The following is a 144,179-nucleotide window of genomic DNA, read 5'->3' as shown; positions in this document are numbered from 1 at the left end:
CCCCCCCTGGGTGACAGGCATGGCTCCTGTACCTTCCTCTGAGTTAGTGGCACAGTCCTACCATTCTATGAATGACTTTCTGAGAGGCAGCTCTGCCACCATCTCCCAAGCATACTAACAAGCAGGGTCCAACCAAGTTTGGCTTCTGCTAAATCTTTACTTTGGGTGCCCATGTAGCAGCAAATTAAAGGGACAGCTTTTTCAAAACAAAACAATGTTCATCACTCCTCTACCAAGAAGTCCATGGTATTTCGCACAAAGAATTGAAGCAGTGCAATGTCCGTACTCATGCATGTTAGCTATAGCTGAATCTTGTTCTGCGAGGTATTGCACCTTCCCCAACCTCCTTCTCTGCGAAGTCTGGCTTTAACGGTGAATTGTGTAGAGCCCTAATAGCAATGAAACCATGGCAGCAAAGGCTTCAATAAGCCCACCTGCAAGCCTGCCTATTTACTCAAGCAGCTAAGTCTAGGTGTAGTTTGTGCAAGTGCAGTGGCAGGCACAGTGGCAATCACCTAAGCTGGCTTGATCTTGGCTGTATGTGCTGCTGCCTCTCTTCTTGTCTACGGAGAGGTGGAAGGCCTGGATGGATCCCTTTTGGGATCCCTGCCGTGTTAGGAGCCTACTTGTCTCTGAGTCGCCCTCTGGAAGTGGCTTCACTCTTAGCCAGACAGATCGCATTTCTGTTTCAAGTGCATGTAGATAAGTGGGGTTAATCCAGGTGAGTGTCTGCATTCTTGACAGCACGCTGATTGCTACCTGACATTTCTCCTTTTGGCCAGTCTCATCATTTCTTTGGGATTTCGGACTCCCTTTAGATTTAGATGTAGGCATGAGAGGCATAAACATTGCCAGGCTGGCTGGAAAGAAACAGGGGACTCCTCCATTTAAGGACCCCTCATCACATCTAAAGGAGTTTTGTATTTTTGATGCTTTCATTCTCCTCATCTAGACAGCCTCTTTTGATTTACCTCTGTGCAGTCAAGCAGGAAAATACCACACAAGTAAACTGAGGCACTTAACAATACTTACGTAAAATAATACATACAGCTTTCTCTTTTTCCTCATTTGTACAGATACTTGTCATTTGTTTTGTTCATTTGAATGGGCTTATGATATCACCCCCTGGGAGCTCTTCCATATGGGGAATGAAGTTTCAAAATCTGCACATTCCCAAATGGCAGCAAAATCCCATCACTTAGTGCAGAATTGCTATTAAATGGTGAGCAAACAAACATTAATTACAAGTTCATTGCACAATACAAACAATATTTCTTTAGGTATTCATTATTTGCCAAAACAAGCCTCTTTGGCAGACCTTTTTTCTTTTCTTTTTTAAATTTTTTTTTTACAGAATATGAAGTTATTTTTGCTTTCATCAAATAAATAAAATTTCTGCTATGAGCTGTGATGTTTAGGAAGTTAATTCCAAATAGTCTTTCTCTTCTTACTTTCGCCTTTGAGGTTTCCAGCTGGGTGAGATGTTTTGAAACTGCAGACTTTCCGCTGCACTCTGAGAAGCAAATCCTGGAGGTCCTCTACTCAAACACATGGGCGATGCACTCTCTGACTTTTGAGCTATTCCTCTGCTTTATGGCACCCATCCGCTGTAGGGAGGGGGGTGACCTTATGTCAGGTTGGGGCTCCAATTTCCAGCTGCAGTGCAGACAGTCTGTCTATTTTGAACTGGTTTACATAAAAATTTAAGATCCACTGTAGCCACCTGAAGGCATGTGGGGAATCTTATTTTCTGTTCTTCAAATGGAAGATTTTAAATGAAACAGTTGAAGATATTAAAATAAACTTCCCATTTTGTTGTCAGTAATTTGGGCCCAATCCAATTCTCATTCAAATTAATGGAGAGACTGTGATGATTTGAATAGCAGTTAAATCAGATTATAATGCTATTTCCCTGACCTATTTTTCCAGTCCTGGTTGAAGGCAGGGCTTGGGACGGCTTTGCTCGTGACACTGCTGATTAGAGTAGAGCAGACTATCACGCAGGTTAGCGGTGAAAAGAAACAGGTACGCACAACCGCTTCAGATGAAACGTCCGTGTTTTTCAATCGACTCCAGCCAGTTCCGCTGGCAAGTGCTGCTTATTTTTTATCTTCTGTAGTGATTTTAATACGCATAATTCAGTAGGGTCTGAATTCGGTCACTGGGCTGCAGGCTGCTTTGGAACAGGGGCTGTTTTGTCACCGTGGGTTTGTTCATCGCTGGGTGCCGTGTGAGCCCAGCCAGAGACTGAGATCTCTAGATGTTCCCAAAACTTAAACGCATATTCTCATTTTTAAAATTTCTTGTCATAGTTCTCATGAGCGCAGTTCCACTGATAGCTGCTGCTTCTCTTACGTGTGTACCAAAACCAGCGACTACTCCTGGCTGATAGGGTGATAGGGCCTCTGGAAGATTTCTTGAAAGGAAAAAACTCCTATGGGCAGAACCCAAGTTATGGGATGCTGCTGTGTATTGTAGAAGAAGTGTGTTAACAGATTGGTCTGTGGCGAAGTCTCTCTCTGTTTGCATTATAAGTCAAAAAAAAAAATCATTATTTTTAAGTGTAATGTGTTAAGACTGTGCATAGCCATTAGAAAGTGGAAAAATATTGCTAAATGCAAGTCAGCCGTTTGTGAAACTAGAAAAGAAGCTGGCAGATATACATGCTTGTATAAAAAGTTACACAGAATTGTGCAATGGAGAGACAAAAGCACTTTATTGTTTGTTTGAGTAAGGAATAATTGAATTGGGTAAAGTCATTATTACAATATCAGAGGAGAAAAGGACTATAACCCCCTAAGGGATGTCGTGCACCTTTCTGGTATATAGCCCTCAGCGCTTCCGGGGGGATGTGTTGGAATGCTAGCAGAGGAGAAGAGAGATAATCTAATTCAAGGTAACTTAATCAGCGTGGTATATAACCAAGCTAAGGGTTTTGCAACAGTATTTAATATTCATCGACTGTATGCGTGCAGAAAACAGAAACAAAATTGCTTTTTCAAAAGAAAGGTTTGCAGAGGCCTGGCTGAAAATGTAGCCCTTAATAAATATAGTTGTTAATCTGTTTTATTCTATATAAGTTTTTATACCGTGCCTGTCACTGTATTTGAAGCACCTTCCGGTAATGTGTTAAGCACAAAGATTAACATCTGTTGTAAGCTATTTCTTCTCTCAGCCTTTCCCTTTGGGAAGAAGTGTGTGCAGCTGAGAGTTCTGGTTCGGGTTCCTTTTTACCAGTTTGCTTATTTTTAATAGGCATGCTACTATTAATTGCATGCCACTATATATTTCTGTCAGAGGAGTATAACATAGAAAATGTTTATTGTAGAAAGCGATGAGGTTCGTGCCCTTAATTCATAGAGAAGAAGGTTGAGACGCTTGCCTGTATGAGCATCAGCCTTGCTGCAGAGACTCCCTGCACCGGAGACACGTGGCCACCTTGGCCTTTCATACTAAGTCTTTACAGGGAGAGCTTTGAAGATTGGGATAAAAACACGGTACGTTGTTGAAAAATCTGTGGGAATCTCAGTTACGCATTAGTGGATAGGTTTGATAGGTAGCCTGTGCTGCTGAGAGAGGTGTGTTGGAGCACCTGGAGTGCTCCATGGTACGTACTTTACACTGCTGTAGTGCAGCCAAGACAGACGAAGCTATGGCTAAGGTGGTGCGATAAGAACTGTTCCTTGTGGATGGTTCCCAGAGGTTGGCAGTGATGAGAAATCCGGTCTTCTGCAGTATGGACAAAGATGAACACGTATGGTGTATCAAAGGGGACTACACCCAGATACAAATTTTCCAAAGTACCTCCCTCTGTTACCTCTGCCTTTCTGAGTGTCATTGTCAGTTGTCTGTTCTTAATGAGAGAACTGATCCAGGGTGGTGGAGATGGAGAAGCAGAACTGGCTGTTACTGATGCTTAAGACCTTCAGATCCAATCAGTGCTGTGAACATTTTGAAAAGGACCTCCACGGAACTCAGATCTCCATGATAGTCTGAATGTAGGAGCCTAAAGTACCCATATAACCCCCAGGAAAGATACAAACCATTTTAACACCTGACATGGTACCTTTTTCCCAGGTGAAAACCCTCATGTTTCTCCACTCAAATGCTGCTTTGCAGAGTATCAGGAAGATGGGAAGAAATGTCCCCTCTCTCCACTGATGCCATTTGCATCCATGCAAATGATGTGGCTTCAGAGCCATGTCTGGCTTGGACCTGGACCGTGCCAATTGTACAAGCTTGCGGTCAGCCTCTGGCCGAATGACAGGCGGATAGGAAGGTTTTCTCTGTCTGCAGCACCTCAGCAGAGGCTTGGAGGAATTCACTGCACTGCTTCCAGTCCCTAAAACATTCATTTTCATCTCCTGATGTCTGAGCTTTTTGTGTGCTTCCGTCTTGCTCAGGCTGTCAGCAGACAGAAACGATTTTTGTCATTATTTTTATTATTATTTTGTCTTTCAAGTGATTTGATCTCGGCTAGTAAATGAGTTGAGGCTGGTCAAATCATTATAATGTGCCGTTATTGTTGTCTAGAAGCAGGAAGAGCTCTTAAAGTGATGGACAGTACAAAGCAATGACATCCATGGTCTCTGAAGTGACACCAGAGTTTGAGTCCAGTGAATGCCCAGCTGCGTGGAGTAGTCCAGAGCTCACCTGTGAAAGTACACGGATAGGAGGAGAGCAGACAGATGTTCGTTCATTTGTGCCTAAAGGCTTCATGGACACTTTATATTTAAATTGAAGTAAGTTAATCATAGATGAGTATCTGTGAGAGAAGCAAGCTGGCTTGTAATGCTGAAAAGAGTAGAAATGGAAGTAAGTTACTGACTGGTGTGTATAATCACAGTCTAGCTTTTATATTTCTATTGTAATCCTAAACAATAAGGATTAAATTCTTTCCTCAGAGGCACATAGATAACTGCATATTCAAGGACAGAATCATTGTGCAGAAGGAAAAAAAGCAGAAATCCTTGTCAACTTCTACCCCTACTTGTTATTTTTTGGAATAATATTGATTTTAATTTGCTGGTTTAATGATAGTTTTCCCCTTTGCAAATGGAAAAGAGCCACTTAATGAATCATCAACTCAACAGCAGCAATGCCAAACCAGAAAATACAGGCAGTATAGCTGAGGAGAAAATGTACATTTAATTAGCAAAAGTCAGTCAAGTTCCCGTGAAAATACAGTTTTGTGTTCAAAACACCGATAACGTTTTTAATAAAGAACTCCCACCTGACTGCCTTATGCCAACATCCACAAAAAGCAGAGCTGGCGGATTCCCACACAAACATCCCTCTCAGCAAAACTTCCATTTCTGTAGTATCAAGCAAAGCTGAAGGAGGAGAAAAACTAAATGAAATAGCTTTGTCTTCTTAAAAATTGCACAGGGGTTATGTTATCTGTGTGTCACCTTTACACTAAAGTTGGCTATCCAGGACTAACAAATTGAAATACCAAAGCACAGTAGGTATACGGTCCCGTGGAAAATGTCTGATGTAGTGCACGTAATTTGAATACGTGTGAAAATAGCACAGAGTGATTCTTGGCTTGCATGGCACGTGAAATGACAGACTAGGGTTTGTTTCGAGGTGCTAGTTGCAGTTCTGGCCTTACTGACATCTACTCAAATTTGCTGTTGGTTTCAGTCAGGTTGAGATCTCTTCCCTGGTCCTCACTGTCCAGAGCAGCAGGGTTGGAAACGTGGGCTGGAGGTTTTGCCCTGCATGGCATATCATTCTTCTGTGGCTTCCCAGGCTAATATTCCAGGTAGATGTTAAGGAGAGGCTGTTGTTTGTGAACACAGGACTCGCTGAACTGGGTCATCTTGCCTGGGGTTTCCTGGTGAGGCACACTGACGAGTACCTTCCTTTTTGTGTAGCCCCGTCAAGGGGAAGGAAGAAGAGTGTAGGTGGATCCATAGGCACGTGTGGTTTTCAATCTTCCCCCTGTGGCAAGAAAGTAAACTGTGTTTGTTTTGACTGTGGTCTCAGACCAGGCTGAAGGTAATAGGAGAGCTTGTCAGGACAGGAACCAAAAATCAGCCAAGCTGGAAACACTTGTATTCAGGTCAGTTGGGCAACCTGGATTTTAGGGTGTGTCATTGCTGTAAAGTTACGCAGAACCTTTTCTTTTGCCTAATTTTTAGTGATTAAAAAAAGAAGAGGGAGAGAGTCGGTCCTCAGCTGGCATAAATAGACGCAGCTTTACTGAAGTCAGCGTGCATCTGTTCATTCTGGTGAAGGATATAATTACCCCATATTGCACTCATTTTATCAGCCATTGCTAATGTTTTCTGTGTGATCCTCTAAAGCTTTTCAAGAATGAAAGCTCTGTCTGCTGCTCCCAGCACTTTGCCTCTGTGACATATGAATTGTGCCAAATCCATTTTGAGTTTTTGTTTTTAAGCTCCGAGTACAAGGGTGAAGTGAAAATAAAGTGTGAATAATGGTCTTTCTCTCAAAGGCAATGTGATATTGCGTTGAGCTGAAAAATTTACTCTCATACAGATCGGCCCTGCCAGTATGAGGGGCTGATTGATGCTGAGCACGATCCAGCTGATATCTGATATTGGGGAGGGGGAGGGCTCTTCGGTCTTGCTGACAAAGCTATAACAGGATCCGGGGACTGGAAGCTGAAGTTAGGCAAATTCAACCTTGCAATAAAATGCCAGTCATGAGCATGATAAAATATTATTACAGTTTATTGGGGCTTGTGATGAATTCATCGTTAAGAAGTCTTTATTTTCTTTTAAAATCAGTCTTCAGTTTCCGGGAGAAATTCTGTGGCCAGTCTGTGAGCTGGAGGATGATGGCGATCCCTTTCGGTTTTGTAATTGAAGCGCACTCGTTAACTTCCCTTCTTCGCTAGGCCGTAAGGAGAACACATTTACCAGAATTGCCCTTAACAATTCTCATAGCACCTGCAGATCTGCACAGAGATAACTGTTCTAATTAAATCCTGTCCTTTAGGACTACATAGGATTGCCCACAGAGATGGGAGGAATTGTGTGCTTTCCTTCCCTCTCCTCCTTTTCCCCCATGCTTGTTTGGGTTGGATCTTGAGGGCTTATTTTGTAAGAGTTTTTCTTTTTTACCTTCTGTTTCTTTACTACAGCACGGGAGCGGCTCACCTGACGGGATGTAGCTCAGGAAATAGATTGCCCACGATCACAGTTGCCTTTGTCAATGGTGACATACATCAGGCTCTCCCATCTCCGCCACCCAGCAGTTTGTTCACCTCTGCAGTATTCAACAATTTGTGCTCTTGAGAGCTGGAACGATGTTTCGGTGTAATGGAAGCCTTTGGGCTTCATATAGGGACATCTGGATGGAGCTTAATGATACGGGATATACAAGAAGTCATGTTAGTCACAGGAGTTCTCTCCTGATCTGAAGCTCTCTAAAATACATGAAATTAGAGGTTGCTGAACAAAAGAGCACTCTGCACATCTCACAGGATTGGGCCCTCTGTTATTTCCCTGTCTGAAAAGCAGACAGCCCCCACCTAGTGAATTCTCGAGTCTGGGAATATCTTCTTGAACAGTGTGCTCACCTGCAGGCTACTTGAGAAGTACCAGGGGTGTCTGAATATTGCCGCCTAAAATCAAATGTTGCTGTTATTGTGGGTATTGAGGAAACTCAAGAACAACACGGGTTTGTGAAATCATTATATTCAAGAAGCAGCTCTCTCTTCTCCTGCATTTAGAGCCCTGGTAGTATCACATTCTGTTTTGACAGCTGTCAGAAGTTAAATGAAAGATATTTGCGGAGAGGAGGGTTGAGCTACAGGAGAATTGTTATTTGCAGCGCTCGCCAACAGTTGCAGTTTTCACTTGGTAACATACATGCTGTCTGTTATTCTTTCTCTTTTCTTCTCCTTTGCTAAACTTTTGCGCCTTTTATTTCTGTGGCTGTTGTAATGGGGAACGGTGCCATCCAACCTGTGCTACTTTCAGTAGAAAATGTCTTTTTGATACCTTGCATGTGAAATGCAGTCCGTGCCCTGCCCTAGTTTTCCTCCAGTTCTTCTTCGGTGATTGTCAACTTCCAGACTTCTGCTAGTGCCACTGTCCCCCTCTCACCTCCCAGATTTAAGCTACAGTTTTGCCACGAGGAAAAGGAATCGACGCTAGCTCTTTCCTTCATTTTTTTTTCTTCCCAGCTGACACCATTTATTCTCACAGGTTAGTCTAGCAGTTTGGTTTTTAACGTAAAACTCTGCTAAAGGTCTTTCACTTAGCTGTTTATTAAGTGCTTAGGCTTAGTGCTTATATTCAAGGGGGGAAGGCTCGTAGGTGTTGGAGCACAAGGGGCTTCTATGCTCGCTTTCTGATTTGGATTCATGCCTGCGGGCTGTAGAAATAAACATTATTTTAACTTTAACTTATTTTAGCTTTAACTCAGGAGCACCTGAAACTTTTTCTGTAGTCAACCCTTTTTATTATTCTATAATTGCAAATAAATATGCTCTCACAACGCTAGCTGAACTTGCCAGGGAATTTGCAGAGGCTGACTATGAAGACCGCTATACCTCCTTTGTATCACACGGTGGCAGAAAACGCCCGGCGTATCTTCTTGTGCTGTATCGGTTTGGTAAATCGTGTCAGCTATTTCAGTATGCAGCGCTTTATAGAGAATATGTTACTTTGGAAAATTAAGCCTGTTTAATTGTCTGTGCAGGAAGAGCTTATTTTATAGCGAAGTAATATGCATTCATCCACAACTTGCAGAATGTGTGTTAAGGGTGTGTATAGGATTCATTGAGGTACTACATCTGACAGTCAATATATATATGTAATAGTGTAGAAAAGATAATTATATAGCTGGAATATATATAGGCATTTAGTTTTAATTAGGCTTTTGATTAAATATAAAAGTGCAATTAAGAGTGACAGATACAGTAGATCCTGGTAGACTGTCATGACTACATGACAGTTTTTGGCTAGAAAACTCCTGAGCTGATTTTTTTGTCAGACTTGATTTTTTCTAAGTGACTGTTCTATTGAATCTTTGATCTGAACTACTCCTCATTCTCTCTCTCTCTCTCTTTCTCTGTATATATGTGCTTATCTGTGTGTTTACAGTATTTCTGTTGGTAACAGATATTATATTAATGTACAAGAAAATAATTTTCTTTTGAGGAGAGATGGTAAAATTTAGATGTTAGCCAAACAGCTAAGAATTAAATTTGGATTTTTTAGCCATGTTAATACATTTTAACTGTATTTTGCCAAGCTTCTCAGACTTTCTTTTCTGAATAATGATACTATTTCTGTGAACCTGTCTCCGAGCACATGAGCATGAGCAATTTGTTAAAGGCTTACATATGAGAGACTTATGTAAGAAATAACATAGGAGGGTGTCATGGTTTAACCTGGCAGGCAGCCAAATACCATGCAGCCGCTCACTCACTCCCCCCCACCCACCCACAGCAGGACAGGGAGAGAATCGGAAGGGAAAGAGTGAGAAAAACTCATGGGTTGAGATAAAGACAGTTTAATAGAACAGAAAAGGGAAAATAATAATGATAATGATAGAATATACAAAATGAGTGATGCACAGTGCAATTGCTCACCACCCACGCTGACCGATAACCAAGTAGCCATCGGTACTTCCTGGATCACGCCTACCCTTCATATACTGAGCATGACGTCACATGGTATGGAATACCCCGTTGGCCAGCTGGGCTGGCTGTCCTGGCTGTGTTCCCTCCTCCCAGTCTAGCTTGGTAGCAGAGGGTAGTTGTCCTTGACAAGATACTTAGCAACAACTGAAAACATCGGTGTGTTACCAACATTCTTCTCATACTGAATCCAAAACAGAGCACTAGGAAGAAATTTAACTCTATCCCAGCCGAAACCAGGACAGAAGGAAAGGATATTATTATGAAAATATAAACGTAGATATTACAAGATCTGCTTGTATAACTGGCTCCAATACAGACATAAACAAGTTGCTTTAAGTATCATGTCTCCCATTGCACTGAGCTGTTATTTATGTTAGAAGCCTTAGCTTTGCTGAATGCCTGGGCCATTGGTTTAAACCAATCCTCTGTGCACTGCTTTTGAAAATAGGACCATTAACTAATTATGGATATGAAGCTAATTATAGACTCCTCTCTTAAACAACTTGGCCAGGGTATTTGTCTGGTATTTTAACTAAATAAATCAAATAATCATTACATAAAGTGATTGGATGGAGGAAAAAGAGCAAAAAACCCTTCAGTTACTGTCAGTGTATCTTAAATCTGGTTAGTCATAGTTTAGCGTAGTTTTGTGTCATTTCCCAGTGGGTCTGTGGGGCCTTCCAGTGTTACCCTGACGTTGTGAGCCGAACACAGCAGCTTCCTGGCTTTGTCACGAGCCTGCTGCAAGACCTCGGGCAAACCCTCCTCTCTGCTCTTTTTTGGCTCTTTTTCCTCTTTCGCTTTCCATCTACCGTGGTTACTGACAATTTAGACACTCCCGAGCAGGGCTGTGCCTCTAATAGACGTTTGCCCTGCTCGTAGGTGTCAGGATCCTATCGGCAACTGAGGGCCGAGTTACCAAAACACGAAGAGCTCGCAATGGGTGTGTTGCTGCCCTTAATATTTGCTGCAGGGACAAATGGCTACGGCTCCTCCTTGACGCGATCGAGGATGATGGCCAGCCTTGAGAGATGATTTTCTGCACATCAGTAAATCCCCGCGTTTTCATTAAATTGCTTACTTAGGCTCAAGATTGAAGTCGGCATCATTGGAAGGGCTCCTGTAGACTGCAGCGCAGTGACACAGGCAGCTGTTTCCCATGTCTGTCTGCTACAACTTGTCATTTTGTTTCACAGTATGGAAGGTGCGAGAAGTGACAGGACTAAATAAGCACAGAGGGAACCGACTGTTTTATCTGGCCGTGTTAACGAATAAGCTGGGAGTGAAGTTAACTTCATGTGAAGCAGTTTAAATTATTTATTTTCAATCCTGGAACTGTACTTAACATGTTGTTAAGGCAGAGCCATGTTGACAGGGTGACGTTAATTACCCCACTGGAAACACGTCACATTAGCTGAAAACAATTGTTCGCCGCTATCATTCATGGCTCTGGGTGAAGCCGCAGCCTTCGCAAATCTTGGCAAACAGTTTCCCCCTCCATCCGTGGAAGTTCCTTCTGCATCCACCCACAGCTGCAAACTAGCTCTTTACTTACAGCAACAAAATATGAAGTTCGATGGTTGTGGGTTTCTTTTCTTCCCCTCTGTTGTTTTTTTTTGGTGAGCTGAGTGATTGTGTGATTGATCTCCTCTCCGTTAGACATGGCACATCTTCAAAATGCGAGGATCTTCATTCACTGATCCACCAGTGTAAATGCATACACTTACTGTTCCTGTAAGTGCTTTCCCACAACTCCCTTAATGATTCAGTTCCCACTCTTCAATTCATAGCAAGAGTGTTGTGTCCTTCAGAACAGGAAATTATTGCGTCTGGGATTTCCATTCTTTGCAAAGGCTTTGGCAAAACATCCCTGCTGAGAACTGGATGTGACTACTTGGAGTAGCATTTGTATGGATGTGTGCTAATAAAAGTGGGGAACTGACTTTTTCCTCCCTTCTTGTTCAGCATTGCAATGAGTTAAGGACTCCAAAATGACCCAGCTGAGGAGCGCTGGGAATATATCTACAAGTAAATGAATGGCTGGCTACTTTGAGTTGCTATGTTATGTTTTTCTAGATGCTCCTGTTCCATGGTTAATGCAATTAGAGATTCTCCTGGGAGAGTGCATGTGTGCAGTGTTTGTTCATTGCAGTGCGAGACTGTGCCTAATAACGTCTAACTCTCTGTTCGTAGGTTAGGCCAAAGACCCTGATTCCAGACAGCCTCCCTATCTCCCCGTGCAGAGACCAACCTTCCAAGCAGCCTCCTACCTTCCAGAAGGCAACCGTCGTCAGCATCAAAAACCCCAGCCCTGCCCTCCCGACTGCCAATAACACCGTCAGCCATGTACAGACGCCTAACAGCCAGTCACAAAGTGTCACCGAGTCTACAGCTATTTCGTCACCTCTGAGCAGTGCAGGTGTGGCGTACGCCATCATTTCCACCTCCCCCAACAATGCAACTCCTATCAGCACCAGCGCGACTGTCTCCGTGGTCAACGATAGCATTAAAGTGCAACCACTCCTCATCAGTGCCGACAGCAAGGTAGGTTCTGCTTTTCACGGCATTTTTTTTTGGTTATCAAACACAGGAATTACGTTGCAGATGTAAGCAGAATATTCCCCTGGGAGTGCACAGCCCTGTGCAGAGTGGTGTCAGTGGTTCCTTGTGAAGAAAATAATCAGAAAGCAATGGGAAAATTCTTGAGGGGACACATGGACGCTAGTAGACATTTATCTGTGTACAAGCATATTTTTTAGTGGGAACAAAATGCATCATTATGTAGCCTGACATTAATGGGACCATATGATCTTCCATTTCCTTAAACCAATCCTCACTAATAATATCCCTGAATTCTGTGCAGGCTCAAATTTCCTATGGACTCCCTCTTCAATTATACAGTGATATTAGTTATATCGACTGACCCCGGGGGAGTATATCAAGTAATCAGGCATTCCCTTCTACACTTTCAGGGGAAGACCAAATGAAATGAGAGCTCAGGGTTTCAAAACTGATCAGCAGATGAATCGGTAGGAAAAAATCAAGTTACGAATTACTTGTTCCCTCTTTGTACTGCTTTTCAGCTTTGAAATGCAAGAACTTCACCACTCTTGTACCAGAAACAGATTCAATAAAGGCTGCCAATGTACATTCGCTGTAATTTGCTGCTGGGATCCTGCTACTTTGGGTCTTGTTGGCAGCACAGGTTCTCATACTAAAAAAGAATACAGGATGTAGGATGGCTTTTGAGGTAAATAAAAGCAGGCATCTCTTCCCCACTTCTCTAACATAATTTATTTTTCTCTTACTTAAACTGGCTGCTGGTTAAGAAAACCATCCCTTTTTATGCTCTTAAATCTTCTAGAGTGACTGAGTTGAGCTAAAATATCTAACAATTAAATAACATTGATTGAAATTTAGCAACGAAATAGAGGGAAAAGGCCCAGAGTTCAAATCCAATTCAATCGTTCATCAAGAAGGTGAGCTTGGGAAGGTCTTCCTTAGTCCTTCCTTAAGCTTTGATTATGGGTATAAAGTCACATATGTAGTTCTGTGGTCAGAAATTGTCCTTCATTCCTTTTAATTTAATAGCTTCTGAGATAATGGTATCTGCACCGTGTAAATCTTCATGTGGTAATTCAAATATGAGCAGCTGGATATACTGACGTACATGCATGTATGAGAGATCTGTGTCGTAATTCCTATAGGTTCTAAACCAGAATTAATTTTAATTTAAAACACATATAGTTTATTTTGTTTAACACATAAATGCTGAGGACTGAACTCTGATCTCAGTTACATGAGTAGCACTGAGGAGTATCCTTCCCATCCACATGGTGCTTACTCTGAAATAACACTGGTATGACTGAGATCAGGCTGTGGTTTTGAATGTGTGGTAATACCATTTCTTCCACCCGTATACAAAATAAAATCAAAAGCAAGAGCTTAAAATCACTGACCACACGAGTGCTAAAGCTAGGCTGCCGAGTCAGCTTCAGAAGTCGTCTAAATAGAAAGTGTCCTAATTTTCAGAGGTACTGATCAAGTGGCTCCCTTAGGCTGCACGAGGTTTATAATGCACCAATAAAAATTAATTTTTAGAAACTTAAGTATGGATTTAGAAGCCTAACTTAGGTATCCAGTTTTTTATATTTTTGGCTTGCGACTTGCATTTGTTGTCTGTAGGGGTATCAAGTAACCCTTCAAAGAAGAATCAAAGGTTTCAGGCAGAAAAATCCGGTTTCATATAGTGAATTCTCTTCTTTTATTTGTACCTTGTCTTTTAGGTTATCATTATTCAGCCTCAAGTCCAAACCCAGACAGAAAGTAAAGTGGAGACAAAGAAACCTCCTGAAGAGTCAGCTCAGGGACCCCCTGCTACCAAAAAGAAAAAGGAGGAAAATCCAGAGGTGATCTTTTTTTTCTTTTTTTTTTAATAAGTGAGCTACAGTATGGTTAACTTACGGGGTCAATTCTAAACATTTTTCTGTGTGCATATGTAATTCCTGCATTTGTGCTCATGGTTCTGCCAGCTGTTCATCTCTCTACCCAATCGCTGCAATCGGGGTGATTGCCCTGCCAGTGAGGTGCTCTGACAAATTTGGTTTGCATCATTCAAACCTTCCAGTGTCACAAAATGTAAGAATTGCAGGTCTCATAATAATCTAGGCACCTTGTGTGGGTGTAGCTGTATTTCTTGTGAAAGGTGTATACAAGCTCAAGATACTTTCCTTTATGTTATCAAATATGTAAGATCGGGTTTACAGGCTGCGTATGAGGTTGAATTAACATTTCTTTTGTAAGCTGAGCTTTTACATCTTCTTTGTAATGAATCTTGCAATTTTTAGATTGTATTTAACAGTACAGTTTCTTGCATTTGCTGTGTACATGTCTTCCCACATGTACACAGATTCTTTCTGGTCTGAAAAACATTAAAATCCTTCACATTGAGTAAGAGAGTAGAAAGCAGGTTATAAGATTAAATCTCTTTCATTAACTATATTTGCGATGTAAACTAAAGATATAAATCAGAAGTCTTTGTAGAAATGGCGTCTCTCTTTAACAGGCATTTTGGTTTTTGACTAGATGTATTCACATTAGATTATGTGTACTTTTGAGGCAATTTGAGAAGTTATACAAACTACTGCTATTGTGGAAATGCTCAGCTCATGTGAAATCTTAACCTTACTAGTCTAATAAATGTGTAGCATGAAAGCATCCTTGGATCTGTAGGTTTAGGAGGATTATTACAATATAAATTTATAATGTTACTTGAGGCATATGGGTGGTCCACATTTGTTTTACCATTTTAAGAGGTTCATATAGTTAAAACAGTGTTAAGGATAAATAGTGGCTTTTAGCCTAGAATATCACAGCTTTATGCAGAAGCTCTGCAGAACCACACTTAGGAAACCTCTCAAGTTTAAAATCTGACCCTCATATGAATCTTCATGGCCACTGAATGATGGGACTGTAGGGTCCTGTTTTGTTTAGGGAGGTATTTCCGAAAGATTATTTACTGTGTAGCACCTTATGGGCAAAAAGGCTAGTAGATCCTGCTTGAAAACAGAATGCTAGAAAAAACATCCATTTTTCTTTGCCTGTAACGTACGCCTTTGGAAAGAATATTGAGCAAAAATCTTCCAGAGATGCAGGAAGAGACCATGGGACTGGGCACACTTTTTGGTATAGCATTCATAAATTTAACGAGCTTTTCATTAAATTGCTAACTAGAATATCCTGACTGCTTTTTCGTAACCAAGAACATTGTTCCTGCCCAGGTCTCTGCCAGCACAATTTTGTGGGTAGGATGCTGAAGCTATGCCTTTACGTATGACGGTCCTTTTCTTTTCATAGATTTGTTTCACGGCCGTAAATACGTAGGTCTAGAGTTAATTTCTTTTGTTCTTTGAAAGTAAACTTTAGTTGATTATCATGTATTTATGCAATTAGTGTAATTAGAACTAACAGCATAATTAGTGTAAATACATGTAATGACATAAATAGAACATGTAATTACAAAATGAAATGGTTTTGTAAAAATCTTTGTTTTGCTTCATGAAAAGACATACTGCGCATTTCTAAAAGCACTCATGGCTTTTAAACAGATGATTAAATTTAAGACAAAGAGTAACAAAGATACCATGATATCTTTTAAAAGAAAATAAGCACTCTCTTATAGGCACTTCTCCCCACACCTTTATTTATCTTCAAAGCACAAAACTGAGGCAGGAACTCCAAAATGGCCCTACCTAAATGTTAGTCGTGACAGATTGGGATTTAACAAATTAAACTGAAAATTCAAAACAAATAAACCAGAAATCACCAGACGTACCAGTAGCCAGGAACCCCGTATGCAGTTACTGAGCGTACCTGAACGAACAGAAAAGCCCGAGGATAATTGCCGTCTCTTGTTCCTGGCTCGGTCATTCTGCTGGCAAGCCGTGAAGCCGACCCAGGACACGGCCCCCTGCAATTCCTACGCCTTTTGCATAAGCCGAAGATTTCTCCTTTCCCAAGTCCGTCATCATTAGACTAAAGCAAACCTCTCGGCATCCGCTGCCTTGCAGCCGGGGTGCCTGGACGCCTGGCTGCGGAGTGGCTTTCCCAGAAGCAGGATGGAGGGTCTGGGCCACCCGGGGTGTCCCAGGTCCGGTGGTCAGAGCCCTCTCCTGGGATATGAGCCGTGAGGGTTCAGTCCCCCCGGGGCTGAGGAGGGTCTGGAGGAGTGGGCCACCCGCTCCCTGCCGCCGGCGGGCTCTGCTGGGAATGGAGGCCAGTAACTGCCCGTCTGGTGACGGGCCTTCTCCCACCAGAATGACTTCTGCAAAGAAGTGAAGGAATTGCGCAAGGGAGGTGCTCCTCTGGGGAGCAAGTGCCTGGGTGTTTAGTGTGGGGTGGTTTTGGTTTTGTTTTTTTCTTCAAAGGACCTGAAAAGGGGACAGAAAGAATCAGAATTCCTCCCAAAACTTTTTGCTTTTTTAAAATTTTATATAAGTAAAATTTTATATTTCTGGCAACATCTTCCAGAACGTTCTAGCAGCTTTTTATTTAAAAGAAAAGTTACTGCCATAAATGCTGGTTATTTAGCTAACAGTGTTTTTCAGCCCACCTAAGAAGGACAGGGGGGGTCACATTGCAATTGTGAACCAAATGCTAGTGTTGGGCCTGGATTGAAAATCTGGAGAAACCGAAGCCTTAGTTTTGTGGATTCTTGCACAGAGGAGAAACAATATACTCAGTGGTGTTTGAAAGAAAAGCATTGCAGTGGAAGTAGTATTTTGAGTTGAATCCAACGAGCTACATGAGTGTGAAATACCAAAACCCATAAAAACAGATATGCTGTAAATATAATATGCTTGTTAAAAAGAATACAGCTTCTACTGGGATTTTTCAAAAAGAAACCATCTTTCAAACATCTATAAAAGCTATCCCTTCCTGTGTTTAATAGTGAGGTAATTATCAAGTCCATTTATGAAGGTTCTTCATATGTTAAGCAAGTATGCTGTCATTACATTTAATTATGTATGTATTCAAATAATTTTAGTATGAAGAGAGGAAATTGTTTAGCGGACGTTCCAGTGCTCATATAATTTTAGTTTAGATGTCAGAAAATGTATGCTCCCCCTAGAGATTGATCTTTGGGTAATATAGGCATTCTGTGCTCCATTGGGAAAATACAATCACACATTAACTGTTCCAACTTTCTGATTCTATACCTAAATGTTGTTATTAGTTCTGCTGAGAGCACCGAGACGTATCCTGCCACAAAGTTACTTTTTGGTGGGGGTGAGGTGAAGCTTGTAATTCTACTCAATTGACTAATTTTCTTCTCAGATCTGCACAGTGGATCTCAGATCAAATATTCATCTTTCCCTTCATGTGTGGAGCCCCCACTGTGTCTAGCTGGTGTTTTAGACATGTAAGGAGTGAATGTTATTGAAATCAAGGTCTGACATGCAAATGAACACACGTGCTTGTCATTGCCACAGTTATGGAAGGCAGAAATACGGCATGAATGTATCTAAATTGCCAGTGATGAGATTCGATGTACAGGGAGAATTACGTACTAGGAGAACATGGAAAGAAAATATTCTTGTCTCATGATGTTGTTAGTTCACCTGATTGACAGAGATATTTTCACCTATGTAAGAGGGATATAGGTGTCCAGTCCTGATCCTCAGATTTTGAAGAACCCACCCCATAGCTAGATCTTTTCATCTACGAAATGAGGATGTGCTTGCTTTCACAATTTCACTGTGTGAAAGTCAGAATTGCAAAGGAAGTTGTAGTTCTGGTGACTTACTAGTTGATTTTATCCTGAAGAGAAATGAAAAGTTTTTTACAAAACTTCACAGTGAAAAGGCTTTCCACAAAACAAGAAGGTCAAACTAATTTTGACTTGGAAGTGTTGAAATGTGTTCTCCTGACACTTCTTTGATTGAAACAATGTTTTGACCTTCTACCGCTTAAACACTGTATTTTAGTTTGAGCTAAATCTACACATTTTATTTTGGGTGAGTATGATAATTGCATCTTCCTATGGTCTGTGGATGCTTTATCAGAGTTGGATTGTGGGCTTTGCTTCCCTGGATTTCCTAATAGCTTGGGGTTCATAGTCAGATTGTCTCTCCTGTGGAATTGCACCTCATGAAAATGCCACTTGGGTAACATGATCCAACAAGATTGTTCAGCACAGCAGAAAGAGAAGAGATCCCCGAGGCCCCACAGTACCACAGATGTGACTCAAACCCAAGGAGTTCAGTTCAGTTTGGGCTTGGAACAACACAGCAGAATTTCAGTTTTCCATCAAAAAGATGGAATAAAAGCTTCAGCAAAACTGCTTCCGCAAGGGAAAATTTCCCAATGAAAAATCACTGACAGAAGATTTAGAATCTGCTCTAGTACTTGCCCTATTACTGCATCAGCACGTTTTGAAGATTTGTTAGTATGAAGATGTGTTTTGTGCATATATAGTGTACAAGAGTTCTGAGTAATATTTTAGATCAGATTCCTCACTGCAAAACGAGCTCAGTGTCAGTGGGTGGTTTGTTCACTCCCCATTGAGGGAAAATATTGGTTCAGTGTACCTCTTCATAATTCATGCGCATGATATTCTTTCTGTAACTTGGGAAGAGAAATTTCTGAAAGTTTTTTTGGGGAGATATGCTTCAGATGTCTTGTTTAGTTTTGTAAAATTCAGTGGAACTGTATCATATCTTGCTTTACTTCATACAGCTTGCTTATATTGAATAGAAGCAGTGTCACGTCCAGATAGTAGTAATAATAAACAATTACTTCTCTAGAGTGGAGTAACAAAGCAGCTGGCAATATGCAACTGAATTGATTGAATTGACTGAATTTTGATCATGTGCTTGTAAGTCTCTGAACTGCTAAAGTTCATATAGTCATAGAAGTAGAACGTGACTGACCAGGCATATCTGAAGCAAATCTTCAATTAAAGTTCTTCATATTACTGTGCGTTCAAATAAGACACATTTCTAAAAGACCTTTACTGGGTTTATTCTGTCAATGCTAGATCTATTTATTTACTTACTTCTACCATGGTTTGGTGTAGTAGAAAATCTAACCCCTGTTTATTTTTTCCTTAGAAAATTGCCTTCATGGTAGCATTAGGACTGGTTACAACAGAACATTTGGAAGGTAAGATGGCATATGTTGTTTCACAGTTCAGTTTTTGAGTGAAATCTTTTCTCTTGGCTGCTCCAAGAGGAATTGGTGATTCTGTCCTCTGGAGGGGAATGAAAAGTCTGGTGAAATGTTATCTACACACAATTGTGCTTTTCAGCCTCAAAATAATGGGTGACCTTACTTTGCTCTGCCTCCCATCCCATTGCACAGCTCAAGGGGCATGAGAACTGGCTCTGCAGCCAGCACCAGCAGGCTTGGCATAAGCTGGTGTTTGGGCTCACACCTTTAAAGGGTGTTAACAACTGGAGGACGATAGTGAAGCAAAAAGCCTGCAAAGGCTCGGACCAGCGCTGGTCAGGTTGAAGAATCAGCGAGATTCAAAGATGTTCTGTAGCAAGAATACCCTCTCCTCTTTCCCCGTGTGAGATGGACTTTCATTTTTTGAGCTAATCATCTGTCATCTCTAGAGTTCCACAGAATGATGTGTAAAATAGCAGTGAGAATCTGGCATTTGTTTTATAAGATTTCAAGCAAATTAGAAAACTACCTCTCACAAAGACTTCCCTCCCTCCGCTTCCCCCCATTTAGCCAAAAAATAAACAAACTTCCAGTCTGATCCTGCTTTTGTGTGAGGGCTGCTAGCATGCCTTCCTGGGCTTCTGAGTTCAAATACTGACATACACTAAATGCAGTATCACATAGTGTTCAGTTTACTTTTCCAACCTTCCAAAAATACCTTGCAAGAGTTAGCAGATTTGTACCTTTCTTTGCCTCAGCTTTGTCTTTCTGAAAACGTAGATGAGAGGGGAAAAAAGAGTTTATTCAGCAAATTTACCAGTGGCGTGAGATGAGCTGGGGGTTTCTTGGCAGAATGAGTTAGTTCTCATGGACAGAGAAGATACAGCTATTTTTAAGAAAAAGTCTACAGCTTGATGTGTTTTAGTTACATGCTCAGCTAATACAAGTTGGTGTGGTTCGCGCTGGTATAAGGAGAAAAATCTGGTATCTGTGTCAGCTGACAGTGATTCTTGATCACAAAAAATGTTAATGATAATTGACATTTACCACCCATCCCATGGACCATTGTCAGCAAAATACCTAGGAATTTCCAGTGCACTGAGTTTAAGTTTTATGTGCTCTAGAATTAGGCACATGCTTAGATACCGTGCTGACTCAAGAGGTATCTACCATTTTACAGCTTGATTTCTTTTTAGTAAGATTCCCTGTGCTTCTGTTCCTTGGTTTTAAGAGAGGTTGTGAATTAGGGAGAAAATATGATCTTAATTGCTATGTGTCCTCAATATATGCGGCAGGTTTTCTGTTGCCTTTTTTCAGTGTCTTTCCTCTTTAAATCTGCATTTTAGAAAATCATTTAATGTCCCAGTGACTGAGAATTTGAAAGCAGTTTAAAGAAACTTTAAGCCATCGGCCTTTTTAATCCCTTAATGGTAATGGATTGAAATGGAAATTAAAAAGCTACAGCAATTCTGGGAGAAGATTTATAATCCAAAAAGTGCAAATGATGACTGGTTCTTGTTTTCTTTGTCTAAGGAAAATAGGACAACATTTGAAATTATGCTGAAGCGCAAATTATGCTTACAACAGGGAGAACTTCATTTTGAATAATTCTTTACCCTTTGATTTTATTGGAACTAATAAATTGTTTGTGTGGATTTAATGCTTATGTTCGAAACGCTAAGTACGGCTCTGCTCTGTTTGTTCTACACTAAGTGCGGAGACGCACATTTTGAATCTAACTGCTACAATACTAATCCTGCAGAATCAATTCTTTCAGACAAATTCACTTTTTATATTCCTACTAGCTTTAAATAAATGGCTCCCACCAAGAGCTATTTACTATGGAAAGGGTATTTCTTCATGAGTATTGGTGATTACAGCTGTCAAAAATACCCTTATAGCTTTCACATGCTAAAGGTTATTATTTTAGTGCTATGTCATATTTACGGTTATCAGCCATTGCTATTTATCGGAAAGCAGTGGTCATTACACAGTTCAGTTTATTTTAGTACTTCTAATGTATTTCTCAATTTCACATTTTTGGAATTGAACTGTATCAAGATTGGGTCATTAAAAGCTTATTCACTCAGTATCATTAATTCACAGTGTTACTGCTTTTCTTCATTTTCTTTGTTAATTTTGTGGTGAAGGGCTATGATCCACTTCTCTATGGATTTCTCTGTCAGCCTAGCAGCCTTTCCACCTAACGTCCAGAGGAGCATCATTCCCCTTACTGGGAAAAGAGCTCTGTTCTGCAGAGCCCGAGTGTGAGGCATCTTTTGAGGCCTTTACCAGTAAATGAACACAGCCGCTTCCACTGGCTGACATTCTGCAAGGTACGGCTTTCCCTGAAGACAAATTGTCATTACAGGCCTCATAGAATGACCGTACAGAGTGTTTACTGATGAAGGCAGCAGCTCATTGAAGCTTTGCCTCCAACATAAAGCTATCTTCAAATGTATTCATCTCTGTCAAATGTACTACAGTTTAGAGGGTTTTTTTCTGTTTGGGTTCTATTTTTTTAATTAATCAACTAAGGAATAAGATAGCCGAATTCTGTGATGCAGTGCATGGTTGTAACATATTAAATCTCTTTCTCTAGGCTATTAGAACACCTTTTAGCAATACCATTGTGTAAAAAAAAAAAAAGTAGATAGAAAGCAAAACTTTAAAAGAATTCTTTAGTTCAGGTCATTCTAAAAATGCACATCTTGTTTTACCGTAGCAAAATAAAACCCCTGAAATATTTCCATCTACGTTACTGGAATGTTTTAATCAGTTAAAATATTATTTATTTTTACTTTATTGAGCCCTGTTTTGAAATATGCACACAATACTTTTTAGCAGAAGTAACAAGTAACAAAAGATAGTATACCAGCGTATGCTTTTATTCTATCTTGGTGTGATTATTGACAGACACACTCTGAGATTCACATACCCCTTATCTCACAAGCATGGATATTTTTTGTTCACAGTTTCCATAAATAAAGTGCTGACATTGTGCTCTTCCTCCCTGATGGCTGCATAGGGTGGAGTACGTCTAGAGCTGCTTCAGTTCATTAGCGTCTCTCTCTCTTTATTTCCATCTATTCCCACTGCTATTACTTTTCCCCCCAGCCAGCTTTTATCTCTGTACCATAGCGATGCCTCTTCCAAAGCTGCATTCCAGGTATCTACCACATGTGTGATTCAGACTCCATCAAATATTTCTGTTGCCTTGGTGAAAGCATGTACTGAAGAAATTCTCTCTTAAACCTGGGACCCAAAAGGGCAGAGAGCTACAGATCCATCACAGTCCTCCTGTGAAGACACTCGGCCCAGTTATGGACACAGAAAGCTCTGCTGTGTCGAATTCTTTGTTTCTTTTTCTGGGCCGGTGAAAAGTCACAATCTCGTATCCCTGTGACCGCTTCTGAAAGACTAAGCCCGGGCTACCCTAACTCCAGCTTTTTCCCTTCGCTGCCAGAAGGGTGCCGAGATGCTGCAAGCCCTGGACTCACTGACCACGTAGCGTGGGTTACGGAGCCTGGCTGCAAGAAGCACGGCTCCAGCTCACACTGTTGAGACCAAAGTAAAGATCCGTGTCTAGCACTTACCCTGCTGCTGAGGCCCGATTCCCTTTAGAGGATGCCAAAGGGTCTGGAAGCTTCAGGATGGAGATTTCAGCATAGCCAGACGAGCGTTTCATAGGAAACACTTTCACAGTAGGACAGAACTGTTACCCATACAAGATCCTCCGGTCTGGAGTCTGTGTAGCACCAAGGACGTTAACAAGATGCTGGCAGTGGTTGCAGCCGTGGTGTTTATCGCACGTCTCGGTGCAGCCTCGGATCACACGTTTCTTGGTAGTGAGATTCTGTATAGCTCCCTGAGTCACATGGCAGCATGTCTAGCTCGTGTCAAACTGTGAATACAGACCTGCCTGTGCTCTTTGAATTGCCCTAGGAGAAGACACCTTCTGAGCGTGAGAGGTGACATGTTCCTGTGCCAGTGGGAAAACCCAGCTAGAATATGCAAGTAGTTGTTCTTTTCTTGTCTATCCAGTTTCCTTCCGATACATCCATCAGTCCAAAAGTGGTGGCTTAGCCAATAGCCTTTTGTGAATGAAAAGTTTCAAATCAATATCTTGGAACTCAGGCCAGTACAAAATCCATGCAAAGTGTTGGCCTCATCTCTAGGGACACCGTGTTCAAGACATGACCGACAATACTAATACCATTTACCGCAGCAATGCTTAAAGTGGTACGTGGCCTCTTTTACTCTGTGGGGAAGTGATCAGCATCACTCAGGAAAGGGTGCCTGGAAACCAGAACTATGTGTTGGGAATCCAATTCCCACGTCTCGTAAACATCCTGAAAGCTGGGCTGTATCTTACTGTTGGATTGCAAGTGGGAGATAGTGCTCAATATCCTGAAGGCCATTTTCTGGTGCTGAGGGTGTTCTGAGGTAGACCTCTTTAGCTCAGACATTGACGAAAGATGCCAGACCTTCTGCAGAACCAGGTGGCGTCCTGAGTTTCTGTTGGGTGTGCTCCTGGTCCTCTGGGCTGAAGAGCTAGTGCTCCTGCCAGTTCCTCTCATTCTGAGAGATTTCCTTAGAGCAAGACAGAACGGAGGTATCACGATCGTGGGGGCATTTAGACTAACAAGATCCCTCTGGCACCTCAGTGCAGAGTCCAAACTTTGCCTTACAGTATTCACATAGGAAACATTTTGGAACAGAGCATCAGCCCAGCTGTGCATGCTTCATGTCATGGGATGGATGCTGAGTGGCTCTCCTTGCTAAAGTATGTCTGCTCTTACTTTATTATAAAAATAAAAAGTAGACTCTAAAATACATGGTTGTAACAATCTCACCATTCTGAACTGACATCAAGAGGTGGATAAAGAAATTCCATATGGCAGAAAAGAGATCCTAGCTTAGATAAAAGTAGCATTAAACCTGCAGATTTCCGTGGTCGAGAAATGCGCTCCCTCTTTCTGTGTGTATTTACAGAAGTATGCACATGGCTAATTGTTGCTAAATGCGGTCCTCGGCAAGTACCATCTTGAATAGGTGTTACCATTTAGCGGAAGGGTGTGTTTCACCCTTTTCCAAACAGGATTGCAATTTGATGAGCCTATCTTTGCGCTGCTGTTTCCAGTGACACAAATACGTGTACGGCTCATAACAACATTTTGCATGCTCAGGATCGTGAAGTTGTGTATTTTTGGATGGATAAATCATCATGCCCTAGTTAGAACTGAATCTAGCCATGCCATTCTGACCGTGCTTTTTCTAACCTCTGGAGATGAAAAGCAACTTAAATTAAATTTAAAAGAATCTCTATGCTTTTATCTGATATGAATTCCAAAGCTTAACTGCTTTAAATGCTTCATTTTTGTTAATAGCAGACATTGATAGTATTTGAAAGCTCTCTGTTGATGCTTGCTGAATATATATCTGAAGGGATCATAATAAAAATCTCGTAGGGCAGCAGAAGTCCACCTTGGAGGAAGGAAAAAATAAAAAATGCCTGTGTTCTGAGTCTTACAAGGAAAAGCTTATTAATGTCAATCCTTGAACTGCAGCAAATATCAATGCTGATGCAACCCAATTATACTTTAGAAACTGAAACGGAACACAAAGCCCAAGGGGTTGAGGGTAAGAGCATCTTGCTTAACAAGTTAGATCTACATTTTTCCCTGATGAATGAGAAACACACAATGCGTGTTTCTTTCCATGGTTACAGAAATCCAGAGCAAGCGTCAGGAAAGAAAGAGAAGAAGCACAGCAAATCCAGCCTACAGTGGACTCTTGGAAACAGAGGTACTTTATCATTCACTTTTTTTACCACAGTTCTATTTCATGTCAATAAAAGGTTTAAGTGCTTCTTATTACAAAAGTATATATGAATGCAGAACCACACATTTACTTGTAAAGAGACATTGATGTGGAAAAGAAAGAAAAGATCTCATCTCAGCAGCTAAACAACAGGTTTTCACCCCACAACATCACTTGCTTCAAACTAGAATTCGTCTTAGTTTTAATAAAGGCCAAAAAGACTAAATTAATGTGGGACCTAATTACTCTTTCACCCACGCAGACAGTCCCTTTAGGTCAGAACTGAAGAACAGAAGTGCTGCATTATGTTCTAACTTGCATTGCTATTTCTCTTTTCCTACGTGCCAAATAATAAATGGAGAACTTTTTTTATTAGTGACATTCTGAAAAGGGATGTGTTGGTTTAAGAATCAGTGTGCTCTGCAGGGGGTATGGAAGCCTGCATAATAAATATAATAATGCATAATTAAAAATAAAATGCTCTGGATAATCTCTGTTGTCTGCTACACTTAACGCTGTTACATTTATAGTAGTAGCAAAATTTGGTCCTACATAATATTGGATTGCAAACTTGGTGTAAAAGCAACATATAAATAGACTTAACTTTTTCTGAAATTGTTTTCTTCTTTGTTTCTGAACTGACATATATGCATTTATTCAGCTTATTAAAATTCCATCTTTAAAATTTCACCACAGTTTGGGGTTACTATTTGAACTTCTTACAGGAATGAAGCTGATTTGCAGCCAGCTCTCCATTTAAGAAAGATTTCTCTGTATTCTGAGTTCTTTAAGCCGAACGGAAGTGGTTTTTCTTTATTTAGGTACAAGCGATGCAGGGTTTTTGGTATGCCAACATTTCAGATTTCTGTGTTTGTTGGCAGGCAGCAGACAGATGAGGCTAAGAAGAAACCCACCAGTAGTCAAGCTGCTTAGTGGCTTGATTGTTCTTTTTATGAAAGTATTGGAGATTTTTATACTCCAGAGCAGCTCTGGGCACTTGAATTCTTCAGAACTCCTAAACTTTTCTCTAGCAACCTCTTCAGAGCAAATACTGATGTCTATACGTCCAGTGTTTAACACAGTAGGAACCTTAGCCTTGCTAGCATTAAATTTTTAGTGTCTTCTCTTAGACCTTTTTGTCCTGATGAGTTTATTAAAATACTTGCAGCAGAGTTTTATGGCTGTAGTCTGATCGGTGTTTGTGAGAAACTCAATTATCTCGGAGCAGGGATGGAGGAGGTGATGGGGCGGTCTGCTGCACCCCTAGTTCATACTTCTCATTATAGCTATTCTCAAAAGCATATCCTGAAGTGAAAGATGGCATGGAGAAAGAAATGTCTGTGAAAGAGTCCTGTGGCTGATCAGCTGTGTCCTCATTAGGAGTTGTCATTAAGTACTGACCATGGGGAATGCCGTTCAAGTAAAATGGAGGCAGATGGTTTTTCTCTGATCAATTAGCTGCTCAGATTGATTTGCTAATCAGTGAGTTGAGGTATTTTGTGGCATTTCAGGCATTTTGGTGCAGTTTAATTTACGGTTAGTCTACTGAATGATCTTTAATTCATGATTGTTTAAATTGAAATTGCATATAAATTAGACTTTTTATTTGCCAATGCCCCTCAAAACGGCAGGAGCTCAGCATCTGTAGTGGTGATGCTAGTTTCCTTGATTACAAAAATGTGATCACGGTCTTATGTCTTCACTTGAATGTTGTGCTTTTTCCTTTCAAAGCTTTTTTCTTTAAAAAAAATTGAGATACCATTCTATTTTCCCACCCTCGGTAGCTTTTTGCTTTTTTTTTCTTTTTTCTTTTTTTTTTTTTTTCCTCCATAGGAAAGGGTTAAGTTTCAGGCTGGGTATTTTTTGAAGGAAGAAACATCCATTCAAAATTCATTAACAGACTGGCAGGCACCCGTGTATAAGAGAACAGTTTACTCACCACAGAATAAATCATTTATTAACAAAAACGCTCTAATTTTCCTCCAAGCAGAGTCTAACAACAACATCTAATGGAGGAAAATGGTACTGTTTCCAGTCCTGCTGTACAAGTAGGATGGCTCAGAGAAACAGTTTTGGGTTATATAGACTGTTAATGAAGCCCGGCTTGCTATTGACCAATAGTTTTTACCATTTGACGAGTTGGCGATGGGCTGCGTTAAATTAGTTAAACATCTTAGTCAGGTTTCCAGTGATCTGTGTTTGCAAGTTTGAAAATCTTTGGTGACCTCAGCAGATTGAAATCGCTGCCAGCTCCCAGAGGTCGTACACATTAACTTCTGAAAGAGAAATATTTTGCTTAGGCCCTAATACATTGCTTGCAAACGAAATATGTTTCTACGAACTGTAGGCAAGTGTCACAGGAGGTAGTGATGTTTTTCTGCAGGGAAGTCCATCACCATTTCTACGTACACAAATAAAGATGTTATCTCACAGCAACAATTTACTACACAGATTTTCCTTTATGGACATTGTTTATCTGCTAGGTTTGGAGCTACTGTTGCCTTGCTCTTACTGACCTCTGGAACATATCCTGAAACTCAGTCAGTAACATTTGCAATTTGTGTTTCTCTCTTGCTCATAAAATCTAATGCACGTCTAACTGCTCTATGAAGAACTTGTTAGAAAGATAAATAATACAGCTGTTTGTATGACAGACTCAGGGGTTAACAACGAAAACTCTAAGTCACAGAACTGGCTTCTGGATAGCTGGTTTTGTATGAGGGACGCTAATGGAGCTTGTTAATATGAAATGGTAAGAGACAACCAGAGCACTTTTCAATGACACTGTGGTTGGTTTCTTTTCCCTTGTAGCGGAAACGCCTTGCATCAAATTATTTGAATAACCCCTTGTTCCTTTCAACAAGAGGTAAGCATATTTTAAAATGAATATACCACTATTCTAATGACACGTTAAATATTTATTAGTAGGATTTCATATGAATTACTGCTAGGGTACCATAGGGCATTACTTTGTGTAAGGTCCCTGCACTTTTTAGTGTGCAGTGAAAATAGATGGTTTTCCTGCAAAAACAATGAAGGATAAGGCTAAAGGTCAAAACCGTGTAGAAATGGATCCAAAGTCTCTGCAATCAGTGGAAAATCCAATCTCTGGTATTACATGCACCATGCAGTGAGAGGACTGATTGAAGAAGGCAGTGTTCCCAACCCCAAGTGCTTAAAAATATATATTGAAAAATTGGGATTTAAAAAATAATTACTATTCTGGGCTTTTCATCTGCCTCTTTTTATCAGCTTTAAGAAACTGCTGTCCATCCTCAAAGGGCTAGAAATTTGCCATACCTTTTGCTTTAAAAACGACGGCTGAAAACCACACAATTTTTCTGACTCCAAGAACTGGAGCCATAAATTTAGATTTGATGGCCTTGAAGATGCCTTCCAATCTTGTATTTTTAAGAACTTCAAATGCTGAAAATTTCATGGTAAAAGCCTTGAGAATGAACCATTTGGGGATGATGATGATTAGCTCATGTGAAGAAGTCCATTCCAGGAAAAATGTGCAACATATAGAGAAGGCAAAGACTTGGGAGGTGGGAGATGAAACAAGGAGAACATTGAGTACAGTTTAATTCTTCAGATGAGGCCCATGTCGGATTTTAAGAGAGAAAGCGAGAAGCTTGAGTTCCATTTTAGAAGAGGAGAGAAAACCAGTAAAGAAATGTGATTATGTCCTTGCCCTCGTCTTGCCTTTAAAACTCAGACTCTACTGTGATGCATTAGAAATAAGGGAAGACAGGCCTTTTTCTAAGCCAAATATTATTTCAGTATTAGGAGCATTTACAGGGGTAATTTCAATTGAGACACAAAGTTTTGACAGTTTTTCAGTGTTTGCTTGATATCCCTGTCAAGTGTCATGTTCAGCACTTGAGATTCATCTTTCTGGCCCTGCCTTGAATTCCTGCGCCACAGGATCACCAACTGACATGCAGCGGTGCTTCTCTCTACCTTCAAAACTTCATGTGCTAGATGCAGGCAACTGGCCTACTTACCATATGCCTCTAATGCAGAGGGTCTCAGAGGACATGAGAGGTTATTACACGGTAAACAGCTATGATGACATGCCTCTTAGCAGGAGCCCATGCTCATGTGAGCCCCAGTGGAAAGAACATTATTCCTGGCTTAGTTTTATCTTCAAAATTAAAATTATAATTTATTATTGGTCTTATCATAGCACTTTTTTTTCCCATGTAAACACACGGGAAAAACAGGAGAGAATGGCAACGTTAGCAAGCCGTGCTGTTAGCCCCACAGTGGATTTTGTTTAAGTTAGGGTTTGATATCTCTGAATCTTCTTTCTGCCACGTTTCCCATTTTATTTGCAAGGAAGTAGGCAGAGTTCCAGTGATGCGGCTGTCTCAGAGCCGCTTGGAAATCAGCACTCTCTCTCCTTAATTGTGAATTCCTCTTCGAGTCCTGTATCTTTGGTTTTTCCAGCATCCAGAAGCTGTGCTGGGATTCTGCATATTCTGTCAATTTTAATCTGGACTTCTTCATAGCAAAACTCTCCACCTCTGTAGGGGTTTGTTAGCTACGTGCACCAGGCGCCATTGTGCTAAATACTGTGCAAGCTCTGAACTGAAGGCAGACGCTGTCCCAGACAGCTTGACTCCACGGTGATGTAGTTGTCCACCTTCAGTGCAGAGCTGCCCGCCCCTTCTCTTATAAAACGCTCATTTTAAAAAATTGTCTTCAGTTTAATTTTTCCGCAGCTAGAAGGCAGAAGTGGACGTATTTTAAAATGTTTAAAACTTTATAGTAAAAGTGAGCTGAAAAGAGAAATAAACAAACTAAAAAAATCCCTATGAAGTACAGGAAAAAACTGTCATTTCCAGAAATGCAGAAGAGAACAATTCTTGTAAATTTTCAGCAAAATGTCAATTAATCAGGATTCATTTATCTGAAAATGTCTTACCTGAAATGAGGTCACATCCCCTGACATGTATCATTTGCAGAAAAGATTCTTCAATTATCAAGCCCCTGTTTATCTAAATAACATTTATATCCCCTGAGTAATTGCAGTGTCATATCGCAGTGGATCTCTGTGTGTGTATTTGTGTATATGAAGTGACATCTACAGATTTTATAAGTCTGTGATAATTTATGGAACTCATTGCCAAAGGATGTTACCATTGTTGGAAAAAGTAGACAAATTTATGGAAGAAAAATCTATCTAAGGATGTTAAATATAAAAATGAAGATGCAAACTCCAGGTTGGGGAAGCCCATAAACTGCTAGCATCTGGAAGGATACTTCTGGAGTAGAAATATTTACTCTGTGCTTGCCCTGTTCTTGCACTCTGTGCATGAGTGGCAGCGCTGGATGCTGTTAGCAAAGAACTCCAGACCGTATAGCCTTTGGTCTAACTTAGGTGAAGCTGTTCCTTCATTCTTATGTTCCTCTTCTTACATGTGTGTGTGGTGTGAATGTGTCTGCATCTTCACATGTATGCGTACACCAGTGAATAAAACAAAGGTGTAACAGCAGGAAGCAACTCCCAGGTTGGTCCGTATATGAGAGGTCACACTGTGGCAGCTATATTCCTATTTGTGATCAGAGAAGGAGCTGAAGAAGGACAGGACAGAAATATCAGTTTAGTTGTCACCACTTTAGTCCAAAGAAAGATCTCTCCATCAGCTGTTTGTCACTGGGACAGCATGCACCAGCCTCTTACAAATTGCCAGCAAAAATTACAACCCACTGTGCGGTTTCCATAAAGCTGTTAAAATTTTCAGGCTTTTTATTTTTTGACCAAAGTGTGATGAATTTCACAAATATTTTTATGAAAGGTTTGGCCTGCTTTCCAGTGAGCTGTGATGGTTCTTGTTCTTATCAGGCTGTGAATGTAATCACTACAGACTCGGTTCATCAGAAGGTCAAAAAATCTTGGCGGTTTGGGTGGGAGTAGTTTGGTGATAAAGAGTTGATGATAACATGAAGGTCAGTTGCACAAGTAGCTGACCATTTTGGTCATGAATCAACTGAACGTTTAAACATGTGTTTAACGGTAAGTCAGTGGCACCACTTTCATACTCCAAGTTAAGCGCCTGCTTGAGTGCCTTGCTGGTTCATGGCCAGATTGTTCATCACCCAGCAGGCTGAAGTCCTTAAGAAAGACTTTTGGACTACTGACATGCAGAGAGGAGGTCCTCATGAAAATTTCTGAAAATTTGAAATGGAGTCTGTGCTTCTCATACTATGACTTTTAGCATCAGGTCTTCAGACACAGGATTCCTGCAATGTAAATTTTTAAATCTCAAATGCTAATTCCACTGCTTACTGTTGCATTCTTTCCTGCCCGCGTCAATTTTGGCAATGTCCTGATCTCCTGTGTCACAGCTTGACTAAAATTATTCCCGTAGCTGAGAACTAACATTCACTGCAGCGATGTATTTCCCACTAATCTGTTCTCTGTCCTTCTTTCATATGCTAGCAAATGAGGATCCATTCTGGAAGGTATGTGTAGCAAAATTTGTGTATTACCAGTGTCTTTCTCATCACCGTGTAATTCAGTGCTTGCTTCTGGTTATTGATTGTCTCTATCAAGGTACCAAATTGCAGTATTGTCTTTGCCTTTCATACTGATTGTGTGAAACATTTCCCACTTAACTAAGTCTTTGAGCCTCTAAGTTAGAATTTCAAAGAGATGAACTCTTGGGCTTTCATATGCAAGGCTTGAGATTAATCCTTTTGTAGAATCCATTGATTGAGAAATCGCTAGTCCAGATTTGTGGTTTTAATGAAAATTTTAAGAAAAATGAGTAACCATTCTAGTTTGTATAGATTAAATCTCTTTACATTGAGGTTAAAATTAAGACTTTTTGAGCAGGTAATTTCTAAAGCGTAATATTTTGGAGAGCGATTTTTTGACAAGACTGAGTTAGAATTCAAGTTATAAGCCTGACTAAAACTATCATGAAACATTATAATTAATATCCCTAAAAATGAAAATATGCTTTTGGAATTAACAAAGGTACAAAATTATTATTCTCCTTTGTGGAAAAGCACTATGAAAATTTAGGGTTTTTTATAATGATTCATGAGCCATGAGATTTTCAAAATCAGTATCTCCTTTATTAAAATGCACTTAATTATACAAAGAGTAATTAACATTGCCACCAGATTAGCATAGCAATTTACTACATGACATTGTAACTTTGTTGATGAGTCTTAGTTCATTTTATATATTGCTTCAGACAAAGTACTAATCAGTCTTGTTGGAGAAAGGTTGTCAGAGCAAGTCTGAACAGAGAACAGTTAGTGCCAGGGAGAATAGAGGGACAGAGGAGCCCTCTAGACGAGTTCACAAAAGAGGGTACATAGCAAAGTGGGGTACTCGAGTGTACTGTTCTCCTAGCTGCTCTTTGAGGCAATGGGCATAAAACGTGGAACTGTGCTTTTTCCCCAGAAACTTTTCCTTGCTTGCTTCCTTCTGCTTTGGACTTGAAGGACAAGTGAGCCACATATTGACTTTGACCCATCCTTCAGAATAGAGCCGTGCATGGTGATACATGTGTTGGAGTGACACATTGTCAAAAACAAGTGAAATAATTCCTACGTCACAAGCTGGCTAAATCAGTTGACTTCCTCCTGTGTTTGATTAGTTGGTTTTTATTTTTCTATCTGTTTCAATTTATGGAACTTGCTTCTGGCTCTTTGTTTCTTTGTATTTGTTGCTATCATACACTATTATTTCTGTCGTCTTCTACAGCGGGCAGGGTCCTTTTGACAATGAGATTTTATGTTTGGATGAGCCTGTCTGCTGCCATAGAGGCTTTGAATGCTGTATAGAGAGAAGTTCTCAATGGATTGACTTTACCCAAGCCATCCTTCCTCTTCTCTTGCAGAATGAGATCCACCACGATGAACACTGCACTGCTTGCAAGCGTGGCGTTAACTTGCAGCCCTGTGGCACATGTCCCAGAGCATATCACCTCAACTGCTTGGACCCCCCCCTCAAAACTGCCCCCAAGGGGGTTTGGGTCTGTCCAAAGTGCCAACAGAAGGTGAGCTACATGGAGCATAACACAGCAAGAAAAGAAAATGAGAGAAACCTCAAATTTGTGTACCACTAAACTAATCTAACTTATGGTCACAGCTTACAGGACCACATTAGCTAAAGTAATACTGAGAGGCTTTTAGTACAGTTTGCAGCATTTGTTTCTGGTATTTTCATCGTCCTAGAGTTAGAACATACACTGAGTGCCTTAGCTTCCCTGTAATCGCATCTGCTGAGATTTGTCCTTTTAAAATGTCTCTTCATTTCCTTTGCTTCCCTTCTTTACAGTAAAGCCACCAGCATGTAGGGTTGCCAGACAGGTAATATAAATCTTACAGATGAGGGAGACAGTGCCAGAAGGAGACACTGTTCACCAGTGGATCTGAAAGCTGTGAGGAGAACACTTCCCTTTCTTTAGATCATGTTTATTACACACAACTATTGATCATAGTCATGTCAGAAATGCTAATTTGTCTAGTTGCTGTGAATAATGCTGATTGCATGAACAGGAAAACAATTACTAAAACAGTACAGTGTCACTAAATTGTAAAGTGGAGGCTTAGATTTTGTGCCTTAGAGTTCTTTGTGTTTAGCATTGAGATCACTGTTATGTTCCCTTGAAAATGTCAGGGGGAAATTCTAGCATGCAGTTGCAGAGAGCAGAGCAGCCCAGGATTAGGTCTGCGCAGTCATGTTTTCATACGGACCAGCAACTTCTTTCATGCTGAGAAGACAACACTCCTGACGGTGTGGAATTCTGCTTGTCAGGGGCTGAAAAATGTCTTCCAGCCATGGTAACAACAAACAGAGGGTTTGTAACCCCCTTTTAGCACTGTTTGGCAGTGCTGTTTATAGTCACATGTAAAGGAGTAAGCCCCAATGGAGATTGCTACTCAAATCATGGTCTTGTTACTTTTCGGCTTGCGAATTCTGAGACAAGGACCCTAGAGCTGGTCCTGCAGAGCTGTGAGGCTGGAGGAGGAAACGCATTAATGTCTGTCTTTGTGGAGTCCTAACTTTTTATTGTTTCCTGGGCTTATAGGTGTTAAAGAAAGATGACAATGTGCCATGGACTGGAACTCTGGCTATTGTTCACTCCTATGTTACTCATAAAACAGGTAGGGATTAACACAGCTAATGACAAGGGATTCTCTGCTCATGACGGGCGATGCCATTTGAGTCCTTCATGGCACTAATATTAAAGTGGTGTTGTAATGCTATCAGGTATCATGACATTATTAAGCAAAGGACCACAAGGGCCTGTGGCTGGGAACAGCAGGTCACTTTCTCTTCCCTTCCCCTCGGTCTGCTCCTCGGTCTTCTCTCTTTAAGGAAGCTGAGATTGATCTCTCAGGAACTTCACTCCGTGGAGGAGGCTATCATCAAAGTGGTGCCTTCCTGAGAACAGGGCTGAAAACAGGCTTTTGAGGCAGAATCGTATCAGCCTGGGAGGCAGAGAGACACAGTCAGGCTAGGCAGAGCCATGTAATTGAATATGTAGCACGATGCCAGACTAGTGTTTCAGATACTACGGTAATATCAGCTCCTAATTGTTTCCGTAGTATGTGGTATTGCAGTCATTATTATCAGATGTCATATGATATCTGTGCATTGACTATTACTCTTCTTTAGTTCCCTGTTGCACTCTTACAATGGGCTGTTTGGGGCATTAGATCATATTTGTAAGGAGCTTTGCAGAGGTCTGGCACTGTTATGATTTTTGCTTTTCAGTCAGGGTCACTGAACTATTGCCATTCCAGGTGGCTGACCTGTTTTTAAATACCATTCACCTCCTTCTTGGAGACCTCCAGGACCACGAGTGGTCCAAGGATTTATTTTAATTCATCTCAAAGGTGCGTTATAGCTTTTGGGTTGTCCTGTGTTCTAGCTGTTGACGTAGACATCGGCATGCAAGAAGAAACTCCAGATTTATTTGGCTGCACCTGCTGACAAAAGGCTAACGAGACCTGAAACTCACCATTCAAAATACATGCTTCTGCTTTCTGTTGTCAAGCACACAGTTTTGCCCTCTGTCCTTTTCTTAACTTCTGCATCCTTAATCTTATTGTTCCGCAGTCAAAGAAGAAGAGAAGCGAAAGTTATTAAAGAGAAGCAGTGAGCTGAAGAGTGAGCATAGACAGTTAGAAGAAAAAGATCGACTTCTCAACAATGCAGTGAAGGTAGGACACCTGACTGGGGACACAGAGTCTCCTGCAGAGATGCTTATAAAGAATTTATGCTTGAAAACCTGATATTTTGTGGCTAGAAAATGATTTATGCTCCCAAGCTATGGATGTTCAAATATGAGTGTGTTTCTCTCCAAGGAAAAACATGTGGATTTTCTTTATGCACAAAAGCAAGCTGCTTTGGCAGACTGAGGAGGAGAAATCACCAGTGACTGAATTCCTGTTGCATGCAAACCCCCCCCAACATAGCTGTGCCTGCCTTCCTTATAGTGCCATACACAGCTTTCATCTGTCCAGTGACTTTAAGGCACTTCCATTCTCTAGGTGAAAAATTTAGTCACAAGCGTGTTCTCCAGTGGTAGCTGCTTGTCCATTAGCTCAAAACTCTTGAGATTAGGTAGAAATAACCATCTTTCTTTGTCTTAGAGGCTGAATCTTGTAATCTCCTCATGACTAGATTCACAATCCTTTTCGCTGTGAACTTGTTTCAAAGCTACCCGTTGGCTGGAGAAGTCACCCACACATACTGTGCTATGAGGACCAGTCTCTGGCAGTAATGAGTGGGCTGAGTTCAAAGCCATAATTCCTATCCTTCATGGGTGGAGGAACTTATTTGGGGCTAAATCACCTCAGGCCCGTTCTTAAGGGGTAGCTGGCATGGCAGTCTCAATAAATATTTGAAAGTTCCTTACCCTGGAAAAATCAAAGTGGCAGTTGCAGGAGTAACTGGTCACTAGTTGTTTTACCACTACAGTTATTCAAAGGGGGCATGTTAAAATATTTATCACATTTAAAATAGAGTGAAAGGAAAAGCAATAACTTATTAAAAGACATCACCATGGGGAACATGCCCTGTAAGTGTGTATAGCCACCATCAGCACTAATGGAAACGCATATATGTATGAAGAAGTGACTCTGGGGTACAGAATATCTTCAGTAGGTAGGAGAGTGCAGTGGGATGAGATGTTCGGAAAAAGAAAAGCATTTGGGGGTGCAGTCAGCTATCAGGTGTATGACAGGGCTGTCAAAATCAGCAAGATTTCTACCTAAGCAGAATCAGGTTCTTTCAGTGGGCAACACTGTCTTATTTAAATGGTAATATCAGCTGATGTTTATATTTATTGGAGATATGTCCACTCGAAAGGAGAAAAGCAATTGAAAGTGTTCCAGCACAGAGCAATTTCATTTCTGACATTTGCCTTAACAGAGATTTACATTAAAGAGAAAACTCTCATACACACCACAGGTGGAATGGTATTATTTGGAAAAACAGAATGTGATTTATCCTTCACCTGAGATTTCACCTGCCTAAACCAACCTCTGACCAGCTCCACGCAGTTGCTTTTCAAACAACTTGACTTTCAAGTAACCATTTCCCCCTTCCCCAGGACTGGAGACCACCCCCCTACCCCAGGTAGTCTAGACCACAGCCAAAGAGGAGCAAGCTGCAGACAAGTAACCAGTTTTGCCAGACCCCTGGGCCCACTGGGAGAAAGAAAACAGGAGGTTTCAGATATTAGAGAGGCCACCGTCCCCTTCCGTCTAGCAGACAGGCTCAGGGTTTTGGTCTCTCGCATAGTCCCTCTCAGGCCAGTTGATAGCGTAAAGGATGGGATGTAGCTGCAGCAGTACGGGGCTGGGGAGGGAAAGGAGAATTACCGATTCTTCCTTATCTCCTGTTGGAGAAGAGGAGGTATTTAAAAAGATGTAGATGTGGCACTTAGGGACATGATTTAGTGGTGGACTCGGCAGTGTTAGGTTTACAGTTGGACTCGATGATCTTAAAGGTCTTTTCCAACCTAAATAATTCTATGATTCTATGATTCTAAGAAGATTTGGGATGCCTTCGTTTGACTTCTGCTGTCATACTCATTTTCATGTAGGTTTGTATGAAACGTTTCAAGAAACTGTATCAGAAATAGTGTGGCCAGCAGGAGCAGGGAGGTGATTGTGCCCCTGTACTCGGCACTGGTGAGGCTGCACCTCGAATACTGTGTTCAGTTTTGGGCCCCTCACTACAAGAAGGACATTGAGGTGCTGGAGCGTGTCCAGAGAAGGGCAACGAAGCTGGTGAAGGGCCTGGAGCACAAGTCTTATGAGGAGCGGCTGAGGGAACTGGGGTTGTTTAGCCTGGAGAAGAGGAGGCTGAGGGGAGACCTCATCGCGCTCTACAACTACCTGAAAGGAGGTTGTAGCGAGGTGGGTGTTGGTCTCTTCTCCCAAGTAACTAGCGATAGGACGAAAGGAAATGGCCTCAAGTTGCGCCAGGGGAGGTTTAGATTGGACATTAGGAAAAATTTCTTTACTGCAAGAGCGGTCAGGCCTTGGAACAGGCTGCCCAGGGAAGTGGTTGAGTCACCATCCCTGGAAGTATTTACAAGACGTGTTTTAAAGTATTTAAAAGAGGCACTTAGGGACATGATTTAGTAGGCATGGTGGTGTTGGGCTGACGATTGGACTGGATGATCTTAGAGGTCTTTTCCAACCTTAATGATTTTACTCTAAGTGATTGTGGGGTGCAGTTTGGCCACCCCATAGGGAAAAGACTTTGTTGTGACTGCTGTGGTATAACAGGAGTGTCTTAGATCAGGTTTTCTGCCAGAAAGGTGTTGACATCATGTTTAGAGAGATCAACTTATCTTCATAGTAGTGACTCCCTAAAATTTGTGGCACGTACAAAATGCATCACGGTGAGGTTTATCCCTCAAGCGTTTATCAATGCCGTTTGGTAAGATTTAGAGACCTCACTGGTGGCTTCGGTACTTTCCATTAATACAGCTATTACAATCCTGTGCCAGTAATTTCTTTGGAGCGCAGAAGGCACTTCTGCCAGGCTGTCTACAGGATGAGGTCAGAAACATCCTCTGAATGCATTTGGACTGGGACAAATATTGTTACCGTAGACAGCTGCTGCAGCGTATGCGGCGGTGGTGATTACTCCATTTGTTAACCTGTGGTTTTGCTATCCCCAAAGGAGAATATACTTCATTTGAGCAGGACGTGCGCTCAGGACACAAAAGGATGTTTGGAGAGATGTCTGACAGCAATTTGAATGTATTCTCAGTCTTTCCTTCTCTCTCCCCTTCTCTTCATTTGACAGAAATGCTTAGAGCTAAAAACCAGCCTGTTGGCCCAGCAGAAAGGAACTCAGTCTTCACTGGAACGTCTCAAAACCCTCATTAGACTGATACAAAACGAGCAGATGATTCAGGTTACCATGACGACCACCACCACCTCCTCCCTGCTAACTGTCCCCTGGATCAAACCCTCCTCTGCCTCTGCTGCCATGCACAAAGCCTTGCAGCAATCACAGGGTAACAACTGACAGAGCCGGCTGCGAGAGAGCGAAGGAAGGGGGGGAAAAACTTTATACACATGCGCAGAGGAGAGATTAAACTGAAACAAAGGAGAGAAGGAACAATCTCAGTTTTGATACGCGTAGAAACTTGCAAACCAATCAGTCCAGTTTGTAGGTCACTGTGGCAGCAGGTTCCCACGGAGCGGGTTGTGCTGCGGTTTTGTATTTGCCGAGACCTTCAGTGCTTATGAGATTTTTTTTGTTATGTTGGCCTTAATGTATTTATGACTAAGGATGAAGAGGAAAAGTATGGCCGATAGGAAGCGGGATATCCTTTTGTGGGGGCAGACAGGTTTCCAGTTCTGCTTTAAGGGGAAAATTTTCAATGCAAAGAGTTAGTGAGCTAGTAGAGAAGTAGTTGGGCTGAAAGCTATTGGTGGGAGGGAAATCGGTGCGATAACCAGAAACTGAACTACTTAGGACTCGACATGGATTCTTATCAGAGGAACAAAGTTGGCCCCGTTGATTCAGGTGACCTGGAGATGGGGCCGTTTTGACCAGAACGGCGTCACGGACACTCACAGAGCCTTCGAAACAAAAGATCGGTTTTTTGCAGTATTATTAGAGTTGAGAATTGCAGATATTTAAATAAAGAAACTGTATGAAGTTAGCGTTTCTAGTAAAATATTGAAGTATTTTCATGCTGATGCTTCTGTATATGCGTTCCGAAGTATTTAAAAAAGTATGACTGTAAAACTCCTTACTTTTTTGCAGGTCCTTTTTACTTATTTTGCTATCGGTGTATTTTTCTCATGGAGTTTTTGTGCAAGGTTTAGCATAAACCATAATAGTGGATATCTTTGGCAGGTTGGGTTTCATTTTTTAAGGAGATTATTTTGGGGGGCTTCATTTTGTTAATTTTGGAATTTTTTTTTAAAGAAAAAAAGCAAATAAATATTCTGTTTTTTCTTTCTTGCCAGTACAGATAATATGCCAAAAAGATAACTTTACATTTTTGTACTGCATTTTTATTGTTAAAAATATGTAACGTGTTTTTTTTTGTTATTATTATTATTTTTTTTCTTTTTTGCTTGCAGAAATATCTGCTGAAATGGTACAGGAGAAAAAACAACTGCCTCAAGGAGTTGTTTCTCATACTGGCTAATATCAAGAGTTCTGGGGGAGGGAGAGGCCGTGGAAACTTTTAGGGGTTTGTTGGGGTTTTTTTTTGAAACTTGGTTCCTTTTTAAGATTTTGTTGCATTTTAGCACGTTTGGGAAGTGGTGTTTAGCATTAGCCTGAGAAAATCCCAGTGCGCCTGCTTGTTTCACTAGCTAGTCTTCCTGATACTGCAAGGGTCCGCCTGGCCCCCCGTTAGGCCACAGGCCCCCCGTCACCCTGCGGCCTGCCCGGGAAGGTAGTGATGGGCACCCCGGTTTTTCTCAACGTCTCACACACACCAGATGCCATCGTCTCTGTCGTTTATGAGTTCTCCGTCAATTAGCACAACAGGTACTTAAGGAAAGCAAGAAGCCACCAGAGCACGACTCAAGGCTAGTCTCTCACATCAGCATATCACATGGTGCCGAATACCTTTTTTTTTAAACAAAAAAACCCATGAGGGACTGGCTTTTACCATCGCCCATCACTAGGCAGCACATGGTCCCTTCAACCATTTTCACAACTCCGGGAGAAACTGTGCAGTACTATACAAATCTATTTTAATACACAACACTCGGTTGAACAAGATTTTTATATTCTTTTATTGATGAACAAAGTGAACTAAGTAAAACACAATTGTTATACATTGGTTATTGTATGCCAATTATGCATTCTAACGTGGCTTGCAATGTAAATGTTTTCAGGTTTAATGATTTTTTTTCCTTCTCAGACAAATAAAAAAAAGGAAAAGCGTGGAAGGTTGAATATGTGAAGAATTTCTGAAGAAGTGTCTTGGACTGTTAAAAGTAGTTATTTTGAAAAGGGGACTGTCCAGTGGATAGTGTGCATAGAAAAAAAAAGTGTTTGTCTTAAATATGCCAATGTAGTTTTACTTCTTTATGATGCATTAAACTTGATTGACAATTTAATGGCGTTGTCGTCGTCGTGATATCCGCCGCTGAGGGGACGCAGCGCGGCCTGCCCAGGGCCCGCTGCTGTGGCCCCTTCCCAGGCCAGACTCTGGCTGAGGGGGGAGGTGACTGGTGCCCATTTCTCCACCACCCTCTTCAACTTTCAGATTATTTAAACAATGCCAGAATGACGACAATGCTTTCTGCTTGCCTTCTTCCAGGAAGATGGCCTCTTCCTTGAGGCCATCTTGTCCACTCCCTTTCTTGGCTTCCCACCTCTTGGAATAATTTCCCGTCCCACCCTTGCCCGCACCTGTACGCAGAGATGTTGGCGGTACCTCAGATCTCTCCCTTTTCCTCTTGCATCTCTCGTGGGTTGCGTTTTTAAAGTTTTCACCAGGATTTAAACACTGCAGTGGGCTTGGCCCAAATCGAGATGAATTGAGTCCGCTTGGGAGCAAGCCTAGCGTTCCGAGATGGAGGAAAGGTCACCACAGGGTACCTGGTTGCCGCACGTCAGCCAGGCTGTCTGCGCGTGCTCCTTACATCCTCTCTGCACGTTGCAGGCAGCGCGGGCTTTGCTTATGGCGGGTCACTGGAAAGAGACTGGCTGCAGACCGAGGACACGCAGTTGCCTGCAGCAGATCTGCTGGCAGACCCATGGGCTTGGGTTTCAGACCCATGCTTTCAGATGCCCTTCAAAAGTCTGGTGGGCCCATTTTATTAAGTTGTTTATAATTCACTGTGTGAGTCTAGTAATTAAAGAATGAGGGATAGGTCCCTCGCAGGAGTTGTCTGGTTTCTGGTCAGTGGAAGGGACAGAACTTCCCAGTAAAACGATCCAAATGAAAGCAAGACAACGTTACAGCTGCATAAAACATACCACAGTAGCTAATGCTTATGCAGAGCAGAAGCAGAGTTGGGTTTTTTTTTTGCCAGGGGTAGTGGGAAAGGGTATTTTTTGTTTGGTTGGGGGAAGGGGGGTTGCCTTGTCTTCGCTTCCTGGCAGCGTCACCATTTAATTTCGGGCTGCAGTTAGCAGGGGGAGCTCAGCACCGTGTCCTTGCCTCCCCTGCAGCTAGGCCGCCCCCTCCTCCCTCCTGGCCTTTGCTACGGGAAAGGCACCCTGATTTCTCCTAACATCGCTTCCAATTTTAGAAGACACCTCTCCCCCAAACCAGCAAACCCAGAGATCGTATGTAATCATCATCGTCGCCATCCTTCTGCCACCACCCTAACCTATAAACTCAGCGCTGTGCTAACAGACAGGAGCCAATTACAGAGCTCTGCGTGTTGCCTCAATAATTAATGTGGTTGCAAAGAAGTGTAGGCTTACGCTAGCCTTTAATCTTCGATAGTAATTTAAATTAAGGTTTTGGTGGAGATTTGTAGGAGCCAGAGTAGTCTCTGTGTTCCTTGCTGCGGCACCGGGCATTGTCTTTGAAAAGAATCGGGAGCCGCGGGGTTCCCAGCCTCCCCTCCCAAGCGAAAGTTATTTTTACAGCTATGCCAGACTTCACAGCTTCAGAGCTCTTTATTTTAACATGACAGACTGTTTTCTGTGCATAGGACCTTTTCACATGCCATTAGTTATCTCGCAGCGGAGCTGCTCTGCAAATAGCCATTCGAATGAAACGTTGTCTCCAAACCTGTCAGTTTTATATTTGCACCTCTTCAAATGTAATTTCGCCTACGCTTCCTTCTCTCACTGTCTCCCCTTCCTCAGAAATGAGAGGAAAAGGAACTCTTCTGTCTGTTGGGAAGTAACACAGAGTGATGCCAGCCCTTCCCAGCGAGCAGAATGAGGAACACTGGCATGGCTTGTTTGTGTCAGGATCTCAGATGTTTTGGGGCTTCATACTCTTAGAAGGAGAAGCCACAATAGATCCACTAAGCCTGAAAGGCTCAAAAATCAGGAAGCAAAGTCAAGACCCCTCAATTTTTTTTACATTTAGTTCATGATCACCGGCAGGAATTTTTGCGTGGTGGATTTAATGGTAGCGTCAGTCCAGCTAGCGGCTTCTCTTGTGGTAGGCCTCTATGTAAGGATGACAGCACAAACTCTACAGCAGCTATATTAGGAATGTATTCTACATGCCAACTTACCCATCGCATGCTGGTTTCTTAGCAGTTGATGGCCTATTAGGAATACTTAAACTTTTAGAAGAGTGCGTTATAAACTGATGTGTACTTTTTGTTCTGTGTTCTGCAGGTCCTCTATAGTTGAAAAGAGAGACATTACACTGAAATGAGTGGCAACAGCCACATCAGATAAAACTCCACTCGCTTTAATCAGGTTTTGCCAACTGCAGCTTATATTGTTTAGAAAATGAAGTCTGGCTTCTGAGATCAATCACTAGCGACTGACTGGTGCAAACAGAAAATGCCAGACTCTGCTTCTGTAAGCCACTTTTAAGTTCGCCATGGTGAATATCATTAAAGCAAAAGGTTTTTCCTCCTCCCTTAAAAAAGCAAACAAAAAATTAAATTGTCATGATAGAAAAAATACTACAAAGCATACACAGGCATATAGAGATTCTAGCCAGGGAGAAGAAGAAAAAATAAAAAAGATGCCACTGCTCTTTGAAGTTGTTGTTTGCATTTGTACTGGCGGATTGCAGATTACTTCTGTGCTGTTTAAATGCAGCAGAAATGCTACACCCCAACCTTTGATTATCAGCCTTGCTTATTAAGCAGTTACCACAGAAATTTTAATTCACTTTTGCATTTCATCTTTGGGCTTGAGCTGCAGCAATAAATAGCCTTTCCCCTCAATATTCATACTGGAAATATAGCTGACCAGTTGCTGTTGACAAAGCAATCTTCCAGTTGCTGAGATGTAAACTTCGCCGCAAACATCTCGGTGCTTGTGCTTTGTCCGTTCCGCGTGGGAACGGTGCTATTTCGTTGATCATGTGTACTCCTGCCCCCCGCTACGGTTGTGGCTAGACCGCAGAGCAAAAGTGCTCCTGTGATTGCGGCTCTCCATCGCCTGCCGGGGAGGTGGGCCGGCCCGGCGAGCGGGTGGTCTGGCTCACTCATTGCACTCTTGAACTCCCGCACGCTTACCTCCCTCTCAGGAAGCCGAAGGGAAATGTAAGGAGAGCCCAGGGTGCCACGCGAGAATCATGGCTAAGGCATTGCTCTGAAAATCAGAGTGATGCTAAGTTCATTATTCTCCATTTGAGGAGGCTTGAAACAATAATTTCATGAGTGAGCCCAGTATCCCTTTAAAAATTACACCTCCCCCTCCCACAGACACACTCCTCATTTTCTGAAGTGTGGAGGTTTGCTGCAACAGCACAAGGCAGAACGAGACACGCGCGGCCCCAGGCAGGGACTTTGTGTCCCTGCACATAGGTAAGCAAAGCTCCAAGCCTGTGACCGACAGGCGCTGGGCAGCACCAGCAGCGAGCCCTCCTCCCTTGGTAGCCAAGCACGGGCAACCTCTAAAATACCAGAGAAATTAAGAGGTCTTTAAAAAAACCCAAACCCCTCTCTCTCTGTCATCCAGGGCATCTCTCTGTTCTGCTGCCAATGTGCTCTACGTTATTGAAACCCAGGGTTGTGGTTTAGGCTGTAGCTGCTGAAAAAGAAATGGTCGTACTGTTGTCAGACGTGGACATGAGCAACCTTCACCCTGATGGGCTTTCGTGTCCCTTCACAGCAGCACTTCCCAGTTGTCTTCACCTGCTTCTTGGGGCCACTTCTGCTTTGTTTGGCCATGGAAATATTATTGTTTTGTCTTAGTTAAAAACCCAAGGAGAATTAAGAAGGGGTGGCATTAGAAATAAGTGCACGGAGCAGCAAATTGAGAAGAACAAAATTCTGGTGTGGATATTATGTTATTGTTTAAAGTGCACTTGCATAAGTCAAAAATTTTCTAATGGTTTGAAATTGCATCATAAAAAAAATACTGTGTTGAGCCACTGACTATGCATGTGTTACATTCTTCTTTCTTCCTCGATTACTTCACGACTGTGAAAAATAAACCAAGTCCCACCCACATAGTTCACTTCATCTGGGGGTGCCACCTGGATCATCGCAGCGTTATTCCTGGGTCCCATTCTTAGACCGTGGAGGAGGTCGATGGTGCATCATTTCTACCTGCAAACTTGCCGGGGCAAACTAAGTACTCAGCTTCTCCGTGGCTTGGGAGGTTCCTTGCCATGAGACTGATGATGGGCCACAGCCGGTGCAGCACGTCCCTGTTGCCAGCTGAAGGCTGGACTCCATGTCTGTGCTGGGCAGTGGCTGCAGAAGAGAGCGCTGCATTAGGGAACATCAGCATGAGTCTTACCAGCTCTGGAGCTAATCCCTGTGCTGTTGCCACCTGATGCTGTTAAGCACTTTTAAGCCATACCCAGTGAGAGCTTTTGCTTACATCGCTTTGTTTGTACTTTACCTATGATGGCTCCTCTGTTTTATCCGGCTTCTCTTAAGCTCATGGCTAGACAAGGGGACATTTAATGGCTCCCCAGCTGATGGTTTGAATACACCTTGGAAGAGCTCCCAACAGGTTTAAGTGTCTACTTTCTTAGTTTGTTTTTTTTTTAAAGCTCTGCCTTGCACATGGCTTTGAATGCTACCCAGGACCTCAGTGTAATGCTGACCTTGAGAACTTTTTCTAGAAAGGACTATAGTCACCACAGGGGTCCCCAGGGGTTCCCCAGTTTATTTGCCCAGCCAATCCCATTCCTACAAACCAACATCCCCATTATGCTTTGAAAGAATAAAATTTATTTTCTGTCAATGAAGCCCAAGTGTCGAGCTGGGAGGGGAAGAGAGAGCCCGTCACGTCCCTTCTTCTTCACAGACATTGACAGAAGCAGCAGTAGCTCCATCACCATCACCTGCGGAGATGGTTTGCCCAGATACAGACATGACCAAGCCCATTGGCCGTATCCAGTGGAAATGCTCATTCTTCCGACCCTGCTCAGCTCTGGGAGGCTCCAGCCTGATGGAAATGGCTGATTCCAAGGACTTTTCACACAACATATTTCTACATGGTTTATTTTGTCTTCCCAGTGAAATTTGTCTCAAGGTCTCCAAGCGGCTGGGGAAGAGCTGGGACCGCACTGGGCACCGCTGCCCCAGTTGCCCTTCCCCTCTCCCTCTGCTGAGGGGCTCCAGGGGCCTCATCCAGCCGGCATCAGCAGGAGGAGAGAGACAAAACCAGCAGAGCGCAGGTTGCACGAATTCGCCTGGGCTGGGATTTGATTTGATGTCAGCCATCTGGTGGCTGCACGCTGTGCAGTGTTGAAATGGGGCTAGAAAAAGCTGGGGTAGCAACACTGGTTTGATGTGATTTTTTTCCAAAGCAAAACCAGCCACTGTCACGGTCAAATATGACGTATTCAAAGGAAGGGAGAGACCCCTCTAGTGCACGGCCACCTCCTGCTTCCTCCTACTGTTCCTCGAGTCAGTTGGGTTGGAAGAGGGTGAGCGAGAGCAGGATTTGGCCCTTAGGCAAAAGGAAATTTGCTTTATCAATCCCTCATGACTAGCATTAACTCCTGTACAGGGAGTCAGGGCTGTTGCTTCCAGCAAACACTTGCAGTCTCTCTCTATCTCCTCCTCTGTCCCCCCTTTATTGAAAAGCCTGGAGTTGGCCCAGGGAACGAGGGATTTCTGGGTTCAGACACGGCGCGAGGGGTGTTGATCTTTAAGTCAGGCTGGAGCATAAACTTCAGGGGTGAAGGTCCCCTTTCAAGAAATGGCAACCAGGGGAAGAAATCAGCAGGTGTCAGCATGGTGGGATGGGGGGTGAAAGCAGGGGCTAAGGGAATCAGCAGAAAATTAAATAAAATTGTGATGGTCTGTGGATGCTAACCCTCCTGGCTTTGGGCAGGCTCCAATTTTGTAAAGAGCTGTCTCCGGGCAGTCCCTCTACTCCACACAGTCTGTGCAAGGCAGATGCATCTGAAATGCTTTAGACTGTCAGGCTCTTAGGAATATCTGTTTGATAGCTCAGGATGCCTTCCCCACTGCTCACTTTTTTAATAGCTGAAGGACTATTAAGCCAAGTCTTTCGTTTTTATTTTTGGGTTACCTAAGAATAAAAAGTGTTTAATTAGCCACAAAACAAGCGTCATCTACAAACCCAGAGCATGAAGCGCTCTTTGAAGGCCACCAGCATTTGGAAAGGTGGGATTAGTAGGTGTAAAAACAGTGATGCATCAACCTGGTCTCTCTGTAAAAATGCCTGCCCCTGGCCAGTGTCCGGCACCACAAGGTGAAGCATGTTTTGCATCCGTGCTTTGGACAGAAGTAGGGACAGAAACAGACACACACACGCACAAGGAGCAGCCCCCGAGCAGGATGGTCACCTCCATCTTTGAGCTTTTGCTTGGGATGGGTTTAACACCTCATGGGAAGGGGGAAAAGTGCCTCAGTCTCTGGGTGCTCTCTCCTCCTCTCTGGCTCATGTTCCCAAAGCAGCTTTTCCACATAAACAGCTCAAAGCCACTTGGTGAGATTCCTGCTGGGTTGTGCTGGATGGGGAATGAAAGATCGTGGTGAGGATTCTCATGGTGGAACGGGAACAACGCTTGTCAAATGCTCTGGTGGGGTACGATGGCTGCTGGCAGCTCTCTGGCTGCTCCCTGCAGATTCACTGATGCAAATTGTGCTTTCTTATTTCACCCATGGCCAAGATACATGGCAGTGCCCCTCATCCTGCTAAGCGAAGGCAAAAGGGTAGTGGTTTGGAACCATGTCCCATCTGTAAAGCATGGGTTGGGGTGTCAAAACAAAGTAAGGATTAACAGGCTGTGCAAATGGCGTTTCCTTTGATGGGGGATCTGCCTGCACCGGGGGATCTGTCTGCTCCAGGGAATCCATCTGCTCTGGGGGATCTGCCTTTGCTCTACAGGGCTCATCCCGTCCATGCAGATGAGCGAGAAGCCTCCGCCTCGAACTCTGCCTGATGAGTGGCTGGCCATCCTTGCCAATCTGCCCATGCTCCACCAAGACACAGGGGGAACCGGCCAATGGACCTGCTGGGGCTGAGAGCTCAGCGGCAGCAGCCTCTCTCCTCTCCCAGTAGCGTTCCCCCTGCCCGTCCTGAGTAGGGACCAAAACCAATCCAACTCTGAACTTGAAGGCTTTCACACCACAAAGCCAGCAGAGAACACCATCACTGGGACTTCTCTCGATGCCTATTACCTCATTCAAGCAGATTCACTTCCCACCCCACCTCCGCCTCATGCACCTTTGCAGCGCTCAAGCTCAGCTTTCTGTAGGGAAGCAAAAGCCGCATTAAGAAAACCAAGTCCGGCCCCTGGGCATGTGCCATTAGCCATGCACAAGTTGATTGCCCTTCAAAGCTCCTCACAAAATGACTCCATCAGCACTGGAACTGGAGTCAGAGTTTTCCTTCCATGCACCAAGCTAATCCTTGTCTCTCAAAGTCGGTTGTTCTCTTTTATTTCGCTTCCGGGTACCAGAAAATCGTCCTTAGGAAAACCCCACCAACTCCAAACACAAGCCACACTCCACAGAAGGTTCAAAGTCTTTCACCATCCTCGGGCAACACACTAAATCCTGTTACTGCTCTGGCAAGCAGAAGCAGTGGAACAGGAGAGCAGGGGGGAAGATGCTCTTGAAAGCGGAACCTCTGGGGACGGGGAGAAATGGCAGCATCAGATCCTACGAGAAACAGAGCCTACAGGACTCCCCTTGTTTCTAATCCATCTTAAAAACATCTCTGAGTTTTTTCTTTGGATACCTCGGTTTCTTTCCAATTCAACACTGAGCAGCTACAGACTTGGAGGACTAATCCATTGGAAAGACGATACTCTACCTGTTGTTTCCTTCCAACGCTGAAAAGCATAGGCTGCTTTCCCGAAAGCAGAAACAGTATGAACAAACCGGCATTCTCTGAAGGTTGCACCCTTATACCCGCCCGTTACCAACCAACACTGACTATGACTGGCAATCATCTAGTTTCACCACCAAAAAACAAAGCGACACACAAGTGGTAGGTAGACTTGCCTTTTACTTTCAAAAAACACAACCGAGGGGAGTCTTAAAAGTCTTGCTTTGAACATGACAGTGACAGAACTACCAGGTTTTTTAAAGGTGAAATTACAAACTTTAGAGAACTAGACAAACACAAGTCAAAACACAGTAAGAATTAACAGGCTGTGCAAACGGCGTTTCCTTCGACGGGGGATCTGCCTGCGCCGGGGGATTTGTCTGCTCCGGGGAATCCGCCTGCGCTGGGGGATCCGCCTGCGCTGGGGGATCCGCCTTTGCTCCACAGAGTTTGTTCCATCCATGCAGATGAGCCAGGAGCCTCTTCCTCCTCCAACTCTGCCTGACGGGTGGCCGGCCATCCTTGCCAATCTGCCCATGCTCCACCAAGACACACGGGGAACCGGTCGAAGGACCCGCTGGGGCTGAGAGCTCGGCAGCGGCAGCCTCTCTCCTCTCCCTCTCGCGCTCCTCCTGCCAGGCCCTGGTGGGGAGCTGGAACGAGACTTGCTCAGGGCGGCTGTTCCTCTGCCCTTCCCTACGCAGCAAGGCTACCAAGGCCACTCGGAGACGCAGCCGCCGCGCTGGCGATGCCACAGGACACGTGGAAGGCGCGGAAGTGCTCCTCCAGCTCCTGGGGTGGGGGAACCGGGGAGCCGCCTCCCCCGCCGCCTCACAGCTCCGCGGTCGCTCCAGGAGCGCGGGCAACGGCCAGCCCAGGCCCCTGTGACACACCAGCCCCGCTGATGATGCGCCAGGGGGCGCAGGCTCCTGCAGCCAATGGGCTTCCACATGCAAATGAGCACAGTGACACCGGCCACCGGCGTGGCCTCAGGCCCTGCGCACGGGACCCCGAGGTCGCCAGCCAGCCCCTTCTCCACGGCCTCTCCTTGCAGACCCCTCCGCTCCCGTGGCCCGGGACAGGCTCCCAGGGACACACATCTCCCACCACGACCCCCAGCGCCTTCTGAACCCCTGGGCCAGTTCAAACCGCGTCTGCCCAGGGAAGGGAAGCCCCATGGACGACGCCTACCCAGAAGCGCCACGGAAGCAGGGGCACAATGAAGAAACTCTCTGTCCAAGGCCTCTGGTGCAGGGCAAGGATGAAGCTTGAACTCACCTTTACAAACCACAGAATCCACCTGGAAGGACAAACACAACGTACCCACAGGCCCAATTTGCCCAAAAGCCAGTCCTTCCTCACCAGTCAAGAGGCAAGGGAAGGACCTGGCAGGTGGCATCTCTTCCCCTCTGTGTCACACACAAGTGATCCCCGCCTCGGCCTTAGTGCCACTGACCGCGGCAGCCCAACACACGAGCGCATGAAACAAACCTGATGAGAGATTTGGTAAAGCAGCGTTACCTTCCCCTCCCGTAAGACATCACACCGAGTTTTATCTCACAAATTTCCCCACGCTGCCACCCTCCAGCACATCCCTTAGTCTGCTTTAGAGACATTTCTGGCTCTTGCTATAAGCCTTTGGAAAAGCCCTTGCAAGCACCTGGGGGATCACGACAACCAGCCTGGCTACCCAAGCACGACAAGGGACTCTCCTGCAGGCTCTGCGGGGGAACTGCCAATGCATCGCTCCCCGACAGCTCAACCACCACACAGCCGGCTTCTCCCCATCCCCCTCCTGAAACAGCTACAGGCAAGGGAGGCAGGAACACCAAAATCCTTACCCCCAGTTGCCTTCCCATACTCAAGCATTACGTGAGGGTTTTGTGCTTTCACTGAAAAAGCCAACTCTTATGAGGAGCGGCTGAGGGAACTGGGGTTGTTTAGTCTGGAGAAAAGGAGGCTGAGGGGAGACCTCATCGCGCCCTACAACTACCTGAAAGGAGGCTGTAGCGAGGTGGGTGTTGGTCTCTTCTCCCAAGTAACAAGTGATAGGACGAGAGGAAATGGCCTCGAGTTGCGCCAAGGGAGGTTTAGATGGGATATTAGGAAAAATTTCTTCACCAAAAGGGTTATCAAGCCTTGGAACAGGCTGCCCAGGGAAGTGGTTGAGTCACCATCCCTGGAGATATTTAAAAGACGTGTAGAGGTGGCACTTAGGGTTTAGTGGTGGACTTGGCAGTGTTAGGCTTACGGTTGGACTTCATGATCTTAAGGGCCTTTTCCAAACTAAATGATTCCGTGATTCTATCATCACCTCTCCCCTGTGCCCTGGGCATTTGGGGCTGCCTCGGGGCTGCCTCGCACAGGGGCTCCCAATGTGCTGGGGCCAGAGGGGCACTTTTTTTTGAGGCAATGCTGCTCTGGGTGTGTGTCTGTGACCTGTTTCATTTAACTGGGCTCAGACCGGAGCTGGGAGGTGAGACCCGGCAATGCCCGTCACCTGCCAGGCGGCCACCGGCTCCTGCCCTGCCCACGTAGCACCGGAGCAGTAACTAAACACTACAGCCTAATAAGAATTGAAAGGCACATGTAAAGGCCTCAGACATGAAATAATAATGAAACAAAAAAACAGATCAAAGCTTTTAATTTCACTCTAAGTACTTTACTCTCACTCTCAGAAATTCTTATCAAAGACAGGCAGATGTCACTGCCTCCAGGGGTCTTAACTCGGTGGTTCCCGATTTGCATTCGCTCCACAAATTTGCCTTCAAAACCGGAGACCTACAGTGTAAAAGTAGTGGTGGGTTTTGCTGTGGTGGACCCACATGCTGAAATTTAAAAGCAACGTGGAGCTGGGTAAGGCTTTCCAGTGCCGATTCAGTGTTTTACAACTGTAAATACAAATAAATCCCTGTACAAATGCCATCAGGCATCCACGTACTGGTAAGATGAAGTATTATGAAGTAACATAAATGTTTATTTCCATGGTAAAACGCTAGCACAAGCCTTCCTTTTGGGGCTGTATATTCGGTAGGAATGGGTTTGCGAGGTTTATAAAAAAAATGTGCTCCCAGCCCCACAGTGCTGTGGGCTGGGCACCCACTCCTGCGGCACTCAGCCTGCATTAGTCCCTTTTTCTCCAAAGATGAAGGTCGGGATTGCTGGGCTTTCACATGAGGTGGTTCGTCTGGTTTTCTCTTTTACCCCTCTGGTCATCAAATTGCTTTCCTTGGTCAAAAGCTCACTTAATGAGAGACACAACTAATTAGTTTATAGGAACTGGCATTGCAAGGGACAGCTGGGAGCAGGGCAGGGCAGGTGACCTAGGGGGGCACCCTGAATTTGGGACATTTCCCCTTGAAATTCTCCAGGCTCATCCTGGCTCAGTCAGCTTGGCTGGTGGCCTCTGCGAAGGTGATGTCAACGCAACAGCGTCATCAAGAAGATTAAAACAGCATGTGCCCAGAGGAGCAGGAGCTGCTGTGGCTACACTGAGCGTATGCAGCTCTCAACCTGTAAGGGGGTGTTGATGTGTGGGTACCACTCATTAGCCGCAGCAACTTGCTGAGAAGGTCATTAGCGTGAATATGCAAAGGTCATGTTATAGAGATGCTAGTGCTGGCCTGTCTGTAATTAATCAGGGTCTCCCCAGGAGCAGAAAGGGCTGAGGACACACACACTTCCCCAACCAGTGGGCAGAAGGGGGTCTTCCTCTGTCCTTCTCTGGAGCTGGGCCACTGGTTCACCCACAGCCTTTGACACTGTCTCCCACGGCATTCTCCTAGAGAAGCTGGCGGCTCATGGCTTAGACAGGTGCACTCTTCGCTGGGTAAAAAACTGGCTGGACGGCCGAGCCCAGAGAGTTGTGGTGAACGGAGTTAAATCCAGTTGGCGGCCGGTCACGAGCGGTGTTCCCCAGGGCTCAGTACTGGGGTCGGTCCTGTTCAATATCTTCATCAATGATCTGGACGAGGGGATCGAGTGCTCCCTCAGTAAGTTTGCAGACGACACCGAGTTGGGCGGGAGTGTTGATCTGCTGGAGGGTAGGAAGGCTCTGCAGAGGGACCTGGACAGGCTGGATCCATGGGCTGAGGCCAACTGTATGAGGTTCAACAAGGCCAAGTGCCGGGTCCTGCACTTCGGCCACAACAACCCCATGCAACGCTACAGGCTTGGGGAAGAGTGGCTGGAAAGCTGCCCAGAGGAAAAGGACCTGGGGGTGCTGATTGACAGCCGGCTGAACATGAGCCAGCAGTGTGCCCAGGTGGCCAAGAAGGCCAATGGCATCCTGGCCTGTATCAGAAATAGCGTGGCCAGCAGGAGCAGGGAGGTGATCGTGCCCCTGTACTCGGCACTGGTGAGGCCGCACCTCGAATACTGTGTTCAGTTTTGGGCCCCTCACTACAAGAAGGACATGGAGGTGCTGGAGCATGTCCAGAGAAGGGCAACGAAGCTGATGAAGGGCCTGGAGCACAAGTCTTATGAGGAGCGGCTGAGGGAACTGGGGTTGTTTAGTCTGGAGAAGAGGAGGCTGAGGGGAGACCTCATCGCGCTCTACAACTACCTGAAAGGAGGTTGTAGCGAGGTGGGTGTTGGTCTCTTCTCCCAAGTAACTAGCGATAGGACGAGAGGAAATGGCCTCAAGTTGCGCCAGGGGAGGTTTAGACTGGACATTAGGAGAAATTTCTTTACTGCAAGAGTGGTCAGGCCTTGGAACAGGCTGCCCAGGGAAGTGGTTGAGTCACCATCCCTGGAAGTATTTACAAGACGTGTAGATGAGGCCCTTAGGGACATGGTGCAGTGGGCATGGTGGTGTTGGGTTGACGGTTGGACTCGATGATCTTAGAGGTCTTTTCCAACCTTAATGACTCTATGATTCTATGAGAGCCAAGAACACACCACGGGGCTTTGCTCTCGTGAGGTTTGGAAGCTGAGGGTGCATGGGCCAGCGCTGGGTCACTGGGATAGCTCCTCGGTTGCCAGCAGCAGTCCAGCTGGGTTGTTTCTCTGCAGTGATGCAGTGATGTTGTCAGGGCATAATAACACTAATAATGTCAGCAGTGCCACAGACTTGCATTTTCAAAGAAAATAGTGCAGAAAATAATTGAGTGCTAACATAAAAGCCCTGCTTTTAGGGTGCTGCTCCCTGGTTTTGGTGGTGCTTCCTAGCAGTGGTGTCTTCCCACAACCCCGCTGCTCTAAGCTTATGATGAACATCAAGATTTTTGATTCAGGCAGGCTTTAAAGCACCAAGACTGAAGTTGACTCTTCTTGAACTATCAAGACCCGTTCGCCAGCTGTGAGCACAGCTGGAGGAACGCGTCAACCTGACTGACAGAGCACTATGCTCTGGTCCCAGGAGCTGGGCATGCCAGCCATGCGTTGGAAGAGGTCACGAGAGCTTTATGCTTCTCCTCTAGTGGCTCTGGGCAACCACTTGGACCTCTGGGGAAAGCTACAGAAAGAGCATAGACTGGCTTTTCTCTGCCCAGACAGAAACAAATCACTGCCCCCAAATCATCGTGATTACACCACAGCTAAAAATAAATTTACCTACTTAAGCCCTGGTTTCCTTTGGTGTCTGCAGTGTGATGTGGTCAGCAGATACAGGGGTGCAAGGACTCCCCCAGGGTCACCCTGGGACTGGGGCTGGCAGAAACAGGATTGACCTTGACGGATTGATTCTCTTGGCTTAGAACCAAAGCCACCCTCTGCTAACGCCAGACGTTTCAGCCTGAGAAACGCCCATTCAAGCCCAGCCGGCTGGCTAGGCGCCACGGCCATGGCACACAAGGATTTTTGCCAGGCAGATGCCCCATGTGTCCATAAAGCTTTGCTCCGATGTTTGTCCTCTGTCCCCTCCCAGGCCCAGGGAGAAATTAGGCATTTAAATGGTATGTGTAGGTGCACATCTTGCCTCAGAGGTGCCGTCTTGAGCTGCTAGGCTGTTTTTTTATCTCAGTTGTTCCTATGTAACAAATACTAAATTCTGGGCGCTGAGTTCAGATGCTCCGGGTTGGAGGCGAGATTTACATTGTGCCCTTTGGCTGCCGGCACCATCCCGCTGTCGGCAGCGTCTGTACTCAAGGCTGGACTATTGGAGGGACCTTGTGCTGGGAGGGCTTCAGGTGTCCTGGTGAAGATGGACGTACTGGGGACCCTCCCGTCACAGCCTAAATAACCATGCAGAGAAAATATCCCACTATTTTGCAGCAGTCCCTCCCCAAGGCTCTGAGCCCTGCTCCCAGTGCACTCTAGAGCCCTGGCCCCTGCCCTTGGGGGCTGCGGGCAGAGGCGTTCCTGTGGTGGGCCGGTGGTGCCGCGGCCCCGGGTGCCGGCAGCTGGTAAGCGGGGGCACCACCAGGCTGAGCTGCCGCTGCCATGCCCGTCGGCAGCCGGCGGAGATGAGAAGGCTGTCAGGCAGCCATCAGCCGCTGCGTCGGAGCCGCTCTCTGAAGTCATCCTGAATTAAAAACTAATGATAGTTTTCTTTGATAGCTCGTTTTTGATAGCACAGCTGGAGAAAAACCAGCCACAAAGGGAATTCAATTTTTTTTAAATAATTAATTTGACTCTCTTTACTAGATGATTTCTGGGTATTTTCAGTCATCTTTTTAATTTCTCTCTGTACAACATGAAGGAGGAAGTCTTTGGCAAATAAAATGATTGTCAAGGTCCTGGGCGAGGGAAGATGTGGGAATGAAAAATTTCCCAATGCACTGATATTAGCTTATCAGCCAGCCTTGCTCTCCATGGACAAAGACTGGAGCAAATGGGATTAGGCTCAGACAAAGTGCCTGGTGTAAAGACCAAGGCTGGCTTCATGAGGAGGAGGTTGGTTGGATACTTGCGATGAAGGCATGAAGCAGGATGCGCTAGTGCGCAGGGGACCAAATCTGGCACAGCACAGGTGGAGACACCTAACCAGCTGTCATAAAATGGTTACGTTTCCCACTCACAGCATTTAGCGTGTATTCACCAGAAATGTGTCTGTCCGGGTGCTTTCCCTTTCCCACCTCGCCTTCAACCAAGTTGAAGCAGCTTGGGGCTGCAAGCAGCAAGCACAGCCTGTGGCCAGTTTTGGGGCTCTCGCCGGCCAGAGGCAGGGCAGGGCACTGTAAACATCTTATGGGTAGATGGAGAAGTTCACTGGCACAAAGGACAAGCAGCAGTGCCTTTGAAAAATCCTCTCCCCAGCAGCTGATCATTTGCTCATGATAATCAAATCAACAGTTAATTTGCACTTGGCTATACTCATGTGCACAAAGACAAAAAGAATGTGTCCAAGACAGAAGTGTTGGGTGTATAAAAGTGTATGGTCTGTCTTCTGATACACATCGTTAGCTTAATTGTGTCTTTTCTTCTGCTGTTCAACTTTGGGACCCCCTAACGGACAGACCAAAAGAGGTGTGATGCAAGATGTGTGTATGAAGAGCTTGACATACCCCATCTAACGTCAACGCACTCATACTTGACACATAGTCAATTCTCGGATTTGGCGACAGTCAATTCTAGCAGAGCAGCTTTGGCTGTCTGCTGTGGCAGACGGACACTTACACCGATCCAGATTCTCAGTCTAATGACCCTATTTAAACAGGTTAAGAATGCTTTAATGTATTACTGTTGAAATGCTTTCTGTCCAGATCATGTTTAGTCTAAAACCTCCCCAACCCAAACTGCTATGATCATGGAGCATAAGCAGTGTGTGATAGGCATCAGCTCCCGCTGATTTACCAGGCTAACCAGGAGCAGACACCCAGGGAACCCCACCAAAGCAATCCACTCCTGTGGTACCGCATTTCATTAGTGTCCATCCCTCTTATCCCCCATCTGATGACTGCTGTGATGGCTTTTCAGGAGCATTTCCCATGTACAATTTTACTGCGTTTTGTTAAATTTAGTTGGACACACAAGGGCATTCAAAACAATTATTAGGCCAAAATGCATTTTTCCAGCAGTTTTGATAAGGCTGAATTAAAGGGTCATTAAGAGACCAATATCTGGCCTGCTGTAATCTGCCTTGGCCAGTGTGTACCGCTTTATTTTGTTTTCACTGTACCTATCGACCAAAACATTGGTTGTTTAGAAGAACCACAAAGATGCCAGTGCCTGTGGTTGGGTGCACAGAGCAGCGAAGAGGTGCTGGGCTGAGTTTCAGGAGCTTGAGGGGTTTGCCACTGGTTTTATCACCCTGGTTGTGATGTTAGCCAGGTAGCTTTGGTTTCCTTTTTTGCCCCATCCTTTCCTGCTCTTCATTTCCATCATGACTCCCACGAGGGGTAGGAACCGCCTCTCCATCTCTGCACTACCCATCATCTTCAGGGCCTCCATGCAACGGGGTTTCCTATAGGGAAATTGCTCGATTTCTGAGGCAGCCTCAAAAAACTTGTCCTCCAAGATGGTGCTTCCACAGCCAGGTCCCCAGTGACGGCCGTGGATTGCAGGACATGCAGCGGCTATAGAAAATACAGCCATCACGCTGAGAGCAGAGTCTTATTAACTTTCAAGTGGTACTTACACAGAGAAGTTGTGATACTGTGACATGCAGAGAATGGGGTGTTTATTGCCTTCCTGGCAGGAGCATGCTGGGTGTCAGGACTTGTGAGTGAGCTCTACAAAGCCTCTCATTATTTTCATCCTCTCATTTATATTATTTTGTAAAAGCTCTTTTGGTGCAGAAGACAATGATATTGTCTTACTGAATTTTAATGTTATTTTGTAATGGAATGGATTTGTTTTGTCCTTGTGCCGTGGTCACTTACCCATCAGGGCTGGCAGCATGCACTCTGGAAGGCTTTTGCCCCAGTATGGCTTGGGAGGTCAGCCACAAGCCAAAGATAAGAAAAAAAAAGATTTATTCAAGCTTCAGAATAGAATGTGGGGATGGGAATAGAATGTAGGTCTGCTAATCCTTCTGCAAACGTGGAAGTGGTTTGTGATAGTTCAACATCTTGCTTGTGTAGTTGTTTTGCCAGCAGCATTAAGTACTCCATGCAGATGGGACTAATATGAAAGCATCTGCGGGCTAGTGGCTGCTGCTGTTTGCTAGCCCAGTGAGCATGAGGGAGCTCCTGTACGAGAGGGAAAGGGAGGAGGGAAGCAAGTCCTCTCTACGAGCCCTAACATGGAACAAGGCAGACACCGACACCAGCCCATGCCTTGCTCAGCTCTGTGCACGTGTTCAGAGTGGAGAGCTATGCAGCCTGATGAGATGCTGTTTCTATTCTGGGTGTGGTTATTAAATACAATATTAGCTTTACTGGACATCAGCTGTGGCTGCATTGCATGTATACACCAGTGTAGTAGGTTTCTCTAAAGATAGAGGCTGATGAGGAAGGCTGGGAGTGGTGGGAAATACGGAAAGAAAAAGATGTTCCTAAATTCTTTTCCCCTTCATCACAAGTGGTGGGTTATTAGATATAAAAGCTCAATCTAATTATCAAAAGCATAACCATCTTTCTGCTTCGGAGATGGGGGAAACGTGATTTGGGCAATTTTCCTCACTCAAACATTGTAATCTGAAACTTCCCCGTAGAACCAAACCTCTTGCGGTTTCAGTTCAGTTTATCCAGCCGCAGAACGGCCACGAGAGCCTCAGACCATTCCTATCCCCACAAAAACGCGGTGGGGGCGCGTGCGTGAGCGTGAACACCATCCCCCAACTTAGGCAGACTGCTGACAGACTGCAGACGAAGAAGGACGTAAATGGCAATAGGCAGAGGACGCAGCTTTGAAGGGGTGGGAAATACACAGGAAAAAAGAAAAGACAATACTGGCAGGTGAAGCAGGGGGAGAACATGTTTCCTTGGAAGCTTTTGAAACAGAAAAACCAGAGTACCTTACTACAGTCCTTATTATTTTTAGAGCTTTGGGTCAAGAAATTCCTGGGTGAAGTGTCAAAAATCCACCCATTTGAAGACTCTTCCACGACTGTTGCAGAAATCCAGTTCAGACACTAAAGATGATGCAGTTTGGTGCGTTTTACAGTTGCTTTTTATTGTCCCATTAATTAAGGGGATAATTTTCATGGCAGAAGAGTAAGAGGCTGTAAACTGCTTTTGTGGGCAATTAAAGGTTGAAGTGCAGAAATAATTTAGAGTACAATTCAGTATTGGGGAACACAATCCATGTAATAGAGAAAAAACTGAAAAAGATAGAAATCCTGGTTTCATATTAGGCTTGAGGAGGTTGGCATTAGTGTCTGGGCTGGCAGTAGCTTAAACTAGTAGGTTTTTGAGGATTGAAGCAAAACAAAACGAAGCGGGTAGTAGACTGGGCTGCATTGCAGAAAACCATGTTTCCATGTTGCAGTCTGCAGTTTTGCCCCCCAAGCATTTGGGTCAGGCATCAGATCCAGCCGCTCCCAACTACAGGCGCAAGCCCTAACCCCGTGAATGACAAGCTTGTGCTCTGGGGACTACAGACAGCCTGCCAGTCAGGAAAGCAGTTTCTGCACGATGATTGCACCATGGAGGTATCAGGGCCACAGAAGAAAAGTCAGCTTTAATGATCAGTCAGCTATGTGTGTCATCTCCCCGGGGTCCAGCAGAATTCCCTCCTTACCTCTGGCCGTAACTGCAACACCGCGAGCGGAAAGGTGACGCCACCTCAAAAGAGACCATGAATGGGGAGCAGCGACGCTCATTTCCCCCGCTCCGGCGCACTGCAGTGGCCGGCAGAGCCAGAGCCAGGCCCTGGGCGAGCCTGGGGGTCCATGGCTCAGAGGCACGCAGGCAGCTTTCTGGAAGAACATAATGATTTCTGAAAGAACATAATGATTTCTGAAAGAACAGCACCAAAACCGAGCCTTTTGAGAAAATGCTTTTATTTTTTTGTTGAGTTGGCATGTTCCAGCAGAAATATTTTTCCAATCAGTTAATTATTTTTAAGGCCAGCTATTCTAGAGAGGAATAGCCAGGATAGTAGGGCTACGGTCCTTCTGTGTACAATTAATATGGCTTTCCTAACACTACAGGCAACAGACCCCAGTTAGGAAGAAATAGGAGAACTTTTGTACTATCTTTTGATAGTGTGAAAGATAGTGATAGAACTTTTGAACGTGTGTTTGTGTATCTCCAGCTCGGAAAGGCAAACCAAGACTCTTTTCCCTCAGACTGACAATTCTGGGTAACACTTTTTAGGTGCTGACAGGCCTGCTGTGGAAAAGGGCTTTTTTCCTGGTTGTATTTGAAAGTTTCCTTCTTAGTCTCCAGGCCAGTTCACTGTCCAAACCCCCAACCTAACCCCAAAGAAATCTCATCGGTTAAGGCAGTCCTTTCTCAAGCTTTCCAGTTTGCAAGAAAGAAGACGGCGTTTGTAGCACCCCACTACAATCCTCCACTGCTCTCAGATGATGCTGGAGAACACTGGAATCCTTTGCTACATTAGGTGCAATACACTGAAATGGCTTTCCAGGATGTGCACAGGTAAAGACAAAAATCAAACTCTTCAGATAGTGAAAATCAGTATTACTCCAACGGGAAAGGCAGAACACTTTTCACACGCCAGCCACATGTATCATTTAACGCAAAATTTACATACTTCTCACAGTCATACTTTGGCTTCAATGGAGATGTGCCTACTTACAGCAGGGTATGTTTGCTTCTGACTTCTCTTTGTAGGTAAAAACATGTTAGAAATGAACAGAGTATGGGCAGGAACGTCACTGGCCAGTAGAGCTTCAACTGGACATGAGCTTCTCACTTCACAAATTACAGGTGCTGGCAGTAGCCCTCTCTGACTTTCTCCCCCCACGGCCGCTTGAGGAGTGGGAGTGTTGGCAAACTGACATTTTCCAGGGTTGTGAAGACAAACTGTTCAGGAAATGAAGCAGGGGGGTGACTGTACCATCAATCTCATTAAAAGTTCAACTTGCTACCTAAGTACACATTTAACATGTGAATAAAATATCTGGGGCTTTTCTATTATTAGTCTCCTCATGAGTGGATGAATATATTAAAGCTTATAAGGCTCTGAGAGATTCTGCGACGGATGCTGCTCGAGGAGTGCAGCACACAGACAGATCATCCGCACACATGTAAGTGATACTCATTTATGGAAGTTTTTTGTAAGAACTGTAAAGACCCGCCTTGGTTAATGACATTGTTCAGTCTTCTTACGTTTCTTCACAGATCGAGGGTAGAAAAGGATTCCCTTCCCCCTTCGGTGCTTGTTGCTAGAGGCATCCTGGTAATCAGACTAATCTTGGGACCAATTTTCAACTCCTAACAGCTCAGTAAACCAAAATGCTTAGGCAATTTATTCTCTGTATATTGTCAGCTAGGTAACACTTGATTTCTCATTCCATGACTGCATTTTATTGTTTTAAACTGAAATCCAGCATGTGTATTTCCAACAGATTATCTCCATAATCACTTTCTTTTTGCTATGGAAATGATCTGAAAATTGTTCTTTGATATGAGAGAAGAGTTCACAGGGCCACACTGTACAAAAGCTCGAATCATGCAATTATCATTTGTAAAGAGAAACTGTTATCAAAGTAACTGCGGGGGACACCTCCAGGACTCCTCTTAGAGTCAGGAAATTTGAAACATATATTTCTCTAACATGAATTTCACTCCAAACCCTTCTGAATAATTCATGAGAGCTGATTTAATGTCATAGTTAAGTCTGGCACTCAGGACGGAGATCGGGGGCGTTTGCCGCAGATGGAGGATTTCGCCAGTTCCTTTGGGGTAGGAGGGACAGAGCTGGGGTCTCATCACTAGGAGAGTTTTGCTACCCAGGTGCCTTTGATTTGGGGAAGTCCCTTCCCCGTGACAAGCAGGCTTGCACGGAAAGGCTGGGGTGGAGGCAAGCACCCTCTTTACTTCTGTCTCAGGCTCCCTGCTGGGGAGGAAGGAAGGTAAAGGGGAGCGGGAGCCCCCCGTCCCCCCGCCTCACTCTGCCCGCACCAGTGCTAATGGCAATCAGAACCAGAGCCTCCATTTTTCTTACGCAGCATCAGATTACCCCCACTGGCGGATTACAGATGTTATCTGTCCTTTAAAGGAAGAAGGCACCTTGAGATGGGAAAACGCCATTTTGTTCTTCATTCACTAAATCAGAGGAGCTACAAATTGCTGGAAAACGGTAGTTTACAAAGCACTAAAAGGAAGACTTGCAGTTTGGCATGTGACCAATACCGAAAAAGTGAGGCTGGTTTTAACTCTCATCTTGTATGTCTACAGGCAGGAAAATTAGCTGAAGGGATGCTCGTTGCTTGTATTTTTTACTTGTAAAAGTAAAAAGTAAAGGGGTCAGAGGCAGCTGTGCCCTGAGGGCTCGTTTCACCAGCATGACTGCTGCTGCCAAATTCCCGCTCTCTTCCAACCTAGGATGAGTTGGAGAACTAAATCTATGAGGGAGCCCCCTCCCCAGGCTCTGGGGACTTTTTGAGCAAAGCTGACTTCCATGAACTCAGGATTTCACCCCCACAGGTCTCTTCTATGTTACTGTGCTAAAACTATCCAGGACTCACATTCCCATTACGCAGTATAGCCTGAAGACTAAATGCCATTTGATGTTGCCGGATTTTTGGAAGAGAACATGGGGAAATGGAAAACAATCATCTTCCAGGACTTATCAGCATTTAATCCCAAAGCACTTTTCTAATGCCAGGTGCTCCTTCTTTTTACAGATGGCAAAACTAAGGCATATGTATTTTGACCAAGGTCAGAGAGTGGCAAAATACTCAGATTTTGTTAATTCCCAAAGGCCAAATTCCTCTCCTATAAGAACAGGGTGCTGATGCACAGAACCATGCTGCCCAGTCGCTGAGCAGTGCTGAGCGTAATTGTGTTTGTTTTTCATTATACAACAGGCTATGACACTGTCACTGATAACTCAGATGTAAAACTGATGAGTCGCAATACAAAACTATGACCGTTTTATCCTCAGCAATCTCATTTTGCTGAAACGCAACAATCATGAATACTTGTTAATTATTCTCTTTGTATTATGCAAGATTTTATACTTAAATAGGAGTCGTGTGGTTATTACTTACAGATATTCAAAAGCCAAACAGTTGTCTTTAAGATACTTGAGGAACTGGGGAAAAACACATGACTGTGAAGTGAGAAGTTGGTCCTAACACATCTTGTTCTAAAGCCTCTGTAGTATTTTTCAAATTTTAATCATTGCCTAATGTCATAGATGACACCTACTGGGCAAATGAAGGCCTGGCACATCCAGCATTTCACAGCCTTCTGCATACTTGGTTATTTCCCGAAATTGCTGACAAGAATGAATCCTCTTTACCCACTGCAACAAGATTTTGTTGCACCCTTTACACAGATAGGCAATTCGTAACTGCTAAGAGGAAGGCCAGAAGTACAAACCTTCAACTTGCTAGAACCTACCGGATAAAAAGTGCCTATGTGTTTGCAGAGGAGGGGATGCCTAAATTGTCCTCCTGAGACTATTAGTTTTATTGAAGTCTAAACAGTCCCTCTGTTTTTGTAAGCTTTGTACAGAAGCAGGAAGACTCAGAGCATTAGGGAAAATACTGCTTACCTTTTTTTTATCACTGGTTAATTTTCTTTTCCTTTGCAGGCAACTATAATGATAACTTCGTTACACCACCCAATTACCAATCAGTGTTAAACAATGAAATAGCAGTGTGTTAGAGTCCATCAAATACAAGCGATATTAATGGCATAGTTAGAAAGAAAACACTGAAAACTCTCCCTTTATGTTGGCTAATTATTCACATTGGGACTATTAATAGACTTTCAATGAATAAAAATGATATTAGGTATATTATCCAAGTTGTTGCTCTTACTGCTTTCTAGAGAAACTGATTTGAAGAGGAAATTTCTATCAACTCAAACTGCAAAAGCATGCAACCCAAACATCAGGGGTACTCTTCTCAAAGTTAGTCTACATTCTGCATTATGCGCTCACTGATGTAACTCCACTGATGAAAATTCCAAGTATTTAGAGAAAAAAACGTAAGATTATTGCTCCGCATTTGAACTTATTGTAAGAAAAAAAACTTCCACACACTTTGCATGTGCAGCTACAGTGATTAACTGCATATATTAGATAGTTGCAAGCGTAATTAGTTAGCTGTCTGCACAACTGAAATTACTCAGGAAACACTTTATTGTCCATGGTAACTGCAAACCTGATGTGCCACCACTGCCCGCACCTTTTTGTGTAAAACAAGACACTTAAATATATGGAAAAATAGTTTAGAAATTTTAGTATTTTAAAAATTGATTCCATCTTTTATTAACTTAATAGGGAAATTTCTAACAAACTTGTATTCAAATAAAAAAAATAAAAAAAAGAAGAAACCTGTACATTCCGGAGTGGTCCAGAACTTAGCTCTGCATGGCCCCAGAAAATAATGCCAAATAGTAAGGTCTCCAGATCCCCAAAGAAATGACAGACTGGCAGGTAGTGTCATGATTTTTGTTAACATACCAGCTTTTGTCAGCTGCTCAAGTTTAATGAGGGGATTTGTTTTGACCTATTGGTCTTTGAATGTTCACGTACATATTCTCCCTCATGTGATAAGAATATATGGGGCAGTGTGCTTCTCCCATCGTCTTTGGTATTTGGAAAGCTATAGAAACTTTAATCTGCATTGAAAGTTTTCTTCGCAGGAGAGAGCCCTGAATATTAACCTCCCACCAGTTGAGGCACGGAGGCCGTTCCCTCGGGCAGCCATACGCCATCTTTCTTTCTGGGAGCTTTAAGGTAAGATCTCACCAGGCACTGTTCGGGAGTTGAATATATTCATGTAGAAATCTATCAGCAGTTCAGTGAAGAGATTCAGAGGTACCAGAGCACTCAGAGAGGCTGTTCCTTTCGACGGCCAGATCAAATTCAAGCCAAAGACACAGGCCAGGCTGGATGCTGTCATTCTGTTATATATGCTCTCCTGTGAAACCTGGAAAAACATAAACATGAATAGGTATACGCAGACACGTGCCCCAGAGAGTGAGAGACAACACACCACCCCGTATTGAGGATGAACAAATGATGGGAGTAGACCCTGGCCACAGGTACATCACTGGCTTCTTAACAGCCTCAGGGCTGACCTGCAGTCTAGAGCTACGGGGCCACTGGAGTCTGTGTCCCTCAAGTACAAGGTAAGATGTCAGCAAGTCAAGCAAAAATGCTGAATTGTTTCCTTATGCTAGGAAAATTAATTGTTTGCAATCCTTCTATATGGAATCTATTGTTATCTCTGCTGGGAGGCAGGGAAGGACAGCATAAACAAACAGCTATCCCATCTGCTTTGGTACTAAGCCCTCTACAGAATAAACCTTGAGGATTTCTCAAATTGTTTGCAGGGGTTTAGAAGGATTTTTTTTTTCTCCCACTGATGCATGACTTCACTTCCAAGTTCCTCCACATCCACCCAATTCCTCTGAAGCAATGGAGGTGAAAATGGGCTGTAGGTAAAAAACACAGCACTGAAATCTGTTCTGCACCTGGATGATGTGTCCTACTTCTATCTGTGGCTGTGAAGCCAGAACTGGGTAGCAGGAGTATTTTTTTCTCTGGGTGAGCTTGGCAGGGAATTTGTGTGTGTTTTGCTCTCCTGCATTGCATGGCTGGCATCTAAAGCGCAATATGGTTTGGGTGTCTTATCTGACAAGTTCTCTGCTATTGTAAAGAGCCAGCAAGCTGAAGGTGCTTTTCATTCCTCCCGACCTAGGTAATTCAGCCAGTTCCTCTCAGGCTGATGGTTGCAGTTGTTGATCAGCAATCTGTCATGGGAAGACCATGCAGCCACAAACCGCGATGTACAGGTTACTGCGAAGCTGTCATCTCAGAACAGAACAAGGAATTATTGGGCAAAATCTTCCGTGTATTCTTCCTGCTACAATCTCAAGTGGAATAGGAAAGCAAAAATTCTACTCCTCAATGTCTCTCCATTTCTGCCTTGCCATAAAGCCTCCTGAAAAGGCAGCTCTGTAGTACTATGAAAAGCCTGAGGGCATTATAGGAAAATCTAAGAAACATTATGATCATGTGAACATTTCTTAGCACATGCATAAACTCCAGTTGCCCTCTGCCTGGTAACACAGGTTTCATTCCCCTCTATCTCCTATAGCACAGTCCCACCCTCCTTGGTGTTTTACCTAGCAAGGAGCCTATTTGCTCAGCCATGAGGGGATATAACGTCCTTTAGACACATGCGCAGGATGGAAGTCTTTTCCTTGGGGAACATGAAGAAGCACTTACACGTGCCCAAAAGCATAACATTTTCTTCCTAACCATATTAATTTTTCCAATAATAGGTACTATTTTTCCCTCCAATCTTTGCCTCACCCTCCTGAGACATCAAAGCTACCGTGATGCTACTTCTGCTACAAATATTAAAGGCTTCAATTGTTTTTAAGGTCATGAAGCAGGGCTGGATAAAGGAATGAGGTATTAATAAGGAGATACTGGTGCCACAACCACCTTTTCAAAGGATTGACTTCACAACTTGAGAATAAAAAGTCATCAGATTAAGCGGCAATGCCCGCTTCATGACCTTATGCAAAACCCACATCGTTCTCTCTAGAGTAGGAACCACGTATAGCCTGCTAACCTTCACATACTGCTCTCAATGCACTATTTAACTATACTGAAAAACCAACAAGCCCATCTTGTTCATTTAATCTGCTTCAGATGAGATCAGCTCAAACAAAAGTTCATTATACTACAGCAATGTAGCAAAAGCTAAACTACTACCAAAATAACTGATGAGGGAAAACAATTAGGAAAACATTAACTGGAGTACCCTGTTAAGAAGGAGACATAGACCTAGGTATTGCCCTGAAGGCAGCTGGACAATGAAGCTGGCATTTGGATACCGCTAAATATAAGAAGGTTAGGGACTGCGTTCTGGCCCTTGGGTCAAGTGGCTCATACTGGCTGCATCCACACTGTGTAATGTTGTACTGTGAAACCCCTGTGGATTGAGGACAAATTATTTTTTAGTGTTTCTTTCACTTGAAAGTCTCTAAAATAATGTGAAAGCTACAGCCCAGCACAAAACCAAAGATATGTGCTGTATATCCTAAGGCAGGTACCTTAAGCATATACAGGGCAGGTACCCTGTGATGGCACAGAAGCATGTGGTATAGTACTGGAGGACAGTGGAGGGTGGAAGGAGCTAAACCTGTTGCAGTTGTCTTCCCCCGGTTTTTGGGAGTGCTCCCTGACACACTCCATCCCGCAAGTCCTGCACAGGTGCTGTCTTCAAGCGCTTGTTGAAACACACCCAGCTTAACTTAGCTGCTGCCTTCGAAGGCCAACGTTTCAGCCCAAAGCAACACCACTGCGACTTGCTGGTAAGAGCTAGATTTGTTTTTGCTCTGCAGGCCAACTATTTCAAAGAATTGTTTCTAACTCCAAGATGAAACCATCTCTTCCTACCCACCACCACTCTGTGAACATTTCAAGGAGACAGTCAATGTTGAAATGATCAACAAAAATACCCATGACACAGCCTCTCCCCTGAGAGAGAAAATCCTTAACATAAAATGAACCAGTGATTATATCATCCGAGGCAGAGCTACACTAAGCCTTATCTGTGAGTCATCAATCAGGCTGACACTTAGGAATTCAAGGGAGACACGGCACGTTTCTTCACTCCAAAACGTACAGCAATCCCTTCCTCAGCAGATCCAAGAAGAAGTGTGCAACTGAATCCAACTCTTTCTCCACAAGAATCTTTGCCGGCTCATCAACAGCTGCAAGCAAAGGAAGCCTTGTCACACCAGCGGTAATGGCCTTACCCCTCCCCGAGGGGATCAGGCTTCACACTATCTCAAGCCCCTCACTATTCCAATGCCAGATTTCTCTCTTGAATGACACGAACACATCTACAACACTATCATGAGCAGCTGATGTTTTCTTCCAACACTAGACCATGTAAGGGCAGCATGCGGTCAGCCAACCTCTTCATGGGCTACCCCTCTAAACAACGGCACCCCAAAGCTACGTTCTATCTAAAAAACAGAAATGACATCCTTAGCATTTGGACTAACCCCCTTGGCTCCTTCTTTGATTCCCTCACAAAGTTAGTAACCGTCATCTCTGTTTCAAGTGAAAATACACTTGCTCTGTCAATTTGACAAGCTAATAAAAGACAATTCTCCACGGACCTAGATCGTATCTTTGAAGGAATCATCTGAACATTACAGCAAAGTATTACAACAAAGAACTACACAGCTCCAGTTTGTGGGTTTTTTTCCCCCCTTTCATTGGAACATGTGTAGAAAAATCATTAAGTAATGACAACCTATATTGAAAGAAAGTCCTCTAGAAAGATAAAACTTATACATTGCAAAACTTATCACTGGGAATAAACACTGAAGATTTAGTGCCACATCAACAAATGCAAAATATACATCTTCACTATCCCAGAATAAACACCCAGCTGCCCCCAGCAAAATTGTGACAATTTTTGGATTCCACATCCCAGCACCCTCATGGATACTGCAGGAGTGAAACCAGACAGCCACTACACTACCTAAACAGTAAAATACAAAGGGTAGAAACAGCCAATTACCATCATGTTTTAAAAATATAAGGACATCACCATCTCTTTGGCTTCTCAGTCGCAATGCTGAAAGGAACTCCACAAAACATTTTCAAAAGAAAATTACTAGATATTAAAATGCCCCCACAAACTGACTGGAAATACAAGTTTCTATCCCCCACTCCCAGCTACCTTGCAGACGTGCCAACTGCTCGTATCTGCTCCATGAGGCTTAGTCATCTAATCCTTCCCAAGGTGCCATGCCCCGTCATCTCTAGCCATCCCCTAGCTTTGCGCTTTTCAAATTGGACAAGCGACTGAGACAAAACATTAACTCAGAACATATTTTTTCCAGCTTGTACTTGGCTTTAACTTTGCTGCTTCAGTTACAGATCTGAAGCGCAGCTCATGGGCCCCAAAACCTTGTCCATTTTTTCTAGTTGATCCAAGTTTGATGTTTTGAATTTGGCAGGCTTTTGCAATGGTTCTTTCAGCCAAGTCAGCCACCCTTCCCCTGCATCAGGCATGACTGTAGGGACAGAAATAAGCAGCAGAAAGGGAAAGTGTGTAAGCGTAGAGAAGGGGCTGTATCAGCTGGTAGCAAAACCAAAGACATGGTTATAAAAACACCATCTAGATGATACTATTGCCTCTACAAACTTTCTTGATTGTTTAGCCTTAGACTGTCATGGAAAACTACAATTATAGTTTTCTACTAACTGGTTTCTGGCTTCAGAACTGGGTAACTGTAGCCCTCAGCGTGCTTTGCCAAGTAATTCGCAAGAAGACTTCTTTGAGCCCTTTAAATTTGCATGTGCATTCATAAATCCACTTCACTGCATGTGCAACGCAGGGCTTGTGGAACACAAGCACTTGTTTGTGCACATTCATCTCGTGTGAGACCAGCTGAGCAAGCACATTTTTTACAGACATAATTCAGGGACTTACTTGTGAAAACTGGTCTGCTCCTGGTTGCCCTGTGCTGCCTAGGGACCTCAGTCCACTGCAACTCCAAGGGGATCTTGCAAATCCCTCTCTTGCGGCCAGATGCACTGCACAGTGGAGATGGGCAGCCTATACCTTTCACAGCACACCAGGCTCATTACTGGTAAAATTACTGCTAAGCTAAGGTTAAAGAATTTGGACCTATTTTTGAAATTCGAGTCTTTCACTTCTGTAGGAGTTGCACTGTCTTGCACCCTTGGACTAGAAGGACTGTTTCATTAAGTAAGGGGGTTGAGACTGCAGAGAAAATAGGGATTTTTTTTCCTTCTTCCACAAGCCTGTATCAAACCTGGAGTGTTCAAAACCTGTATCTAGTGATTACAATTCATCCCACTTCATGAAATTACCACAAGTACCTCTTGCACTACTCAAGGCTGAGCTCATGGAAGGATTAAATTGCCTCTTACATGTAAGAAGGTTGATGCTTGCAGGTAAAAACTAGGATTATTGGTAAAGTGCTCTGTTAAAGTTTGAATTGTGGCAGCTTGTGCAGCACACCGATCTGCAATGAATAGAAATCTCTAGCTCCTGGATTGTTTCACGTTCCCTTGACCTTTCCAAATGCAAATATTCCCTGAGACATTAAGGATGAAAAGCCGTGGATCAGCAAAAATTGCAGATCTGAGCACTAGTATCAACTTGACGCTGTGCTTTACATAACAAGGCATACTCAAAAATAATGCTATGTTCTGTTGTCCAATTACAGAAAACACTATGTAGTACTTTTGCACACCTCATTAACACCTCAAGTGCTCAGCTCTTAAGAAGTGCATTGAGATGGTGCATCTATTATTGGAACAAAGTCACTTACACGATTCATAACACTGAGGAGAGATATCAGTTGCTAAAATAATAGCAAATGACATGAGGATTTCCTTAATAGCATTAGAGTTCAGCTAAGCGACAGTAAACGAACATGTGGGTATTACAGGAACACTGCAAGGGCTGTCTGAGTGAGGGTCATATCAATGTGTTCCCTTTAATCTTGCTTTTCTGTAGCGTTTTGATAGAAAAAGGGATTAAATGTACTTGTTTCTGAAATATGCTACTGGCTAGAAAATGGGAAACATGATAGCAGCCCAAGAACAGTTACTGAAGGCTAATTCCTCCACTGGTGAAAATCAGCATCATTCCACATACATGATTGCTTTGGTGGGCTCTTAGGACTTCTGAAGGCTAGATCACTTTAATTAGGTGTCAACTACACCATAATCATCAATTTTAGGCACCTGGGTTTGAAAAATTCAATCTGGAAAAGACAATGCATTGGATAAGGAAGAGGAAGGGAAATACACACTCCTACTACTGTCTTTTCCTGCACATAAACTGGCAACCAAAGGATGTCAGTAGGCTAACTGTAGAACTATTTGTAATGGACGTTCCCCAAACCCTCACACTTGTGGGGTTTCCAAAAATGGCTTAAAAAAAATCAGCAAATCAAAAAGTAGGACAAAAGACACATGACTTCATTTATCCTGAAGCATACCAAAAATCCTTGCAAAATGTCATGATCGAAGTTTTTCATTTAACGTTGTAGTAAATTACAGGATGAAAGGCTATTTTAAACCGGAAAATGTTATTTGTAAGATTTAATATAAAATATTTTGCTGATTGTTGTTCTAAACATCATTAATATTTCTATCATTTTCTAAAATGACACTAATTTATTTGGTGTTTTAGTTGCTCAAGATTTAAACTTTGGAGAAAAAAGGTGATTTCACCTAGTTTTCCTCCGGCACCAAAAATTACACAACCACTATTTTCAGGCTTTTTTTCACTCCAAAATAGGAAAAAACACAAAAACTAAATCAATAAAAACATACATTTGTGAATGTGGAGTCAGGGGGACAGGACTTTAAATATTCCAGTACAGGCGCAGTCCCATTTAAATTTACACAGTAGTTTTCCTTACATCTAAAGAATTTCATGGTGAAGGGATGGCCAGACCATTGTTTAGCATTGACTTTTATTAGAACTGGAGGGTTCTGCATCCTGAGTTCACTCCGTTGGCAAGTACTGCACCACCACCTCACCATACTTCTAAAATTCTTCAGGTTTTTTTTTCTGTGGAGATTTTCAATGTTGACTTAACAAGGACAGATTTAGAAAGAAAAGACTGGCACTACTTTGGAAATTTTGCCTATACTTACCATATGGAGAAAACATATCAGATATTTCAGAACAACGTAATTGTGTTCAGGAAGTCCTTGAATGATTTGCTTACATCTGGTGACTCGTAAACTGCTCTCCACACCTGCAAAGTCAAAGTCAGTCTTAACTCCAAAACATCAAAATATTACTAAGAAATAATCCCTTATTTATATCTGCTGGAATTACTTCAGATATCCATCTGTAAAACTGATCACGAAATTCAGCTCTACTAACCTCCACGACCACAGTAACAGTTAGGGTATCCATTTGAATGACCCTATCATATTTTGTATTATCATATATCTGACTAAGACTAACTTCCAGAGTATTTTCTCAATTCAGTGAAATAGCCAAAATAATTTCTTTGCTAGAGAGGACTTTCAAAGGTCTTGATTTGAATCCCATTTTCTCTCCATGAATCCAGATGTCTACTTTTTGTGCTCTGATTTTATGCTTGCTGAGACATAGTTCTACCCAAAATGCTCTTTTGGCACTCTACTAACTTCACAAACACTTTTGTGATCCTGCAGGAAACTCTTCTGTCTTGGCAAAAATTTATGAGATGGCCACTTGGGTGAGTAAGAATTTTCTAGAGGTGAACCTAAGCAGGTTTATTCACTCATTTCTACAGATGGGCAAAACCAGAACTGGACCCCAAACTCCTTGCATCATCTAGACAATCTAGGTGAGAATTACACTAACACTGGATAATATTTCAAATGCTGTTCCAAGTGACTTTTTTTTTTTTGCTGGAATATTGTAATTATTTTAGTACTGGAAGTTTAACACCAATTTGGAGAAAGGTCTGATGATTCCTATCATGCCCGACCTAACCAGCTCACTTGTGATGATGTTTTTTCTGCATTTGTTGCATTTCTCTCTCCCTCTCCCTGACACAGCTAGAGGTGTACATAAGTATGTGCGCATGCACAAAATTCCAGCATGTTAAATGTTCCCTTAAGCTCTGGCTTAAATACATGAAGCTATACTGTGGTGAGCTGTGTTGACATTTTTCCTACTGCAAAGCTACCAGTTCCTGTAAGACACAACAATCTGAATCGCAAGAATTTTTTGTCAGCCTTCTGCAGAGTAAATAATGCAGGAATTGTAGCAATACTGGGTAAAGGAACTCTTGTTAGCAGTTTTCACGGCCAAAGAAGATGTTCTTTGACAATTACAAGCTTCAAGGTTTTATTAATTTTTTTAGTCAGTCACTCGGCTAATTTATTTCACAGCTCCCACCAATAACTCTTTAGAAAAATGTTTCAGATGAGACACTAAAGAGAAATGTTTCACTATCATTTCAAAGTACTGCAAAGTAGAGATACTGTATTTCTGGGTTTGCAGGTTAAGAGATGTAATAGATACATCACACACTGCTCTGGCATCTTCAGAAGACAGAATGAGAATTTTCAAATCATCCCAAGACAGCTGTCTGCGATCACACCTCTTCAAAGCTCCCTTCTGCACTGTATTCACAGAGAACATGCCTTTGCTGCAGTCCAGCTTGGCTCTCAGGCTTGAGATCTTTTAAAAACAGGGTATCACCACAGCATCAAGAAAAGATAGTGGACATCACATTGCGTAACAAAAAAGCCCAAAGAGAAATTCTCCTAAACTCCACTTTTCAACACATTTTGTCAACATTTAACATGCCAGTAAACAAAAATAACATGGAATGAATGTTTCACAGGTGCTCTGCCAAGCAGAACTTCCCAGCGTTCCTAGGACAATGCATTGCTCTCAGATTCTTTTCAGACTTGTTCTCATTTTTCACTTAGCTCTATCACAAAGTAATACCACGTCCAGAAAGTCAGCACAAGTTTAATTCAGTAAAAATTAGCATTTATACATCCTTTTTCCAAATTTCCCCTATTCTTTCCAGTTCTGAGTGACTATCCCTAGTCTCTCCATTTCCACCACCTTCCTGTGAATAGACCCTTTTTTCTCAATGCCCTGAGATATTTATCGTGTGAACAGATGAATCCTTTATTTGGAAGGTGGTGATCTACAGACTTGCGAAGAGCAAAACAGTACAGAACTTCAGAGGATTCTGAACATGACCCGATTAAGTTTTTTAATAGAAATATATGAATAAAGTTAATGATATGAAACAGTATGCACAGGTGCTAGTGATAGGCACAGTATAAGAATTTGACCTAGAATACAGTATATCTAGGTACAGTAAACTTGCTGTACTTCTACACTTTACAAACATGTAGTAATTGAGACTTATCCCCAGTCTGAATTATTGTAGCAACAGTCATTACAGTGATGATAACCTACACTTTGCAACAGCATCGGCCCATGGTTATCAGACATATGCTAACAGACTGTGTTAGAAGCCATACTCCATTCAGATATAATGTCCTCAAAAAGCAGGTTTTGGAAAAATGTGTGCTTGTGATTTGTGACTGGAAGCCCTATGGGTTCCTGCTAGCTTGACTATAGCCTGGATGGCAAAATACCGGTCTCTACAAGTACTAGGTACTAACTCCCAGATACTCTGGGATCTCAGACATTCAAGCCCCATGTATTAGGGGGTTGCCTTGTCAGCATTATAAACTCCTAGTCCCTGACAAAGGCTGCATAACTAAAGTTTTATACTTCATAGTTTCATGTGGTGCCAGATCTTCAGATAATCAATGTCTTCTCTTCTCGTGGCTTTAGATCCTTTCTTCCCCAATATGTTATCCCATGGGAATAGTTGCCATAAAAACAATCCCCTCCGCACAAAAAAAAAAAGGAAAAAAAAGGAAAGAAGCATACAAATGACCAACTAAATTTTGGTTCCACAATTCTGCCAATCCTGCTGCTAAAACTAAAGCTGCTTTGACATAACTTGAATCACTGAGACTGACTCAGTGCTGTGCCATGACATATAAATGGAGCCCTGACAGTGAGAAGTCCAATCCAATTCTTAATAATACAGCATGATATATAAAGTAAAGCTTGTAAAAAGCAGAGAGGGTCTTGGTAACCCTGACCACCTTGCTCTGGTACAGATTATCAGGTTGTCCATCTGTGGCTGCAGTGAAGCACTACTATGGTATACCCACAACTTGTCACGGTTAGCAAACAGCAGTGATTACGAATTAGCCAGGTCTAGGTCAATATAAATTTTTCTAAAACTTATTTATACTCACTGGTGATTCCGAGGATATAATCATAACACTCAAATGTTAGTAATGGCTGAGGGAGTTCCCTAAGGAAAGTCTTTAGGATAACAGCAGGAATATGGATATCATGATAATCATCAAAATTCACAGACTTGCCTAAAAGGAGAAAAAGAAGAAAAAAGGTGTTCAATCATATGTTTTACTTTTTCTTTAAAGTACTGCTTAAAAACTGTTTCACGCCACTTTTGAACAGAAAACCTCTTGCCTTTCTGCTGCTGGTAACTCCTGGCATTTTATTTTTGTATTTTTCATAGAGTCTTATTAATCTTGCTATAAGACATTCTCCCCATAAAGGCATTTCACAAAATGACTTCACGGAGAAGTCAGTGACTTTCAAAATTACCTCACTGCTTTAATAAATTATTAGGTAAAATTGTATTTCTTTGCCATAACCATGGAAAAACACCAGAGGCAAAATGACACAGAGACATTGTACTTCGTAACTACAGTAAAGCACGTAGAGGCAATACAAACGTTTTTTGAAAATATAGACCATTTTTGACTCAAACCTTATCACTCACTAGGTGCTACAGATTTTGTAAGCTCTGGTCTGACATCAACTGATGACTTGCTATTCAGTAAGCATTAAGTGCCTGTTGCTATCTTTCAGGTTTCTGTACTTGTGCTCTTATTATTTTATGTTACAAATGGTTGTATGATTAACTAATTATAAGAAAGCTAGCATTTCTGCTTCACCAACAAAACCAAGATCACCAAAGCCCTTACTATTACTGGCAATGGTATGATGACACCTTACCCTGATTGTAGAGTTTCTGAACATCTTTGATAGTCTGGATGCTGGCTGACCTTCTGAAGAGGCCTTCTACTTGTAGTCCTGAAAAAACAGTTAATGCAGGTCTCATCTGTAACAGCTGTCACTCTCTTGTTTTTCTCTATAGGTTCAGTTGAAAACAGAACGGAGGGAGAAGGTTTGGGAACAAAGCCACTTGATACACTCATTGTTTGGAAATAAAGTCCTTGAGAATAGAATGTAGGATCAAATAATGTTTTAGCATTGCTTACAGCACTTTCTTTAACGTGCCTCATAGAAATACTACCACCTTTCCGTAAGTGTTTTAGAGTGTCTTGCCAACCATAATTTTTCTTTAAAACCAGCTTTCAATTGCACCTAATGACATGGAAGCAGGAGATATAGATTTACCAGGCTGCTTATGTACCCACTCTCACTGAGCATATCTGCAAACTGAGCCCCAAACCACGCCTGTAAATCTATTGAAGTAAATTTTCATAGACGTGTTTCAGGGACTTTTGCAAAGAACCCCAAGCTTTACTTGAAAGTGCTCCACTGACTAGATTTAGAGGCTTAGCTGGAGTTTAGCTGAATACAGCTCCTAGTTACTTTCTAAGCATTTATACCCGTGTCTGTTAAATTCCAGGTAGAATATTAAAACTTTAGCCCATGCACTCAGTTCTGGAAGGAGTATGACATCTCAAACGTGTGTGATTACTAAAGGAACCAAATGGACAATAATTATGATCTATTTGACCGCTTGCTTTATTCCCAACCAGGTCGTGAGTTGAATAAAGTTACGGCAAATGGCATCACTGTAGTAGAACTGTTCCATTAGATGTATAGCGCAACCTGTCTAAAGACATGGTTTGGAAGTGGCAGCTGTGAACAGCTAGCTCGTCAAGGCATTGCCCTCAGCAAACAAGAAATACAATAATCTCCTGAGAATTTGTAGAATATTATGCTGGCTGTCAGTGGACTAGAAGTTTTCTGTAGAAACACGTCTTTCAGAAAACGGACATCATAAACGCTTGCAATTCAGTTTGCAGAAATTGGTTTAATAGTTAATGCTTTAATCTGATGTGAATCTCACTGTATAAACTACAATGTAACAAATATCAATTTTTAACATGTTTATGCCTTTATTGGCTAAGCTTTCAAGAATCTAATTAAAGACATTAATCTGTAGCATAGACAGCAGCTGTACTTGTCTGGCCCTGCATCCCACCGATGTCACTGTAACGGCACATAACGCTAAGCTCCTGCTGGATATGTTTTTTGGAGGTCTGAGGAGGAAAAAGCAACTTTTATCCTCATCTGCAGAAATCTGGGATACGGGCAATATCTATGCTTCTTCCAGAATTCATTTTCCAGATCAACTGAAACTGAATCAGTATACAGCAATTTGTTTGATCACAGGTGGCAACTACCAAAGCAGGTATCTCCAATCATTCTTACACCTGTAGGCAACCTATCCAAATGACGTGACACTAATTAAATGTAGGTTAGTGCAATTGTTAGGAAAAAAGAAAAAGCTATATTCTCCTTCTAAAGTAAAAGAACCGCAACAGCAAGAGTGCTTTTTTGCATAAAAGATGCTCAAACCAGAAAATAATATATTGTAGCAATTTTTAAATAAAGCATGGGTCATAACTTAGTCTACCGGTAAACACGAGTCAACAGCAATTATGCTATTGAAGGGGGAAAACGATGAGCCTGGGTACAGAGACAGCCTTTTTGCAATATATTCTTCTGACTTCTGTGATGCAGATGAACCGAGCAGGATACTTTTTTCAGAAGTCTGTAAGTCTATTAATTGCTCTGTGCTATTAAGTGCTTTCTGTGTTTAGGCAGGGCAAGGGAAAGCTACCTGAAAACATGATTTGAATGATGGTGTTTCCCATGTCACATAACCTGAACAGCATTAGCATATGCCCCCAACTGGGGTCTCATATTAAGAGATGGGAAGAAGGAAAGAGATCTGAAGCCTCTTGTTGGTTATTCCACTGTGATGGGTAAATACACAACCTTATACACAGTCAGGAAATACTTTCTCCAAACCTGTCTCTTCCTTTTCAGACACTAGGGGAAACAAACCCCAGTTCTTGGAACTACCATAATTAAGCAAACACAAGGTGCCAACACTAAAATAAAATTAATCACTCTATCTTCTTTTCGCAGACAAAATACAGGCCAGAGCCACCAGAGTTACAGGATGAGGAAACAAAATTGGCTGAAGACAATCCTGGTCATTGCAGCTCAAAGCATTCATTTTTGTCCTTTTAAAAAAATAATTTTGAAGTAGCCTATTTAATTTTTGTTAGTAGCATTCTTCAATCAAATCCTGTTTACAGCATGACTCATGTCAGCTACCTCTTTAAAGAGAATTTTGGGTTTTTTTGTGCACAAGTTGAACTATTTTGCCATTAATAGCATGGGTAACACAGTCCATAGAGAATACCAACCCTGGGGCAGCAGTGCTTGCCAGAACACTGCGAGGGGTTGACTGACACCAGCAGCTAGCCTGGGCTTTCCAGTTCTGATAAACACGCAGCTGCATGTCACTCACATATTCTATCAATGCAGAGCCTCTGTTGAGATAACTCAGCACAAACTGCTCCCTGCCCCTGACGAAAAAAATATAGATAGATAGATATAGAGATCAGTGGACTTTTGCTACCCTGCACTAAACTCTCCAGACCAAAAAGAGTGAAATTTTATTTTAAATATTAAGTGCTATACAGAAAAACTTAGTATGTGACTAGTGAAGGAGCCATCTGTATTCAATGAAAAGTGATTCTGCGATTGAGAATTTAACTGAGTAATTATTTAAATGTCAGTAATCATAAATGAAAACAGGCAGGCACTTCATTGCATAGTGAAATAAGATGGCTTTTACCACAGTAGGCAAAATTTCACAGTGCAATGACACAACTGTGTCACACTCCGAATTAATAAACTGTTGCTAAAAATACTTAACCCCCTTCTACTCCCCCATCAGCTGTCCCACAGGAAAGACACAGAAAAATCAAAACCGATAAAGATAAATTAAAGCAACACATGCTGTCACATTGCTGCAAACTTGTCAAAGAAAGAGAGATGAGAAAATTACATTCTTTTTCTTTCAATCATCCTTGATTTGAGGGCTGCTGGCATCAAAAACCTTTGTTAATTTGTCTGCTTTCAGAAGAGAAATAGCAAAGAGTGAGCATCTGAATTCCTTCTGTCCCAAATTGAGTTTGGAAATGTTTCTTTTGACTGGGGTCCTGCCAAGTCTCAGGAAGTGTCCATCCTGATTTGTAAGCAGTTTTCATTCTCATTAATACAACTGATTTGGGCATCTCCTTGCAGATTAGCTAATTCTAGTATGATTCCATTTTAAAAATTAGAACTAATTTATTTCTAATATGAGGACTGATGAGTTCATAGCATATTTTAATTGGTCATCTTCAATGTAACATCTTAAATGCCCAAGGTGGCGGAAATTGTGAATTTTTATGCTTAAGAAAAATTCGAGATTTTTTTTTTTAAAGCTAGAATACAGTACAAGTTCGAGGAGGAGATTGCACAGCCTTCCTTTCCCTTGTACTCTGTGCAATGAATACAGAACAAGTGAGCGTGATGTCTGCAGTTTGTAAAGATGATTTGCACTGCAAGAAGGTGCACAACAGATCAAGGGCAGAGGGGAAGAGAAGGGACAGTTCCAGCCCTACTGAAAAGCTGAGCAGCAGCAGCAAGGATGTAGAGCTGTGCATCTTCCACAGAAGCCAGTGTATTTGTGTCTTTGCAGTTTTGAACGGCATAGTCTCTAGCCTTTGGATTTATGAATGAATATTCTCAGTTTACACTTGGCACCTCTGAACATAATTTATTTACAATGTCTGAGCACCAAAAACACAAACTGTGCTTATTACAAGGTTCATTTTTATTTGATGGCACAGGAACCAGTCTTGGGATTTATCTTATCTCCATGAACCCTAGGTAAAAACATTCACATGAAAACAAAAGAGTGAAGAACTCAGAAATGTTTATATGGCCAATGTCAAGCTTTCCTGGTGTTGCATTTTTAAAAGATATTTGATTGATCACAAGAAGTGGAGGCCAGGAGGCAAACTCGCTAAGCTGCAGCAATCCCAACGTATTCAGAATGCATAACCATCCATCTCTACCCATTCTGACTATCACCACCAGGATGTATTCATTCACATTTTAAAAAATGGAACCAAAACTTTCTCCATCAGCAAGATTTGTTGTGCTTCATGGAGGGGATGAGGAGGAAAGATTAATCACTGTTTACCACTGCTTCTGCTTTTGAACAGATAAAGGACAGCGTTCGTTGTCACTATAATCACACCATAGGACATTTATTACTTTAGCATTAAACTTCTATAGCATGGTTATTACCATTTCATTTAGAAGTCTTAGTCATCGCGCAGGACTCTCCTGTGGTACCATGAGACAACGTCGAACAAAAACTTTGTGCTGCAAAGCACTTCCAGTCAACAAAAGAGATGAGGTAAGAGAGAAAGACTCGGCAACAGGTGCTACTGCGAGATAATTTTCCTATAGGGGACAGTTATCTTTTCTGCTTTATAATTCTGTAGTGTGATTCCTTCACCATGAGTTTATTGTTCCATCACTTCTGAGCTGCTGCTGATCTCACATGGTCTCTTTAGTAATCAGTTCTCTATGCAATTTTTTTGTAGCTGTTTCCTTATATGGCCATTCTATAGAATACAAATGTTACCAAATTTTGGAAATTTTAGTAATAATCCCGGCAGGTTAGCTATGGTTTAAAATTGTTTAAAACACAGACAAGCATGTCGTTTATACCTTTGGGGATACCCTCTAAAACATAAAATACATTAACAATAATAATCCTACCTATATATTTCAAATTGCTATTTTGCATAAGACCAATACAAATGACAGTGTATTAATATTTGAGATAGGCTTGAGCAACATTCCTGCCCTTTGTAACTTATTTGACATCTTCATGCAGGTCTGAACAGTGAAGTTTATACCCACCATAATGAATCAAATAAAAATTCCCTGAAAAGCTGTTGCCTGACCTCCATATGTTGAGGGGGTTGCAAACAAAATATGGATTTTGCCATGCAGTTTTATTTTTAGTGTGTATCAGTTAGTACACTCAAACTGCAGGTCAGAGTTTAAAAACTAAGAGAGCATGGTGAAGTGTACTAATACTGACGTAAACAAACACCAAAACCACCAGCCACACACCAGCTAGCTTCTAAGTTATCACGATACCTTATCATCCAGTCTGTAACCTGCTTTTCTAGAAAAACAGACATGTAAGTAAAAGACAGGAAAGGGAACTTCTGCTGTGACATCTTATTAGAGTTTAAAGGCAGAAGTGCATTTCTGAATCCTAAAGCCTACGATGGGTAAAACTGCCTGGGAGGCTGGGCAGCTCTGAAGCGAGCGGGCCCCTCCCTGCCCTGCCGGGCCGGTGTGGGCAGCACCAGCAGCTTCAGGCACCCGCACAACCCCCTCCCTGAGCGTTACGGAGGCCATACACACGAAGATGCATCCTCCATAGCATGGCATTACTTATATCCCTGGTTACCAAAACGGTTGGTTAGAAGTGACAGCTCCCATTTACAGTCTCACTTCAGCACAAAACAGGTTGCTGAGGACATGTGGGGACATACTAACCAGAGAAAGAAAATTACTACCCTGTGGCATAAGCTGGGCTTTTTGGAGAAAAGGGCCTGTGAGCAAGCATCAAGATCATTACCGCCAAAGGAATGACACCAGGTTAGAAACACTTATGAATTGTTCTGACAAGACAGTGAATATTTAATTAAGCAAGGTAATTTCTCACCGCATGGTAGAGATAAGGTAGTACACATACAACAAAAAAAGAAAAAAAAAAAAAATCTTCTTCAGTGCAAATGCAAGGCAAGCCTTGCATTTATAAACTAGACAGATGAACAGGTTGCGGTTTTGAGGCTGAGCATAGAAAAAAATGTCCTCTGGTTTGCTGGCTACTATGAAGATCTAGTCACAAATGCGCTGTGTTAAACCTGCCCTTCCTCTTTGGCCTGATTAAATCATCGGGGTTCAGGATGATACCGACACTTCCGAAATTAAGAGCACTTTTCTGGTTTGGTCCAGAAGATGAACTCTGAGGCTTAGTCTTAATGAGCTGATGATTTTCTCAGATACTCAGAACGCATTTTAAGAAACCAATTCTTCCCTGTGAAGGTTAGCAGGAACTGAAATTAAGCATTTTTAAAATTCAGTATTAAAAACTTTAAAAACGTTTTTCACTCTAAAGTGGAGCTAGAATGAAAGCGGTGTAATAGCTACTTTCTCTTCCTTTGTTGAAAAAAAAACCATGAAAATTATTGTAGAAATTAAGAAAACTTAGTTTATTATGTTTATTGTAATAGTGTCTGAGGCATCAGCCATAATAGATCTTGTTTATATAATACAAACAGATGTAGAGGAATCTCTGCTTAGAGTAGATTCTTTAGTCCTGTTAAGGTACTGGGTGACTTACTAACTGGACCCAGTGAGAGTCATCTTGCTCAGAAACAGCTACCTAAATAGGGAGTCGGATAAGTATATGAGGAAGAAATGCGCACACACTGTCATAACGCTAATTTGGCTGTTGTGGATGAGGACATGCTTGCTGCTGTCAGAGCCCACTCAATAACTCGGTACAAGAAGGGGAGTTTTGGCTCATTTGTACAGATGAGGATGATTTCTCACTGGGAAGAACTTCTGCCAACAGTGTTGTCTGAAACTGAGGCAGAAAATTTAAACATCAAGGAGGAAAAATGTGACATGAAGCAATCTGTCAAAGGGATCAGAGTCATTAAGATGAAAAAGGCTGGGCGAACTTCAGAGCGGAAAGTCTCCTTAGCCTGGCAGCATACTACTGCAGGCTGGTGCCCAGTTTGAATACCACCACAGCTCCCGCATCAGATCTGTTCAAGAAATAAGAGCCTGAGCAGTACAGAATGGACTTAACGGACGTCAGAGGGTCTCTGATGTTTCATCTTAACCTTGTTGATGAAGCATGATTTTGCAGGAGCTTTTGTGATCTAAATCAGAGTTTCAGAAACTGATTTCAGGTCAATAGACGTAAAAATGTAGCAATGGGAAGAAAGAATGGGAAATACTGCACATAGGGCGAAAACCAAAACCCACTCCCTGCTAATTCTTTGAGGCTGGAAACTATGCCAAAATCAAATGGAATAGGGTAATGACAGTGAATTTTTGTCACTTCCGGAAGATGAACTGAAGCTCTCGCTGTGCTCACGGCCACGTCTGGAGTGCAAAGAACACTGCCAGTCAGCCTCCCAGGGCTGTCAGCACAGGAACCGACACTCGTAGAAGCTGATGGCAGAATTGAGATATTCCAGATTTAGAGAAAGAGTTAAAATCATAGCAGACAGCAGGTACAACAGATACCTGCACACTTCTAATCAAGTGCAAAAAAATTTATGTCTATCACCTACTGCTTAACAGCTTCGGCATGGCAGGTACTTGGCTTTCAAGCATCAGCTGGCTGAGAATGTCAGAAAACACTCTATCTGACAAGCCATCTCTCCTTAGAAATCTGGTTTGCAGAGATCTCCTTATGATCGGGAATATGACAGCTCTGAGCAAACCTGGGCTTGGTTGGAAAATCTCAACGCTGACAGAGCCCATGCCCTTCCTTCCTGGGGGCACAGAAGGACAGAGAGCTGGGGGGAAAATGAGATAGTCCGGCTAGCAAGTGCATGGCTGGACTACGTATCAGTGGCCAGCATTACCACACCACTGACTTGCAGAGATGCATAAAGTAGGACAAGGGCTTTGTTCAGAACTATCATCACATTTCCTCAGAGACTATCCTTTACAAACTGTGCTGATACTGCACTGAACAGACGAGTTTTTAGCCAAAAAAGATGAAGTTTGGAGAAAACCCAAGGATTACTGCTTTCAGAATAACAAACGTTTCATCTAGGAGAAATTCTGCAATGACAAGGTTGAGCCAACCCTTTCTTTTAGCACAACCGTGAGAGCTAAAACTTGCTTTTTCTCCCTGTACTGCGCAGTTGGCGTTGCTGCTCCAGAAAACTGTGGGTATCTGAGCTAGACTCAGCAATTGGTGAGAGGGAAGAGTATGGGACTGCTGCAATAGTGATGAGACAAAACACCCAGATAGAACAAAAGCAAGACATGGAGGAGGTTTTGTGTCAAATCAGTGCAAGAATTACTAGTTCCTGGTCACCAACACAATATAATGATGGCCCTAAACCTCCTGTTTCTTTAAAATCTTTGAATAGGTCCAAGGAAGTGCCAGATATGCAAAGCCTTCCTCCCCAGCAGAGCCAAAAGTTTAAACCAATTAACATTTTAGCGACTAAATTTTCACTCAATTTCTAAATAATAACAGCTGTGAGAAGTAATGATGTTAGTGCGCATTTATGCTCATTTTAGCTCTCTTGACTCCTGTGATTGGTGAGGAAGAGGTATTTGCCTATTAAGATAAGCTAAATATATGTAAGGATGATTGTTTCATAACAATTTAAAACACGAAAAAGTCTGGCTTTCATCTGCAGACGGGGTATGCACTGATACACTACACAAGCTCTAATTATCCACTTACAATTATAATTACAGGGATTGTCTCAAGCTGCCAGTCACTTGCCTTCAATGTTCTTAGTAGTGAACTATTTACGTTCCCTGTATCCAACCATAATATTTGATACAAGCTACACCTGCAAAGTTTTCATCATTAGCACCAGTCTGGAAACAGCACATCCAAACAGCTTTATGGGCTTGAGTGGAAATCCTGAATTTGGACCAAGAGACCTTCAATGAAGTCTATTAGGAACTCTTCATCTACTGCAGATCAGTAGATACCTTTAATAGCAGAACTGGCCCCACTCCAGTACTTGGCCTTGGCTGCTGCAGGTATTTTGAAGATAAATCAGCAATTTCAAGAGGCGAGGAGCTAGCTGTTCTGTACACAAGCATCCCGATAGATGCTATGCTCCACTGCTTGCAAACTGTAAGCAGGTATCCACTGCAGTGGATATCTCTCTCATTCTCCTATGCATATCATTAATCAGCTTCACTCAAGGTACGAAACCCAAACAAAAATAAAATGGGCAGTTATTTAATGTTCTTATTTACCATGGGGTAAGCTAAAATACGAAGGAGCATAGCCTAGCAATGAGGGCAAGAAACTAAGTGTCTAGTCTGTCCTCATTTAAATCAGTATGATCTTGCACTCATTTAAATGAAGCCAGGATTTCTCTTGAGAATCAGCAATAAAGCTGAGAAGCAATGTTTTTCTTGCGCATTCCACCTTTGTCTTCACAAATGTGAAGCCTATTCAGTACAAGTTTTTAAAAAGTTTGAAATTTCTCACTTAGGGTTCAAATAAACTCAAACTCAGCCCAAACCCTAGTGGCAATCATTAAAATTAACAGAGATCAATGATGCATACTATTTGAATGCTGAAAGCAAAATTTACCTTGTTCAGAATGACAGCTCAAGGATGCAAATTAAGAATTGGGAATATTGTGGGATATAGGTTTTCGGTGAGCCTGCCTACAGAAGAATACAATTTACTCAAAATTTATATTTATATTGTATATTATTTGTGTGCTGTCAATACAGATAGCTCTTTAAATGAGGAAAATCTCAGATAAAACTCATTTAACAGCAGTATAGAGATCTGAGTCTGGTTTTTGTCTTAACAAAAATCACACTGATCCTCAAAATTTGTTCAAACATTAACCAAATACATTTTGATTTTCTTCACTTGACACACCTATTAAGAATTCACACCCTTCTTTCAAGAATCTTAGGAATCGTTCCCAGTTCTACCACTGCGTAATGTTGTGCCAGTCACATAACTGTGTTATGCTCTGTTTCTGTTCTGTCACCTATAAGATAGATGTACCTAGGCTATAGATTTAGTACTGTAAGATTTAGCACTGTAAGATTTAGCAAACATTCGTGAAACTCTGAGGCCTTGGAGCACAAAGGGCTATGGAAATATTGCTCTGATTGCCTTAAAAATCAGGGATCAAAATGTAAAATCACATTACACCGGGAAAAGGAATTTCAAGACTACAGCCTTATCTCTGACTTTCTCCCTGAATGTGCCTTTGTCCCTATGTAGGGAATACAGTGCACCTACCCTACAGAAAGCACTTGATATTTGGTCCTTTATGTTGGTCAGGTATGCACTGGGGAGCTCAGTGGTACAGCCAGCGGTTCGAAGTCTACCCTCTCTTTGCCCTGTACATGAAGGCAATATAGGGAACTCAGATTTGGATGCTCCCATTTTAAATATGGGTCTTTGTAATATGTGTCCCTATATAACATAATTATAGACATGAACTGCAGTCAAAGAGACTGTAAATGCCAGTAGAAATATTTTGTGAACGGAAGACTTCAGGCTTACTCCTGCAAAACACATTTTCAGTGAGTTTTTATGGCCACTGCTTCTATAAAAACAGAACTTCTCATTGATTTTTTCTGGGAGTTCTACTTAAAACCAACAATACGATATGGGTTGACGATGTGTATTTCAGGACATCTTCTCTCATTTGCTGTTCCCTAATTAACCCTAAGGGCAGAAAGTTTTTGGCTTTTTTTCACAGTGGGACAATAATCTGATAACAAGCATTCCTTACCCATCAAAGCTCTCAAGGCACTGCCCAATTGCCACTCAAGCTTTCAGGACATAAACATATCCTGTGCAGCTGTAAACTTTGCTGAATCAGGCACTGCGTTACATAGTTTCATACTATTGTCCTTGTTCTGAAAGAGACATCCTTTTTTGACACAAAACTCACCTTTTCTTTTTAGGTAGGATATAGTTTCCTTCATTACTGGGGGGATTAGTTCGCCTTTATTTTTGTCCTTGATACTGTTAGGAGAAAAAAAAAAAGAAGAAAAAGTAACAGCCTTTAAATGGCATTTATAGACAAAGAGTCAAAACCAAGACAGAACAGTCTCTGCAAAAACCTGAGAGAAATTTGAGAGTGTACATTAAATTCCACAGATTCAGAGCCTGCACCAAACACCAGAGTCCTCCACAACTCTAACAGGCGCTGAGCGAGCCATTGAAACAAGTGACTTGGACTTCTATTCAAAGAGCCATTCCTAAACACTTTCTTCTTGGTGGAAAAGCTGCATAACTGCACCGGCGCCAAGTAGTAAGTGCGTGCCATTTACTGTACTGAAGGGGAGTCAAGGACAGACCAGCAGAACGATGTCCCAGGCTAACTTTGCCCCTACGTGAGATTGGCTTTGCTCTAGTTTTGCTCCCTCGCTTGGCATGCCCCCGCAGGGCCGCATCTCACCCTGGTATGGGGATGGCAGCGGCGGTGGCTCTGACCGGATTTGGTTGGACGCCGTTGGTGGGACGGGGTTTCAAGGCAGCTTAGGGGCAGGCGAGGAAGGAGTTTGCAGCGAATGCTTCATAGTAAGTCTTGATCAAGGGATGCTGCAAGTTTAGGAGCCTTTTATCATGCAGATTTTTCTTTGTCATTTGTCTCTTTTTAAGCCACAGTGTATGTATAATTAAAAGGATATTGTACTATTTATTTTGAAGGCAAAGTGATGCAGCGAGATTATTAACGCTTTGAATGATTCCCGTGAAATGAGATTTCTTTCTCTTTCATGAGTGAACAGTTGAGGCAAAAAATCGAACATAGCATTTTCTTGATCTACACAGCACAGAAAATTCAGCAATTATCTTCCTTATTTAAAAAAAAAGTCTTCGGCCGTTTAAAAAGTATAATAAAAGAGGAGGTCAGTATCTGCTGAGTATTCTGTTACATTTTTATAGTAATCAACAACAAAATACAGGACCAATCTCAGATTTTAAAGTAGACTTAATATATATTTATATGTACAATTTCATATTTGATATTTAAAAGGTGACCATCTTTACTGACAAACCCTAAAGCACAGAGATCTGTGACTGCATCATGAGAGGCTGCAAATGCTGCAGCTCATCCATAGAAAATGCAAGATGTTTATACAACATGTAACATAGTCTTAACCTAGTGCTGCTAGCTGCAGAGGTTGCACCTGCAGAGGAGAGTAATTCTCAGACTTTTTTTCTTTTCCAAGTGCTGTGATTTCTTCTCTTCTTCTCTTCCTCCTCTTCCTAGGTTTGCTTATTACTTTATTAATGTAAAACAACTGATAATAACTGGGCTGTATTTGATAGAACTTCTGTAACATTGTTGCATGGAATGAGCAATCCAGTATTATATTTGGTGTTTAAACGACCCATAAAAACTACTTTAAAATCATGGAGGGGTAGAGAAATTGTCAAATCTTCCCCTCCTCCTCATATTTGTTTTCCCTATACCTATGAAGGGAGTTAGAAGAGGGTATGTCGACTGGTTAATTTTGGACCTCCAAGCTTAAGGAGTTTAGTCACCCCCAGCTTCACATATGGGGGCGGTGGGGATGTTCCTCCAACGGGAAGACTCAGAGCAGGATCCTGACTTAGGTACTGAATCACCCTGTGGTTTTGCCTCTCTTACTCATAAACTGACACGGGAATATACTTCATGCTATTCGGTCATTCAGCCATCAAAGGTTTTGATCTCATTCATCACCACAGGGACACAATGCTGAGCCACCAGTGCCATTTCTTCCAGTTACAGTTCTGTTGCCCACCCAGTCCTACTCTTCCTCTTTCCTATTTTTCCCTCTTTCATATTTTGCATGTCACTTCCCTATAGGGACATATAGTTGTGCTATATAGAACAATACAACTTGTTACATGATTGCAACAAACTTGTTAATCCAGCTCCCAGAGGTCCTTCTACTATTTCAAATACCTAGACCACCCTGCTGTTTGAAAGGAAACAAACTATTCCTTCAGCTGCAGAACTAATGATGTTCATCGGCTATGGATTCGTATCCTATGTCCCACCTGTTTCCTCATCATAGTAATCCGAGATCATTTCCCTATGTCTTCTGTAACCTCACCTCCCTTACATAGTATTTTCATTTCCTCCCCTCTTTACCTCGTATTTCCTCATAAGGTAAGGAGTAGCTCATAATTAATCACCATCTAAACACTAACTGGTGCACCAGCAGACCAAAGACAACAGAAAACTGAATTCCTCCTGTAGTTTCTCTCCTTCCAGTCAATGATTTTTAAAAGCTTGTAGTATTTGTGAGAGCTCCGCTCCTCTGTCAAATTTAGTTGACACAAGCCCATAGCTCTTCTGTGAACTTAACTAAAAATCAATCCATTGAACAAATTTTTCCTGCTCTTTTTCAACAAAGTATCCATACCAGAATCTAAAGTGTATAAAATTCAACACTGTGTGGGTTAATACTACTGTGTGGGTTAATACTACTTTGTGGACACTGCTGTATCTGTATCTAACAGGAACTGTTTAGGAAAGGGGAATTTTCCTTGATGTAAATAGACATAAGAATTTTGATAAAAAATATAGCCAAGTTTCGCAAAACCACGTTCATAACATGATAATTTTAGACATTTGACGAAATAAATTCTACAGTGTATGTAATGCACTTGCAGAAAGAAAGACTAACAGCAAGGAATGAGTTTAATTCAGATAATCCTAAAGTATGATCTTTTATACATTAGTAATTCTCATCATTTGCTGCTGCTTGCAAGTATGATCTTTGGATGAAATGGTACAACTTCTTGTCCTTACACACTGGCAAGGCACCATTAATTTCAATATGAAACAGTACTGGACTTGCTGGAGCAATCATTCTCTGCAGTATCGTAACATGATAATGGCCAGAAGAAAGATTTATGACCTGACTTGTAAGACCAAGTCCAACCTCAATCTTCCCCATTATCACAGACATCTTAACGAGAGCTAAACCAGAGGCCATAAGTGCTTCATGAAACAAACTCACTGGCTAGAGAAGGCCATGGCTTGAAATGCTACCAGGACGAAGTTTATGACCTAGTGCTCAGAGCAGCACCCTCTTCTCACCCACGGTGACAATCGGGTACCTCCATAAAATATCCCTCCTAGCAGCAAAATCCTCTCAGCCCCTTTCAGGGTACGTATCCCGCAACTCTTCGTCTCTCCTGCTCCTTCCAGTTTCAACGATCTTACAGCAGTTTCACGCGTGCTGGTGACACTGTAGAGCGGCAGGTCAGTGTCAGTGTTAAAGCCATGCAGCAGTTGTGCAGTGCTCTCAGACCACTCTGAGACCCAGGTTGTTCTCCCCTTCCCCCTGCCTTCCACCTAGACCCTGGAGAGGAAAAATTAGTAAGTAACTTTGCTTCAGTACCATGAGCTCTCATACCAGCCCCTGCAAAATGCGGCCACAGCAAAGGGAACAGAGCCACGCAAACATAGAACACTGAATTCTCTACCCTGCTCTGAAAGGCAGCTTCTGTGTGTGAATTATTTTCTCTCACAGCAGATCAGTGCTGTGTAACAACCCTGCTGCAACAACATGGAACAAAACGGGCAGTGACTGTGCAGCCCCATTAATAAACCAGCCTTGCTAATAAACCACACAAGGAAGTAAGTTCTAGGGGTTTTTTTGCACAGCATGCGAAGTTGAAAACCCCAGTGAAATGATATCCCCCGGTAAGGGACTAAACAAGAAAAGGGGCTGGGAGACGAGGTCAGCACCAAGGTCAATTTTCAGGATACCAGCAAGGAAAAGCCTGCAGCAAATCAAGGTAAGGGGGAAAAAAAAACCCACCCACATTTATTTTAGCCTTTCTAATAGAGGAGTTATAACACACTCCTTGTGTGTCAAATAATTTTGTTTCGTGTATTCAGATCAGTACCCTAAACATTTAGGGCAACTTTTATTAAAATTAGTTGAAAGCCTAATTCACTTAAATGGGAACATCATCGAGACTTTAATTTGCTTGGAAGCTGTTACATCTTTATTATTGACAATTTAAGCTCATGGAACCCATTCTCAGCCTCTCTGAAGTTGCACTGATTGTTTTTGCTTTCTTACAGCTGCTCACTCCAGAGGCACCAAATAGCAACCCAGCAGCTTTTTATAAATGTTTTCTAATTATTATTGTTACCCATAAACGTGTTTCCCATTTCAGTGTATAAATAGCAAACTGATTATTTACAGCACTTGCTCCTGCTGAGCACTAGTTTATCTGTCAGAGAGGTGAGACAAATAACTGGGCTATAATTTGTCATAATAAAACCTACACATCATTTTTCTTTTTCTAGGAAAAAAGATACAGTTTCTGCACTTCTACCATTTTCTACAGGATTCCTGTTTCCCTTGAAGGAAAGGTTCCATTCCCAGCACAATGAAAGAGGTCCTCAAGATAAACAGTATTTTAAAATAGAGTAGGATATTCACTGAAAGTCACATGCAAAGGATTGTGCTGTTTTTGCAACACTGGGGAAAGCTGGGATGCATATTTTCATAGCATTTCACAATGTGGGACATAGCATCCAGTTTACTGGACCTAAGGTGACAGAAAATAATAAGGACATTATTTCAGCTAATGTAAATCAGACCGGCTCAGAGGTCAATGAAATTACACCTCTATCCTCTCTTTGTGGATCCTGTCAAGTAATCTGCATTTTTCTTGCCTTGTTCAGGATGGTGTGATGAGCATCTGTGCTTTATGACGGACAATGCCAACTGACATTGGAGATCAGGCACACTACGGGCAATTTGAAACGAGAGATCTCTCACTCCTTCTGCTTAAGAGATGAGCGTAACAGAGCATTTCAGTGCACAGTATAGTTTTCTGTAACTGATTCACAGATCTGAATCGTATTGCAGCAACATGTCAGATTCAAGAGGGATCTATTCTGGTAAACACAGTAGCCCGGGAAAATGAGTACTCCTCGCTATAGGATATATGATTAGTTACTGCAACATGTTATATACCCAATGACTCATTTAGACAGTGGACAGTTATCACGAAAGGCCTTTACACATTGTTCTGAAGTGTCATTAAGTATTCTTGGCTGACAATCTTTCTCTCTCTCTGCTTTTCCTCTCCTTTTCATTTTTTCCCTGCTGAGACATGCTGAGATTTGGTTTAGAATGCATTCTTCCTCCCCGGTCACGCATGCACAGCATGCACAAGTGGAAAGATTATGACCAAAAGGAAAGCATCCTGAAATGTTTATGGTAACAGTTCAACAAGCAAAAGCCATACAGTGTGGCAATTTTGTGCATTCTCTCTGCCCCCTCTCCCCATCCATAGCAACAGATAGAAAACCAAAACATTTCCTCTCCTCCCACAAAAGATATTTGATTTTAGATTTTAAAACCAATCGAAGAAAACAGAACAATGTCAATAGCTAGTCAAGGTCAACCCTCTGCTCTGTGCCGGAGCTCAGCTGTAGCCTTCCTTGATTACAGAGGCAATCGGGTGCAGCAACAGGGGTTTATAAGAGCTTGCTGAACATACAGCAGAGAACAATGATGCTGCTTGGCCCATATAGTCAATTATTAATGCCTTCAAAGTGTTGCAAATTTATGAAGCTTCACTCATGCATTTTAACTATATTTATCTGATCAACATAAGCAGAGGGTCCCCCAAATTTTTCCTTGCCTTTTTAACCATAAAATCTTTACTAATGGCATTTAGAATAAAAATCCTATTTTTCACCCTGACATGCAGTGCAAACTAGTGAGGATATATTCTGAATAGCTAATTCCTGCTGCTCTACATTTTGTGTGTGAAGGTAGCATTGCTGAAAGAACAGAAAAATAGTCTTGCTATATTAACACAGTGCATGAACATTCTTTGAAATGTCTGCATTTATAAAAGCGATAACTACTGGTGAGTAACAGAAAGTCATTTCCATAGTACTGTAGTACTCTTCTCTGTCAGTCTCTGATCACTACAAGCTGGGACATTATACCCAAGGAAGTATCGCTGTTCGGTTGCCCTGTTCCAACACCGCTCCCTGCTAACATCTGCTATTGCTCTCTATTGGAGACATGACATGAGGCTTGATAAACCTTTAAACCAGCTCATTACAGCTGTTATTCTCCTCATTCTATCTGCACATAAGAAGCTTGAATTAGCAAGTTAGAGAGGGACATAATAAACACTAAACATGTAAACTATCCCACCCACTCTGTGCTACACATCCTTAAGTACTTGTCAAATCCGAGCATGTATGCCCATTAAATTATAACTGAAAAATTAAGTGTGGACAAAACCTCCTCAGGAGGAGTGTTCTGTCTAGTATCCCATGAAGATGAGTATTAGTTTCAGTTGTGGTGTTTTATATTTTCAGGAAAATCACATAGTTTTTAAGATGAGTTCAAACCTTTAAAGGTGCCATTTGGCAACCAGGCAATCCAGGCTGGGGATCAGAAACGCTATGGAAAGACTGTCACTCAGTAAACTGGGCAAATCTGCTCTGTACATGTAGGCATGAAGAATTAAATGGGGAGACAGCCAATCCTTTTTGGTCCCCCACACTTTATTCTAAAGACATCCTATAAGACAGCTTTGGATGATTTAACTGCCTTTACTAAGCTCATTTATTATTATTTGAATTAGCGTAGTTTCAGTGGAAACTTCAGGACAACTTGGTACTAGATTCAAGTTCTAGCTGCAAAGACCAAATTATTGAGTCAGGAGCTCACAGTGAGGAAGGTTTTCCACTTCACATCTGTTCCTAACATAAAGTACATGCTTAAATCCTAGACAAGTAAATGTAAATAAAGCTGGATGGACACTTAAGATGAAGTCAGCTTGGTGTGTGTTTGTTTTTTCCTCCCCACAAAGAGTTAGGGTGACACTGAGGGGTTAAAAGAGATCAAATGCAGCCATTTTAAATTCAGATTTTGGATCCTGAGTGGATGGGGGTAACATAAGAAAGAAAAGTTCTGAACTAATCTGATAATAAGCCCTTCAGCTCGCTCATAAATTACACCCCATTCAGTATAGATTACATTTCAAAGAATTGTATTTCCAGCTCTCACAGACCTTCCATGATTTTTAAATGCCCAGTTGCCTTGTGTAATTTTGAAAATCCGGCTCTACAAGGTTAAAAATGTCTTTGTGAGTTAACAGATTCCTCCAAGACGAGGCACTGGTCCCAGTCAGTCATTTATCAGTGTCTAGATGGAAACTTCCTTCAGCTTCATTTTGTTGTCCTAACAAAACAGGTTGTTCCCCCCCTGCCTGTTGGACAAAAGTATGATATTTTGAACCAACGCTTAGTCACTTTTTGCTCTTCTGGTTTTTAATTATAGCTCTGGAAAATTAATGTATTAACCAATGTAAACGGAGAAAAATGTTAAATGAGGAAGCGTTACCAAAGACAGCATTGCCCGCTGCTTTTAGGGAGGCACATTCAAAAGGGTATGGTTTTACCACCTTCCACAGCCAGAAGTCATTGGGATACCATTTTCATACATCTTATCAAAATTAGGCCACCTATGAGGGCTTTGGATAAATCCCATTCACCAACCTTTTACTGACTGAATAAAAATCATCATCCCAGAAGTACTGAATCTGATGAAACCTCAGGCCTATGGGCCTTATTGTTTCTTTTCTTAAACTAAAGAAAAAGACTCCACAGAGAAACACTCCTTTAATGACAGTAGCTTTCTCTCAGCAGCATCTCTGATGTACAATTTTTACTAACTGTAATGAAAGACACAGCACACATATGCCCATAAGCCTATACAAAATAAAATCAGGGTCTCCCTGTAGCTCTCTTCAGAAAAATGGAAGAGCCTCACCCAGGAGAAGACTTCAAACCTGCCTCTTTGCTAGACAGGTGGGAGGTCACTGCCATTTTGCCATTACAGTCTACAGAGATCATAAAAGGAGACGGAATTAGCAAACGCAATTCATTCATCAAGATACAGGTTGATACTTTTTTTTGGTTCAGATTTTAGAAGCTCTCCACACACATAATTCCCTCTCCTCCGTTAACTTTACCTTTCTTCACAAACACATTCTAAATTAAGTCCTTTACTTCTCATTTAGAGGTCATAGGGTATCTATTTGTTTGTGATTTTTGCAAGGTGATGCAGCATCGTCTCTTCTGCAAGAGGGAATTTGGATGGGCAAACAAAAGGAATGAATATCCCTGTGTACATCCATTGCGGACACCCGAGTGCTGTGAACAGCACCCACACAGAGGGCATCCGTCCATCAGCGCCTCCATCACCAGCGCTGGAACTCTGAGTCAAAGGCGACAGTAATGCCTCGCTTGGTGTTTCTCCACCCACAGATCTTCCACAGAAAGGCTCTTTTTATGTAGCCACCCTTTTTATACTTGGGAAAGCTAAGGCATGCAGCAAGGACGTGTTTTGCTGATGGTAACGTAGCTGGAAAGCGGCAGAGCCAGGAAGGGTGGCCACCACAGCCTCACCACGTGCAGCCCGGCAAAAGACACTGTTTACTGCTCAGGCACAGTCAGAGAAATAAAATACGACTAGCAGATGGTAAGAGTGGCACACAACACGCTGTCTGATCGTGTAAGCCTGCAAGAAGTTCGACAGAGCTGCTTGAGCAGCCAGGCTGGGCTGGAGGGACGTGACAGTGTGCCCTGATGCCTGCAAACAGTCCTGGTTTTACTACTGCAGCAGCGGCATAAAACATTGTCCTTCTTAATGACCCAGTGCAGCCCACCTAAAAGATATTCTCTGAATTAGGGAAGTGAGTTAGCCATGTTTCAAGTGTTTGGGTGAACTCTAAAGAGGTATCATAAAAGTTAATGTCATAGTAGCTCTTACACAATAGATATTGATTGTTCTAATTTCAGGCCTTCCAGAGAGGACTAATGCTTAACATTTAACCAGGGGAAAATTATATTTTATATCTCATTTACAGCTGAATCATTAGAACCAGAAAAGTAGACTGGGGGTAGGAGGAGGTTCGATAAATGTCCATGTATCAGGCAGCCTAAATTGCCTTTGCTGAACGTGAACAGTATTCTTTGGCTGTTTTTGAGAAGGATGCCATAGAAAGATAGTTTTCCATAGCTCTCTGACAAAAATGACCGTGGGTAGGAAGCTAGAAGGTTTTGCGGGTTTTTTTGTTGTTTTTTTTTTCTTTTACCAAAATTGAATCTTGCAAGTACTATTGCCATCCCATTCCTTGTGTAAAGTAAATCATTTTTTATACCACATACAGTGCTGTAATCTATGTAAACAGCTGTCAGGGCATTTCTGGAAGAGAGTGATTTTATTCATTTCATAAAACTCTGATCAGAACAATATGTGAGCAACAAAACAACAATATATAAAGGCTCAAGCATCCATTTTAGCTTTATGCAGCCATTTTGGAGCCTGAAGCTTTGTTTTGGCTTTGCTATCCACCATCTAAATATCTCCAAAACAATTCCGTACTGCCAGCATCCACCAGCAACAGATTAGCTCGGGGCTCTGTCATATATGGGCAAATCTCTGTCCATTGGGAGAAGAGTTGTGCAGCCATGCTAGCACTAACTACCACGAAGATATTGTAAACCTGAAGACCAGGCAGGTCACTGGGAGTGTGAAACCTGTCCTGAATTCATAAAACCTTTGTCTAGCCTCATAGTTCCGTGGCTTTCAAAGAGAATGAGAAACTAAACGTATAATAAACAAAATATTTGCAGACGTTCTGTTCAGTGAGTCTGCACATTACAGAAGGCTGCAGGGTATAGAAATCTCATATTTTAGAAATCTTACTATTGCAGGCTGACTCCAAATTGCTGCGTAGGTAGAGGTGGCCGTGGTGGAGGAACCTTAACCACAGGTGGCAGTTTTCCCTTCTGTTTCCCCCGAAGATTTTCATCATGTCTGCAAAAATCAAGAAATCATTGATTTTCTGTGCACCACGGCTGACAAACTATATATATGAACAGCTACCAGTACTGCTCATAATGCTGATCTCCTGACAATAGTGTATATGCTGCACGTCTTACAGAACTTACAAAACTGGCATTTAATTTAAGCATTAGGGAAATTTTTAAGTAGTATTTGTGGTAGAATACTTAAGCAAGACACAGAAGAGCTCTTTTGCTTCAGCCAATGGAGTATAGTAATAAATGTGTCCAAAAAATAGGAACGCACTATAATTTAACAGCAAAATTCAAACCTATTTGCTACTCAAAATACAACTCCCCTTTCTTTAGCAACCATGCAATCCAATTTATAACCTTAGAGCTGCAAGGTATTTTCTGCTATTCCATATTTACACAAAAGGTGTGTAAAAACCCACCAGGCATCAATAACAGTCATAATCAAAGCTTCCAGTTACTTTCATTCAGCAGTGACATAAAATCACTTCCTGCCAGTACATCAAAGCATTTCCATGTACAGTGCTGTGTCAAAAAGACTGGTTATTGATACTAATACTGGCACTTGACAATTCCAGCCCTATGCATTGCTTTTTCTTTTCCACTCCCGCCCCCTCACCAATACTCCTCCCTAACACACATACACGCACGATATAAAAGTAATGGATCCTCTAACAACAGACGTATCCATAGAGTTTAAAATCAATCAACACTTTGCTGACTGGGAATGCTCTTAGCAAAAGGAAGTCACTTAATCTGTTACAATATGCAAGCAAAGAGGTCAGGATTACATTTTTGCCCATGGACATTACATGATACTCATAAGCAGTAATGACATATGGATTGGTTTTGCTAACATTCACACAGAAGCTGCAATTATACTAAGAAAACGTTCCACAACTGAGATAGAGGTGTTCCGAATCTCTAGAAAACTATATAGCGTTCTCTTCTCTAAACACCTGACGCACTTCAGCACGTCTTTGATGGCAATACAGCTTTCAGAATTAAATCCAACCAAGCACAAATAGGTAAATTAGTCTTTTAATCATTGAAGAAATAGGATTAGATTCTGCTTGGAACACAGTGATCAGGATGCAACTCTACCTGAGAAAAGGTGAGACAACTTGAGGTATTTTAAACTTGCCACGTACCGGATGACTTCCTGGGGGATATTTAGCTGATCGTATTTCAGATGCTCTCTCAGGTCACTTAAATAGTTCAAGTAGGTGATTTTTTTCCCAAACTTATGGCTAAAAAAAAAAAAAAAATCACAAAGAAGTATAAAAATCAGCATGGGAGGAACATTTATGAAGGGTTTAGTTTCTATTACAAAAATGTAAGTGCTGATGCAACTCAAAAATAGACTGTAATTGAAGCAGCAGGAGACATAAGATGTATTTCATTTCATATGATCAAACATATACAGTGCATGCCTGAGAGTCTGATTTGAATAAAAATAACTGACTTCCATCTGAATGTTTTGTGATTTGCATAGATATGAAAAACACTGCTTTAAAAGCCATTGAAAAACAGCTTTCACACAGCATTAGAAAGCTCCCTAAAAGAACTGTTAACTGTGGAGAAAATGTTACACAGCCAACAGAACAACATGTTTGTGTTATTTAGGTATTCCTCCCTGCCAAAAGACAAAATAACCGGGCTGTAGACACAAACTATAAAGTAGTAAGCGACAGGTGAGATTTTCAAAGCATGCATAGTGTATACCCTTGAAGTGTTGGGCCACCAGCTTTATCTATTTTGAAAAGGGCTGGATAGCTTCTAGGAAACATCCTGAATAATAAGGTTTGTCTAAATTTCCAAATTTGAAGCACCAAGTATCACTAGTTGCAGCCAGAAATACTACTTACAGGCTGAGGGGTTCAAATAAGGTTCAGTGACACATTTATACACATAGTCTGAAATAATTTCATATTTTTCCACAACACAAAATACCTGTCCTGTAATGAAGTATCAAGCAAAATAATAGGTGTTTATGATAAAAAGTGTACTTTGCTTCAACTTACTTTGATAGTAAAATTGGAGAAAAATTCTCTCGCATTAATGAATTTATCCCTGGATTGTCCAATACACATACACACACTCCCTCTAGCGGGAGATGGTACGAATGTAAGTCACTTCAGCATTTTAGAAGCTTTTAATTGAAATGAGCTAAATTTTGCTAACAGGCAAGCGGTTTTGGGACACTGATGGATATCAGTCCCTGCATGTACAACTTCAGAGCTCTTCAGTGTGTCTTTTATCCAAAACAGCCTGCGATTTCAACATCTTACCTAAGCCGTGGGCTAGCACAGAATTCTCTGTAACTAATCACCTCTGGTAATACAGGACATGTTACAGAGCACATAATTTGTAACTAAGCTGTGGGCAGTTCGGAATTATTGCTGTTCCTTAAAAATGCCACATCACCACCACCACCTAAATGTATATTATTTCGATAACAGGTGGGTGGCTTCCGTTAGCTCACACAAAAAAATGTGCTGCTCTTACAGTTTTTTTGCAGTTTGGAAAAAAGTATATGTGACTTGAGACATTACCTTCTTGCTCACCTCTTTTGGGACTGGAAAGGAGATTAATCAACTCCTGGAGCTTGAAAAATTTCAAGTATTTACATTTTCTTAAATACTTTCAAAAACAAGTATGCTAAAATACTTATTACTTTTGTTCTTCACACTAATAATTCTGTCATTTGTCCAGTTCTTAGCAAACACATTGTTCATGTAAAAGAACTTCGGCCATGTACTAACAGGTACCAAATGTACTAAGAGACCTCTGAAAATAAATACATGTTTCTTGATAATGAAATTTATTTTACAGCTGTGATTTTTATGGGAAACACTATCTAAAAATGAGTCTGGGCTATAATTCAGCAAAGCTAGGAAACAGAAAGTCCAAAGGATTTTTCTCCCTTCTTTTTGTGAACTTCAGTTTAATAGTGACACTTAAATAAAAGCATGTTCTGCTAAGGTAAGATTATTCTAAACTGGGAGGAAAAGGTACTGTGAACAAATTTTAAATTGTACTATTCTAGTAAATTAACAATGTTAATAAGTTTTAGTATTCAATGAGAGTACGATTTAGTCACATTGTACATGGGCACTTTCATACTTCAGTTTTAAAATTACATTCTTACATTTTCCTTTACTTGACAAACCCAAAGTTGAGTCAACCTAAACCACAAATGCAAGTGACCATTCGGTAATGAAACCATTTTAAGCAGTAAAGAGGGTTTTTTCCTAGCTTCAGCTAATTCCTGCCTTCTGGCTTAAGGACCTTTTCAGAGTTTACTCATACTTTGAATTATTTTGTCAGTGCCAGTTTTTGTTTCTGTTGGTCACATATTTTAACAACAGAGAGTAGTGTGTTGCTAAATTACTCCAATCAAGCATCCATGTACACATTCGTAGAAGTCGAGCACAAACAAGAACAGCCAATCCTGATGAAAGCAGGGTGTTCAGAAGGACAAGATGATGATGAATCTAAGATGACAAGCCCTGGTTTGAATTTTCTATGCTAGATATGAATGCTTAAGCTTATCAAATGAGTATTTGGAACAGTACCTGTAAACTTTTCTTTTGTAAGAATTAGCAGCCAATTATTACTCTAAGTCAAACAGCACAGCTGCTGTCCAGCTGTGGCTCCACTGAGTGCATTAACACGCACAAACTGAAAACCGTCGGTGTCCCAAAACCACGTGCCTGGAGCTATTCCCAAGGAGCTCCCGGCTGCCTCTGAGAAAGAAGTTGGTTTCAGCTGAATGGTGTAATGTACATCAAGAGTTTTTCTGGGTTTATTGGTTTTTTTTTTTTCCTAGAAAGCTCTCCATACCCATCCTACAGCAAATCAGGAACAAAAAAAAATGCATGCCCATCCCTGAGGTACTATTAGCTACCAGACCTCCTGCTTCTGTCACACTTTTCTCCCCGTTGGTCTACATCCCAGATCTCTGGCATTTATTTTACTGCCAGTTAAAATAAAGATCTATAGTCAGTCATCTTGTTTCAATAACAGCATATTCTGGAATGATTTTTCGCTGTAATTACTTTTTTATTTTCACGTTTCTTACATGTTCTGATTTGTCTAGAAGTTAAACTTCCCTGTTCTAATTAATTAGCTTTCTACCAGTCAGCATTGAAGCAACTGCAAGTTACTATAACGGATATTTTTCATTGGTTCATTATAGCTTCTCAAGATAAGCTGTTTTTGTCCTTCAGCCTTGAGAACATTCATAATATAATTTGCAAAATGTGAGAATTACTTCGAAAGTGACAGAAGTTCAGGAGCAGAAACTAAGAAAGCCCAACCATCCTAGCACTTAGCAATATCTGCCCATTGTTGCCGGTTCCTTATAGATAGCATCAATTTTTACCATGCAAAGAAAAAGAATGCACCAGTAAAATACATCCACCTTCACCGTTATACCCTCCACCTCAAATTTTTATGGGTACGTCAGGGCTTATCCATTAACTTTGAACACACAAGTAGTATCATTCCTATTCATCTCAGCACTTGAGATCAGACCGAAGGTTAACCATTTATTATCTGCTTTACCGTACCACCTAGTAACTCCAGTCACAGATCCCGTTCTATTGTGCTAAGTGCTGTCAAAGAGGACAAAAAAGTCATTCATGGTCCACAGAATAACTATGTTTTAAAGTGGTATTTACTTTAACATACCAGTAAAACTACTATGAATTGAGACTCCCTTTTCTTAGAAAGAAAAGAACTCTACCCTATTATTCATACCCAAGTTTAAGCTCACCTTACTCATTAGTTCAAGACAGTTTAAATGGCTATTGTGCTGTTACCTGACATATTTTACCTCAAGCCTTTTTAAAAGCAATTTATTGGAGAACAAACCATCCTTAAACTAAATGGGAGAACTTGTTGAATAAACTGCCAAGTACCTTATAAGAGGTTTAAAGATATTCCACAGAATTTTTATGAAGTTGGTTGGATGTACAACATAGAGTGCTTTAAGGTTTTTCTTATACCTAGGAAAAGAAAATGAAATTATTAGAAGACTTTTGAATATCATAGACGGTAGAACTGAATAGCTACAACTGAATGGGAGGTATTATTACAGGAACTTTATACAGCATTCTTTTCAAATACATTAAAAAGACCTAATTCAGAAGAAACTGCATGTAAAATGAAAAAAAACCCCAATTTTAAAAAATGGTCAGTTTTGATGATACAATAGTAGGCCAAGATAACACTATTACTTCCTAACCAATGTCTGCTGTCTCATAGGTTTAATAACAGGGGGACAGAAGGGAAATTAGGCAACTTGAAAAAAAATTGAGAAGCAAACAAAGAGTCTATAAAAAATTCTGTGATATAAAAAATTGCTTTCTTTCATCTCCCTTTATTTTCTGCTTACAGGAGTTTCAGGTTGGAGAAAATTTCTAAATTTTCAGATGTAAAATTTACACCTAATCTTTTATTTTTACTACTACTTTTGTCTTGTCTTGCTAGTAATTACTAATGGTGAAGCCAACTGCACGCTGGTTTATATTGAATGGTCCCCTTTGTGTGAAAAAAAACCTTCTCCATTATAGCATTGCTTGATTCTACTGTGTCATATAGTGATACATAAACAATAGATTCTGGTAGGCTGAAACTGAAATGGAAACCAGGCTGCACAAAAAGACTCTGCTCTTACTCGATGCTACTGCAAAATGAAATTGAGAAACGCATAATGAAATCTCCTGCTTTTATATGTAAATTGTTGCTTATTACTTTGCCAAGTTTGCTTCCCAGTAAGGAGTGCCCCTCCCAGGTGTTCACCATTCATTGTTAGAAAAACATTGATCATGGAAAAAAATGATTGTGAACTCCTGAGAAAACCCTTCTTGTAACACGTTATGGTAAGAGGGGAAAAAGGGACCAACTCAGCAATAACAACAGTTTTTCCTTTTGGCTTTTAATTGGGCCCATACATCTTTGAATGAAAAGGCATTGTTTTCCCAAAGCCACTATCATACACAAGCAAACAACTATCCCTCTGCAATTGGCAACACTGCGGATAAGAACCCAAAATCAACAATAAAACCTATCAAGCAAAACACCTGAGTTGCTTTACTGAAGTTTCCATTTTAAGTTTGTTTTGTACCTTGAAGCAATGGGCATAAGCCGTTTACGTACTTCATAATTTCCTAGATTACTAAATGCCCACAAGCCTTGACTAAGCCTCTGCTGTAACCCTTCAAAGCAAGATCTATTTTTTTGAAACTATTCCTGTTGAACATTTGCTTTCATGATGCTAGCTAATTACTATCGTCCCTTGTACTGTCCTTTGTTCTCTCTTTCCTTTGACCCCCAAAACACACATGGAAGAAGTCTGAAAGGTGCTAAGTTTTTTTTTCCTCTGGCTAGTACGAGGAACATACATGTTGGACTGTGAAAATTGCTTTAAGCGTCTCAATGACAGCATGCTAAGAAGTCCCAACTGTGAATAAAATGACGGCTAGACGGTTGCCTGGTTTTGCCCAGCTACCTGGGCTTCTCTGTTACTCTTTGGTTCTCCTGCTTTCTGGGTCAGAGTGAGGGGAACGGAGAAAACACATTTCTGGCATTAACGACAGCGACTGCACTTGAGACATACGCATGTCAGAAGGCAACAAAACTGAAGCAGATATTGCCTTTATACTGCCTCTCCCCATAGAGCAACTGTAAATTTGGCTGGGGAGTCTCCTGGAAGGAAGACAATATGGTAGTGTAGGCTTCCAACTCCATACAGTGCTTTATTTTCAGGACTTGCCAGTGCACAGCAAAAACCAGTATTGTCGTCCAAATCTCTCACCAAAGACAAAATGTAAGAGATCTTTTACCTTTCTTCTCCCTTACTCAGTCCCAGAAAAAATAGATACATTGTACTAACCATATTCAGAAGCCTACTAGCAAAACCAAAAAGCTTTCTCAGTCTGTTGCTGAGCGGAGAGCAGTATCTCATGAAAGCAGTTAGAGGCTTCAGCTGACAGCTTCCCACTGCAGCTCTGAGGGCTGCTATGTACAACCTCATCTTCTCGCTTAATGGGTTTTAGAGTTTCAGGAGGTTATTCGGTGAGATTCAGAAGGGTCTGAGCTCTAGCACTAGACCACCAAAGGGTGTTGTGCACATCTCAACTTCAATTTTCAAAGCAGGGTGTGCAGTCCTGTGAAATGCTCAGGCATTTATATCCCAGTCTAGTCTAGAAACTCCCAATAATGTTTTTCACGGCATCTTTTATGAGATTTGCTTCTTGTTCCAGCTCCGAAATTGAAAAAAAATCAGACACGTGTGATCCATCCCCCAAAATGCACATGCACATACTCTTTCACTACCAGGAAAGAGCCGTTTGTGTGTATCTTTGCTTTCAGTCACGTTGCCCTCTTGAGGCCAACTTACAAACAAGTAGATCAAGTAGCAACTTGCAAACAAGACTAACTGACTTCAGCAGGAACTTCCAGCTCCACTAGCAAGCGTGCATTTTCAGAAAATAAACATCAGAACTTTAGTTGCCACTATTCAAATGCTATTTATCTAGGAGCTTTGGCCTCAACAGCACCCTAACCAACTAAAACATGAAGCCAGGAGCCATAGCCATTGTTACTCCAAAGGTCAGGCATATACGAGCACAGCAGCCCCTTCGGGGGCTTTACATAGGCCAACCAGCGAACACCACAAGGGTTGTGAGACACGGACTGTTAAAAACTAATCTTTCCTTTTTTGTATGCAACCTAGCCTTGGGATGATCAAAGGTTCAAACACAACTGTGAATGATGACAAGAATGATGACTAAAAAGGTGTTGCAGGCATCTTGTCAAACAGTGCACAGAAAAGGCAAAGGCTCTTGGTTTTGTCCCAAGGCTTTTTATACCTTTGGAAAACCACTGCAGCATTCCTTAGTACTGCACAGAAGACACTTGCAAGAGAACCAACAGCATCAGTATCGTTACAAGAATTTGCAATGGCAAAATGAACTCAGTCAGCTGCAGGCAGATCAATAAAGATCCGCTTCCTTCATGGAAGTTAGTTACAGACATTACACAACCCTAAGAGTAAACCAAATATTTTGGAGACATACTTCCTGTCAAATTCTTTGTAGGCTGTTTGTAGCCATTTCAGAGATGGTTTATTCAGACTCTTCAGGCCATAGTGAAAGTAGACAACTGTATAATCGTTCTCTACATACTGGTCCAGAGTATACTTTAAGTACCTGAGGAGAAAGATAACATTTTAGTTTTAAGACAGTTTACTGGATGAGACTTTTAAAGCAGTAACTGAGAAAGAAAATGTGCTATTTTTGCTCAGAATGCTACTGAATGCAAATTCACGTTTCCTTCAATGTATTTATCTAACAAGTTCATCTTGCTCTAGCGACAGTGTTGCCAATAATTCCACATCACTGCAAAGCCTGAAACTTGAAAGAACGTATTTAGTTACAAAAACTATGGTGCTCATGAATCACTAAAAGATGAAGACAATATGGTACTGTGTTTTCCACGAAATTTTTAAAAAAGATGCATTTTAACTGACAGTGACTTCTGTTTTGCTTTCTTCTGGTCTTTGTAAATTCCTTCCTTTCAGCCAAGCAAACAATGTCATTTTGACTTCTCAAAATAATAAAGAATAAATCTTGGGTTTTCCTCTCAATTTAAAACTTTTTAAATTCTTGAAAAATCCATTAGCCCTAATTACTGCCAATTACAACTTGTTACTGTAAACTCTTTTCTTGAATGTATTTGCCTTTCCCTTGTTTGTATTGTGGGGACTGTGTTCATAGATCATTTCCCTTAAAACTAATTTAAAGAAGTATACTACTTATCCCATCTTGAAATAATACTGCATGTTTTATAAGCAGATTTCTGTGTGTTCATTTTTTAACGGTATAGTTTAAGATGCTTTTCTCTTCCCTTTCTCCTACAATTGAGAACACTGTATGGCCTATTACACAGCTCAATGATTCAAATAAAGCAATGATGGAGGAGTACAATCTGGCCTCATCTCTTGCTGTGTCAGGTTTCAACTTTCTCATGTCATTCTCAATGCTATCTTATTATTCTGCGACAGAGCCCCAGCTATTGCTCTTAATTGTACGTAAGCGATTTTCATTCAATAAAATAGATAGTTCCATGTGCCGTTTATTAGGCTATGGCTATTTGCAAGTACCAAGGCCACTTTGACTATCCACCTTTGCATGGAAAAGCACGTAACTTCACTGTTACGTGCCCACATGTGCCCACAGTCTCATTTATCTGCTTATTCCCTCAGCATTCTGTAAATCTTAGACTGTGAACAGCCTGGGACAAGGACTGCCACTGCAATTAATATAATGCTGTTTTGATCCCTGACTTAAGTATTAAGGGTATTTTAATGAAAGAAGTAGTAACAGTCATTCAAGACCTCTTCAAAAAGAGTTTGAAATTACAATATATCTAAACAGATATTCTTACATACAGAGTGCCTCATGTTTTATTTTACAGCATGTAAATTCCTTGGCACATTGCATCCAGAAAGCCTGTACTTCTAACAATAATTGAGAGAGTTTTGTGGGCATAAAATTTTGTGTGTATTTTTGCACAGTCAACTAACTACCTGTTCCAAGGCTGCAACAGAATTGCAGGGACATTACAAAAGCTTTACCAAATCAATTTCATCACAAAACACCTACCAATCTGGGCCTACTCTGCAGTTTTTCCTCAAAACTCAACATCTGGGTCTAACTACTCAAAAGCAGATCACTTCATATTTAGATTGCTAGCTTCACATTCAGACACCTGCCTTCAGTTCTCTCTTCGCACAGGCTTTCCAAGTGAATTTGATGTGGGCTCAGATACAGGAAAACATGTAAGTTCAAGTCCAGAAGAATCAGAGGGCTGGAAATCCTAGTTTCATCGAGGTGCCTCCTCACAGAACTGAGGAAGGGTTCTTAGATCTGGTAGCACATGGTTTGTCACACTCCTTTCTTCTGCATTTCCTATTAATCAGTGCAGGAGCTGACTGCTGAGGCTCTTCCTCCTAGGCACGAACACTCCCTCTAGGCTACACCCAAAGCTTTGGCTTAAGGCTGTGGAAATACCCTAGCTGTGAAGAGCGTACAAATGAAGCAACATGGTCTCAAACACATCTCTTAAATAACCCGTCTTCCAATCTCTCTCTGTTTCTGAAAAGTTGAGATAACAGCACTTCGGTCCTTTCCAAAGGTGGTGGGTACTGACGGTTGAAAGGTGCTCAAACATTTTGGCAACGGAGGCTGTACAAGAACTCCAAATAGGCTTAATAAGGACAGGACTTTCACGGCAGAAGAGATCTCCTTGTAGTGACAAACTATAAGGCAGAAACATGTCCTGGTACTTTGCTGCAGCAAGTTTATAAGGAAGAACGTTGTGATTTTACATATTCACAACCTCCTTTAACACAAAAAACCCAAACATTACAAAGTGAGATAATATAAAAATGTTAAGCATAATATACCATATGTAATGCAGATCTTTTTATAACAGAGGAAACCCACTAAGATGTAAATATCTAAACAACGCTCTTGCTGAATGATTTAGGAAATGAAGTATAGCAAATTAAGGCAAACACTGCTATTCATGAGAACATATGCACAGAGCATTAAAATACTAGAATTTCTCTTTCATTGATCCTCATCATAAATTCCATTTTTTTAAATACTATCAGAATTCGTTAATAACATCAAGACAACAAGTTAATTTCAGTACACAGTGAATTGCTTCTTCTAGTCAAGATTCCGGGTGAAGTAACTCTGGCAGTTTCATCCACATCTCATTCACTTGATATTAACACTAGTAGGTCTTACATCCTTTTTTCATTTCACTCCCTGCCTCCTGCTTCTCCTCCCTGAAAGCTCATTCACCTGGAAACAAGCTAATAGAAGTTCACATATAAAATGTAAAGTAGTCCATGCAGGAGATTGAGAGAAACTTACTCCAGCAATCTGGTGTGATTGAGCTGATGGGAGGGGGGCATACGGCAGCAACTGAAGGTAATCACCTTCCTTCCAGAATTGTCATCACCTAGTGAAAAAAACAGTTAGTAAAGACAACACTTATTTACTTATGCAGTGGGACCTCAGTGATCTGAAGGAACGGCTTGTACCTTCTGATATTTGGGGCTACCTCTGAATCTCCCATCGTTACTCAAAACATACTGTGAAACTTCACTACCAAATCACGTTGCCTACAGAAAGCAATTTGGCCACCACTGCAGTGAAATGAAGCAGCTGCTGGGCAAATGAGGAAGCTCAGCTGAGAAAGTCATATTCAAAGGTGGTTGGTAGCACTCAGCTCCTGGCAGGGAACATTTAAGTCCTGCAGCATTCAGTCATGGAAGAAAACAGGCTTTCCCTAGTAGTCTTGGAAGCGGCATGTTTTCAAACTCTTCATGCCTTATTTCTGGAATTTATAAGAATACCACTATGCCTGCAAGCACTTTAGGCATCTGCTTTTTTAACCATCTTAAGCTTTCTCAGATACTCTTTTCCAAAAGCATTGGTACACTCAGATCCCATTTAAAACACAACAAGCAGGGCATACACCTATGCTTTTCATAACCTGAAGATCTCTAAGTGTCCATCCCTTAGTCCCTCTGGAAAAGCATATATCGCTGCACTCAAGTTCATTTACTCTTTGACTCATGACGGCTTCACCCACACTGCCTGTATAGGCAAGGTTTGTGTCCATGCCATGCCCACCCCACAGCCAAGTTCCATTACCTGGAAAGCCAAGCGCAGAGGTTAAGTCATGTGCACACTGAAGGTAACTCGGCACTGAAGACTGGGAGGTGTTACGATTTTAACATGTATCTACATGAAAGATACCATTTCTTTTAAAACAATCCCAGAAAATGTTTAGACTGAATTTGTATTTTAGACATTCTTGGTCTAATTTCAATGTTCAAACTAAATGATATTTAATCCTTGCTTCTATTGCCACTAAAAGTTTGGCTTTGATATCAGTAGGAGTACAATCAAGTTAAGAATTGGCGGTTTTTTAGACGTTCTTCATAATTATGTTTTTCCCCTCCCATCCCTAATTAAGTAAGTAGCTGTAATGAATAAGCAAAGAAAATGGGGGAAGTTAAATCTGTAACGGAGTAACTTAATGAATAAATAAAATCATATGAGCATTTCTAAGAAAACAGGGTAGAACAGCTTCAGACCACTTCTTAAGCTGTTCTAATTTGTATTACTGATGTTGGTTCAAATTACTTGATCTGAACAAACAGAACATTTCCCAGATTTGCAAACACACATTTTCCATGAAAACCCACCACTCGTAGTAATATGCTTTCCTTCATTCAACTCAAGAAGAGGTGGCTGTCCTCACCTGACAGATTCCACGCTAAGAAAAAAAGTCCTGCATTTGCTTTGTTCAGTTCCTAATTGTGCTCAACAGTAATTACAGAGGTCACAATGGGACAGCATCTTTTTAAACCCACTGCAGTTTAGGTGTGGAAGGAGAAAAGGGAGGGAAGAAGGAGAGATTAAGACCTAATGACTGTTCATGTATGAACAAGGACTGGCAGACATCTTCTGCATTATCAATTCCAAGCCTGTGTTATGACCAGGAACTGCACCACATAATCCTTCTATTGATTTGTTGAGCACTATCTTAAAAAACAGTTAGGTGTTTCTGTTTCTTGCTCCTCCTGCTCACTGTTTTGACAGCTAGCAACTTGCTTTCTCAATTCTAGAAATCATAACAAGTTTGTACCAATTTGTTCGTGTGACAAAGACACACTCAGCTGAAGCAGCGCTTCTCCTTCTGGACTGTTTACCAGCCCAAAGGACTCTCTAGCCAGTAATCACACCCCCTCTCAGCCTGCATTTTACTGCTTATAAACAAGTTAAATCTTCTACCTCTTTTAAGAGTTTCCCTTCCCCAACCTATTTTCTACACTGCTCCAATCTGAATGCATCTTTCCTAAACATGGGTGACAAGACTTAGATAATAAATTGCAGATGAACATCACATACAGGACTTAAAAGATTTCTGAATAATATCAACATCATTGTCTTTGCTGAAAACCAAGATGAAATATTAATTTAGTTTGACAGCTGTAGGTGGATTATCTCTGATGTCCACCCCACTCTTTATTTCACAGAAGATCATTTCTCTCCTTCTCTTTTTATTTATAGAACCAAAGACCCTTTCGCTATTTGCTTTAACATCCTTTAAAGATCTAACTCAACTTGACTTTTGGCAATTATCACTTTAGTCCTGCAGTTTTGACTTCCAAAACACAGCTTTCTCTGTTGGCTGGTTCTTTCTTCCTGTTCCTTTTTGGCTGACCTCTTATTTTTATTATATTTCTCAAAGGTGTTTTTTCATCCCACAAGGCCTGGTGCCTCTTCCCACATTAAAAATAAATTCTGACTCCTGTGTTAAATAAGGTGCTTGAGCACCACTAAAGGAAGAATATGCACAACACCACAATTATGTGTACTCAGATATGTCTGCATATTGTTCTTAAACAGACCATAATTTTATTTCCTGAAGTTATTTTTAAGTGTCTTATTTGATATTCTCAAAGTACTTATACAGGCATTATAATGTGACATGCATTAATATGAATGACGTACTAAAATTAAATTAAAACATGAATAAAAGATAGTTCTCTAAATCATGACTTGTTTGTGAAAAAATTGCTGTGTTACAATGCACTGTAGAATATTTTATTTGTTAGAGACAACCATTTTTATGAGCAAAATAAATCTAAGAAAGGTTCCCAGTTAAATTACTAAATGAGTCACTAGTTGTTACTATCGGTCACATTCGACTGCTTGAATTAAAAGGCAGAAAAAAACAACCAGTTTTATAAAAAAACTGCAGATACACTTAGAACATAAACAAACATAATTGCCTGGTTTCAATAATGGGAAAACTGAGGCAGAGAAACTTTCTCAAAATTAGCAGCAGAGCAGAGCACCTCATTCTCCCACCCCGCAGTGCCACACAGGCAACAACAGCAAACCAGAAAAGGTGACAGAGAACCTCAACTCTATTATAAACTAACTAAAGCAGTGCCAGCTTCCCCTTAGTGAGGACAGTTAATGAAAGGAAGAGACTGTTCTTTCTTCGCAGGCATCAATAACGTTTCGAACAACATCAAATTTTAACATCACACACGAAGTGCTGATCAAAACAGAAGCGGGCTTCCCTTGCCCTCCACCAGAAGGGCTGTGACTGAGCACCCCGGGAAATTCCCATCGTATTGCCTAGAGCATTTGCTTCCCAGTTCAACACAGTTTGAATCCCATGACCTTGAGGATAGAATTTTTACCCAAACACGGGAAAGTGCAGTTTGAAGGGTAAAGGGGGGAGCGGCAGTTATCTGCACATTCAACAAAGACTGTAATTTCAAGATTTTTTAGAACAGAGTATATTTTTATCCCACAAAACCTGTATTTGCCTACTAATTGGACTTAAACAAGTTAGAGCTGAAAGATGCCTCATTCTCTACAGGGGACAGAGCAAAAAAGAAGTGCAATATCAGCTTTGCTCCTTGACGTTTCGCTTTCAGGTCAAAAATGTAGTGTCGTATTAACCTACTTTATTTCATAGGCTAACGTCACCAAACACTTTCAGACGAAAGCTGATAACGTGTTCTACCCTCCCTGGAAAATGTGCTCCTCCCCGTATCTTTCTGCACTGGTTTTGAGCTCCAAATATTCAGGAGGCATTCCCAAAGACTGAGTGCCTTAACTGCTTGGGCACTCGCACCCCTCTAGCCACCTAGCCATGCCTTTTTAAAGGTCACTGGCTCAGATTCTACCCTCATGCGCAGAAAAGGGCTGATAGACTTCCCTCGCCCATGGGCAGGAGGCTCCCGCCTTTGGATCAGGCACTTGCTATTGTGCGGACGGATCCCCGGGCAGCCTCAGGATCATCAGCTGTGCTGGCCGCAGAGCCGCTCCTGGGAGCACAGCACAGCGACGCCAGCCGCCTCCTCTGCGCTCGGTGAGTAAAGAGGGGTGTGCAGAGCGCGCTGTCCAGAATGAGATTTATGCACATTAAAATACAAGCTATCTGCTGGGGTTTTATTTGTCTGGATTTCACTGAAACAGACATGAATCGTACTTCACTTTTGATATCAAACTTTGCAGTAGGGAAAAAAAAGTTACAGTAAGACGCAGGGTAGGGCAACTGGGAAAAGGGATTGTTCTACTTTTAATTAAGAATTTGGATGGCACAGCACTTCCTAACTTCTTGCAAATGAAAAGTTTTTCTTCTAATGATATGGCTCATTCCAATTTGCAAATGAGATCTTTTGAATGCTGTAATTTTAGCATGACTTGTTAAGAGCTTTTGTTCTGATGATACTAAACATTACTATTTTATAAGTGAAAAGTGAAATATCGGTTTACTTCACTGAAGCTTGTCATTATCACATTACAGCAAAGCAAGAGTCTAAAGTCAACAGAAGTTTTGCCATTGGTTTCAACGGGAGTAGAAGCAGGGTCAAAATCCAGGGGACTTGCCACAACAGTGAGAACACTTGCTCACGTATTTGTTTCTTTCATAGAATTTAAGCTACAGAAAATGAGCCTAAACCTCAAATACACTATGTTAAATGGTGAGACAAACTGCCTCCAAGCCGCCTTCCACTCTCTACGCCTCAGGGAAATATGGGGTTGCAAAAAAGCCATCATGAAACTTCTGTGTTTTGCCTAGGCTGAGTAATGGACAGTAAATACACCCACAACTAACCCGCTATGGGTCTCTGCCCATCCGTAATGGCAAACTTCTTAGTCAGACGGCCAAGGTAACACAGTTGAGTCTCAACGCTAGCAGGAGAAGCTTACACCTTTAGCTGTAGAGATTTGAGTCCTCTTTCTCCTGGCATTGATCACCTCGGCTGATCGTATGAAAATACATTACAATGGATATTAGACAGCTTAAAGATGAAGTATTAAAATCTCCACTGTAATGTTTATCTTTTGGGACAGAGACCGGATCCACCAAGGAAATACGGTGAATGACACCAACTCTAATTCCAAAAGTCAATTCGTTTTGATTTCACAAAGGTCCCTTTTTGCATTCATTCCTCTGGATTCCACTCATGTCTACCTGTTCATTTAGAAATCAACTTTCTGTGAGAGGATTGCACGTGTACTGCACCTGGCTAATTCTGGAAAGTGCTAAAATTGTAATTAAAATCAAGTACCTGCTCAGGTGTCTTTCAAATAGGAATGACTATACGAGAACGTTCAGGAGATTTCCTACATCAGGAACCTTGTTCATTCCCCTCAGAAAGCAAAGATTCCCCATCAAAGATTCCTCCATGAGCAATTTTTCTTTTAAATTTTGTCTAACAAAAATACTTTGCCATAGCACGTTTTTTTCAGATCAGCTGAAAGCAAAGGGACAGCTTGCTTTTTGATGTAATTAATTATTTACATTTCTTCTGTGCTCCTCTTAAAGTATGTAAATTAAGTTGAAATAAGGGTGAGTTAAAGCCGTTCCTCAAGCTAACCTCTCTACTGTCAGAACAGTTCTATCTGGCTGACTCTCTGGACTAGAGCAATGCTCTGGTCTTAAAAGGGGCACTGAAAATCAAAACTGCTTTCAATGACGCAAAACTAAGTATTTTGATAATTCACAGAAAGCATAAAAGAAAATTTAAGGAAAGCAAAGAAACAGCAGAATAGTCAAACAGAAAGGGAATGTAATTCACATTTACTTGGTGAAGGGGAAATAGTGCTAGACTTTTCTTTTCAATAAGGTATATTCGGGTGTAGAATGACTTGTGGTATATTGTCAGGATACACGAACCTAAAATTGAGTTCACATTCACATTTGAATTTGGCACTTTGAGCCATCATTTATTTTAGCAAGCCTGCTGCTCTACTGAATGATGTTTAAAGCACACCTGTTATATTTTCTCAGATTCAACAGGAAAGCACGTCCATATATTTTGATATAATTAACTCAGTTTTGTCTTTTAAAAAGACACTATAACTTACAGTCTGATGTTCAAAGCGAGGAATGTGGCAAATAAGGATTTATTTCCTTTCATATTCTGAGAAGAAAATAGTTGAAGAAGCAAGAGGAAAACTGGTGTAGAATTTGGAAAACCCAAGTTCAATTCCTGCCTCAAGGATTTGAACCCATGTTTCTATCAATCAGGCAGGTTCCCTCTTCACTAGAGCAGAAAATACTTTTAATTGATATCAACTTTTATTTTGGAGGTACTCTCATAGCAATTGAGAGAAAAACACGACAACACCCAAATGGTTAGAACATGCTTTGTAAAGTGCAAAGCCCACATTAAAATCTGCTCTTGTGCTGCAAAGGTTATGAACCAGAGCCTTCAGCTTCCTTCTTGAAAAGTGTCCAAGTCTTAGGTCTCTCCAGTTGATTTGTTTTTTTCCCCAAAAGGGTACTCATGAAATAATGTCAGAGATACTGATTTTCAGGAATACCCTTTGGAAATAAAAAAAAAGAAAAAAGTAAATCTTTTAAGAAAAAAAAATCATCTTTAAACCCAGTTCTTTCCTGTGGCACTGCAATTTACAGACCACAGATCTGCTCCTGAAGGTACTGCAAGTAGCAAAGCTGTCACCGAGATGGACTGAAAATTATTAGGACTTGTGTCTTAGGCTTATTCGGTAATTCACTACAGATTCTCCTTACATGTTACAAAAACTAAATTACAACTTTACCTTTCACAGTCTGATCTACACAATACTACTCTAATCAGTTTCTAATGCACTGGCTCAAAATCAGAAAGGAGCATGAAATCGACTGGATCTTGAGGAAAAATATGGCCAACCTCTACAAAGACCCAGGCTGGATACCTGAAATCTTCAAATGTAACTAGAAAAGCAATAAAAGGCTAAGAAGGGAAATATAGATTTAAAACAATGATGGACTTTGATTCCATCAAAAAGTTTTGTCTAACACATAAAAGGATGTCACTGGCAGTTAATGAAAACACAAGCATAGAGAGAGAGTCCTACCAAATAAGCACATATTCAAAAAAAGGTACTGCAATCATATTGTAGAAGATTGTCAGCAATCATATTGTAGAAGCAAACTACAGAAAATAAGGAAGCTTTATGCATCATATATGCTTATATGTCCCTTCCTTTTTGCCACAAAGAAAAATAATCTTCAGTTTCTTTTTAGGCAACAGATTGAAATTTCTCCTTCAAAATAGAAATAAAAAGAACCAGCACTGCAGCACTGTTCCATTTACATATGCTTAGAGTAGTCAGCTGCACACTGGTATTTGTGACATAAATCAGTCTGTAATTAATAAACAATTATTAAAGCTTACATCTTTTTAAAATGTCCTCTATTCTTATTTAATTAATTGTATTTTCACACTGTATGAATACAGCTCAAAAAATCTCCTTTGCATATAGTCAAAGGTATTGTTATGGAAAGCAGACATAAGCCATTTTAATTTGTGAGAAGCAGGAAGGAATTTTAGATTTTTTTTTTAAATTAACTGTTGGGAACTAGATCACTGTAAGAGACGGATAAATTACTGCAAATATTTTCACCTAAATTCTTTCTTTTTCTTCCATCATTTCAAACAATATATCTCATTGTCTTTCAATCACAGTATTAAAAGTGAAGGAACAGCTTTCAGAATTGCTTTAAAACAGCCATTCCAAACACTGAAATTATACTTTGTCTTATTCAAGAGATTAAAACCATTACAAACTAGGTACAAATAATTTAAAAATTATTTGTTTCAAAAGGGACTGGCCTTTTCCAAGATGGGAAGGAGATCTGAAGAACTCATCCTTTCCTCACTTGAATCTAAATCCAGAAAACATTCAAATCTGACTCCACGCCAGTTAATACTGGGGATAGGGAGGTCTTGTTTTGCGGAGGTGAAGCATGTCTTCAGAGCATATTTCACCTTCCCTGTGTTCTGCATTCATATGCACACCTCTGCGTTCTCCTCTTACATCCCACCATCAGAGCTGCTTTAGAGGGTGCAGACCGCCGTCTGAAGCACGACTCCTGGCTTGTGCTTCGCATTTAAATTGTCCAGTAGACAGGCAAAATCCCATCATATATTTCTGACTAAAATGGCAGCTAAAGTAACTCTTTTCTGAGCTTAAACAATGGCTATTGTATTTCCTACAAAAGACTGCAATATTAAGGACAAAACCATCAGAGATAATCCAACATTTCAGCCAAGATTCATTTTGTGAATACCTCCATTTGATCCAGTGAATTTAAACTCCTGGTTTAAATACGGAGCAAGTTCCAAGATGAAACTATGGAAGCTACAGGTAGGTCTCCTCAAAAAACACTGTGGCTTTCACTCCACTGTAGTGAAACTCATTCCCATTCTCTAGCATAGGAATAAGGCATATGCATAAGATGAAGCCAGGCAGGACTGCTCAGGAAGGGGCAGGCTGGTTATCATTCTGTCCCCACCACGTGTTTTCATCGGTACAAGCATGAATTTTTAAAAGGAGCTGTTCCAGTATATTTCATTTTCTCATTCCAAAATTTTCCCCTTTTTTGAGTTCCCCTACCTTTTTAACTCTTCCGACTCAAATGACAGAGTCCTTCTGAGACTATGAAAGTTACAGCTTTTGTTCGCCTTGGTAGTAAGTAAACTTTTATTTATTTATTTATTTAAATTCAGCAGGGAACGTCTTAGTAAGTTCTCCTTGACTGACCAACAAGCTTGCCAACTTGACCCCTTTTCCCCCAGTTATGGAAGGATGGAGAAGAGGAGCTTAGTCTAAGCACAGACTGAGGGGTTTCAGCTCATCACCCAGTAGCTCTGCCCATAGCTGCAAAAAAGACGATGGTTCCTCCAAGGAAAATAAACACACAAGGACCCTTTAGAATTAACACCAGCTAAACCAGACAAACATCAAGTGTTTATGACTTCCAGGGCAGCTTTGAGTGATTGAAGAATGAGGAGCAATAACATTTACTAAATAGCTGTGCATGATTGAAGTTGAAGCAGTAAATGCATGGCCCATCACAATTTGATATTGAGTATACCAGCAGGAGGAAAAAAAAAAAAAGTCTTGAAGATCTCTTTTTTAAAAGAGATTATCATGTAGCACAGCAGATGGGAGAGGTTCTCAGGTGGACAGTTACAGTGACTCTGGTGTATCCAGTGTGTCTGTTAACACGTCTACTTCACACTTTGTCAGTTTGACTTCAATGGCTTCATTAATAACTTTTCTATCTTGGTATTTCCCCCATCCCAAAACTGGTGCCTGAGTGAGAAACATCCTAGTGGGTTAGCAGGTAGTAGGTTTTGAATCGCAAGAATGTGAATCTGTTATTCCCGTGTTTATGGACTGGAGTCTTATGTTGGGGGGTTAGTTTTGAAGAAGGTAAAAGGTAATTATTATCCTGTGTATAACTAGCTTCAAGGAGAGAAGTTACTATGGGTAAATTTCTCCTCTCATTATAGTCAGAAGTCAAACTACCACGGATTTCACTGCCCTGGTCAATCATACCTCACTAGAGGACTGGTTTTGCTGAAGTTCATATTCACCTGGATGACACCCTGTTCATGGCTCAAATTCAGGAACGTACATATGTACAACCCGAGTTCATCACTTTCCTGAAAAATCATAATCTAGGCTCACTGAAGTATAAGCTACAAAAAGTGGGCACAATATAACACAATCTTAGACTTCATTAAGATAAGCAGTGTTAAATACTGCTGTTTGTTTCTTATTGTATACATTTCTTTAGTTCAGGATTGATTATTAATGCTATTTTAACAAGCACATTGATGCCAAAAATAAGCCAAAAGGGAAAAAATATGCAATGCATACTTTAAAGAGGTGCTTTTATATCATAAATATGCCTGCCTGTCTTATACATTGCCAGAATGTTTTAAAAATAATTAACTGTAACTGTTAAATGATCCCATACTCAAATATTCTATGTACCCATAGTTCTTCTCCATGTCACAACAGAAAGTCAGGTGATAAATGCAGTTAACATTTACGTCAACAATTTCCTTTTTGCCTTTTATTAGTTTTTATACAGTGACCCATATCTCTTCACAGTTGCATGCCCTTTCCAGGGCAGACTAGAAAAATGATTACATGTGGCTACACAACACTTCAGGTTATTCAGAAAACAAAACAGCTTATCACAAATAAAGTACAGATCTGTTACAGCCACAGTTAGGCCTTAGATTATAATATATTGCTGCAGTTATATTTTAAAGCAAGATTAAGCTCAAATATTTGGCTCATAATTCATCTGTAGAAAAGCACTGAGTTCACATATTACTATTCAGCTGCTTTTCAGGATGAAGGCTGAAAGCACCAACATGATTCCTGTGCATCACCTTGAGGAGTACAGTAAGAAAAATGTGGTAAGGGGTCTAGTAAGCGTGAAGCCATAGTATTTTTCCAAACATACCTGCTAACTGGATGATGCCATGTCTCGCAACATCATAGTAAGGGTGATTGATATTTAACTCAGGATCCTCGAGTGGTGGAGACATAAATGTTTCCTCCTGTTCCGACTGTGTATCTTCCGCTTCATCTTTCTGCAGTTCTAAAGGAGCAAGCAAGAATGCTTAAGTGCTAATGAACAAAGAAAACTTTTTGTCTCTGATACATTATTGAAGGGTTGAATTTTAGCTCAGTTTGACAAAAACACATTTATCACCATTTGTTGCAGTTTCAGATTGGTTTCTTGCTCATTACCCTTTGTCACGTGTGGGAAAGGCAACCCTTTAATACCTCAAAGCTACCTTCACATCCTCCTTAAGATTATTATCTGCTGTGATGCTCACAAAAATCTCGACAATGACTGGACAGCTGGCAAGCTGTGACCTTGCTATTCACGACTGCTGGTATTGTCTCCTCATTTCCTACACTCCACAATCTGCTTGTTGTATCCATCTACAGCTTCTTGTCTTTTACTTCAAGGTTGTCCGAATGGCAAAGTCAAAGTTTCAGTACACTAACAAGTGCGTTGACAGCTACTCCACATTAACACCCCACGTGAACGCTTTCTGAGAGCAGACTCATTACTTTCCATAAAGGCAGCAAAGTCCAAACAAATCTCCATCTCACCTCCCTCCAAATCCACTGTTTCCTTGAAATCCTTTAACCTTCTGAACTTGCAATAGGCAAGGCAGCCAAATGTCCATCCAACATATACTCCAGTTAGAGGCCAAGCAAAGGTGTAAAAGTCTGCCCAAAAGCCCAGTAAAATCAATAGGCATCCTTCCCCCAACTTCAGTAGATTCTGGACTAGATCCTAGAATTAAAATCTACTCTGCACTGAAATGAGCAACACAAGGTCAATCGATCTTGTTCCAGGGTTTTTTTGGTTTTGTCTGGGGGGTTTTCTTCCAAGTTTTTTCCAAACTGTGGTAAGGTTCAAAGAGCTGATCCTAAGTACATATCCAAATGAACACAGATTCTGGGATAATTACTGTCACTATGTTTCTACACTATTCAGACGAATATTTTCTAGAAACTGCCAGGAATAACATTAAACAGACACAGTAACACACAAGTGTCTTGGTGGCTTAAGAGAAGAAAAGGCACATGTAAAGAGAAAAATTAACGTTCTTATAAGGTGCACCACCCCCTGTACATCATCCATCTCTTTTTATCATGCAAGTTTTAGTACGGTAGAATTAAGTTTTATCTATAACATTATTAGTGCCACTTTCAAAAGTACTTCAAGAATATTTTGCCTTCTAAGCACCTGCATATTTCATATGCCTTGACCACCACACAAGACACACTAGGGCAGAGAGAATATATTAAGTATTGATTTCAGCCAGATTTATGTGCCAGTAGCTAATAAGTGTTAGAGAAAAACTCTTACTAAGTATTTCGGAATGCTTTCCACTCACAGTTTCTCAGTATCTTTCTATGCTATAAACAGCCACATGAAAGCTTTATTGTCTCATTTTTATTTTTAACGTAATTTGTACCAAAAATGCATTTCACAAGGATGAAAAATGCCACTAGCGGCTGGGCTTCTCAAAGACAAAGAGGAATCAGAAACGTGTGTACTAGTTTTACATTTCTTTATGTCTGCATTCACATTAAAACCTCCTCAGAAAATAAATCAACAGTTTGACAGGAAAAAAAAATCTGCCTTTAGAAATAGACCATTAGAGTCCTCTTTATACACACAAAAAAGTTTAAATTCTTATTATTATCTCCAAAATGTGTATATTTTCTACCCTTTAAAAGTGTATCATATATAAAAAGCTACATTAACCTTAACTGGAAAAGTATTCTTTCATTTTAAAGAATGTTTTTGTCCTAAGAGCTGGGAATAATAATACAAACATAATGCAGTATATGAATTTCACAATTTTTTTCTTTTTTAAGTATTTAAGTCATGTTAAAACTCAGAACAAGGAAAACACTATTTTGTTTATTAGGGTTTTTTTTCATGTCTGAGCACTGTAACCACCTAAAGTAACAAAAAGTTGCAAAGGGGGGAGAGAAAAAGAAATAGAAAATGCTAGTCCGTGGGGATGTGAAGCAGGAGCTGTGAACCATTCACCATAATCCACTGAAACTTAACAGGCTTTATTAAAAGTGAAATGTATATTCAAGTTAAACACAACAGAAACAACCAATATGTTAACTACACCATTTGGTACAGAGAGGCAGAGGCTAATTCCTTCTGTAAAAAATTATTTTGTACTATGCATAAAAATAGACAGGTTTCCAAAAAGCAGGGGTAAGGATTTCTAACAAAGCATAGATACCAAGCTATCTGGCTTTGAGATGTGCTGAAGAACTAGAGAAGCAAAGGAAATACGCACGCCCATTTGTACTGCACTTATTCACAGGGACTAAAGAAGTCCCAACAGTAATCATAACTACTGAAACACTAGTTAACCCTAGTCTAGTAAGATGATTCTTTGTATGTTCTTTTTCTTCTCCTTTTTTTTTTTTTTTGTTTTTTTAATATGTGAACAAGAGGATTGGAGCTCAAGAGATGCTTTGTAATAAACACAAATAAAAAAGAAGATTCATTGTTCCAAACTGAGGGAGACCTCAGCTCCATTTTTCTCCTGCAAATGAGAGAGGAGTTTATTGCCCTGCTCCATGAGCTATAGCATAGGATCATCTGTTACTACTTACACCATTATCACTGTTCAACCCAGGCTTGGAGACAACATGAGGGGCCTGATCCAGAGCTTGCCAAGGCTGAGGGGAAAACTGCTTTCAGTGGATTTTCAATCAGGCCCTAGGAGTAAAAAGGCCAGCCTGCTGCTGCTGAAAGTCATGATGTGGAGAAATCAGAGCTAAGGTGAGGGTCAGGGAAAGGGAGACTGAGGTGGCAGGGAAAGAAAAAAAAGAAAAAAAAAAAGCTCTAGAAGACTCTGGCTCTGGGGTTCAGCTTGGCATCCTCAAAAACTCAAGGGAAAAAAAAAGGTAACACTGATCTTTCAAAATGATGAGGCCCCTAATGCCATGGTCATACTGCTCAGCTCGAGTAACATCTTCGGAGATAACACGCAATACAGCGATCTCTATGCTCATTCAATACTTGTCTGTTTGGAGTAATGACTCCCATTTGTGCCACAATATGTGATGATGGTGATATTCCAATAGCCTAGAATTGCACTAGGAACATCTACCAATAATTCATAAAAGCTGCATGTATTAAAGTAACCTTCAACCCTAATGGCTTTAATAGGGTACACATCAGTACAGTGGCTGTAACTCATATTGGATTGCTCCAAGAAGTATTACAGAATGTTGGTGAAGCCTCTCACTTACTGAAGATGCTCTATTAAATCACCTGTAACGCTACACAGATGCCATTTGAAGTATAATAAAAAATATTTACCTATTTCAGCTAACTTCTCATAGTCAATCTCAGACATGTTTCCCCTTAGGAACAAGTCTATGCAGATCTTGAGAACTGATTCTTGCAGGATGAAATGGTCCTTGGGTCAACCCTACAAAAATAAACAAAAGTAGCTGTCATCACAATGTGGCATATTTTACACACTATACAGATATAAAAAGAAAACAATCATCACCCCCACCCCCAAATCCTCCTGCCCAATTATTTCTGAGGAACCAGCTCATCTGCATTTGGGCACCATTTTCTTACAACACAGAGTACTATAGAAGTACTTCAAAACAGCGGTCCAAAAAAGAAAAGCTATGTACGATAACGAGACTTCAACAAATTGATCTGGTTTTATTGGGGGGGTGCAGTTCTTTTTAAAAATACTTACATATTACACATTTTTAATGATAAACATCAGAATTGCAGATTAATTCACTTCCAGAAACAACATACACCTTAATTTTTTCTTGATTTTATTTCTCTGATGAAGAACATATATATTCCATACCCTCATACCAAAGTCACTTATTCTATAGCAGTTTTAAGTTTTATTACAGGAAACACTTTATACCACACATTTCACATGAAAGAGCTTCATGAAAATTTCAAGTGAGCATTAACATATAAAAAACTGAAAAAACATCACTTCCTGTGTGTAATCACTGCTTTTTGTCAAACACTCTCCGGAGTGCTTTGTAAACTGAATGCTCACCCAAAGTGAGCATCAGGAGCGAAGAATACGATTTAGAAGATCTGTTTCCCCAAGCAGCTGCCCCAAGCAGCAATAAGAGTACTTCCCTTCAATTAAAAACCCAGACTCAGGTGTGGAGGTGAGAAAGAAATTGAGCTTTTCATACTCTCCTTTTAATTTCATTTAACCCCCCTACTTTATACCATGTTAAATAAAAAGAAAACAGGCACATTTATGGCTTGGTTGAGAAAAGGCATATACAAGCACATTCTCCTCCTCTGCCAAGAGGTTAGATATTGTACTGCATTGAAAAAGCACTGAAACTGGGAAATTATTTTGGACCAAAACCAAACAAGACCAGACAGTCTGCCCGCTTGCTGCTGCCCACCCTGCGTCTCCCAAAGCTTAAGTAGGTTAAACAGGTTTATTCCAAATCCACAAGTCTGAAAGCTAGATACCGTCCTTTTTTTTTTTTTTAAACCAGAGAAGGGATATACAAGTAGTTTTCTAGAAATAAAATGCACATCAACAAAGCAAGTAAACATCTGCTTAATTATAAGCATATGCTTACCTATTTTGCTGAGGAGGGATTAGTCATTAGAGGGACCACAGTCACTACATGTGTGAACTAGAGCCGGGCTCTAACCGGCTAATGCAAAGTCTATCCTTCAGGTTTCAGTTTATACAGGCAAAACAAATTTGCATCCTAGTATATGACTACAGCTCCCAGGTTTACTACAGTAATACAAGTACCTGCTAACCATCATAATATTTTAAAGAGCTTCTGATGGCTAATGAAGGTTTTCCATAAATTTTCAAAACATTTCACAGAGCTGATACTACTGTAATAATAATTATCACCAAATAGTAATTACCATGCATTTCCACAACTTGCTGCGCTGCAGGTAAAATATGAACATGGTTCTACCACTTTGGAGATTTTCAAACACTTACCAACTATTTTATAACACTTATCAACTATGTTCTTGTTGAAAATAATTATCTCCATTTACGGGAAACTCTCAGTTTAAAAGCACATACACAGGAAAAAGTCCCATTAAGCTTAAAAGAGAACATTATGCCATTTCTCACTGAGCAACAATTTTCTTAAAAAAATGAACGCAATTCTGGGCCAGATATATTTCAGTTCATGTTAATTTTACCACATGGTATTCAAAATTATAATTCCATTGTTGTTTTTAAATTATGATGCAAAAAAAAATACTTAGTGATTGATATTCCAACCAGTAATTAATTTGTTTATTATTATTCTGAGTGGTAGTTAGACATTTCTAAAATTAACAATTAGCAACTAGTGTGGTAGTGCATGTTTTTTTAGCAACTAATTTGTGGCATTTGTAGATGATTTAGTAATTGACGTAGTTTGCTCACAAGTACTTGGAATATTATATGATCATGCGTACCTGTGACGGTCAGGAGTAAATGGTATGTAAGTATCTACTTTGAATAAAGAAAATACAAAAATGTTTTTGAAGCAAAGTGTAGTTGCAAAAAAAGGAAAGCTGACTTTTTCTATCTTATCTGAACAATTTCCTCCCAACTTTTTTTCCTAAACAAAATGTTTGCATTTTGTAGGAATGTAATGATACTGAGAAGTTTTCAAGGGGCTCCGAATTTAACCTACAGCTCACACTTGTATTCACACCTCTTAGACTCCAACTCCACCGAATATCTCAAGCGGGCCTTTCTGCTCTTTGCTGAAGCTGGAACTTGACCACAATAAGCTCTCTGTGACTTATTCTTCTGTTATGTTTTTCAATTTAGTCTTCATAGACTACCACCTGCATTCAGCCAAACTTTCAGAAAGCCAACGTTCAACGTATCTGATCTTCACAGACTTCATCCCAGCCAAATATTTCCCAAAGCTCTTACAAGGAAATGGGGCACTACCTTCCTTCTAAAGTACCTATTTACACCAGGCCTTTCCATCCTATTGAATTTTAACCATAAGTCATAAATAAAATCATAAGTCATAAAAACTAGGCTATATCTTTGACATTAGAATGCTTTTCAGATGACGTGAGTAATGAAAGTCTCAAAGAATTGATGGAACAGAAAAAAAAAGCCATCTCCCTGAGCCCCCACTTGAAGAAAAAAAAAAAGATACAATCCTTCTGCTGCATAGTATTGAATAAAAACCAATTTCTCCTTCATACTAATTGCTAACGCTATAGTTAGAAGTAATGGCTCAATCTAAAGAGGACAGATTTAAGTCTCTCTCAAAACCTGCTGAAAAACACCTGGCTTTTGAACACCAAACTTACTGTACAAGTGAGAGCAACTATGATAGCGTTAAAACATTTGCAAACATTTAACACACAAAGTTACTAGGAAGCTCGAAATAATTTAGACAGAATCAAAGAAGAAGGGAAATGGGGAAGAAACCATCTGCCCGGTTTTCAGCTTACTGCTCCCTTGGGGCAGCAATTAGAAAGTTTCCAGTTACAAGACAAATTTACTGTAGCACCCTCGGAAATTGATTTCCCGTTGACCGCAGCATTCTCTGTTCCTAGGAGATAACATAATCTCCTTAATAGCGTTCCATGCCACGTATCACCGTTTCTAGTAAACTGCCAGATTTAGTGCCTTCTCCTACCTCACCCCGCCAAAAAGGCAGTAAAAAAAAGCCCCGAAAAGAGCCAAACTACAAGCCTTTCATTCATTAATAATAGAAATTTGGAAGTATTTTACAAAATACCACATCCTATATCCCTCCACAGGCAAAGTTATTACTTACTGTCATCCCTAAAAGAGCATTACTTTATTGAAAATGAAGGCAGTCACGCACGCAGAACTGCTTGATAATGAACTCGCATCTACGGATAGTCCAAACAAAGGCGAGGGATTCCTCCCAACATTTGTCAAGGCGCAGACGTCTTTGATGCCTATTCTTTTTGTTCACTCAGCTGTCAGAGATGTTCTTCTTCAAATTTAAATAGTGTGGTTTCTCTTTTTTTTTCCCATATGTTCTTGCCTTCCATTGGTATTCTTTGTTACTTTTAAAAGGTGTGACACAGCTCACCAGGTAACATCAGCCTGCAATTTACATTCTGATAGGATGAGAATGCTGTGTACACCCACCACTTTTCCTGCGAGAGCTGGTGCCTTCCCAGCATCACGATGGTGGGCAACGCACCCCTGCCGCTGCACAGAGAGAGGCTGCGGGTAGGGAGGAGATGTGGTACAGCCCTGCTTGCTGCTGTACCTTCACCCAACACCAAGGGATGAAGTAAGAGGGAGCCGATAACCTACAGCCACGCTCTCTGTTATATCTGACAGCAGCCTGCATCTTTCGGAGAATATATAGGGCCCTAAAGTCAGGCCTATGCTCTGCGACAGAGATGTGTAGATGCGCGATGTAAACGCCCAACTGCACCTACCAAGCTGACCAGATGGGAAATGGGAAAAGCAAAAAAAAGAGACGGATGGATGAAACCATTCTTAAAGTAAAGGGGCTCTCCTGTTTGCTGCAATGACTTCTCCTTCCACGCTGAGAGCCAGTACAGATTCACCCTACAGCCTGGACTCCCGTACTCTGCGAGGATGCCAGCTGCATAACGAGGCTTTGCATGCGGCAAGCAAAGCTGCACTGCTGCATCTCCAGTTTTGCACAGAACTGAAATACCCTTTTCAAAATGAAAATACTGTGAAGCCTGGAAAAGTAGATATTCTAGTTCCACACATCAATTGATGAGAAGTGTTATTGAACCCTGAAATTCAGGAAAATTTAAACAGCTTTAATTTTATTAGATTTTCCATTTGGGCTCTAATCCCAAATTAATTTTACTACCGTAATAAGTTCCACTGATTTTGGTGCAGTAAAGATAAATATCCACAAATTCCTAGAACTGGTCATATTTCTCTGCAATGTCAAAATATTTTTAACCAAACTTTCCATGAAAAATTCATTTTCAAAGGAAAAAAATATTTCCGCAAATTGAAAAAAAAAAAAAGAATTTGAAGGATGATGATACACAGGTTGGTAAATTAATATTTACAATTAGAAAATCATTATTTTGAAAAGTTCCATGCAAGTTTACAATAAGTTATCCAACTATGTATGGATATTTCAATCAAGTTTAAATGCATAATCACTATTTTTAATTGCATCTATATAAATTGATTTCCGTATCACTTAATACACAAAAATGTCATACTACAATTTAAAGCAAAGTATTAGAAATATTCCTGCAACTATTCAGCATTAAACTTGTACATAAATTTTAACGCAGTTTAGGTTCTTACCTGTTAATTTGACATCTCTGTTCTTTCAGAATTAACAAAAACAGTAAAGAATTTATAATGGTTAAAACTACCGATCTCCATACAAAAATAACACTGTGCTGTAGTATCACTTCTCTGTCCCAGAAATAATGTAAGAACTTATCTGTTTTTAAGGCTAAGATGAAAATATTATGTTAAATTGGAAGAGTAAAAATAAAAATTAAATGCATATGGCCTTAAAAAGAATCCAAACAAAGACTTTATCCTTTCTATATCACATTAGTTTGGAGGATTTTGAGCTTCTTTTCATATAATGATCAGAGAAGGAGCACACACAAAGGTTAATTTCTGCGACGGATTGAGACCCAGCCTTGAAAATCAGAAAGAAAGGAAGACAATCTCCCTGTCATGAGCCTCTGTGCTCTAGCATACCAAGTTACACACTGATCAAACAGCACTGATTTTCTGAAAGCAATTTTCTATTAGGCTCATCCATTCAGTGCTTGGAAAATAGAACAGCATTTACTTGATGATGGTATACATTGCCCTAAACTTGGAAAGAAGCCCAAGTTCACGCAGCAGTTTTTTCAGTATTTACCCCTGGATAAATACTAAAGCATTATTCTTTAATTACCCAACCCCCCCAAACACCTGAATTGCTGTTTCTTTGGAGTTTTGAAGCCACACGGAAATGTGGCTTTGCTCCTCCAACGCCTGGGCCACCCGGAGCGCATCTGCATTGTAAATCTGGGCCACGAGAAAGTAAGTCTACGTGGCAGTGCCACCCAGCATAGCCTAGCGCCATGCAGAAATCCCGGCTGGTGTCTCAACTTGGCAGAACAATTACTGTGGACAGCGTGCTACGGCACTTCTATGGTCCTCATGCCCACAGTGCATGACTTCCCTACAGAGCCTGCACCCCCAAACCCTACTTCCTTACTCCCAGGCATTACTGCTCTTGGGTCTAGGGACTCTGGTTTTGTTGCCAGTTTTTGCTGGCAGCTCACCCCTGGCTTTTTGTGCTTATACTCTTTTAACACTCCCACTTCGAGATGGGATGGGATAACACTGTCTTCTGTTCAGCCAAATGCCAACTCTTTGGTAATCCTGGTGCCCGCCGGCAATGTGAAGAAGGAGGGGGAGTCAGTGACCTGCTACTTGCTGTTCCCTTCATGACTGTGTTTTTAGTCATACATTTCAAGTGCCTCCCTTGACTTAACTTCTCTCACTTTGTTTTTCTGTCTTCCCGTCCACCAAGTTCTTCCTTTCTCCTTCTTTCTCTCTGGCCTTCCCCTTTGTTCATCTCTTTGTTTTCCCTTCCACCATGACTCTTAGTTTTCCACCTTCTCCCTAGTTCCTTCACCGTGGCTTAGTTCCTCTGTGCATAATTTTTCACCTGTAACCACCACCAAATCTGCTGGTTAACACAATCCTCTACTTTGCTGATGTCCAAGCTCTCCTGCCTGAAGTTCTCTCTCTTCTCACCTCTCCCACTCCTGGCACAATCAGATTTCGAGCTCTCAGGCTGCACATGAATAAACCTCCAAGGTTGCAGACCCTCCAGGAACAAAGAGGATGAAAAGTCTATAACTGCAGAAAAGGTGTTTCTTTAGTCCACTACATTTCTTACTGCTACTCTGATACTTGCTAGAAAAAAGTTCTGCTGAAATTTGCAGACCGATCTTCTCTTATTTATACAACTTCCTAAATTATTACGGCTTAAGAATTCATCCCACTATACTTTTCACGCTTAAACTGTTAACGGTGAAACCTGACTGAATGAGTAAACGTGTTTGTTAGTATTCCCTTAGTACTTACAATTATCCTGGCAACCAGAACTGTAATTTTCTAAGCAACGGTTTTCAGTTGCGATACAGTGTTTGGTGAAGCTTGATGGCTCAATAACCTGGTACACAAACAATTTTCATCACTGAGTTACCAGCGTGAATTCAGTGTGAAAACAAAGCAAACTCTGTGTTCACCAATGGATGTATAGCAGCAAGGATAGGAGAGACCAGTAACATAACAGAAGGGGTAAGCATTTTTATCAAAGATGATAAACGTAATTTTCAAGCATCCTCTTAACCCCTGTTGGTTCAAACCTTGTTCAGAACAAAAATTTATTAGTGTTGAAGGCAGGGGAGAAGGTGCCTACATGCTACTTGTTCTGATGATAAATCAGACTTCAGTTTCTGATGCCATCAACTGGGTAATTTTTAACCAGCACTGCATTCATTTAAAGCAGACATCTACCCTGTATAAAATAGATAAAGCAACATTTGCTACACTATGCAAGAAAGTGAATTCTCAGCAGGGAGGATGGTAAACACTGTGTAGCACAGTCCTGAAATGAGAAGTTTAGTTTTTGTTGGACAGAATTATTTTTCCTCTCAGAGAGAACCGTTGGTGAGAACAATGTATTCATTAGGTTTGTCACACATACACCCATGTTTGTATACAAGAAAATTTGGAACATAATTACCTAAAATAGTACAGATGACAGAGTGGGACAGAGACACGAAAATACAGGGTTACTGCCTAGTGCAGCACAAGCACACCCTTCCTGCGGCAGCGGCTGCGTTGCGGTTTGGGACGTCCTTTACAGGCTGTCCTGGGCCATGAACAACCCCCGTGGGATGCGTAAACCCAACTCTGTCCACTCCTGTCCTTCCTCTGATAGTTGACTCTGGACTGCAGGCTGCCACACAGACCTCCCTCACCTAATTCAACATTTTGCCAGAGTTACATACCACGTCCAATCTCAAAGCATATTGCGACCTGCCTGCCTCTATAATGCTTGTGATCACATCTGTTGCAGGACTGGAGCAGGTAAGTAAACAGAGCAGGTTATACTTTGAACCTACAGATTGCCCATCACTTGTTTTCCTCCTCTACTGGGAAACCAGTGACGCACTGTGTCCTGGTTTCGGATGGGATAGGGTTAAATTTCTTCCTAGTGCTGTGTTTTGGATTTAGTATGAGGAGAATGTTGATAACACACTGATGTTTTCAGTTGTTGCTAAGTGCCCTCCTAGTCCAAGGACAGCTCCTGTGCCTACTGACTGAGCTAGGTACACAAGATGGGAGGGAACATAATCAGGACAGCCAGCCCAGCTGGCCAATGGGGTATTCCATACCATGTGACATCATGCTCAGTATACGAATGGTAGGCGTGATCCAGGAAGTACCGATCGCTACTTGGTTATCGGTCAGCGCGGGTGGTGAGCAATTGCATTGTGCATCACTCATTTTGTATGTTTTATCATTATCATTATTATTTTCCCTTTTCTGTTCTATTAAACTGTCTTTATCTCAACCCACAAGTGTTTCTCACTCCTACCGTTCCGATTCTCTTCCCGTCCCACTGCAGCGGTGGGGGGGCAGTGAGTGAGCGGCTGCGTGGTATTTGGCTGCCTGCCAGGTTAAACCACGACACACTGTCATTTCATTGACCATGAAACATGTAAGCACGGTCTCTTCCCCCCGCCCTGCCATACCTTCTTTGCTGGAAGGAGTCAAAAATCTATTTATGGGAAGAATTAAGCACGTGAGAGTGAAATAAAAATTGTTTCCCTACTGCGTATAAATATCTGCATGTATCAGCCATTCCCAGTTCTGAAAGCACTGAAGTAAAGGGATTATTTCTACCCATTACTAGCAAAGAGGTTTTGGAAATACTCTTTTGTTGTCTGAAACAGTGCAGCTATTTTCTTATCACATTCACTTCTTCATCTGGCACAGTGCAAGCACGTGGAAAAAAAAAAGTGCCTAATGTATAACCAATTAACAGAAAGCCATGTAAGCTTGCTGTATCGTTAGGATAAAATTATCTGAACATGGATAAGTGGTTGCAATATGACACACACACCACCATTTTTTGATTCAGCGTAAATGTTTATTGACTAAACAAAGATTACTATAATGTAATCATAATAAACATTAATGATCAGTCATCTATGGAACTTGCTCTCCAAATTAATATTCTGTAATACACACTAATGTGGCAGAATTATGTTGGGCTGAACTCATGTTTAACTAGAGCTTCCATCTCAAGGGATTACACACTTTCAGTTGCAGACAAGTATATTTTTAAGACTGTGTTTTTTAATTAAATTAATCTGACAAGTTACTGGACAAAAGGTTAGTGTATTATTATAAAAAGGGATTTTTTTAATTGCATAATTATTCACTGGGGATTCCTCTGGCTGGAATAAATTAGGGCTTTTAAAATAAATTAATATTCTTTTTATATTTATGTAACACAGGCCAATGTTTCCAATTCTTGTCAAGATGTAGCAATACCCAGGCTTACCATCCCCCCTCCCACATCAGAGCTGCACCAAAATGAAATAGTACTGTAAAGCAGAGGGGGCAAGTTCCAAAAGCCATTTTATATGCTGAACATATAGTCCATGTTTAGTTATAAATCTCAATTCAAAATCAAGTAAAATGACGATAATAGCACCTGTTGTTCCACTGCTTCTCCATTTGCACTGGATTGTTTCTTAATCAGGGCACTGAAGACCCAGTTAGTTGTTGGTTTGCCCAAAACAATTATTTCCCCATTAATTCACAAGTATTAAGATTAAATGTTTTCCACCCAACCAACTGTAACTTGTCATAACTTACTGTGCAAGGCAGGAAATTTAGTACTGTAAAGCCTGGTAGTGTTTTACTACAAGAGTTCAATGCATGACGTCAAGGAAGCTGCCAAAGCAGCTAGTCTAGCAAGCGTTTCAGATGAGAACTCAGTCATTGATATGCTTGTGCCAAGGGGCTTCGTAGGGCCCAAAACACTTCACATGTTCTATACTATTAATACAATCAATCAGCAACAACAGCCATTTCAAATCTAATCTTGAACGCAACTTCCTTCCATATTCAGTCCACCTCAAATTTCCCCTCTAGTCACATCAGCACATCCCATCCGCAGAATCTTCATTTTTAAAATCGCATCCCACACTAGATTTCTATAGATGCTTTGGAGTTACAACTGAACAAAAACTGAAAAACAATTTTACATTTCAAGAGCTTCAACTGTTTTCTTGATGTTAGAATTTTAAAGACAATGTTAAAATGTTTCTTGCTCATCTTGCCACCAGAACTAAAACTCACTAGCAACTCACACACACTTTATTTTGCTGGCTTTTGTGAGCAAAATTTTGTGGAAGAGCACAAAGAATTCTTCTATGTGCAAAACTGCAGCATAAAATAATAAATTTGTCAGCCAAGACTATGGAGTAATGGGAACTAGAGGAAGAAAAAGAAATAGAAGAGGAAAAGGGAGGAATAGGCAGATCTTTCCATACTAAATTGTAAAGGCTGGGAAAAAAGAAAAAACACCCAACCCTAAAGTTAGACTTAAAGTTTGAAATATGGCTAAAAGGCTTCCTGTCCATTTTCCTTTGTGTTCGCTGTGCCCATGTCTTTTAGAGCTGTAATTCTCTTACCTGGAATGGCATACAGAAGACTAGCTCCAAAAAGACTAGCTAAAATCTGCATGAGAAGTGTCTTGTGTCATGGTTCAATGATATATTAAGTGTGACTTTCAAGTTCCCTGTACCAGATCAGAAAAACTAAGGTCACATGAAAGAAAGAAATGACACAGCACAAGTGAACTCTACGAATCCAAATTTGTTCAAACAATTTTGGCAGGTTAACTTTTTCATCAGAAAGATTTATGTGGCATCAAGTATCTCCTGTCCTCCCGAAGCTGACATAAACAAGGATTTATGCTTTTTTGCTGCCTTTGACTAAATTGACAGAAATGGGATTGTGCATCACTGCATGATCTGGATCAAATTTTTATTGCTAGCTGATCTGCTTGCATGTACATATACGGTTGGGCTTAATGATCTTAAAGGTCTTTTCCAACCTAAATGATTCTATTATTCTATATTTGGTAATAAAGATTGTGGAACCATTGCCCCATTATAAAGGCTTCGACCCTGAAGACATCATCACCTTATCCAAAGGTATTTGTCTGTATTCATGCACGTTACAGAGCAGTTGTCAGGTAAGAGACTGTAGAAAAATAAATGAAGTGGTAGCAGTAGCATGGTGGCTGAAATGATGACTTACCATTATTAACTGGATTCTGCTATCAGACCTTTTCCATACTTTAACAAAAGTCAACTTCAAAAGAAATCTTGCCAATTCCCTACTGTCATGTAAAACTACTTGCTGTCATTGCACCTGGTTTATTACCTTTCCCTCTTTAACTGCACCCCCAAACAGGCACAAATTATCATCCTAGGAAAAAAATTCATCAAAATTTCTAACATCTGGAAAATAATAAATTCTATTTCCCACGTCACAAATCTAACACTGGTAACATACTGTAGGAATGACGCATATTAGCCCATTAATCTCCATGAAACACAGCTAGAAGGCTCTTCAGAGGTACTTAACAACACTGGTATCCAGATCTTTTTGAACTTTCAAACATACATATACTAATCACTACTCAAATCTAAAGATACAAGTGCATCAGCTGTATGCACACTTACTTAAACCTATGCTAGCATCTAACAAGACCACATTGTTTATTCATTATTCTTCTATGTCAGCACATCACAAAAATGGAAAACATACAGAAATTTTATATTACTTACATGTTGAAGTAGTCTTTAGTGTTGCTACAGTCTATAGTGTTGTTACAGGCTAAAGTACTACTACAACAGAAGCGACACGAAGGTCTGAGTTTAAGCAAGGTATACAAGGAAACGCTATGGTTTTTATTAATTCAAAGAATGCAGCAGGGTTAAAAAACAACTGGTAGGTTTTCAGGCACTCAAGCCCTTCAGGTGACCTTAAAGAGAAGCCTATGCAGCCAGCAGGTTATCATATTATGCACCTTCCAACAATATTCCCTTTGATATGTTTAATAAATATTTAATAAGCAGTATATAAACATACGAGTGCAGAGTTTAAGAAAAAAGCAAGGGGACAAGGCTACCGTAAGTCAGCTGTGGAAAACAGCAAGGCCACATAGCAGAGGAGAAGAACACACAAATTACTCATTAATGCAATGATCAGAAGTAAATAGGGTTGTCAGGTGAGGCTCTTCTCCTCTAACTGCCAAGACGCAAATTTAACGTTTTAAATAAATCCCTAGTTTTTCTTGAACAACATTTATACGCTTTTCAAGGATGTGGACACACAGCTTACCTCACCAGAAATGCTACGTAACACACTTGCTTTACCAGCGCGGTTGGCAAGAAAAACATTATTTCTTTAGACTGATTAATGTATGTGCTGTCTTTGTCTTAGCTGTTGGCCATAATCAATAAATGCCGCATGAAACAGTCGGAATGAGTATTACTAAGCCAGATTCTTTTTTTTTTTTTTTCGAAGCAGCTTAGATGCCAAACCCTGGAAAGAATTCAGGGCTAAGATGAAGAAGCCTTCCATTCTCTCAGAGGGTCAATTAAAATTATACAGCACCCACACACAAAAAACCAAACAACAAAAACCAAACCAAAACAAAAAGCAACCTTGTACTCTGATTATCAGATTAGTTCCCAGGAACAGCGACAGATTCAAGCATAAACTTTGAGAATCCCATCAATGCAATGAAGCACTTGACAGCATATTCTGCCTCCTTCCAAACATGGATTTTTATCCTTTTCTTCACTTTTATTTATATATTAAGAACAAACACCTGTAAGTCACTTGCCATGCCTCAGTGTAAAACGGATATACAGCCCTATTAGGCCCAGACTGAGGAAAGCATTCAGGACAGCCATAAAGCACCAGCTCACATATACACTCAACAGAAGTCCAGATAAAATTACGTGTTCAAGGTTTTCATGAATCAATGCCTCAAAGAAGCGTTAGCTGCTTGATTAATCAGGAAGCAGTTCTGCCACTCTTCAACTAATCAGATCTTGCCACTCTTATCACATTGAGATATATTTTGCTTCAAAGTACTTTCACAGGTACCAGGATTACAATGAAATTTGGTTCCACTCCCCCCAACTACAGCTGCTAGAACCAAAACCTTCTACTTGTACCCCATCCTGTACCCACTGGGTAGATACTTGGCGAAAACAAACGGGACTCCTCTCTCCTCAAGGAGAAGCGTACTATTCAGTGTCAGTAACGGTACCGCAGCAGAGCTCTTCATGAGCTTCTGTTGAAAAGTGTCATTCGGGAGTAAAGTACTATTGCTTTTTCATCCAGTCTTTGGTATATGACTTCTAATGAATCCCCTTGTTCTTTTTTCATAGATTTAGTCAGGTTTCTGTAGTCTTTCATGAGGCTTCTTAAACATTAGTGTAAATTTTTCTCACCATCTGACTTTAAAATCCTCTGTAAGTTATCCCAAGGGCAGATAAGGATCATTTGGCTCTATCGCCAATTCATTCACACTTCCTGTCTGCTGGGAAAGAGAGAGAGAGGAAATAAAAAAGAAACTGAAAGGTGAATTTATAATAATCCCATTTATAATAATTGGCCCTACTAGGTTTATGGCTGGAACAAGAAGCTATTTTAACCATTCAAAGGCACCTTATACTTAAAATGACATTTCTATCCAAAAACTTTTACCTACTGCTGGTACAATTAAGAGCAAAGATAACTTCAAGAAATTAAGGATAAGATTTTTCCCCGGTTTACAATTTCTTTCTTTTAGTTGGTACTTTCAATGGTTCCTAGTTGGTACCACTCTATACTTGAATATCTTCACAGACTTTTCAGTAAACAACCAGTTTCCTTGCATGGGTCTTTTGCAGAAGGGAGAGAAACCTTTTTTAAGTAATAAAAAAAATAAGGGAAGAGAAAAATTACCAGGTTGTCGGAGGAATTAAGAAATGCAATATGTGAAGCTAATTACAGTTAATTAATTAAAAATTACTAGCTTTCAGGTTCATATCAGTGTCATTCTTCTTTCTATTTTAACTGCAGCAAACCATTACATATTTATACATGGGATGTCACCAGGTTACAGTAAACAATCAAAGAGGCCACCACACCCAGAACAAAACTTAAGACTCATAAAAGAGACCTATCATATCACTTTCATTTGAATAACACCAATGTGCAGTACTACAAGCTCTACTTGCAAAGACAGATGTTGAATCAAGCACAAAAAAAAGGTTTTTTTTCCCTGCAGTATTTTCCTTTGCAAGTCTTAATAACGTATCTTTTATCCTGGCTTGCAGGCTTCTGACTGCAAAGATAAGGTTGTGAGTTTGTCAAGTCTGCTTAATCTTTCTGTCAAGCAAAACAGCATGTATAATAAGTCCAGATGCAGAGACAAACAAAACTGCAAACACAACCACAACTTACTCTGCTACCCGAATACTGTCTCAAAAGAATTTTCCTACCATTAGGCAAGATCAAAAAACCACTGCCAAATAAACAAGACCCAGCGGACATACTGGAGCAGGGAAGATGATACTGAGCCTTTAGGCATTGGTTATTGTTGGCTTCTGAGTTTAATAGGAAAACTCGCCTACAGGTTTAATGGCATTCTTGCATACACAGAGTAAGATCCTGTGCCCAAGGAAATCACCACCGTAACTCACACTGACCTCGACTGAGTTGGGATAAGATCTCACTCCTATGTTGTCAGGTATTTTTCCTCCCAAGCACAGGATCATTGCTTATACTAAAAACTCTCTTCTGAGGAATTCAAAAATTATCCACCTTCTGTGGCAAGTCACCCCCACAGCACCTAGCTTCAGCAGCGGACTCCCTAGCATCCCACTGTGAACACAGTCTCAGCTAACATTCAACAAGTAGGTTGAAGCTGCCAGTTCTCAACTTCTAAAACACAGGGTGCAAACCCTGTAAACCTAAACCAATAGAATGTTTCAGAAAAGTGACCTTTTCATTCCTATTTCATCCAATACGTGACGATAAGCGCTATCTTCATGCAAAAGAGAGCAGTTATATCAAACTGAGATTTAAAGCTAAAGCTACCATGGTTTCCATGCTACCACTTATTGAAGCTAGATATAAATGAGCTACTAGGAGCGTCAGTATTCTCTGAAGCTACAGCGATCAACCCTTAGTGCATAGGCTTTTTCCAAAGCCAGCTTTGTAGGGAACATGCCAAACTTCTGAACTTCAGCCTCAAACTCAAGCAAGTGGCTTCTCAAGCTTGGGACAGCTTCCAAAAGTGGAAGCTCCCATGACACTACAGGCTTTCGTTAGTAACATTTACCAGAAGGGAGAGTGTGATTTAGAGAAAAAAAAGCCCAGAAAACTCTTGACTTTTTTAATTGTTTCCATTTATTTATGTATTTCCTATGTGTAAACACATGAAAGATTATGTATATAGCAAACAAAATAACTTTTGTGCCTTTTTCTGTCTCACATGGTAAATTAAAATACTGAATGATAATAGTAAAGATGGATGTGGAAAGTCTGTGAACAGAAACACCTTAGTCTTTCCAATTTCTTCCCTAACACTTCAATGTCATCTTAAAAATAAAAATGGACTTACTAGCTTTATGTTCTGAATCATCTTCTATAGCTCTTCTTACTTATGTGATAAAAGATACCACAAAGTATTTCAGGATGTAGCATCCAGTATGCTGGTTTCTCAGTGCGCACGTTACCGGACGTTTGTAGACCTTATATACAGTGGTCTAACAAATGACATGGAAGAGGTTGTCTTTAATGTTCACACAGAGGTGGCTCTGCAGCTTTTTAGCTAGTAGGCATCTCAGTGGAAAATTTTTAGTAGACGTGCATGTGTGTGCATAAAGCAACAGAGGTTTGAGAGAGCAACATCAGACAAAACAGGAATAGTGTAAGTTATATGGTATCAGGAGACTATTAAGAAGATGTGGATATTTACAGAGATTATTCATTGGAGACTAGGGGGGAAAAAAGAGACTTACTTCCTTGTAAACAACCTTGTAACTTTTTCCTGTGCATCCCTTTTTGCACCTAGCCCAAATTCCCCATGCTCATCAGTGTGAGCCTGAGATGGCCAGCAAAATCCCCACTGAGGACTACCAGGAGGGCACACAAATGCCCAAGAACTCTGTATGGGGCTTAAGGTTTAGTTTAAATCTGTTTTGTTTTAAAGTGTCTATCTGCAGAAACTTGGTATATGTTGTAACTTGTTACATGTCATCTTCATTGCACTATGCTATCACCGAATGTCACTATGTCAGAGAACTTCACTGTATGTCACAGAACAACTAATTCCTGGTAAATGTTCTTCTTGAAGCTCTGATGCTCAGCTTTATCACCACGACCCTGCAGCATCATGCCAAAGACAGTGTATTCCCTGATGGTTGTGGGAGCTATATAGAAGAGGAAGCCCAAATTCTTCAGCAGGCTTAATTTCAAAGTTAGAAATACCTAGTGAAATACAAGCACTGCACAGCATACAATATCAGCTATAGTCTTTGCTAAGAATTTTCAGTTAAAATAAATATTCCCAGAATATATTAATGTAAAAAAGTATAAAAGATACCTTCAGAATGAACAAATCAAAGAAAAAGCCCTTAAGGCAGACATTGCTGAAAGGGAATGAAGTTACACTGCTGGGGATTTTCTTTATTATGGACAGGACTGGTATCATAACCCAGCTGGTATCGCCTGAAACTTCGAAGTCCGAGACCCTATTTTCAGTTCTTCACAACTTTATTTGTGGGCTGAAATCTTCCAACCTCGAAAGAAGCATGTGAATAAGATGGGAGTTCAGGAAGGGTTACTGAGAAGGCTAAGTGAAAGAAATGGGATTTCAACAAGATAAAAGAGAAGAGATGAGATAGGAGAGAAGTTGAATGAGTCCCAACTGGGGATAATAAGCAGAAAATCTGTTCCCCCTAATGTAGCTTGAAATGAAACCCAAGATTGTTCTGTCTCACTATTTTTTTTCCCTATCAGCACATCAGCTGTTACATCCTCTTACATTGCTTGGCCTCAGAAATAGCAACGTACAATCGCTACCAGTTATTCCATCACATCAAGACACAGAAGTCCATACAGCTAGTCTTGAGATTCAGCCTTGATGATGACCTACACTGGTGTCAATATGATATCCTACAATAGAATTACCACGTTTTTTAAAATTAAAAGTTTATTTATGGATACAAAGCCACAGAGTTTGTTACAAGCATATCAATGTGCTTCCTAAGCCTAGCACGCAAACATTCAGGAATGCCAGAGATGCATATGCCTCAACAATGGGATTTTTAGGTCCCTGTGCACGTGTGCAAAGACCTATTTTTAATTACATTCTCAGAACAGTATTTTTTCCTTCCATGTAATTCCTACTTCAGCTTCTGCACAGGAGAGCATGACCTGAAGAAGAACCATTCATTTCTACTGAAAAGATGATTGTCTTTCCCTCTTGTTAAGTAACGTAGTTGATGTAGTCACAGAGGCAAGGCTTGCATGCAGGGAAGAGAAGGGATGGTCTCAGAGCTCACATGGATGATCTGGAATCCATTTTTGCCTCTGCCAACAATTTCCAATGAGATACTTTGTAAGTCATTAAACAAAACTTTAGATGATGATCTGAAGACTTCCTATCAGTTTGCCAAGAGACAACATGTAAGTAACATGAAGAAAGTAGTTCCCTCAGGAGAGCCGATCCTAGCTTGCTGCCCTTGACTGACTTATGCCATGCTCCCTGAATGGTGAAAACAGATATATAGTCCTTACTTTTGGAATAGTTTAAAAGCATGAATCATAGAATCATTAAGGTTAGAAAAGACCTCTAAGATCATCGAGTCCAACCGTCAACCCAACACCACCATGCCCACTACACCATGTCCCTAAGCGCCTCATCTACACGTCTTTTAAATACTTCCAGGGATGGTGACTCAACCACTTCCCTGGGCAGCCTGTTCCAAGGCCTGACCGCTCTTGCAGTAAAGAAATTTTTCCTAATGTCCAACCTAAACCTCCCCTGGTACAACTTGAGGCCATTCCCTCTCATCCTATCGCTTGTTACTTGGGAGAAGAGACCAACACCCACCTCGCTACAACCTCCTTTCAGGTAGTTGTAGAGCGCGATGAGGTCTCCCCTCAGCCTCCTCTTCTTCAGGCTAAACAGTCCCAGTTCCCTCAGCCGCTCCTCATAAGACTTGTGCTCCAGACTCTTCATCAGCTTCGTTGCCCTTCTCTGGACACGCTCCAGCACCTCAATGTCCTTCTTGAAGGACCCAAGAGGGGTGAGGAGCCCAAAACTAAACACAGTATTCGAGGTGCAGCCTCACCAGTGCCGAGTACAGGGGCAGAAAAAATAGCTTAAAGGAATACCTATGGATATTTGATTTTCCCCAAAACCATTGTGAGAGAGAGAGACAGATACTTTGCTCCTCAAAGAATTAAGAATATGGAGACGAACCTGACATAAAGAATTGGCTTGAGAATAAAAGAAAACTGAGTATAGCCACCAGTCTACAAGTGCTGAGTGACTGGCATTGGACACGTAGTCCTTGATTCTCAGAGGCACCTGCAGCCCCAGGTGTAGTAAATGGCAGCACTCACAGGATTCAAAATTTCTTAAAAATGCGTGGTTTGACCCATCGCATCCCATATTTGCATGATTAGAAGACTTATTTCTTACATGTTCATCAGCTCATGCTACTTATTCCCCATCTGCAGTCACTGTCTGCATATGCCGTGAAAATTATTGTCATCATAGATCAAAGATTATGCCTCCAAAAGACAGACTGAGCAGGAGGAGGAGGAAGACTCTCAAAGAATATGGATTGCATCAATATCATATAAAGTGAATTCAGTAATAAAGAATGAAAGATTCAATAAGTATGGACAAAGTAAGACTTCCAATAGAAGCAGAGAAGGAATAATAATTTTTTCTTTATTTTTTCTTTCTTCAAATGTTCTTGTTGCTTAAACCAGATATTATAAGTCAATGATTACATTTAGTTCTCTTTTTAAAATGCCTTACATTTCATAACAAAAGAGCTTATTTTAATTAGAGTCAGGCAAAATTTGATCGTTCAACTAAGCCACTCTTTAGTATACTGGTAATACGCCAGTCTCTCATTTCATGCAAAGAAAGCTTTTTTGATAATTGTCTCCCTGAAAAGGCACTGAGTTGCCAGTTTTTAAGCTGTCAAGCTTGAGCAGTGTATACCTACAATAGAATTTGTGCCTTATTATAGTAATATCCAGCAGTGTTGCTAAAATAAAGGTCTTTTGGCAATACTTTTGCCATTACTCTGCACTTTCATTGCTTTTCAGTCCTAGACATTCCTGATTCAAACTTTCCTGTCACCAGTACTTTTACCCATGTACTCTAAAGGTTTGTTTTGTTGTTTGTTTGTTTGTGTGTTGGGTTTTTTTTGGGGGGTGGAGGTAGGAGTGTCAATTAAAACCAGTAAGATTCTACATTTTCCAAATTTCCAAGTTTTTTTTTTCCTGTATTTATTTTGTCATTAAAATTTTGATACTGTCCATATAGCTTGTTTTTTCATGAAAAATTATGTGTGGTTTGTTTTTTTTTAATATAATATAAATCCTAACCAGACCCCTTCATTCCTGGATACGAGGCCGATGAAGTGGGGGATGTGCAGGAAAGCTGCCAGATACAAATGTCATTTCTTTTTTCTTCAGAAGCAAAGGAGGTCAACCTGTGTGACTCTAGCCTCGCAAAACTCACAAGCAAGTCGTACGTGGTTCCCACAGTCGGTCTGTATCATTTGCCTGGCAGTAGGTTATGATGGCGTGGAGGCTGGCAAGAAATCTGAAACCCCAGCTGCGGACGTGGTGAGGAGCAAGAGCTGCTCACACTAATGCTGGGTGGGGAGTCACTCCCAGGTGGCCTGGCTGCTCCACCCATTCCTGAGCAGCAGCCTGCCTAGATCCCCTAATTTCCACTCTCAGAGCTGCATCCTACATCCCTAGCCACGATAACATCTTGGACTGTGGTTTATATGGTCTGCAGGGTGACAGTCCTTATCCTAGAGTTACAACATTTTGTTGTGTCACGTTAAAAAAAATTGAAACATTTGTAATTGTAAAAGTGGGAATTATAGTTTCAATAACACAATGCCTATTAAACAATGACTGTTCTGTTGTTCTGAATTTCAAAATTAAACCAATCCAGTCAGCACAGCATAAACACTTACAGCTATACTATGCACAAACTCTTTACACCACGGACTGTTTTGACTCTGAACAATTTATCTGGAAAAAAAAAACCTCTTAAATTTAAAACCAATAAAAACCAGTACCCACATAAGCATGTAGAATACTCACTCAGCTCTGTTACCCAATGACTTCATGGCTTTATCCATATTCTTAAAAAAAAAGCCTAAAGAGTTCATAGGGGAGTACAAAAAATACTGTTTACACATTTCCCTAGCGGTACTATTATTAAACATTTATTCAATCCAAAAGAACTTTAAAAATACTGTTTACATCTCCCCATGTTTGTTTACTTTTTGAATTCCTGCTCTAACAATGAAGAAAACCACACAGGGCACTCAGTTTCATTTCACTTATTAAAGTTGGTTCCACCTAGCATTACTGTATGTTTTTGTCTGAAGACACAGGAATAAGTGACTTGTGTAAAAGCAACTTTAAAAAAGAATTTCTTTGGTTACAGAAACATCACTGCCTGACTTAGATCTATTCAGAGGCCTCTCAGCAAACTGCTAGATTTGAGGCTAAAATGGCATGCTCTTTTAGGCAGCATACCAAAGTTCTATAACATGTCAGTGGCAAAAAATCACACTTAACTGCCAAAACACCTCCCAGAAGCAGAGGTCACTCCTCCTTGGAAGAGGCTTTGGTGTCGGAAGCAAGGCTTCTGCATTTAATGGCCCTGACTACTGCTCCATGAGGAGCTTTACTCCTACATTCAGCCACCTAGGTTGGACTTGTGAAAGTAAAAGACCAGATGAAAAGAAGTTTTGCGATCATTCCGCTCAGAGGCTGAGTAACAGCCAACAGCTCATCTGTGTTAAAAAGAAAAAAAAATGCCAGAACCCCAGCAAGGTCATCAATACAACATACAGCATCAAGGACAGGAAACTCCTGGCTGTGCGCTCAGTTACCCTTGTGGGAAGGGGAAAGGCGTCTAACCGGGAATCGGCCTCTCCCTTAGATTTCAGGCAAGCTGCTTACCTGCCGTGCAAGCCTGGGATGAGAGGCTTTGCCTCTTTTGCCTGCCCTAAAGGGTTTCAGCCTTTTGGTGGACAACTTCTACCAGGGTGCATTTGGAAGGGGGCTGGACGGAAGGAATTGCAGGAATGCTAATAGCAACAAACGAGAGGAACCGGTTCCAGTCTGTACTCCCAGCCTACCACAGTCCCCCCAGGAGTTAAATCGGCTTTAACTAAACCCTGTGTCACCTTCCGCCTGGAAAACTTACTACAAAATAACAAGGTCATCACTCAGACACCTGGAAAGGTCAGAATGAAAGCTCCACGTACAACATGAAATCATTGTGCACACCGATACAGATTCGAACTACATGCCAAATATATGATGCAACACATATAGAAAGAGTGCTGAAAAGTGAACTAATTTTATGCATGTATTATAATGGGGGTGAAGAGGAATTAATTTTCAAAGGACTGGTAACAAAGATGAGGAAAGAAATCCCTAAAAGCACAACATATCAATATATAGCTAGGAATATTCTTTAAGAGCTATTTTATGGCTTATATTTATAGCGTTGAATCTCAACATGCACAACTTGTGTCATATCCAGACAGCTACATAATGTTTACTGTAATCTTCACCCTATTTTCTCCATTTCTTGTGAGGTTTTGTATTGATGCGAGCTCTAATTCTGCAATAGGACTCACACACAGAAACTTTTCATCCTATGAAGTTCTCCCACGAAGTCAGTGGGGATGGCCACAAGAGCGCAAACTCACCTACCTGCCATCAAACCCGGCAAACTATTTCACATATTCTTAATGTACAGAATCCTATTCAGTTGAGTCATATCCTTATGCAAATAACCGCAAGACTCAGTTCTCAGACTGAGGTGTAAGCACCGGTGTAAAGTAACAGCCTCATATAATACCGATTACAGCATAAACTTGTTTCTTGTTACCACCTTTGAATCATATTATTGTGAGAAACAGTAAAAATGAAAGCGTCCCGCAGAAAGGACACCCGGAAAGCCTGCCCGTCCCGCCTAGACACTCTCCGCGGGTGAGCTTGGTACGGCCGCTACCCGGTGGAGCAAAATGGAGGGGGGGGGAATCCCAGACCGCTCAACTGGTTGCTTCGCCTTTAGACAGGGCACCTTTCATCCCAAGGGCAGCACAACAGGTTGTCATAACGAGAAGCACAAAGAGCGCTTGGTTTGACATACACCTATATATATACACACCTATATATATATGCGTGTATATATATACCCACCTATATATATACACATCTATACACATCTCCGAAGGGCTCTCTGGAAGAACCCCCGGGGGTCCCGGCCGGCGCCCTGCGAGGAGCCCCGGGCCCGGGCCGCGCTTCCCCGCCGCCCCCGAAACCCCTCCCGGCAGCGAGTTTCTCACCCACCTCTCCCCCCGGGAAGCCCCAGCCGCTTTTACCTTCCCTCACCGGGAGGTCACCGCTGCCGCCCCGGGGGAAACCGCCGCGGGCCCCGAGGATAAGGAGCCGAGGCGGAGCGGGCCCCCGGGGACAGACGAGCCTGAGCCGCTCCGCACTCCCCGGGGCGGGCAGCCGGGCCGGGCCGGCCTCACGTACCTGGCGGCAGCGGGGGCTCGCAGGCACCCGAGACGAGGCGGGCGGGCAGCGGCAGCGCTGCCCCGGGGCCGGCCTCACCTGCGGGCGGCCGGAGGAGGGGCGAGGCCGCGGGCCGGGGCACAGCGGGCGCTTCCCGCCCCTGGGAGGCAGCGGAGCCGCGGGGGCGGCTGTTGGGCCGCGCTGTGGCCGCCCTCGCCTGGGGCCCGGGGCGGGCCGGTACCGGGCCCCGCTGACCGAAATGGAGGCGGTGTGGGGCGCCGAGGGGCGGAAGGGGCTCCTCAGGGGAGACCAAGCGGGGCTCTCGTCGTCGGCCCCGGGCGGGCGGGGCGGTGCGCTGGGGGCTCGGGCCGCCCTCCTCTCACACAGGTGCAGGGGGCGGGGGTGCAGCTTTTCGAGCAAATGCCGCCGGGGGCCGGAGGCACAGCAGGCCCCGGCCTTTCGGTTTCGTTTCCCGCAGGTAGTTTGCGGCAGAGGAGAGGGGCGGCCGGGGGGTGCGGGGCTGGGACCCCGCGCCCACCCCGCAGGCCTCACTGAAGTGGGGAAACAAAGCCAGAGGCAAAAGCAAGGTGTGGAAATTAATCTCTTTTTACTGTCTTCTTATTGTTTTGGGGGGGGGGGAAATAAATTAGTTACTAAGTTTTCCAGCATCGCCGTCTGAGTACAGCGGGGAGCAATGAACATATTGACAGAGAGCTCCGGGGGGGGCCGCCTGCCCTTTGTCGTTCATTCAAGCGACGCAGAGGAGTCAGATGTGGCCCTTCGCTGTGGGGTACACGCGTGCTGGTGGGTTCCACGCCACAAACGTTTGGTGGCATTGCACCGTCTGCCCAGGGAGTGAACAGGCAATACCTGCCCGGTGTAATTTTCCAGTCTGTATGACTGACATTTATCCTTTTCACGCA

At 41.5% G+C, this 144,179-nt stretch overlaps 2 protein-coding genes across 2 annotated transcripts in view; one reads left to right on the top strand and one right to left on the bottom strand.

Annotated features, from left to right (window-relative positions):
• Positions 1-40,698, top strand: part of PHF21B (PHD finger protein 21B) — a 68,264-nt gene extending 27,566 nt beyond the window's left edge. Inside the window, exons 3-12 of the mRNA XM_075161909.1 lie at positions 11,819-12,169; positions 13,912-14,034; positions 19,237-19,288; positions 25,026-25,102; positions 27,929-27,983; positions 31,566-31,588; positions 32,980-33,138; positions 34,174-34,249; positions 35,208-35,311; positions 38,418-40,698. Of these exons, the coding sequence (XP_075018010.1) occupies positions 11,819-12,169; positions 13,912-14,034; positions 19,237-19,288; positions 25,026-25,102; positions 27,929-27,983; positions 31,566-31,588; positions 32,980-33,138; positions 34,174-34,249; positions 35,208-35,311; positions 38,418-38,642 (1,245 nt within the window). The 3' untranslated portion in view covers positions 38,643-40,698. The remainder of the gene's footprint in view (positions 1-11,818; positions 12,170-13,911; positions 14,035-19,236; positions 19,289-25,025; positions 25,103-27,928; positions 27,984-31,565; positions 31,589-32,979; positions 33,139-34,173; positions 34,250-35,207; positions 35,312-38,417) is intronic.
• A 22,817-nt stretch (positions 40,699-63,515) lies between these two features.
• ARHGAP8 (Rho GTPase activating protein 8) lies at positions 63,516-143,709 on the bottom strand. Its single transcript, XM_075161869.1, has 13 exons — positions 143,278-143,709; positions 120,669-120,780; positions 117,249-117,386; positions 106,802-106,889; positions 103,934-104,065; positions 100,772-100,858; positions 96,998-97,096; positions 95,737-95,847; positions 85,920-85,993; positions 75,091-75,168; positions 74,301-74,429; positions 71,154-71,257; positions 63,516-64,404 (listed from the first exon to the last, which is right to left on the bottom strand). Exons 2-13 carry the CDS (start codon positions 120,703-120,705, stop codon positions 64,207-64,209), a joined length of 1,275 nt encoding a protein of 424 aa, XP_075017970.1. The 5' UTR covers positions 120,706-120,780; positions 143,278-143,709; the 3' UTR covers positions 63,516-64,206.
• Positions 143,710-144,179: the final 470 nt, after the last annotated feature.

This window comes from Calonectris borealis, chromosome 1, assembly GCF_964195595.1.
Source record: "Calonectris borealis chromosome 1, bCalBor7.hap1.2, whole genome shotgun sequence".
Lineage (NCBI taxonomy): Eukaryota > Metazoa > Chordata > Aves > Procellariiformes > Procellariidae > Calonectris > Calonectris borealis.
Note: the sequence above shows the minus strand (reverse complement) of the source record. Positions and strands in the feature narration are given on the sequence as shown.

Bases quoted from the DNA above. Each gene is read 5' to 3' on its own strand.
- ARHGAP8 (XM_075161869.1), bottom strand. From the start codon at position 120,705: ATGTCTGAGATTGACTATGAGAAGTTAGCTGAAATAG. The intron at 100,859-103,933 runs GTATGTCTCCAA...TTCTTTTCCTAG, and splicing joins TACAAAGAATTTGACAGGAA to GTATAAGAAAAACCTTAAAG. The intron at 85,994-95,736 runs GTAAGATTTCTA...TTCTCCTAACAG, and splicing joins TTTGGAGTCAGCCTGCAATA to TATCAAGGACAAAAATAAAG.